This window comes from Clarias gariepinus, chromosome 6 (assembly GCF_024256425.1).
Source record: "Clarias gariepinus isolate MV-2021 ecotype Netherlands chromosome 6, CGAR_prim_01v2, whole genome shotgun sequence".
Lineage (NCBI taxonomy): Eukaryota > Metazoa > Chordata > Actinopteri > Siluriformes > Clariidae > Clarias > Clarias gariepinus.
The window spans coordinates 9907566-10051744 of NC_071105.1; the positions used below are offsets into that span (position 1 = coordinate 9907566).

Here is a 144179-nt window from a genome sequence, read left to right on the forward strand (position 1 = left end):
GGCCCTTAACCCTAACTGCTCCAGGGGCGCCGTATCATGGCTGACCCTGCGCTCTGACCCCAGTTACACTGGGATATGCAATGAAGGAATTTTACTGTGCTGTAATGTATATGTGACAAACAAAGGCTTAACTTAACTAAATGGCCTCCAAGAAGTCCAGATCTCACTCTGTGATTTTTTTCTTGTAGGGCTATGCAAAGGAAGAGGTGTACAGGATAAAGGCTTGTACTCTGGAAGACTTGAAGGCAGTACATGTGTACAATTTTATATATTTATATATATAGATTATATATCCCATCAGGGAGGCGTGCATGGGATGAGAGGGGTTTTTAGCATTCTCCTCTCAGTTACCTCTGCCAGGTTCTCCAGACTGACACCCAGGACAGCACCAGCCTTTTTAATCAGCTTGTTCAGCCTGTTTGCATCAGCTGTCTTCACCCCACTGCCCCAGCACACCGCAGCAAAGAACACGACACTCTACCACGGAGTGATAGAACATGGTCAGCATTTTCCTATATACGTTGAAAGACCTGAGCCGCCTCAGTAGGAAAAGCCGACTCTTGAAAACAGCGTTGGTGTTGTTAGATCAGTCCAGTTTACAGTCAATGTATACCCCCAGGTATCTGTAGTCCTCAACTACCTTCACATCAGCCCCTCTAATGATGACAGGGGTGGGAGGAGGAGCCTACCTCCTAAAGTGCACAACCAATTCCTTTGTCTTTGTGATGTTAAGCTGTAAATGGTTTAGCTCACATCACTCAACAAAGCTGTCCATCACACTCCTGTATTCCTCCTCCTGTCCATCCCTGATACAGCCCACAATTACAGAATCATCAGAGAATTTCTGCAGGTGACATGACTGAGACTTCTACCTGAAATCAGACGTGTAGAGGGTGAAGAGGAAGGGTGATAGGACGGTCCCCTGTGGCGCACCCGTACTGCTCAGGATGTTATCAAAGCAGCAGCTCTTCAGCCGGACATGCTGTGGTCGATTTTTTAAATAGTCCATTATCCAAGCTACCAGTGAGTCGTCCACCTGCATTTCCATGAGCTTATTCTTCAGCAGTGATGGTCTGATCGTGTTAAAAGCACTAGAGAAGTCGAAAAACATGACCCTCACCATGTTCCCAACAATGTCTAAATGAGAATAAGCTTGGTCCAGCAGGTAGATGATGGCGTCCTCCACACCTATATGGGGTCGATATGTAAACTGTAGGCGATCCAGCCAAGGCTTAACCAACAGACGCAGGTGTTTTAGGATAAATCTCTCCAGCGTCTTCACGGTGTGTGAAGTCAGAGCCACTGGCCTGTAGTCACTGGGGGGCGACGGGTTGATTTTTTTCGGGACAGAAACCAGGCAGGATGTCTTCCACAGTGACGGGACCCTCTGCAGTTTCAGACTCATGTTAAAGATCTGATGTAGAACTCCAGACAGCTGGGCAGCACAGCACTTGAGGGCCCTGGGAATGACACCATCAGGGCCAGCAGCTTTACTGGAATTGAGTCTGCACAGTTCCCATCTAAGGTTTCTTTCTTCTGTCTCAGGCCAGTAATGGCCCGCATTCCATTCCACACCTCCCTGGTATTGTTCTTCTGAAGTTTGTGTTCCAGCTTTCTTTTGTAGGACTCTTTTCTCTCTGCAATCTTGTCTTTGTCTTTGAGCTCCTTCTTCACCAGTCTCAGCTGTTCTTTGTCACCGCTTCTGAAAGCTCTATTTTTCTTGTTTAGTGTAGCTTTGATGTCTTTGGTTACCCAAGGTTTATTATTGGGGAAGCAGTGAATGTTTTTTTTGGGAACCACTGTGTCCACACAGAAGTTTATATAATCCGTAACACAGCCTGTCAGATTGTCAATATTGTCTCCATGAGAATTACAGAGAACATCCCAGTTAGTTGCCTCAAAGCATCCCTGCAAAGTCTCCTCTGTCTTGTTTGTCCATCTTGTAACAGTCTTTGTGACTGCAGGTGGTCTCTGGACAACAGGTTTGTAAAGGGGCTGGAGGTGGACAAGGTTGTGATCAGCCCTGCCCAGGGGAGGAAGAGGGATGGAGGTGTATGGGTTTGGGCCCATTTTGCCTCAATGGGGCATGGCATGGAAGCTATCAGCCTGTGGCACTGCTGAGGTGTTATGGAAGACCAGGATGCTTCAATAGCGAAGTTTGGCTCTTCTGCATTGTTCGGTCTCATGATTCTTTATGGGGTTCAGGTCAAATGAGTTTGCTGACCAATCAAGAACAGTAATCCCACGGTCATTGAACCAGGTTTTGGTGCTTTTGGCAGTATGCCTCTTCATTCTTCCTCCAGACTCTGGGTCCTTGTTTCCAAATGAGATGCAAAAGTTGCTCTCATCAGAAAAGAGGACTTTGGACCACTGAGCAACAGACCAGTTCTTTTTTTCTTTAGCCCAGGTAAGACGCATCTGACGTAGTTTGTTGTTTAGGAGCGGCTTGACATGGGCTTCAACATTTGAAGCCCATGTCCACTCCTTGTGAAAGTTCCCAACATTTTGAATGGCCTTTTTCTGACAATCCCGTCCAGGCTGCGGTCATCCCTGCTGCTTGTGCACCTTTTTCTTCCACACTTTTCCATTCCACATAACTTTCTATTAATGTGCTTTGATACAGCACTTTGGGAACATCCAACTTCTTTTGCGATTACCTTTTGATGCTTTCCCTCCTTATGGAGGATGTCAGTGATGGTTTTCTGCACATCTGTCAGGTCAGCAGTCTTTCCCATGATTGTGCTTCCTACTGAATCAGACTGAGAGACTATTTAAAGGCTAAGGAACGCTTTGTAGGTGTTATGGCTTACTTAGCTGGTTAGAGTGGAACACTTTGAGCCTAGAATATTAAACCTTTTCACAATAGTCCAATTTTCGGAGATTGTGGATTTGGAATTTTCATTAACTGTAAGCCATAATTATCTCAATTATGACAAATCACGGCTTGATAACTAATATATTTCATATATTAGTTTCACCCTTTAAATTGCATTACTGAAATAAATTAACTTTTGCACGATATTCAAATTTTTCGAGTTTCACCTGTATATACAGTATACTTGGATATTTGCTAAAAAAAATCTCATTAACTGACAGTTATATTTAATCATTGGGCAAATTAATGGAAAATTGCATAGGACCTTATAAGATTTATGTTAGCAGTTAAATTGAATCTAATTCCATAGTTATCAACATTGTAACGTTAATAAAAACATTCGATAGTATTTGTTTTATTCCTGGTCCAATTTGCAGCGGATTTGGAGCCTATTTTGGGAACAATGCGTGAGCAAGGCAAGAATACACCACAGATGATAAGTCAATCCATCAAAATGCCCAATGCGCTTACTTTCTCACTCTTAGGGACAATTTAGAGTAGACAAGATCGACCCACTGAACCTGGAGCTGTGAAGCAGCAACTGCCACATATCAGTATTCCAGCGAGCATTCGTGTACTATACAGTATTGATGAAGGGATCTAGAAAAAGACTTTCAAGAGTACGCTCACTAATGTGCTTCATGTTGTCATTACTCGTCCCTAGATTTACCACAGAGTGTTCAATGTCAGATTTGTCTCATATATTGTTTAATCACTTTGCAGACTCTATCCTGCTCTTATTACTTAATATACCACATGTATCTGTAAAAACTTAAATAAAAGGATGAAAATGTATTATGACATTTGTTAATGGCCTAAAAGAGTTTTAGCTGCTTTCTGTAGGAAAACAAACCTCTCTGCATTCCTTTTTAAGATAACTTAGTGGTAAAACTGTATACAGTGTAATAATAACCTGCGCTTGGGTTACTGTATATGTCGGGTTTCTCACTGTAAACACACAGGGTAAAACAAGATCACTGGTTTCCTCCCACTTCCAAAATACATGTTGAAGGGTGAACTGGATACATTGAAACTAGGTGTAAAAATTTATGTACTGTAGTGGAATGGCAACCCACCCATGGTGTATTTCCCAACACATGTCCAGTGTTAGGATCGGCAGCTGAGAAGAACTCATATTCTCCAGCATGCCCAGTAAAACCTAACTGTTGTTTTATTTATAGTACTGTGCAAAAGTCGGCACTTACTAAAAAAAAAAGTGGCATATGCAAAAATGCCTTTGAAATCATTCTACATATAAATGAAAATTCTATAAAGAGCACTAAAGAGGAAAAAATAAACACTGTCAATGTTTGGTGTAAAAAGTCTTTCACTTGAAATTAATCAATAGCGTTAGATTGAGATTTGTAGATTGAGATTTGTAGTTTTATAAGTAAAACAGCTTGGAGGTTTTACTGAGTGTGCTGGAGAATATGCCAGAGTTCTTATGTTTTTTTATCTGAAAACCGTTATGTCATGTTATATGTTGCTTTCGTTATAGGCTTGCAAATAGTTTTGCTCTGACCCAGTCTTCTAGCCATCACAATTTGGTCCTTGTCAAGGTCACTCATGTACACATCAATTTACATTTACATTTAGGCATTTGGCAAACAATCTTATCCAGAGCGACTTACATTTTTATCTCATTACACATCTGAGCACTTGAGGGTTAAGGGCCTCGCTCAAGGGCCCAACAGTGGCAACTTGGCGGTTGTGGGGTTTGAACCTGGGATCTTCCGAACCGTAGTCCAATGCCTTAACCACTGAGCTACCCCTGGCCCCCTTCAGGAAAACAAAAGGTGCACTTGCTGCCTAATATGTCCACCCACCTCCAGCTGCCATTGTAATAATGTACCAAATGTGGCTACTGTGAAAAGGGTCAAAATGTGATGACTGGACAACTGGGTCAGAGCCTAACTGCAGCTCTTCTGGGTTGCAGTGGTCGCGACATACCTAAAGTGGTCTAAGGAAGGAAGACCGGTAGAACCAGCGAGCTGGCCCGTGTAGTCCGATTCAATATAAGAAATGTTGTAGCTCAAATTGAGGAAAAGGTTAATGCTGTTTTTTTGGTGGCAAAAAGATGCAAAACATATTGTCTTTTGGTCCTCTTCTGTTGCACATTATAAAGTCATGTTTTGCTGATAATGGAGTTCTCCAGGTCAACTTTTCATTAGTCTGTGACGAAGAACAGGATGTTCTGTGGTCAGTTATGATCAGAAGATGCGACGGCTGTATTATCTTTATTCTGGTTTTAAGTGAGAGATTGATCAGTCTTTTGGAACTACATATTAAACAATTCACTGACATCAAGACACTTTGTTTTAAAGTCTCATCTCTGGAAGTACTCCATGACATTTTGTGAAATTCCTTCTTTTCATTTAATCCTACTTAAAGTAATATACAGTCAGATCTAACACATGTTTCTAAGAGCTTATTTAAGATTGCCTGCTAAAAGAACATTGTCCTTGACATTCGGTTTATATTAAAATGGACATGCCTATCAGGGAAGGTTAAACCAGCAGGAGTCCGGAAGGAATATATCTCTAAAGCTCTGTTATAAATGCACATAAACATAGCAGCATAGTTTTTAAAATAGACTGCTGTATTTACTATGTATTAGATAAAGTTTGGCGGTCGAATTACTACTTTTAGGCTGTTCCAACTCTTCAGGATTTTTATTGCACCGCCTATCTGTCATGATAATTGTTTGGAAATGGTGCATAACTGAAAAGGGAAAAGAAGATATGTACTTAAAGAAAGAGATTAAGAGAGAATACAAACAAAAGACAACCAGGCTTACCTTCGTTTAAGAAAAGAAACGGTTGAAAAGGCTGAGTGCTCTCATTGTCTTTCTGTATTATCATGGTTTGTATTGGTGCTAAAAGGTGTCTCAACAGGTGAAAAAAAGAATTTTCTGATAGGATTAACACCATTAGCTCTAACACTTAATGCCTTTCCCAATCCATGCTTAATTTTTTGTAAATAGGCATACACATTTATATTTTTATCGGATAAAAGAAAACATATTTGCTAAACACAGGGTTATGTCCTTTTATGTTCTTTTGTGTCTGTTCCTTTTTTTTTAAATTCTCTTTTAATTTTTAATATCAATGATCTTAACCGTCATTTAAATGAAACTTAGTCAATTTAGATTTCAAATGAAAAGACATAAACCTGAAAGATAAATGAAAGTGTATTGATTTCAATAAATGAAAGTGTATTATTCTAAACTCCAAAACTGTTAAGATATAGCAACATAAATTTGACACGGTTACAGACACTACAGATTCTTTGCTTTTTAAACTTTTACCAAAAAAAAAAACAAATTAAGCAACAGTTTTACAGGTCATATGCTACTAGAAGCTTACACCAATTTTAGTATACAATACTCAAAGAAATATGAATAATTTGCATTTTAAATTATTATTATCATTTGAAGCGAGAGAGTATAATGCAGAAAATTGCCACTTTGGGCCACATACCGTAAAAGATCCAACTCTTAAAAATGGCTCTCAAGTTAGCAACTTGAAGTCTTTAGGGAAGCAAGATTGGTCACTTTCATAGATTTTAGAAGTAGCTTCTTTGGCACACATTTTCTGTATTTTGCATATAACATAAATAAATAATAAAATCAGCAACAACATCATATACACATTCACATACACATTCACACCTAGGGGCAATTTAGAGTAGCCAACAAGCATGTTTTGAAAAATGGGAGAAAATGGAACATAATTAAAAAACATATATATTTCTTTAAAGCAATATTTCAGTACAAAAGTATGGTGTAAAAGTAGATTTATTTAATAAATGGTCCCCAAAAGTGCAATTTCCCTGAGAAACCTCTACATATATTAGATATACAAAGTAAGAAAGACATTTAAGTGCATCTTCATCAGTCTACTTTTTTCTGATGATTCACAGGCCCTTCCAAAAATAAAAACAGACACAATACTAATAAACACATAAAAAGGAAAGCCTCCTACAAATGATCAAATAGCATTAATAGCAAAGCTTATTAGGAAAAAAAATGTTTCTAGTATTTTTCTTAGAATTTTTTTTGTCATTTTTGACTTTCTTTCATCTATATGGCAATGATACTGTTATATCATACTGTACAGCAGGTTATTTTATGTTTTTATAATACAGTATTAGCATGATATTTCATTATATACAGGTCTGGCAGTAAATTCCGGATTTGGTACAATAGGATGCGGTATGATTGATATTACATTACATTACTCTAGTGTATTTATAAGGCAATAAAAACTCTGGAATTATTGAACATGGTAAAGAAAATTACTCCATTATTCCCCCGTTCAGAGTAGATTTCTTGAGGCTCACCAGATCACAGATTATTGTTTCCTAGAAACTTAATAAAACATTGTCACAAAAAATTCTCACGTCAGTATTCTTTGAAATCAAAATAAATGTTTGCTGTGTAGACAGGAGTGTAGCCATTTGTTTGATTGATGGTGTCAGCGATACAAAGCCATGCTGGGGCTCTGGTACAGGTACATGTAGCCGTCACAGAAGAGTCTTTTTGCCACACCATCCATTTCACGGGGTACCTGCTTAGCCAGCTCAGCTAGTGGCATATTGAGGTAGCGTGCCACCTCCGGACATGCTTTAACCTCAGGAATGTTGAAGCCATCAGTCTCACCTAAGCACAGGTTATGTAAATGACTAAAATTGGGTGTATAAGCAAATATACATACAAAAACAAATAGCCCAAATAAATGTTTTATTATGCATTTTAATGTATTAGGTTTGCCCTCACCTTTTCGGTCAGCCATGCTATCAAAAAAGATCCAGTCGGTTATTTTCGGTCCGTATTTGACAAAAGAAACATAGTGGCTAGTCTCTATGCATAGAACAGCAAACAGCTCTAGTTTCTCTCGTGGAAGAGTGTGTTCCAGACTCTGCGAGTAACTGAATCCTTCAGGGAGATGCAGGGATGATGGTTTATGAAACTGTCGGCGGGGGTGAAGGTGGACCTGAGCAGGATGTACAAGAAGATAGAAAATTTCTAACATCATTTATGATGTTTTTTTTTTTTTGTAAAATAAACAACCTCCAATGAAAGCATTTCACATTTGAATAGTAAGATCTTTGCCATTGATTACTGGACAATTTGTAAAAATACAATATTTTCCATATTCATACAAGTAAAACGAAAGGGTATAAACACACCCACCTTGGATGAACAATTATTACAGAAAACTTTTAATCCTGTATGGCTGAAAACTGAATCTGTGAAGCACTGGCTACACTCCACATGGGCTAGCTGTCCACACACCACACACTGCTGAAGACCTAAAACACAATCACAAGCAGGTAAGGTACTGATGTAATTCAATATAAACATGATGTTTAGAATTACCACGATACACCATATGGCCCAAAGTATGTGGACACTTGACTGTCACACCCATATGTTTGTAGACACCTGACTATCATACCCATAAGTATGTGGACGCCTGACTATTATACCAATAAGTATGTGGACACTTTATACAGTGAACCCTTGGATTACGAGCATAATTCGTTCCGGAAGCGGGCTTGTATTCTCATTCGTAAACCAAATTTAATTTTCCCATAAGAAATAATGGAAACTCAAATTATTCGTTCCACAGCCCAAAAAACAAACAAACATAAAAATAATTAATACAAAATATAAAGTAAAAATAAATCAAATGGACCTGCACTTCACCTCTAAAAAAAAAAGGAAAAATAAATTCCGACAGATAATTGTTTCCGTTTATGCGTGCAGCCGCTGTGTGTGTGTGTATATGTGTGTAAAGCTAAAGTAAGAGGAGACTCTTACTTACTTCTCATCTTACACAGTAAACCTCCTCACACTCACATACACAGACATTAACGGAAAGACTGTTTTGTCAGAAAAATTAGCAAGGAACATTGCTTATGACACTCGTGTGAGCACATACTAACGGAATCACTGTTGTAAAGTAAAACAAACAAACCAATAAACCTGCACTTTACTTTTGAAAATAATCGCGACAGACCAGTGTTTCTGTGTAGAGAACCGAGAGAGAGAGAGAATGAGAGAACTGGCACGATGTCAAATTATGCGCACGCAGACACATAACGACAGGCTGAGAAAAAAAATGGATCTTTACATTCTAATGAGACTTTCTTTTGCTTTACATGTGCGCACACACGTGTGTTATAAGAAACAGTACACGTGGGTTGTACACACGCGCTTACAAACAAAAAATAAAATATGTTTTACGCACACACGTGGTCACAGTGTTATAGTAAACAGTACACATGTGCACGGATGTTGATTATACAAGTAAGAGGCGCACTAAGACCCAGCAGAGGAGACGATTACCCACAATTCTGCAGCGCAAGAGAGAAAAAAATGTTTGCTTAGTTGTGATCACTTGACGCTCGACGTCAAAACAAGAAGCGCATGCCTGATACATGATACTCGTAAACCAAGACTTGCTCGTTTTTCAATTTAAAATCTTTGCTCGTCTTGCGGAACACTCGCAAACCTGCATTACTCTCAATCCAAGCTTTCACTGTATGTGAGTATGTGGACACCTGACTATTATAACCATATGTATGTGGACACCTGGCCATCATAACCATATGTATGTGTGGACACCTAAACATCATACCCATATATACTGTATATGTTGAGAACTGACCATCATACACATATATAGGTGTGGACACTGGACCATCATACTGTACCTATATGTATGTATGCCAAATGTTGCCACAATTGGAAACACCCAATTGTATAGAACTTCTTTGTATGCGGCGCAAAACCTCTTCCAGCCTGACAGTATTCCTGTGCACAAAGCAAACACTATGAAGACAAGGTTTGAAACGTAAGAACTTCGGCGTCCTGGTCAGAGCCCTGACCACAACTCCACTGAAATTCAATAAGTAAACTGGAACTGGGTCTTCTTGCATAACATCTGCTAAACAAGCATAGATCCTCTCAGCCATGCACCAAGATTTATTGGAAAGCCTTTTCAGAGCAGTGAGTGGAGGTTGTTAAAATAACAATTAAAGAACTAAACGTACAGTACAGGGGATTTTTTTCCATATGGGTGTGATGATGAGGTGTCCACATGGCCATATAGTCTATGCTCTAAAGAGATACAAATACAGACATGACTATATTGTTTTTAGAAAGATTGCCAGAAAGGTTCACAGGGCATCTGATGAAAACATCTGACATGCAACAACAAAGGCGGGCACACAAGGGAGCTTTCCAAGTGTTTATGAGCATGTAATCTGAATACAGATACAGATATAAACCTTTAGAGTGTTAAACAGTTAGAGATACAAATGATGATTGTATTTCACTCTTTATAAATAAAGACTACTATAGTGAAGATCACACAAAGCAACTACATGACTTTTAATTAACCCACCGTTGGACAGAAGAGCAGTGATATCTAGCTGCAGTGAGGGAATGATTTTGGGAAACATTTTAAACTGCTTCCCAGAGCGAGGCATTGTCAGGATCAGGCAAGAAGGCACCTGGAGTCACAGAAAAATATAAATACAAGCTTAGAACTGAGAAATACCTGCAAAAAAAGTGTGTTATTTGTATGCATGTATGTATAATTTCCTCTAGTTTTACCTTGGGATCAATTAAGTGTGTAGTTATCAGCCCCAGTATAAGCAACTCAGCCACCAGACTACACAAATGTCTTCTAACGTCTAACAGCGACAGATTATGACATTTAAAGACTGGTTTCTTAATATTTAGAGCCACTATATGACTATACTGCAGTTCACACATTTACGTCACATGACACTGATCATCTGCACTTGTCTCCAAAATCAAAATGTCCACTTTTAAGAACAGATCAAATACTACATTCATTCTCAAGCACAGGTCGATGTCTCATGACAAGCCAGTTTATAGGCTTCGCAGAACAAAGGCTGCCATTTGTAACTTAAATGCATTCAGTGGATTTATGGAGAATGTTGAAGCCAAGTTGTGAGTCAAAGAAAACAAACACAAAATATTCTGTATCAGATTTAAGCACTTCTTGTTTCATTAAAAGAAAACCGTCTTATTTCCCTAAAACTGTCCAATTGTTCATACAGTATAGGAACTTACAGATCATGTTATTAGGAACAACTGTGTTCCATCATGCATTTATCCAATCAGACAATCATGTGACTGTAGCGAAACATAAAAATCATGCAGGCCGTAGTTCAAAAGCTTCAGTAAATGTTTATATCAAATATAAGAATAAGGAAAAATGTCATTCTCAGTGAAATTAACCATGGGGTGGTAGTTGGTGCCAAATGCGCCTGACGAAAATCCCAGGCGATCAGCAGTATTTCAGCATTTGTTGATTTTAGAACAGCAGGATTTTAGCAAGTGCTAATCTCCTGGGATTTTCACACCCATCCATCTCTAGAGTCTACACAAAATGTTGCAGAAAAATAATAAACATTGAGGAAAAGTTCTGAAGATGAAAATCCCATGTTGATAATCGAGGTCAAGAAACCGTGCAGTTAAAGAGTGGAAAAAGAAAAGGTTTTTAATTTTCTGCTGCATGGTTTTGATGAGCCTTTACTCAGTGTAGCATTAAATTCTTGTTCCCGGCTGCCAGGAGTGGAAGGATTTTTGTCCCTTTTGAATTAAAAAAAAAATATATTGACTGAAGCTCTTGACATGTGCAGTATCTGCATGACTTTACGCGTTACACTGCTGTCACATGATTGGCTGATTGAATAACTGAGTGAATAATAAGATGCACTGGTTTTCCTCTAAAGTGCTCTAGGAGGATATATTTCTCCACAATTGATGGAATTTCCAGGAATTCCATCCGCCACCCGGTGAAGTAATTATCCCTATTCTTTCCTTTCTTATTCTCACTCTCTCATCCTTTATTTCTCTCATTGATTCTCTTTTTCTTCACACCTACTGTCATTTACTCTACAGTGTTTCTATTCCACTTATTTTCCTTTTTCTTTGCTTCTCATTCATTTATTTCTTTCTCTCCTCTCTCCCTGCCTTTCTTACTTCCTCTCTTTTCCTTTCTTTTTTATTTCTCAATCTATCCCCTTCTTCCTTCCCTTTCTAAGTTCATTTTTCCTTTTTCTCTGCTTCCTTTCTTTTTGTCGTTCCATCTCCCTTGTATCTCCTTCTCTCCCGTCTTTCTCCCAGTTCCTTATTATCATGACTGGTCATTGCTGTTGTTACTAGTCTAGGGGTGTGTACATGACAGTGCATTACCTGAGTGCACTTTGCAGTGGGTCTTTCATCACAAAAATCATAATTCTACAGAGGCACAGGGTCTTGTGATCAGTTTTACAATGGAAATGGAATAGGAGTGCTAAAACAACCCAAACTCAGGATTCAGTTGGCTAAAAGCTATGAGAACACCCGTACTACACATGTATTATTATTACTATTATTATTATTATTATTATTATTGTTATGTGTCACTTATGCTAGCTCTTTGGCAGCCTGGTGATGCCTGACTAATATCAGGAGTTAGCCAACAGCACCACCTACAGGGCAACAACACATTATTATTTAAATATCGAACTTAACAAATGAAACATTATGAGACATAACGCACAGACCTCTGCTAGTTTGATGCCGTTGTTGTAGAAAGAATGCTCGAGCAGCTGCTGCACTGTTGGTAAAACCAGACTGTGGTTGTAATCCATGAAGATTTGGTACAAGTAACTTGTCTGCTCCAGCTCTGTTACACCTTTAGGCTGATCACATGATTTCCTAAATGAAGACAAAGTTGAACACAATTAAATGTATAAATAGAACTTTAAATGCAAAAAAAATAAATTAATTTAAAAAATTTATAGCAGACATACAGTATGTTAATGTTAATTTATTGAGCGATAAAATGCCTAAAATTACTCTTAGAAATAAAATGCACATATACAGTACATTCCATATTTAAATAGACAGTCGTTGTACAGGGAGCTTATCTGTGTAAGTATTAAATTCTATTAAAATTTATATAAAAAAAAAACATTCCATACGGCATGTGAACTTGCTGCCCCCACTTGAAGTCATCCCTAGCACATCAGCTCATTTGATCTGGCACAGATTGATTTCTACAATAGATAGCCTTCCTGATGCAACTCTCCAGTGTTTTTTTTTGTCCAGACTGAAAGTGCATTAACTTGTACTTCATCAAGGAATTGAACTCAGTTTTCCATAAGACAAGATAAGATTTTATTACATATTACATATTATGCACAGCAATGAGTGGTATAAGTTAATTTTAACGTGCTGGAGTCAAAACTTAATCTTTATCTGATCGATTTCTCATCTGTGATTCACTCTCTGTGTATTTGGCTGATTTCGAAAGTGAGGACAATTTAGCATAAAGAAGGCGTAAGTTAATCGATCTGACAACATTTGATTCCTTCTACGGACTCTTAAACCGCCAACAACGGGTACTTCAGCTTGTCGCACATATAACATTGAAATGTTTACACATTTAACACACAGCTTTGTGTATATTACAGCTCTGCACCAGGAGGGACAGGTTGTCCTACTTACAGTTTCAGTAGTGGCTCCAGTGACAGAATGTCCTGCATGAGGAGAGTAAGAAACTCTTCTGGATCTGAGTGTAGAAAGACAAAAAAACAAAAAAGAAAACACACTTATCACACTACCTGTTCATGCAGCTATAGGTGCTTTGTATGATAAAACTGTAACTAGAATTATAGATTTGTCATCTAAAATTTGCACTCGTTATAATAAAATATTTAAAAATTCTTGTGGCTTTAGTTGCATGTTTTTACTTTTTTTCCCCTCATTCCTAAGATTTAAATAGCCCATTCTATTTGGAATTCCATCCATCCATCCATTTTATATCCTATTCTACAGAAAGTAGATGTAAAGTGCAAACCTTTCTCATCCGTGGTGTAGCTAGGACAGTGGCCTCGCTCCTTTACCTGCTTTCGAAGCTTCATTACACTCTGTGCCTGGACAAAACCCTTTCTACACACACACACACACACACACACACACACACACAAACAAACTTGAGATATGTCCAGAGAAAAATGACTTTACGCACATCAATTAGCCTAATCTGCATGTCTTTGTATTGTGGGAGTAAACCAGAGCACCCCGAGAGAAACCCACCAAGCATGAAGCAAACTCCGACCCCGAGGTGGGAACTGAACCCGGACCCTGGAGGCGTAAGGCGACAGTGCTAACCACTAAGCCACAGTGATGGATTTAAAATGTGAGGTGAATTACACTTACCTGCGTAGAGGACACACGATGTCCCTTAAAAGAGTTTTCTGAATGGGTTCATCGATACGTTTAGTCTTTTTAAACAGAAGAGAGTCCAGTACTGATGAGCAGGAAAACAAACTAGAACAGAAAGGGTTAGACAAATATTTAGCCTAGTAAAGACATGTGTAGTGCAGTTACAAGAAAATCATATCAATCAAATGAAAAACTTCACCCTGTGTAAAAAACAACGTTATAAATGCCTAATGTGCATGCTTACATTCTGGTGTACACATGTGAATGTACTGTACAATAGCATTTAGGTTGCAGAACGTTTCCAGGTGGAAACATTTAACCCTGAAAAGTTATGACTTGAAAAGATTTGAGCAAGTCCAAACCTAAAGAGAGCAGCATCCATGTAACAGGAGTTACAGTGACCCTGGACCCCCTTCATCCGGCCATTCAGAACCGCCATCACGTCCTCGGACCTCAGGGGTGGGACGGCTATATCCTCTTTATCGCGGTCTGTAAACACATCCCAAACAGAAAATTATGTAAATACGATATTATTATATGAGTTCAAGTCAAGAATTGTCAATCAAAAAAAAAGTCAATCAAATTGCAGAATAACAGATTCTCTTAGATAACAGAGAGAATAACAGATAATCCCCGGCTACACTAATGCACTTTCACTAGTGCTTGGACACTATCAAGATAGAAGGATTTCAGACTGATCAGACTGCCTGCATCTCGTCAAAACGCGGGCCTCCCAGGAACTCCTTTAATGGTCCATACATGTGGAAATAGCTAGGAGCGAGGTCAGGACTGTAAGGGGATGTGACAATAAGTTACTTATTGATTTTCAGCATTAGGTGTTCAGCACTTGCTGAACGTTCACGGGAATGACTGCCGGGATCATTATTCATTTACATATAATTTTACATTTACTGCATTTGGAAGATTCCCTTGTTTAAAGGAACTTTTTACCATTAATCTGAGCAGTCGAGAGTTTAAAGCCTTGCTCAAGGGCCCAGCAGTGGTACTGGGCTTTGAACCTTGGACTTTCTTATTAGTATAAGTCTTCTATAAATTAGTCACTTGTTCGACTTGATTAGGTCCCGGTTTGACTTGAACGCCCTTTATAAATAGTCATAAAAAGCACTGCTGTTAATGAGGAATAAATATTACGCACCAAAATGTCCGTTTACTGCAGTGTCACCCAGGAAACGATCACCAGGCTGACAAGATGAGACCTTCACGAAGAGGCCGTGCTTCGGTGGACATGTGAAATACCGAACGTCTTTGAACGTCCCGTCACTCACCCCACATGGATATTCCTGTAGACGTAGAAGTCATTATGTTTCTATTTATATAGTATTTCTATTTTTAGTACTGGCCATGGTATTTTTCCTGACTTCTATGTCATGGTAATAAATGCAAATGATTACACAGAGCACACAGACTGAAATGAGTCAAGGGGATTTCCCAAAAGGAAATCTATTTCACAAAGCTACCAGAAGAGGGCAGTATTAATGAGTACCAGTTCCAGGCCAGCCATGCTGCTAGACATGTTTGGAAGAGAACCAGTCCAACGCACTGTTCCATAGGCGGGTCCTGTAGCCAGATTAACCATCACTGTGGAACCCACTTTTATAGCCCCGTCAGCTCCTGAATCCTGAGCTGTATCTCGATTTTCAGAAATGTCCATCCTTTCTGATTTACCTGGGGGGAAAAAAGACACATACATAAAGTGTATTAGTTACATTTAGAGTTCATTCCTTTCTATACTTCAGTCTCTCTTACGTACGCGATATCAAACTCGAGGTTCCAGTTCCAGTTCCAGTAATACCAGTAATTATCAACAGATTTCGGTATATTTATGCATATAACTTGTTATTTTGCTCTGATTCGGAACGACTTTGTAGCAACTAGAGCAATTACTTAGTAGCAGAGGGTCGCTTAAGCTAACACAAGATTCAAGATTCTTCATTGTCACTATATGAAAATAGCGAATTAAGGAATTTGTGCAATTTTTTAACTAAAATTATAACTTAAACTAAAAATTTTTATACAGGCTAAATTATACAAATTATATAACTAATATTCTCCGCATTTCAGATGTGTTTTCTTGTAAACCTGCACTTGTGATTGGTTTTTGAATGTTGTTTTGGCAGGCGGCTGCTCTCTCCTCAATACTGTAGACTGTACCGACCTACTTTCACCCACGCTACGACTAACAGTTAATTAACTATTATTATCTAAATAAGAATATTGATGTGGAGTGATATTTAGAGTTAAAGGTCTCAGCGTGTTACCATCTATTATCATCACCCCTGAAATACCTCTCATCCAATCAGATTGCTCGATCAGAACTAACGGTTGTATGATACTATTGCTGCACCCATCAACAAACTTAACGCAAACTGTTTTAATTAGCAACAAATGGGTTGAATGAAATAAATAAAACCATTTTCTTTACAGAAACTCTGTAAAGAGTTCAAACTAATCACATACATTTCTGCCACTCATCTGTATTGACATCATCCTCTTTAATAACGCAATGCCAGGGAATTTTCCTCTCTCCTCCAGCATTTCCATGTTCATCTACGTCCTGCAGAGAGACAACCGTCTGTTCTGATACTTAATTAAACAGAGAGTTATTAAAAAAAATTATCCACACATTATGACAAATCATCACTGTATAAAAAATACCAGAAACATACCGTTGAGATCAAAATCATGCCGTCTTTCATAGGACTCAGGACCATCCCATGCTGACAGACACTTTTATCATCAAGGATGTAGGTTATGCGATCTCCGACAGAAAGTTTCATGGCGGGATTGTCTTGGATGCTAGGCCATGGAACTGACGGTTTGGGATGCAGTAGTCTGATTCTGGTGAAAGGGACGAAAATGCCACAGTCTTTCTGACATTTAAAGAGGGGTTTGTACCTGTAGCTTCCATCATTCTGCCCTTTGCCCTCATCTTCTCCCTGGAACGTAAATCAAATACTTCAGTGAATCTTGTTTCACTAAAGAAAAACCTAAACCAAAAGACTACAACAATTACTCACTTGCAGTTCCACTCCAAAAAATACTGCTGCAATAGGATCCAAAAGACTCGGCTCGGAGAGCGGGCCGATGTATCTAACCACGCCTTTAAGCCACTGGGTGTTTTGCTCTACTAGGACGTCTGAGCCTTCATTTATTTCCACAGCTTGATCTAAAGCCTCAGGGTGTGCCACTTCCCTTAGTCTGTCTGTACAACTTTCAATTGCCAAAAGAAATTCTGACCTTTTCCTTGTCAGGGGCTGCAGAATATCATAGGGCAAGTTATAATCTATTGTGCCCCCTATACGCATCACAGGTACAGTGTCCTTCTTTTGAGGTTTTCGAGTTGAATAATGTTTCTCTTTTATGTAGCATATATTTCCTGGTGTGACCCAGCCATATGTGGGTTTTGCAGTGATGATGAAGTAGTCATTAGTATCACGGGATGCCATTGCTACCAGAAGATGCCTGTGAACCTGAAAGAGAAAATGAAAGCGCACATTAAGTCAGGAGTTAAGGCAGGAAACTTCACACTAATATGGATCAATTAATATATAGATTTTTTAAATAAAATATGCATTTATAACATGACTTTTTATGGAATCCCCCTAATGACATTGTAGGAAAAATATTTTGCGGCCATGATTTACTCATGTGAGTATGTGATACTACAGTGCATCGGGAAAGTATTCACAGCGCATCACCTTTTCTACATTTTGTTATGTTACAGCTTTATTCCAAAATAGGTTAAATTTAGAATTCTACACAAAATACCCCATAATGACAACATGAAAAAAGTTTACTTAAGGACTTTGCTAATTAAAAAAAAAAGAAAAAAAAAGAGAAAAACATGTGTACATAAGTATTCACAGCCTTTGCTCAATACTTTGTTAATGCACCTTCTGCAGCAATTACAGCCTCAAGTCTTTTTAAATATGATGCCACAAGCTTAGCACACCTATCCTTGGCCAGTTTCGCCCATTCCTCTTTGCAGCACCTCTCAAGCTCCATCAAGTTGGATGGGAAGCGTCGGCACAGCTATTTTAAGATCTCTCCAGAGATGTTCAATCGGATTCAAATCTGGGCTCTGGCTGGGCCACTCAAGGACATTCACAAGATATACTTTGATATGTTGGCTGTGTGCTTAGGGTCGTTGTCCTGCTGAAAGGTGAACAGTTGCCTCAATCTGAGGTCAAGAGTGCTCTGGAGCATGTTTTCATCCAGGATGTCTCTGTACATTGCTGCAGTCATCTTTCCCTTTATCCTGACTAGTCTCCCAGTTCCTGCCGCTGAAAAACATCCCCACAGCATGATGCTGCCACCACCATGCTTCACTGCTGGGCTGGTGATGAGCGGTGCCTGGTTTCCTTCAAAAATGATGCCTGGCATTCACACCAAAGAGTTCAATCTCTGTCTCATCAGACCAGAGAATTTAGTTTCTCATTGTCTGAGAGTCCTTTAGGTGCCTTCTGGCAAACTCCAGGTGGGCTGCCATGTGCCTTTTACTAAGGAGTGGCTTCCGTCTGGTCACTCTACCATATAGGCCTGATTAGTGGATTGCTGCAGAGATGGTTGTCCTTCTGGAAGATTCTTCCCTCTGGAGCTCTGACAGAGTGACCATCGGGTTTTTGGTCACCTCCCTGACTAAGGGCCTTCTTCTCCGACACTCAGTTTAGATGGCCGGCCAGCTCAAGGAAGAGTCCTGGTGGTTTCAAACTTCTTCCACTTACGGATGATGGAGGCCACTGTGCTCATTGGGACCCTCAAAGCAGCAGAAATTTTTCTGTAACCTTTCCCAGATTTGTGCGTCGGAACAATCCTGTCTCTGAGGTCTACAGACAATTCAATTGAGTTTATGCTTGGTTTGTGCTGTGACATGAACTGTCAACTGTGGGACCTTATATAGACAGGTGTGTGCCTTAATTTACCACAGGTGGACTCCAATTAAGCTGCAGAAACATCTCAAGAAGGATCAGGGGAAACAGGATGCACCTGGGCTCAATTTTGAGCTTCATGGCAAAGGCTGTGAATACTTATGTACATGAGCTTTCTCAATTTTTTTATTTATTTTTAATAAATTTGCAAAAATCTAAAGTAAACTTTTTTCATGTTGTTTTTATGGGATGTTGTGTGTAGAATACTAAGGGGAAAAAATGAATTTAATCCATTTTAGAATAAGGCTGTGACATAACAAAATGTGGAAAAAGTGATGCGCTGTGAATACTTTCGGGATGCACAGTAGTATCTTGTTCCTACACTTTAGTCATGGTCACAGACTATTTTTTACTTCTTAATGTCAGTACGGTGTGGCATTCATTCATTAATTGTCTATACCACTTAATCTGTACATGGCCTGGAGCATGAGGCAGGGTACACCATGGACAGGGTGCCAAACCATCGCAGGGCACAAACCCTCTGTGTGTACATGTGGGAGTACATGCAAACTCCATGCCCATCAACCTGAGGCGGGAATCAAACCCCGACCCTGGAGGACCCTGAACTGTGATCTAAGCTCAACCCACTTCACATTCACATCATACAGTGTATAACTGAAAAAGCCCCCACAGGCTAAAGAAATGCAGATTAGGCTAACTGGCATTCCCAAATTGCCTCTAGTGTGTGTGTGTGTCCTGTGATGGATTGGCACCCTGTCCAGGATGGACCCTGCCTCATGTCCTAAGGCTCCTGAGACAGACTCCAGGCCTCCGCGACTCTGTACAGGATAAAGCGGTATAGATGATGAGCGAGTATTACATAAACACATTTTTTGCACTTAACATGAAATTGTCAAATGTCATTACAGTAAAATGTATATTTGAGTATTAAAAGTTTTTGCTTTGATTAATTTGCACAACCCATAAGCAATCCACTGGGAGATTAAATGTTAGATGTTTTTAAACTATTAAGACTTATTGTTTACTTGGTTTCACTGCATTGATCGTAAACACTTTCTCTTTGTTGAAACTCTTTTCCTATTTCCTCTTTCTGATCAGAGTGTGAAAAAGTGAAAGCAGAGCACTAAGAAATCAATCACCTGTAACGAATACATCATAAAACACACATTAAATCACTGAAAACAGGTTTATCAACAATGACCAGGTAAAAGAACAAGAAAATGAGAGAAAAACTGACCTGTTTTATTTGTTACCTAATTTACTTTCGGTTTATTCAATCCTGAGATGTCTTCAAACCTGTGTCTTTAACTCAGTCTCATGGTGTCTTCTTAACAAAAAACAGTGGCAGAAATCCAAACTCCATAAACATTTAGTTTTTTCTTTGGTTTTGTTTGTTTCCTGAGTTTCCTGTTCACTCTTGTCTCTCCAACAACAACTTTCACGAGTATGTGTCTGTCATCTGTCATTACACTTTCATTTGGCCATATAAATCCTAGATACATATATCATTTCCCCGCTCATTACATTGAGTATACATACTGTAGATCGTATAGGCGACGAAACCTGTGGGTGACGCAGTTATTTTTGAGCTTCTCATTGGCCGCGTTGTAGGCACACGTAACAGTCGCTGCTTTATGACGCAGGCGGTCTTGAGTCAAATATGGCCGAACGAGAAGCGTTGAAGAAAGAGATAGAGAAATTACAAAGTAAGACGATAATATATTTTTTTTGAAAATGTTTACAACTGTATGTCTTTTACCAAACTAAAAGGTGTTCATTTAACTAAGCGTCGCTTAAATTTGTTACGTTAGGTAGCAGTTTTCCGGCGGCAGCCGAATACATACGTGTACACTGTATATGTGCACTACGTAGGGCAGAAAGCAAATGTGTTTGCACCCTAGGTAGTGCACTAATAACTCAGAACATCGCGATTTGGGATTCACCTACAGTTGTGTTTGGTTGTTTTGAATCCTGAACGATTTTGGTTTATTGAAAATCTTTGTTTTTTCTTTGCCCAGGGTTTGTTTGTTAAGTGTATTTCTCAACTGGTTCAATTTTATATAGTGATTATATTAAATAGGGTTAATGAACTAGTTAATTTCAGTGGTTTTGGAAAGACTGTTAGATGATATTAACAGATGACTGACTCATAGTATGTCTGTGTGCACACACTATATGGGGAAAAAAGTATTTGGCCAAATCTGTTAATTATAGGATTCATCAGACTACTTATCCCCAATGGAGGGCAATCTTAAAGCTCCAAGATTATCTTAGACAATGCTATGGTTCCAACTTTGTGGCAACAGTTTGGGGAAGGCCCTTTTCTGTCCCTGACTGTCCTCAGTGTACAAAGCAAGGACTATAAAGACATGGTTTGATGATTTCGGTGTGGAAGAACATGACTGGCTTGACATCAAACCCATCGAGCACCTTTAGGAAGCTGGCACGGGCCAGGCGTTCTCATTCAAGATATCAAGATCAGTGCCTAACCTCATAAATGTTTTACACAATTTATGGGCACGAATTCCCACAGAAACACTCCAAATCCTTCTTCCAAGCAAATCTCCTATAGCTGCAAAAAGGGAGACCAACTCTGTATTAAAATGCATTTACTTGGATACGATGTCATTGCAGGTTTGGCCAAATATTTTTGTCCACATATACAAACACACACATACACACAAGAGACAAAAAGTTATCCACATTCTGGTTATATTATGAGGAGACTGTTGGCCACACTGTCTCATAAATTTTTTTGTGGTCTGAGGGTGTGCCTGGTGCAGAAAAGCATAAATAGAAGCATTTGGATATCTGCAAACAAAATTTGTACCGATACTCTAAGGAAGGTGAAAGTTTCATAAAAAGAATCACTACTGGTGATAAGACATTAATTCACCACTATAAGCCTGAGAGTAAACAGCACAGTATGGATCGGAAAGAAAAAGTTCAAAAGTGAAGCATCAGCTGGAAAATTGATGCTTACACTTTTCTTTCATTCTAAAGGGCCTGTATTGGAACATTATCAGCAAAAATGTTCAATTAACAGTACCCGTTCAGTTTATTGAACCACTGAAGCCTGATTTTCAGATTAAATGCAGAGGACTGCTGTCCAATGGCGTTGTGATCATGCATGTTGATGCACATCTGCACACTTCTGTCATGAACTATGCCAAACCCCCTTAAACCCTGTCAAAACAGTTTTTAAAATTACACAATTGTCTACGATTTATCTGTAAAGTACCTACAGCACCTTATAATTTAAATGATCAGGAGCTGGTATGATTTCCACCCATTTACAGCACCCTGCATACACCCATTTTGTAACGCTGGTTACTACAGAAACTCAACAATAAACATCTTAGCAAAAGGTTTTTTTTTGTGTGCATGGGTGGAATATTTTGTTTGATGGCTGTGATTTCTCCAGGAACTGCTACACTCTGAAAAACTTGCAATTCACAATCCACTCCACAATCCTGAAATCAGGCAGTTTAGGATTGAATTCAGGAAAGTTGGAAATGAACTTAACACTGCCCCCATTGATTGTGGTTTAAAAGCCAATTTAGGAAGGAAAGCCTTATTATTCACTCTACTGCTCTTTTGTATGGGATACAAAATACAGACCGTAAAAAAAAAAAAAATCCTGAATATTCTCAGTAAGCAAAGCGTTCAGGTTTTGTAAAAACAAACACCGTAGTTAAATCTCTAATTGCTAATTACCATATCATTAGTGCACTAGGGTGTAAAATCTTTTGTATACATACAGCAGTGTACTTATACGGGCTGGAAGTGAACATTTGGGATACAGCCTACATTAGAGATATAAATGCATCTAAATTGTCATATAATTCAAATATTTTGTCGTTACAGATCTTATTAAGGACCACAAGAGAGTTCACGGTGATGTGCCATTAATTTCATACGGGAACAGGAAAGTGGTTAAACCTGTAAGGTGTTCAGCTCCTTCATTTGCTCCTTCATTTAGTGCCTTTTCCAAAAAGCAGACTGCACTGCCTCAAGCACCATCAAACCTCACATATAATAGGACTGCAGTAACGGCTACTAAGGCGTCATCATCATCATCATCACCACCACTGACTACATCAAAAGTTAGCCTTAAAGCAGGGTCTAATTCAAAGATTCAGACAGCTTTGTCTGCTCATAAAAAATCTCAGTTTACCTGGGTGAAGAGTCAGGGGAGTAAGACCAACCAAACAAAACCCGAGATCCACCAGCTTTCATCAAGCTCTGTTTCAGCATCTATTGCTTCTCCAGTTGCGGCCACGTCCACTCAGACTTCTAGCAAGAAACTTGATGGTAAACTCAGTCGTTCCCCCAGCACCTCTGCGACTTCAAAGTACTCTTGGGTGTCATCCTCCTGTTCCTCTACAGCAGCTGCTAAATTAGTTGACCTCCCGCAGAAGCACCTCTCACCCAAAGTTCTTAAGGTGCCAGGAAAAACAGCAAAGGAGGCACTAGAAGGTAAGAAACTCACGACCTCCACTGTCTCATCAAAAAGGGCCAAAGTTAGTGGAGGTGCTACTACATCTCATGGCAGTCGCTACCGCTGGAAGGCAGCTGCAACAACCTCGGCTGCGTCCGGATCCACGTCGAGGACTTCTCGAAAGAGCTCAGTGTATCGATGGACTGCGCAAAAGGACAAGAAGGATTCAGCATCGCCAGCATCTCGAGTCCAGCACAGTACGTCCACTCCTCTGTCTACCAGTGGATTCAAGCTTAGGAGCAGAACCAAGATCATCCGCCGATCCAGCAGCAGGTGAGGGTTCAATGTGATCAATAATTTCTCTTTAGATAGTTTTTGTAACGGATTGTGTTAAGAGTAAATTTTGCAGCACATTAATTATTTGGGCTTGATTTTTTAATTTATTTATTTATTTATTTTTGTGTCATACATTTCCGGATTAAACCATTACATAGATAATTAATTAAACCTATGCTTTTTAATGCAATCCTTGGAAATATGACTGATTCACATTATTCCAGTCAAATATCTATCTCTTATTTATAATAATAAAAAAAAAACATAAACATCTCGATTTTTGCATGTATTTCCCTGCATTTTAATCATGCTGCATTCACATGTATTTTACTTCACAACAATCTCAGATCACACTCATTGGTCACACACACACACACACACACACACACACAGTGTTACACAAAGCACCATAAAACAACCAGAGATTAATACATTATTGTTCTACAACCTGATTACTTCTCTCACCTCACTTCCTATTTACGGTGTTCTGCTGTTACTCACGTGACATCATGACGTATACAAACCTAAACAAACCAGTCAGTTGAGTTGGAGCAGTATGAGTTAATTTTATGCCAAAAAAAACCCCTAAGCATAAAACACTGTGTTTTGCACTCGCACATGCTCTACTAATTTTTCCACTTAATTAAACTGTATTTGCACATTCGCTCCTGCACATGCTCAATATCACAACACTCGCTTGCTCAATACCAGCCAATCACAAGCTGGGGGGTCATTCTGACGACCTGATTCTGATTGGCTGTGTTCTCACCATTTGCACGTGCCAAAGCATTACATTTGGCCCTCCCACACTACTGTCTGAATCTGTTATGCAGAGACTCTGAGCCCGGATCGAACACAACAGAGAATTATACTAGAAGTATTTTAACATTGAGCAACAACATCTTTGACAGCATTAAATTCTGTACTATACACCGTCTACTTAATTTTAAACTACCTAACAAACTCTGAGATTTACCGTATGCTGAAGTATTGTTGTTGGATGTTTGTCCAAAAAGCATAGCTGCTATTTATTAGTTATTTTTATTTGGTAATATTCTGTTTATCCTTTCACATCACATTAATGCTTGAATAATATATATATATATATATATATATATATATATATATATATATGTATATATATATATATGTGTGTGTGTGTGTGTGTGTGTGTATATATATATATTTCACAGTATATGTTTCTGCATTGGTTATTTTTAATTCTTGAAATTTTTCCTTGTTTTTTTCCCTTTTTTTCCTTAATATATTATGACTCTTTCCTCATTATTTAAACTTAAAATTAGGATCTTATTCTCAACATAGAATTATAAAAAATATTATATAAATAAACAGAGCTGGAAGGTCATGTAGGCCAACGTGATTTTAAAAATTCTTTATTTAGCATATATATAACAATGACGAGCATTAGTGTCAAAATTGTAGTGTGTATTGTCATGATGTGAGCTTCCACTCAAAACTTGGGACACGCCTTCTACCTTTTATGATTTTTATTATTTCTTTCTAAACTGTAAAACAGTGCTGAACGCATCCAAAATAAGCAATAATCTAATTTGAATAGTTAATATTAAGATGTCTCCAATTGTTTGGGTGTGTCTTCAAAATTCTGTCACATATACTTTGTATAGTATGCAGTGAAATACAGTACAATTAAATTAAAAATAGAATTTTCTACTAAGTTATTATGAATAAGTAAAAAATATACATAAAGGTATATATATATATATATATATATATATATATATATATATATATATAGCCTAACTTTTTATTTATAATTATGCAATATTAATATAATTTATTAAAATAAAATTATTTTATCTTACTCAAAATGAAAAATTATGATCTTATTCTCGAAACTTTTACAACGTAATTTTGAAAAGCTCAGATTTTATTTTTTTTAAATGTTGGCTCTTACACTCCTAAGTAGAATGAACTTCTAAGCAAAATAGAATTATAAAAAATATTAATTTTATTATATTTATTATTATATTTATTATAAAAAAATTACAGAGCTGGAAGGTCATGTTTCCAGTATTGTTCAAGAATATAAAAGATATTTCTCAAAACAACAACAAAAAAAGGTGTTTGATTAAAACTGTATTTCATGCTGAACTCTTGGTGCAGTAGACCTCCTGACAATCTGAATAGGAGTTTCAACTTTAAGGTTACATTTAAATATAAATATACTTGGATATTTATTGAGTTACCGCTGCGGAGTGCCTGAGTATCACCTGTGTGTGGGGAAATCAGTGACCGTATTGGATACTAGATGATTGAAGACGGTCCACTTTTGTTTTTTAGAAATGTGAAATATGTTGTAAGTACTATAAATGCCATCCTTGAAACCTTGTTGTGTCTTTGTTTACAGTCCTGCTGCGGAGAAGAGCCCTAGTGTCGGCGGGGTGATGGTCAGGAGTCGGTATTCACTGTGCAGAAGGACACACAATTCGGTTAAGTCCCTCAGCGGTGTCAGACAAGGTCACTCCAGAGTGGTTCTCTCTTTGGACCGGCGTAAACTTCAGCGTCTCTCTCCATCCAGCTCCATCACTGCGCCATGGAGCGCAAAAACAGGTACGTTCACGTTAAGACGCATTTACAGTAAGCAGCAGGGGCTTACAGTGTGTGTAAATCTGGATTATGAGGATGAATGTATATTCTGGTGCATGATTACTGCCATACAATCTAGTGGTCTGCTTTACAGCTTATACTGTCAGTTTGAAAGGAAATGGTTCAGGGAAGTGAAGAGAAATGCATACAGGTTTATCTCTCAATCCCTAAATATAGATTCATTCTCATAGGAGCACTTTTACTTGATGGTTATCTGAAGTAACAGTCGTTTTTAACGTCGCAGTTTTTCAGCACGCTGCCTCTTCACACCGACACGAGGGTGTAAACGCTCCTGCTGAGAAGGCAGACAGATGTTTATTGTGCTCAACACATTAGAAAGGTTTGTGCTGGTAAACAGTACACACTTCTCTCAAACAAATAGACTGTTCCTGACACCCTCTGTGACTAATTGGCATAATGAGCAATTAGCACGAAACAGTCACTGGAAAATTAATTAACCCTGTTTGTATCCCGTATAGCTACCATAGAGACGCAAAGGCAGCGTCTGAATGTGGGATGTAAATTAGGTCATGGGATAGGGCACTGATTTAAAACGGAGAGAAGGTTCTGGAGGATAGATGGCCTTCTTGCTTCTTGTACCAGGGCATGTCCAGTAGAGGTCAGCATTTCCTTAGTAGCTGGAGTATAAACTAGAGAATCAGTGTAGTGGCTGTCAGTTTGTGTGTGTGTGTGTGTGGGATCAAGGGAGAGGGGGCGGAGGGGGTTAATGAATTGTCCACTCCGGCCATGATGGTGTACATGTGCCGATAGCGGGTAATTTGCAGCAATGGCACGCCGAATATAGCCACGCTATCAAACCCCGCCAGTGCTCTCACTCAGTAGATAAAGAGGAGCTAATGCATAATTATCCTTTTGCAAATTGGATTGTTTTAACGAACTGGAGAATATAGGCCCCACGTGATGGAAAGCAATCACTGTTTTTACAGCCCGTTCCCCCCTCTTCCTCCTCCTCCTCCTTTTTCACAGATAGCACGCGAGACGAGGCGAGTCTCGCCTCGCCGTAATCGCCTGCAGTCTGTTCGAGTGCGTTTTACACGCACAAACTCTGTTCACATCGCCATTAATGCACTTTCATCTTCCATTTACAGATATATCTCGCTCTTTCCTTTCGCTCCCTCCCTTATTTATTTTTTTTCCTCCAAATCGCAGAACTTGGTGTGAGGTGGCCGAGAGGGTGAGAGAGTATGTGAATGACTAAAGAGGCCTCAAGGAGGAGGGAGGAGTGAGGGTGGAGGGGGGGGGTAGTCATATGGGCTAGCCAGAGGGACTCTGCACAGCAGATAAGCGTGGCTAATAAAGACCAAATTGAATTACTAATGACTAGAAAGAGGGCAGTCGTGTTAAAAATGGCGACTAACCGCTTCTCGTCACTGCCACGATCACCGCTGCGTGACATCTCTTAATTTTCTCTCTGATGACTCTCTAACACACAACCCCACAACCCCCCAACCCCTTAAACCCCCCAACCCCTCGCACCTTCGTCGTCCCTGTTTATCGTGGCTGGTTGGCTATCTGGAGGGGGATTTAAAGGGGCATAAACCTAAGTGAGCAGTTAGGAGTGTAATGAATCGCAGGCGGGAGAGAAGTGCCTCGATAATCCCATAAACTGAATAAACGACAGAAGAATGTAATAGAGAGGAGATGAGCATAGGGGAGGAATGAGGGAAGAAATGAAGGGGCCTCGAGCCCAGCGACAGACGTTTGCCCTCAGTCTATTTATCAGGATAGACTCTACACACAAAAAGGAAACCATCTGGGTAAAGAGACCAGACTTTTCTAACGCTTTAACCTCCCCCCCCCAAACACACACACACACACACACACACACACACAGACAGACAGAATATGTTCCCTTATTTCTTCATGCAGTCCTTTTCTTCTGTAACACTTCTCTCTCAAGCTTCCTGTGGTATCGGATCATTTTAGCACTTTGTCATATTGTCCAAATTCCTTCTGACAGCTTTTCTACACGTATTGATTCTTTGTCAAGGCTGTGATGTTGCAGTAACTTGTGCCAACTTGGAGATGAGTATGATGAAGACAGAAGCACTGTTGATGATGGAATTAAAAATTAAGACTAACCCTTTCCATCCTTCCCCCTATTTATGTGTATTGTGCATTGGCATGTTAAATATCGATTTACGTTTTTAAAAGAAAAAATGATTTAAATTGGAGGTGTAATGATAACCTCCAAGTTCAGTTCATTTCGCAATGCCGTTTTTACGTCTCAATTTTTTATCAATTCTCAGACTTTTTTTTTTTTAAATGTTGTATTAAAAACATAAATAAATATTTAAAAAATTAAAGTAAATGTGAATTTTTCTTTCTGTAAATTGAATTAACTGGTTCCAAATATTTTAAATATATATACAAATTGTCCCTCAATTTTCTTTGAATAAGTCTCTGCGGCTTAAAAAAAAAAACGATTAACTGAAACATAACTCCATAGAAGATCTAGAGCTCCAAAGTCGGCTAAAGTGCCAGATTTCTGCGGTCTTTGTTGTTTAAAAGGGGTAGTAAAAAAGTGTTGGACCTTTTAACATATAAATTGCTGAAGTAATAAGCAGTAGCAACCATAATAATAATTATATTTTTCTTTTTTTTTTCTTTTTTTTTAAAGAGTAGCACTGCTGTCAGCCTGTTTACCTAAGATATTTTAATGATGTAATAATTATTTTAGATTTATATAATGTTAAAGTTTGGACACAAGTTTGGGTTTATTTTTGACTGTCTAGAACGATACTAGATTTTTTTTTTTCAAAACTATGACTTAACACACATGGCATTAGATAATTAAGCAACAACAACAAGTCATGTTGTTATTTTAAGATACAAAGGTCAGCTGTTTTATAATACGGTTCTTGCAGAAGCAATTCTAGAAGTACATTTGCAAAACCCATCAAGCACCATGGTGAAACTGACTTTCATGAAGACCATCCGAGGAAAACAAGACCAAAACTTACCCCTGCTGCCTCAGAAATCACCAATTAACAAACATCACCTTAGATTAGATATTCTAAGCCTTATGAAGGCTTTACGTAGCATAAGTAGCAGAGACACGTCTCAATATATATATAAATATATATATATAATATATTATATATATATATATATATATATGTATATATATATATAAAATATAAAAACCCATCCCATGCTGCTTAAGAGGTAAATTATTGTGTCAAAGAAAATGTCAGTTACTTACTATTTGAATGCAAAACCTATAAACCCACACACACACACCGAGTCAGGTCAGATTTTTATTACTTTTTTCTACTGCCGGTCGTGTTCTCTCTGTGTAAATCACGACAGTGGGCATCTGTGGCCTCACAAACACTCATCCACACACCCAGCACAGAAACAGCTCGGGCACCGCGCCTCTCGAACACACTCAGTATCTCGCAGAATCGTGTTACCCCCAGCTCGCTCCTGTTGCAGCGCAGCCGTTGATGTGCTCATTTATTCAGCAATAAATCAGCGCTGTGCTGTCTAAAAGCCTCTTTCTCACCGTCTTTTACTGCTCTCCTCCGGCTGTTAGATCACATATGCAGAGTGCACATTCACACTCATGTCCATGCATAAGCAAAAGCTTGCATACGTAGTGTGATAAGCCGCACAAAATTCTGTGTTTACCGTTAAGTTAGAATGCAGGTTAGTAGGTTTGATGCTTGCTTAAATTATTACCACTCCTGTTTATGGTATATGGGTGCTGACGAGGATTGTGTGTAATATATTTAATGTATGCAGGTTGGAAGATGTGCAGGACAGAGGTGTTTTTTTTTTTTTTTTTTTTGGGCTGAGGTTTGCTGTATCTGTATTGGATCTTCTTTTTGGACTGATATGATTATGTTTCAAGCTGCATATTTCCTTAAATCTTCTTTTTACGTAACCTTAGGGATGTTGTTGATTTATTACTTCTATATGATGAGTCAAAGATAACCATATTTTCACTAGAACACAAACATCAAAATCACAGCATGGACCTGGGCATTTATTTACAAAAAGCAGCAAGTTGTTACAGGTAACATACGCATACTCTGGGGAATTTTAGAGTTTATCAATAATTGGTAAATAAATATCGTAAAAATAAATAAGGATCCTTATAATGGGATCATTTGTGCCGTTTTTGCTCCCAGATTGGATAAATACTGTTGAATTGACATTTAAATTTCATTTACTAGTTGCATAACGCAATTAAAAATGCATTTGCAATATGTTAGAATAATCTCAGTGTGAATTTTTTTTTTTATTAAACCTGCAACTCCACAACATGGTTATACGTAGTTATACCACAGTCTTCACATAGCATCTTATTTAGTTTTTTTTATGGTAAACAATATGGATGGGAATCCCCAGTTCCCCTCCCGATACAATAATATTACAATACCTAGGTGACGATTTAATATGTATTGCGATTTAGCAAGTATCACACTTGTATAAATATCCTGTTTCAAACTTAGCAAATAATTTGCTTCTATTACGCTGGACATAGTACATTTTTATTTGTATTTTTTTAAACTCATTCTGTACATTGTGGACATTTATGGACACTTGTGGACATCGTACACCTGCACATTCATGCACATTTACGCATTTTTTTTTTTATTTCATTTTGCTCGTTGCACATAAACACATCTATCCATATTTGCACACTCCCCGGACATTTCTATTCAAATCCCACTTCATCTCCACACTAAAGTTCTCTGTATTTTTCTATATTTGTACAGAAAAAAAAAAATCTAGATTTGTACAGCTAGGTTTTTCTTATATTTTCTATTTAGTTTTATCTTTTATAGACATAGTTTTCCTTAGCTAAAGTTATTTTCTATATTATATTTCTTATTTTAATAAACATATTTAAATCTTATTTTAATAAACATATTTATTTCCTCTTAATATATATTCTTTTTTTTAAGGTCACAGGCGGTCGTTTAAACATTTCACCGCATATTGTACTGTGTACAACTGTATGTGACAAATAACATTTGAGTTTGAGTCTGTACCCTGTGAACAGTTTAGAGTGCACCACCTGTAGGGTTATTATGGAACAGCAACAATTTGGCGCCTTAAACTCAAACATTTATATTAGAAAATTATTTTTAAAAATCTATTTTAGTGTCAGTGTGGCGATACATGGATTGCCACACACAAGAATCGTGCTTTCCCCCATATCTAGTAAACAGTCAAGTGCCACAAATACTTTTTAATATTCTAATTAACTTTAATATCTTACATACATAATGTACTTATTTGTAAATCAGGCTTGACCATTTTTTTCATCCTGTTTGATGCACTCAGTGTCGAAATCATAAATTAACTGTGTAGCTCGGTGGACACGTTGCCTGAGTTCTGTCAGAAACTGGTTAAAGATGTTAAAACTTTCTGCCTCTCTCTCTCTGTCTTTAACCCTGATGTGGGTAACAAGTAGTAAGGCATGCCAGTAATATTTGTAAATTTGCTCAACCTTATAAGTTTTGAACATCTCTGGCCATGATTGATGGATTTATACAACCACTAATCATTTACACATAACGGTTTCTGCTCTTTTATACAGCTTGATTTTTCCCCCTCTTGTTCTGTGTGTTTAATATAGTATTTTAAGTGCTTTAATATAAGTAATGTGTTCAGACTAAAAATGACCTGGAGAACACACTGCGATCGTGGGACTGGCCAATGCACTGTTTTATCTCCTTATGTGGTTTGTCGGTTTGTTTATGGGAATTTTTTATTTTTTGTAAACGTATCACTGGGAAGTTTGCACCTCCTTCAATTTCTGCCACATTGTTCATGTGACTGTAGGATTCTTGCTACCGTGCCATCACTCTAATTTGGTCGTCCATGCCAACCTGGTCTAGCCTAGTGCGTCACTGAATGATCAAGCCCGCTCGAGCCATGTAATTTATATCCCGTTTACAGCAAACGCATGTTCCCGGGCCCAGATTGGCTCGATCAGAGTGAGAGAATTTGTTTGTAAGAGGAGAGTGGACTTACCCTGTCAGTGTACAGTTTCTCTCAGCTGCCACCCAAGATATCTCCATTGGAAATGCCATAACGGTACATAACCTGCTCTCTCTCTCTCTCTCTCTCTCTCTCACACACACACACAGACTCGCACACTCGCAAACTCACACACACACACACACACACACACCAGCTTGCCTTCATCCACTCTGATTTGTGCTCATTCTCTTTCACTTTCTTCTCCAGTTAGTGTCAGACAGGTGGGACGCTTCTGTCTGCCGGTCAGCCATCTAATAATATATGAGCGTCTCTGTACAGCAGATATACAGCACATGCATACAGCGAGTGTACAGATGTCGTGTGAATTATAGGAAAGCTTTTATTATTATTTTTATTATTATTTTTATTTTAAAAAATAATAAAGAAAGAAAAATTAATATTTATAATTAAAGTATAACATTGTGCTTTTGGTAATGTTGTGATTTTATACATCATGTAGCGTTACCCCTATGTTTTTATTGCCAGTCACAGAATAAAGCGATATAATAATTAATACCAGGCATTTGAATACAATTCCTAGGCAAGCAAGGAAAGGATAAAAGAAGAAAAGAGGAAAGACCAAAAGAAAAGGAAAGGAAAAGCACTCACTCACCCATGGTCTATACCGCTTTATCTTGTATTTAGGGTCATGGGGGGCCTGGAGCCAATCCCCACCCATATGAGGTGGGGTACACCTAGGTCAGGGTGCCAATCCATCACAGGGCACACACATACACACACACTACGGGTAATTTGGAAACGACAATTGGCCTAATCTGCAAGTCCTTGAACTGTGGGAGGAAACCCATCAAGCACGGGGGAAAAGTTGGAAACTCCATGCACACGGAGACGGGAATTGAACCTCGGACCTCTACACCACCATGTCACTGAAAAGGAAAGGAAAGAAACATAAATGAATAAAAAAACTGAATAAGAAAAGAAAATGTAAGAAGAATAATAAGAAAATAATAATAAGAAAAAAACAAATAAGAATAGGAAAGTAATTAAGGATTTTAAAGTAAACAGAACTGTTCATTATTTATTTATTTATTTAATTATTTATTTTTGCGCTTTCTTCTACTGTTCCCGTCCTTACATCTTTTTGTTCCTCAGGCAGTGGAGCTCTGATGACTCGGCTAATGCTTAGACCGATACCAGAGTGAGAGAAAGTGTGCTGCACGTTCAGTGCTTTATAACCTTTCCTCTGTGTACATAACACCTCTGTCTGTACTCCACTGTCTCCGAGAGCTGCACTTCTCTCATCAAGCTGTCAGCTGGCCACAATTAAAACCTCTCTTCACCACTCCTCGCGTTACACACACCCACCATTAACCACCTGCCCATCCCAGCCACTTTTACACACACTCGCGCTCACGTGCACTAATCTAGGATGGGTTTTATGTTCCGACGTTTATGTACTAAGCACCATTAAGTAGACGTCATCGACTAGAATCTTGTAAAGGCAATATGAAGGGGTTTCGGACGGTTCCTTTGTCCCATGTCGTGCTGTGAGCGTCTCGTGTGCTGCTTGTTTTTTCGTTAATTTTTGCTGAGACTGTTTAATCTCAGCAGCAGTCAGAAGAATATCATTTGCATGTTACTTGAATGGTAAGGAGTGTGTAAGCAGACGAGGTATGTGCGTGCATACATGTGGCGCACATGCATGTGCATTTGTCGGTGTCAGGTGTCCCAGCAGTTCAAGGCCAAGTGTTGAAACATGTAACCCACACTTTCCTACGCTGAAATATTACACTGCAGTAACGGTCTTTCCTTCCCTCTTTTGGAGGGTAAATATTTTCTCAGTATCTCAAGGAGTTCTGTAGTGACACAGAGCAGGGAATAAATCAGAAACTTTAAACATTAATGTGCTTGCTAATTGCTTAAAAAGTGCACACGCAGTTTGTCACCACCTAAAAGTAGAGCTATGACTGTTAAAAGTGGGAACTATTATATTTCCCTATCATGTATAAAAATGTCCACGTACTCCAGGCACATACTCTTCTTAAGGATTCTTAAAGAAATTATAGCATATTATATAATGTATAACTAATATACAACTCTAATACTATTGCAATTATTTGTTAAAGAAAAAAAGAATGATCAAGCCATACAATTAGGTAAGTCTTTATGATTTGATAGATTTGTCACACAATCTGCTTTTATGATATATTCTGGACATCATAACATTTTTTGATTACTTTTTTCCCCTTACAATTCCGAACTGACTGGAGGCTGTTGATGCATTTTTTTAAAAAGATTTTTTTCTACTAATATTTTAGTCTAAATTGTAAAGCTAAATTGTGATATTATTCTCCACACTTTAATGCTAAATATTGAAAGTTTTTTTTGTGAATGAGAAGTGCAATGTATACAAATGTAAAAAAAATTATAAAAAATTCTATACACTATATTGCCAGTATTCGCTCGCTTGCCTTCTCAGAAAATGTGAAGCTGTTATAGCTGCAAAAGGTGGGTTTAACATTGTATTAAACCATATGGATTAAGAATTAGGTGTTACTCGTTCATATGTTCATATACATGTAAAGCTATTGTTTTGAGCACTCCATCAGCAGGATTATAGAGGAACGGCAACCTTTTACCGCCTTAAATGCAAACAGATATATAATTTTTAATTAATATATGTTTGCATTTAAGGTGGTAGAAGCTTATAATCCTACTGATGGAGTGCTCAAAGCTGTTCACAATTTGGCCGGCAGCACAGCATCCTATATAATAGGATGTTAGATTTTGTGAACAAAATAAAAAAAAAACGATTGGGTATTTACAAAATTAAAATACTTGTATGATCGCAATATGAATATAATCAGCACATGGCTATCATGATGTTGTATCGGCTGCTCCCTGGTGATTTCCATCCCTAGCAAATACATTTAAGCCTTGTTAAGTTTTGTAATGTTATGCTATGTTCGGTTTTGTAATGTTAAAATTATATATCATGTTAGATCTTTTTCCATATTTAAGGTGATATAGAAATCATTAGAATTTTACAGAATGCTTTATGGTTTTAAAGTCAAACCTTTTGACCATTATTTTAAGAGAAGCAAAAATAAGACGGCTAATCATCTAAGGACCAGCACAGTGAAGTGTGGTGGTGGCAGCATGCAATGTGGATGTTTCTCTTTAGATAGAGGGAATCATAGATTTTACCAAATACCAATCTATTTGGCACAAAACCTTCAGGCTTAAACCTTCTAGCACGATAATGACCCAAAGCACCAGTGGCGGCTGCTAGCTTTTGAAACAGGGGAAGCTCATATAAGGACTTCATCATAAAATTCATTATGTTATTTGTACGTAAATTCTGGCTAGTTTCCCCTTCCACGAGCTACTTTAATTATATGAACGAACTAACTTTACTATGCTGAAACACTGAGCAAAGTCAAGAAGGCTATAATATGTTTTTTAAAATTATTTAAAGAATGATTTGTACAAACAAAAATGGTTTATATCACCAGCAAACAATACAGAGTGCAGCAGTTCATCGTAGCACTTCACCTGCAAATCCGCATGGGCAGTGGCAGACTGGCCATCTGGAGTTCCGGGAGTTTTCCCGGTGGGCCGCTGGCCAGTGTGGGCCGGCCCAGTCAGTACGCAAATATATAAAAAATGCTGAAACCATAATATTGCATCTTTTTCCTACTCATATAAATGAGTGCGTCGATTGCACAGGCGCCGCAGACAAAGAGCGTGTTGTTGCGGGAGAGAGAGGTTGATTTATGTTCAGCTTTACGGGAGTGTAGTCCAGTGCGGGAGATGCATTGTGGGTGATGCAGTCCGGTGTGTGTGTGAAGTTGAATGCAAGATGTAAGCTGGGATATAAAGCCTGAGTTTTGTTTTCTTTTCAGTACTTTTTAGTTGGATTTAAGTGCGGGAGCCACCCGAAAGTTTGTACTATAACCTGAAAATGGGATTGAACTTGAATCTCTGTAGCGCTGATGTATACTTAAGACATGCTATCAATCAAAAAAGGGGTTTCGCCCTTAAAACAGCTCCTTCAATCATCATGCAGCAGCCCAGCGTCCTGGCCATAATCGCAGCGTTTATCCAATCACCGTCTAGTTCCAAAGCACTGAAAAAAAAACGTTCAAAGCAGCTGCATTTAAGTCAATGGACGCTGGGCTTCAACATGGAAATGCACTGTGACGCTACGGGAATGTATGAGAAGAAAATCAAGTCAGCCGACCTGCTATATCTAACTGATTCTGAACGAACTCGTCTTTGAGATGAACGTTTTCTAACGCATTTTTAGTCAATAAAATGTTAATACAATAGTACATAATTTGACCATTAATTTTGTGACATTATAGGGGAAGCTGAGCTTCCCTTGCAGTCTTAAAGAAATTGCCACTGCAAAGCACAAATCCAAGTCAACAAAAGAATGGCTTTAGAAGATGACCACCATGTTGAAATGGCCCTGTCAGTTAGCTCAGGTCTAAATACCATCATAAACCTATGGAGTGACTTGAAAAGACTGTAAACATTAAATCCCCTCAAAATGTAATAGACTTGGAGCATTTGTGTACTCCCACATTCGTACATGCAGGTTAGGCTAATTGGCCTTCCCAAATTGCCCCGTAGTGTGTAAACGAGTGTGTATGTGAGTGTGTCCTGCGATGGTTTGGCTCTTCATCCAGGGTGTACCCCGCCTTGTGCTGTTAAGTCTCCTGGTATAGGCTCCAGGCCTCCCATGACAACGTACACAGGATGAAGCAGAATAGATTGAGTAAGTGAGGGTTTTCAGTGTTTATTGAAAAGATTATCTTTTACATCTGAGAATTTTTATATCTAGTTTATTTTAAAAGTAATATTTATCAATAATAACATCTGACTAAATATCACAAGTATAAACCACTGTGAGAAATAATTCACTGTTTTTATGTAGAACATTTAAAAAGATATCACTGCGCCATCAACGTAAAATGGCTATTTTAGTAACTGACTGTTTTACTGGCTAGTTGACCAGCCATGCCATGTTTTGCATATACCTGTGAGTATGTTTTGTGACTGTAATGAGACTCGGGCAAATGAAACCGAGACATCCATTCCCCCATTCCTTCCTGAATCCCCACTCATCTCCCCTTTCCCCATCTCTTGTAACCCAAGCCAGTTCTGCAGGGAGAAGTGTTGCCATAATAATGACAGCGCTCGGGCATTTTGTGGGGGAAGAGAGCTACACCAGGCATGTAAATTATGTTTAGTGTCTATATGATACACCCACAAAGACCAGTTCATGTTAAATATAGCCTGATCCTAGCTTAAACTTCGAACTTTAACCTGTCATGCCCAACATGACTGAACGCTAACTGTTTATTATACCATACATGCAATGAATGTTGACCTTACTGGCTTTAACAATTGAATTATTCACTGCATTCTGGTGGCTGCTTGGCTTGTTATGCGAGCGCAGCGGGATAGAAAAGCTGCAGAGATCTACTGATTTTATAACCATTTACTTTTTTGGATTATTATTTCTTCTTTTCAGGAAATTTGCCTTGTGCAAATCTACACTGATCGCCATGAAATTAACACCACCTGCTGATTGGATGTTATTAGCAAATCTTTTAAATCCTGTAAGTTGTGAGGAGGCGCTTTCATGAATCAGAACATCTTACAGATGCTTGATTGGATTGAAATCTGGAGAATTCAGGGGCAAAGTCAACACCATGAACTCTTTGTGGTGTTCCGCAAACCATTCCTGAACAATTTCTGCAGTATATCGGGTCTCATTATCTTGCTGCAAATGGCCACCTCCAATAGGGAATAGCTTTGCCAATAAGCAGTGTACTTGGTCAGCGACAATGTCTGTATATCTGTATAGGTCGTACATGACCAAGTCATTCCAGGACGCAAGGTTTTCCAGAATATTGCCCGAAGCATCACACTGTCTCTGCTGGCTTTCTTTCTTCCCATAGGTCGTCCTGTTTCTATCTCTTCCCCTGATTAGCTACGCATATGCACCATCCACATGATGAAAAAAAAAATCATCAGAGCAGCCCACCTTCTATTGCTTGACGTTCTAGTACTGACGCTCTCATTTCCATTTTAGATGCTTTCAGAGGTGGACAGGGGGCACCATGGGTACACTGAGTGCTCTGCTTCTACACAGCCCCATAGACAGTAAGCTGTGATGCACTGTGTGTTTGATCATAGACAGCATAACCTTTTCAGCAATTTGTCGCCGGTTCACCGGGTGTCCTTCCATGTACCACTTTTTTTGGGTACTAGCCACTGTACGCCAGGAACACCACGCAAGACCTCCTGTTTTGGAGATGCTCTGACCAGCTGTCTAGCCATGACAATTTGGCACATTTTCTTTTGCTTTCAACACATCAGCTCTGAGAACTGACTGTTCACTTGCTGCGTAATATGTCCCACCCGTTGACAGGCTCCACTGTAATGCGATAATCAGTGTTACTCACTTCATCCGTCAGTGAGTTTTAATCTTAGGGCAAATAGGAGTATGCTTATTATTATTATTTTATATATATATATAATATAATATTATATATCACTAGCAATGCCAATTTATATTGGTAAAAAATCTAATTAGTTAAAATTAACTTTATCTATATATGTGCATCAAAAAGTGCAAAAACAGTATCATATCAGTATACATACAGTGGGGTAAAAAAGTATTTAGTCAACTACCAATTGTGCAAGTTCTCCCATTTAAAAAGATGAAAGAGGCCTGTAATTATCATCATAGGTATACGTCAACTATAAGAGACAAAATAAATAAATAAAAAATCCATAAAATCACATTGTAGGATTTTTAAAGAATTTATTTGGAAATTATGGGAAAATAAGTATTTGGTCAGTAACAAAATTTCATCTCAATACTTTGTTATATACCCTTTGTTGGTGTGATTGGGATCATTGTCATGCTGAAAGACCCAGCCACGTTTTATCTTTAGTGGCCTTGCTGATGGAAGGAGATTTTCACTCAAAATCTCACGATACATGGCTCCATTCATTTTTTCCTTTACATGGATCAGTCGTCGTGGTCCCTTTGCAGAAAAACAGCCCCAAAGCATGATGTCTCCACCCTCATGCTTCACAGTAGGTTTGGTGTTCTTTGGATGCAACTCAGCATTCTTTCTCCTCCAAACACGAAGTTCTATTTTGGTTTCATCTGACCATATGACATTCTCCCAATCCTCTTCTGGATCATCCAAATGCTTTCTAGCAAACTTCAGACGGGCCTGGACATGTCCTCGCTTAAGGAGGGGGACACGTCTGGCACCGCAGGATTTGAGTCCTGGCGGCGCAGTGTGTTACTGATGATAGCCTGTGTTACTTTGGTCCCAGCTCTTTGCAGGTCATTCACTAGGTCCCCCCGTGTGGTTCTGGGATTTTTGCTCACAGTTCCCGTGATCTTTTTGACTCCACAGGGTGAGATCTTGCGTGGAGCCCCAGATCGAGGGAGATTATCAGTGGTCTTGTATGTCTTTCATTTTCTAATAATTGCTCCCGCAGTTGATTTTTTTTTTTTTTACACCAAGCTGCTTACCTACAGTATTGCAGATTCAGTCTTCCCAGCCTGGTGCAGGTCTACAATTTTTTTCCTGGTGTTCTTTGGTCTTGGCTATAGTGGAGTTTGGAGTGTGACTGCTTGATGTTGTGGACAGGTGTCTTTTATACTAAAAACAGTATTAATTAATACAGGTAACGAGTGGAGGACAGAGGTGCCTCTTAAAGAAGACGTTTCTGTGAAAGCCAGAAATCTCGCTTGTTTGTGGGTGACCAAATACTTATTTTCCACCATAATTTGCAAATAAATTCTTTAAAAATCCTACAATGTAATTTTTTGGATTTTTTTCCTTATTTTGTCTCTCATAGTTGAGGTATACCTATGATTAAAATTACAGGCCTCTCTCATCTTTTTAAATGAGAGAACTTGCGCAATTGGTGGCTGACTAAATACTTTTTTTCCCCACTATATGATCTGTATTGCATCATGAAAAAATATCTCTGTTCATCTCTGACCATCTGCAGGTTGCTAGTATTCACTCAATCTCTTATACACTTTTTTTTTTCCAATGGAATATTCATTGTCTTCCAAAATGACATTTTGTACCTCAGTTAATGACACAGTCAATGTTTTGATGCGTTATTGACAATCCTACAGACTCCTCATTCATCACGGGAAGATGATATGAAAACTTGAGCAGATGAAACGGCAGAAATAGGAACCGGGATTAGTATAATGCAGTGTAATGGCTAGCACATGTGTAGTTGTTTATTTCAACATCTTGCTTGCCATCTTGAAACCGCCAGTTACAACACCTCAGTTTCCGCAATTACGCACTTTATTGTGCCTCCTGGGGATTATGATCTTCATCTCTCTGAGGCGAATTAAGTTGTCAAGTCCACAAATATGATGCGTGACATGACTGAGTGAGGTGCTGGGACTCATTGAAATACTTGGGAATTCTAAATAACGATTGTTTTAACCATTTTTTTTTTCACTATTTTGTCATTTTTATGTTGCAAGTCAAGGTTAGTGAAATTATCACATACAGTATGGTTTTGCTTCTGTCTAGGGGAATTTTTTTTCCCAAAAAGTTTATATATATCCATCCATTGACTGTACTGATTATTTGATTCTCCATTGTAAAACAGGTTTCCAAAAAATGCGTTAATCACCTTTGAAAAGTCGATATTAAGATGTGTCCGCTACATATGCTCCGTTGAGTCTTCATAACACCTCTAATCTGTTGTTTCTCAGACTGGTAACTCTAAATGAACTTTTGCTCTTGCTTTTCTTGAAAGGTCTTCATGAGAGCCAGTTTCATCATGGTCTTTGATGGGTTTTGCAAATACACTTGACACAATACTGTTCTTACAAGAACTGTTCCAGAACAGCTGACCTTCATGTCCTAAAATAACAACTGACGATTGCTGTTGTTGTCGTTACTTAATATGGCATACCTAATGCCATATGTGTTATTTCATAGTTTTGAGGGGAAAAAAAAATCAGTCATGTACCAGAATGTAGAAATTAAAATTTAAGCTTGTGTCCAAACTTTAGACCGTTTTTTCCCCCCTTCTTCAGGTACTGATACTGGCACTTGTAACAAATATCACACAGTCCAGTCCAGTTCCTGAACGCTGAACTCCTGTTACTGTTACACCAACATTTCTTTTGTTGTTGAACATAAATATCATATAAAACGCAGGATTCTGTTAACCATACGGAGCTTTTTTCGTATCTATATCCCCTTTTTCTGTGCAGGAATGTTTTTCTAATTAACGGACTAAATGTCACACCAGAGTGCGGCTATTTTACCTCTCCACCCGTATATATATAGCCCAGTGGTCAGTGTACCTGGCCCTGAGCCCATAACGTGTGAAAGTTGACCCTCGTCTTTTCCATTTTAGTCCAAGTCGGACCAGACACTCGATCCGAGGCTATTCTGTGACCGGGAAGATCGCCAGGCGTTACCCGATTTCCTTTACACCATCCTACAGCTACATCCAGCTGCTTATGGTCACCTGCAGCATGCATCTAACTGTAGATGTGTGTGTGGTTTTTTTCCTTGGTGCAGTTTCACCCTCCTTCCCCTTCTGTCCCAAATCATGCTCAGGGGACCAGTTAAGGTTGCTCAGGCCTCTTGCGGGCTGCAGGAGATCTGGCTCTGAGCCTTTTTGCCATGATCGGCATGTGAGTCCCACTGTTTAAAGCCCCAGTGTCTGAACATATCCCATAGAAAACGTGCTCTCTCTCGCACACACACACGCACACACACACACACACACATACACACACACACACACACACACAAACACAGTCTGAGTATCTCATCCATCACCACCGTCCAACTTTAAAACCACAAGATCTGTGTGTGTGTGTGTGTGTGTGTGTGTGTGTGTGTGTGTGTGTGTGGGCCAGATTATTTAACACGTTGGCTGTAAGACTGATGGACACATGATATCTGGATGCCATGAGTGTCACAGGCGTGCGAGGAGTTTGACTTTGTCTTTCCCACAGCGATATCTGCTCAGATATGTGATCAATTTAACGCTCTCTAGGACAATCTGTCTTTATTTTATGAATCATTTGTCAATTACATTATCCTGCCACTTCAGCTATTTAATATATGCAAAGCGAAGGGTGTGAGTGCGATTCTGCGTATCGGTGTTCTTCTGTGTTTTGGTGCATCTTTCTATGTCTCGCATCCCCATCTTTCTTTCTCTCATTCTCTTTATTTGTCTTTGTCTCTGTCTTGCTTTTTCTGTGTGAAAGAGAGAGAGAGAGAGAGCTTGCATGTCTTTGCGCGTGTCTCTGTATGTGCGTATCTGTCTGTGCGTGCACGCCCATGTGTGTGTGTAGTTTTAATTACGGATGGCTGTTTATGTCCTGCTCTGTTTGGAGAGGACTTTAAGATAAGTGTTAATTCCACTCTTGGCATATTGATTAGCTGTGCTGGGTGAGTATGGTTTTATAGGCTCCCACTCAGCCTGAATAATTAATGCTTAACATATTTAATTAGTGAGATTTCCTTTAAACGGCGGAAAGAGTAATTGAGTTCTAACCACAGGGAGGGTCAAATCATCTTCCAGTGCCAGTCACATGCTCGGGCGTGCACGCGTGTTGATTCAGAGAGCTTCCTATGGTCCCAGGACGAGGTACCTCAGTAGGTGGAGTAGCCCAGCTCTCGCTGTTTTATACGCACTAACCGGGTGTCTGTTCTGAACCTGCCTCTGTCTTTATCAGGCCACACCGGCAGGCATCGAGCCCCGTTCTATTTTCGTGCCTGTATCCGTATACGTAGGTGTCCATAAAGAGACTTTCTTTCTGTCAGCTTGGTTTATTCCCCCCTTACTCTCTGGCACACGGACTGGGTCAGGAAATCCAACCAAAACAACAGCTGATCTCCTGTCTCGCATTGTATCTCGGGACATTCCAGTCATTGTTCAGTAGTCAGAGCTGTTTAACCGCCACAAGAACACAACCATGACACACGGAATTAAAACACCCTTTTTACCCCTAAACTTTTGTCATATAGATTTTTCAGTTTAATGCTCAGTAAAAAAATAATCCACTTGCTTCCCATAACGAGTACACATTAGCACTGACTGTAATGATTCCAGTTCTCTTTATAGTTACAGGTGTGCTTACTCAGTTCCCAGATCTGACAATTAGTTGTCACTGAGGCCCTGCAGAGGGAGCTCTTTACATGGATCTGACACACACACACACACACACACACACACACACACACACACGCACATACACACAGCCCTAAAGTACCCATGTAAAAGAGTCTTACAAAAGTGTGTTTTGCTGTGAAGGAGGATTGGTGTTAGTTCATATGCTCCTTCACACTCAGGTGATCTTAATCTTGTGTAACACCTAGGAGAGATTTTGGAGTGTTTTTTTTAAGTGTTTGTGGGGATCACCACCACAAATGTCTTCATCTTTTCACAGTTTTAAAGATTTGTAGTATACTTCGGTGCTTACAACCTTCGTTTACCTGTAACATTTGTGATTTTTCTTTTACTCCCTGTGACAGCTTGGTGGGGGGGAAAGCATGTTTTTTTTTCAGACCTAAGGAGACAGGATGCGATTTGATTCTGATGATGGTTGTTTCACATTGCAACAAATTATTATGGTAAATTTTATAAAATAGTGAGGAATTGATTCAGTTTTGTATTGCGAATCTTGTGTGTGGTGATTCTTGTATTGCCACACTGACTCCAAAATCTTTTTATTTTTACATTTATAATACAGATGCAGTGATCAATCATACAGTGGCTGTTTTTCAGCTTGATCAGTCATGACTGTTGATATAACCGATTCACACCAGCTTCCGAGTGGCGCAACAGAAATGCATTTTAATCTCATTACATTCTTAAAAATTGTCTGCGTAAAAACTTTCCAATTGGCCTGTTTTTCCAAACTCTAGGAGTGAATAAGTCTTAAAATCCATTCATTACATACGCTTGTATAGTCTCAAAACACAGTGACCGCATATTAGATAAAAATCCAATGCATTAGACGTCCTGTGTGTCTCAACATGGTCATGTTGAGTTTTGAAACTTTGGAGGCATTTGAGATGATAAAAACGATACCACTTCTTTATAATCCTACAGTAGACCTTCAAACTATTCACACATTTTTAGCCCGTGTGGTACGAGTCAATTATGTGCTACGTTTGTTTAGAAATAATAATTATGGTGGATGACATAATTGATGCATGCTGCTCAGTAAAAAGTGTAGCTTTAACATTTTACTAAAATTTTTATAAAAATGTTTTTTTTTAAGTCTTATATTTTTAAGTTAGTTTGTATTGTTTGATTGATGCCCTTGGTTTTTAAGTGAGAAACCAATTTAATATAGAATGGCCTACATTTAATTACTCATGTTTAATGTTGAACGAAGCTAAGGTGTGAGACTTTTGAGTTATGACTTAATATTTTTTTTAAAGATTCATGGTATTTAAATTGTAACAAAATCTGGGGGAAAAATATATCAAATCATGATACAGTGCTTATAAAACAGTAGTACTTACCGAATCGCTGTACAAATCTAATCGGCACCTTGGTTTATTGATATAATCGTATCAGCGGTCACTAGTGATTTCCAACCTTAGTGAACTTTGACATTTAGTTTAATAAAACTAAGGAGCTGTTGTTAAACTGTTGTCTTATAACACTTTTGCCGTTCTGATTTTTCTCATTTCTTTGTGCACATCTGGACAGAAAATGGCCTTCATGTCCGCCAACGTGCGCTAGAGAACGCAAACCAAGGATAAATGTCATCTTTCCCTGGCACTCATCCTCTCCTCATGCCTTACCTGTCTCTGTGGGAGAGATTAGGCCATCCTCTCAGTTACTCTGCCCCATGCTTCAGGGCTGTCAGCCACCAGTTGTCCTCTTCCCTCTGCCAGTTTGACATTAGTGTGCCAAGCTGGGTTCCCATGTCCCCTCTGTAAAAACCAATTTGGGGAAGCCCATGCTATAAAACTGGCACAACATAAGATGGATTAAATCTATTCTTTGTTAATAAGAGAATTACAACTACAAGTACAACTTGTTATTCTTTAATAAATTGATCCTGCTAAGTGATGTAAACATATAAGTGGAATACAAAATTTCCTGCTTTTTTAGTAAAATAAACAATTTTAGCATTGAAAGAATGATGCTTTTCTATAACATAACTCATTATGTTTTATTATAATTAATCATATCTTTTTTTTATTGATAAGTGTTAGAAGCAAATTAACAGATAATTTTAAGATATATTTTTATAAAATCATCATTTGCAGATGTCCTGCCTGTGCATACACAAGAAAATGATCTTGATTTGTAAGAAACTTCCAGTTTTTCACCGTGCCCCCAAACAAATGCAGTAGATGAGGACAAGGGATAGTGAGGAGAGAGAGAGAGAGCAGTATTGATCAGAGCCAGTTCATTTTCTGCCGTCCCTGGAGAGTTGGTCTGTAGGAAATAGCTAGTTTGTCTCCTGTCACAGTGACTTCTGAACGCTAGTGGAAAAGCCTCAGGAAGCTGTGAACAGGCTCTGCTTAGGGAACTACTTCAGCATCTGACCAACACACAGGGTTGTATCGGGGAGTGGTGTATTCCATCTGGCCTTATTTTACTTTACAAGCAACTATACAGTTAAAAAGCAAGATACAAGTCAAACAGAATGTATTCGATTGTTTGTCGTAAACATAAAGTACATAATTTTGGGAAGACACTGAAACCTGTTAAAATGCTGGGGAAGTTTACAATCACTCCAATTCACTCACCGACGAGAAGAATAAATTTAGCTATTCTATAATATGTATACAGTAGAATTCAAAAGTCCATGAGCCAGATTTTATTAATTTATTTATTTAATCAGTCAGTGCAGGAAATTGGATCTTAGGCCACATTTAGTGAGCTATAGCTGTTCCTTGTCTCAATTTCACTGTAAGTTTATATATAAATATAGGGGGTGGTGTTCAAGTTAAACCAGGATTTTTGATTGTGCAGTAAAAACAGAGGACAGTTAGGAGGGTAACAACTGCCTTAATTTCTCTAAATAATCCCCTGCTACATTATTGCACTTAACTCCTGCATTTCACTTGTGCTTGACACCATTAAGGTCGAAAGTTTTTTCAGTACACTGGAGCCATGGGCAGACTGCCTGCTTCACGTCTAATACTTCTTTAAAATGTTTCCACCATTTAAATGTTTTACTGTAGCTAACGCTCTTATCACCATACTGTGTTTAAGGTCTTCTATAAATGCCAATTGTTTTTACACGTTCATTTACCAATGGAGTTCTTCAAAATCCTGGTTTGACCTGAACACCGCTCAGCTATATAAATAAAGGAGAGGTTTTGTCTGTAGTTTGGTCAGAAGTCACTGTTTTAATGATATCTTTGTTTCATATATTGGAGAAACGTAAACCAGTCTCAGAAAAAATTGTGTGTATGTCTCTCTGTGTGTCTGTATATCTGTATGTCTGTCCAGCCAATTCTGTTTCAGCATCACGCAAAACTGGCTGACAGAAGTGAGTAAAACTTTGCCAGTCCTTTTGACATTTGCCTGAAGTTAAATGTGCGCCATAAATTAAATCAAACTGTAGAATAAAAGGGACATTATGAGCAGTTTTGTGCCAGGTTACCTCACAGCAGTCTTTATTTTTTCGAACGAATACATCACTTTTGTCCTCGAAGTGGGAACCGCTATAAGTGTCACTCAACGAGCCAATCAGTGCAATATTTTACCATAAATACACAAAATATGCAGAAGAAATGATCGTAATCCCTTACAAAGTGCCCAAATTCTGACCAAGCACGTTTATTATTCCTTGCGGAAGTTTAAAATCAGTTTGTCTCATATGTTCAGAAACTGTGGTTCTAATTAATGCAGAGAACGGCACTATGAGATAAAACACAGGTCGCTAGAGCAAACGTATCCACTGCAGTCCGAAGTGAGCACGTGTAAAATATTCAAACTGAGAGTGTAAGCCACTCAAATCAAAATGTTGAGTTAAAGTGATCTTATGAACAGTCATGTGCGGGGTTTAATAATCTACTTTAAACAGGAAACAACTTTAAAAGAAGTGCAACTTGGTGTAAACAAGGTGCTTCAACCTGAAATAATAATATCGCTGATTTCATTAAAGCTGAACAGCTTATTTTTCACTTTAATGTTTTAAGTATTTCTAAAACATTTTACCTGCCAATGACCTTTGGACCCATAAAAATTGTGTCACTGTCAAAATATTTATCATTCTGAAATGAATCAAACAAGATGTGATTGCGAATTAAAGCTAAAAGTGTACATTTCAATGTTTTTAAAGATATTTCATGTTTTAGGTATATTGGATGGCAATGTGTGGCCTGTTTTCCTAGGTATTTTATGATCAATTAAGGAAATAAAAAGCTCTGGCATTGGTTCCAGATTGCATTTGGTAGCTTTTCATGGGCACTTTGAATTTGCGGTGCAAATTCAAGAGAAGTCGATGCGAGTATCTGCAGTAGGGCATACACTCAGAGTACTTTATTCAGAGCTCAGTTGCTTTTGGGAGGCGGTAATAAATGCCCCTCAGACTATTTTTGGGGTTGGACATTCTCCCCATCCTTAAGGGTACTCGTCTTATCCGTATCCTCTTTCATGGCATTCTCCACTTAACGAGTTTGTTGATATTAATGACCAACCTGAGGTGACAACTATCAGGTTACGCTATCGAGCTGCTGTCACTAATGTGACACAGTCTGTACCACTTTCTCCCTAATCCACTCCTTGTATTCTTTGTAGCTGTACGTCTTTTTTAAGAAGGAAAGCATTTATGATTAGACCTGTTATATTTGTTTTCTAATCAAGAGGTTGACAGATATTTTGCTGGATATTGGACTTGACTCTTGTCTTGTCCTGTTATTTTTAAAAATAGTTTTTTTTTGAGCAGCCATTTTATACTGTAGCAAATATAGATTAATTGCTATATTTTTGTCGTCAGTAGGCATGCATGGATAAAAATGTATTTTTAATGTGTTAACTGCCATGCAGTATATAATTACATGCACAAATTAGTTTTTTTTTTTTTTTTAAGTTTTAGTCTTTGCTTTCTTGATTAGCAAATTTTATTTCTTATCCTTCTCAAGTTTGGATTTAAGCAAATAAAAGTCTCAGGGAATAAAATATCCTAATGCCCTTAAATTTAACCTAGTGACATTGAGGGCAGCTGTTCCAGTGTTGAGGTGCCCGGTCCCGTGCCCAACATAAGCAGATGCCCGTTCATACTCATTGCTCAAAGGGACCAATTAGACGTTACACTGTTAAACTGTTGGCATTAAGAGCTGTCTGAATAAAGGAGTCATGAGGTAATGCATGTAAGTAGAGAGGGCCAGCAAAGTTTTCTCTGTCTTAAGAACACTTGTGTCACTTCTTCAAAAGCTCAGGTTAAGCAAATGATCATAACATTACACCTGGCACTTGGCAAACCCAGGCTTTCCCCTTTGAGATGAGCGCTCTATACCATTCACCTCCAAGCCCAGCCCTATAATTCATATGCAGTCAGTCAAGGACTTTGGTTTGCTTGGGTTGACTTTTAGGATAGACATAATGTAAACTTTCTATATAACAGGCTGCAGGAATGCAAGGACATGCAAAGCTGTTAAAGATTTGTATCTACTAAAAATGCAGCAGCAAATTCCAGTGACCTTGCATGTCTCTGATCTAGATTTTGTAATGGCTTTAAATCCATAAATGGGCTTTTCACGATTTATGTTTATATTCCAACTTTCAGAAGTGTTAAGTACATGACTAGCTAAATTTAAAAACTGTTATGTTTTCCGAACTGGAAAAAAGGTTTATTTGATATACAGTATGCTCAGGATTTACTTTGGCAACGATTCCCAAAATACTTCAGACAAAAATCGTTGTTAAAAAGTAGAACATAGAACACCATGTTTCACCCAGTCAAGATGACTTTTCACAACATTTGGGAATCTTTGTGCTCTTTAAGTACAGGGTTAACTCAAACACACTGAGCAGTGTATTGGGAACACCTGTACACCTATTCAATCATCCACTTATCTAATCAGCCGATTATGTGGCAGCAGTGCAAAGCATACAGTTAAAGCATGCAGATACACGCCAGTAGTAATGTAATATGGTAGTAATATGGTAATAATAGTGGTTCTGTTCACATCAGCCATCAGAATGCTGAATAATTAATGTATTCTCACATTGTGTCTTTGACCATGACATGATGATTGTTGTCAGGTGGGCTGGTTTAAGTATTTCTATAAGTGCTGATCTCCTGGGATTTTCACACACAGCAGTTTTTACAGTCAGTTTTACTAGAATGCTGCAATTTATTAAAAGGAAAAAAAGTGAGTGGCTGATTTGTGGTTGGAGACACCTGAGAGATGAGAGAGGTCAATGGAGAACAGCCAGACTGGTTTAAATGTACAGAAAAGTAAGTCAGAAAAGTAAGTCATAACCACTTTGTACAATTGTGGTGTTCAACTCTATGTCCAACGTAAAGGTAAATTGGTATCATGAACATAAGTAGTTCAGTGATCGACAGTGACTTCAAGGTGAGTCACCAGGCCTAATCCAGAAGAGTACCACTGCAATGTGGTGTAATGAAGGATTTACAGCATGAAAGTTCAGAAACTGCATGATGCAATTATTTCAACATGGGCCAGAACCTCAAAGAAGTGATTGCAACACCTTGTGGAGTCCATGCCATAAAGGATTGAGGATGTTTTGTACAAAAAGGAAGGCCCTACCCAGTATTAGTATAACATGTATAGTATCGTAGGTACAGTGCTTGCCAACAGTGTTGAGAAAAAAGTGAATAATTTTTTTTATGATATTCTCAAATGGTTAAAATAATGACTACGCACACACGCACTTCAACAGTTGTTATATACTGTATGCCCTTGTGCCAATGCATAGTATTATGTTTCCTCAAAAGATGCCAATAATCATACCGTCGTTGATGCTATTATGTGATCGTCAGAAAAGAGGTGTATATTTTTTAATTTTAAGGCAATTCCAAATGTATATACTGTATGTAGATCTTTGTACAGAAATTTGCCAAAGAAGCATGAGAGTTCCTTAATTTTAGCTTTTTTCGTGCAGAGGTGGAGACACACCGGCTTAGGAAAGTAAAGGTCCTACAACATATTTATTTGTTCTATTCGTTAACTAAACCAGCCGATTCTAATTAGCACAACTCTTCAGAACTAATGAGTGACATCCCCTGCTTTGGAGAACTCTAGGAGAACTAAAATACATTAAATATGTTGTCTAAATACTTTTGGCCACTATTGTATATCGATAGTATATAGATATGATGTTAGTGCTGTGTGAGTGGATATTGAAATCTCAATTATTTAGCATTTTTAAATATCTTTTAATATTAAATTAGCTTATATTTAATTAATCCAAAGTAAAGTTCTGAATTAACATTATTTAAAAATGTACATTTACTAATGGGAAGGCCATAGTAATCATGGTAGTGGTAGCATTTAGGTGTTGAGATGCATTTTATCAACAGGAATTAGGAAACTGAATAAAAGATATCAGGATCGAGCTGCACGAGTCAGATGTTTCCCAAAGGCTCGCAGATATAGTTCTACCACGTATTGACCCAGGTGCTTAAATTCCTTCTTTTCTGTTTAATTTTGTCACAATAATACTTAATGTACACCTAAAGTATAAATTTTAGACGTTACCCATTAGGCCAATTTTTTTTTCATTTCCAGATTAATTTCTGAAAAATATAGTAAGGGTTGTGTAAAGCACAGGTACAGTAATGTAAAAGTTTTGAGCCACCCCTCATTTTTCCATAATTTACCCCCAAAGAGCCAGACTTTCTTGTATTTTTAATGTAGTCTTGAAAAATAGTTCTCCAGGCTTCTTGAAGGGCTTATTGTCCCTTATTTTCACTCCAGTCCCTGTACACAGAATCAATAAAATGTTTTTTGTTTGTTAAGCCATACAGTGACGTATAAATCATTCCAGCATAAAAAAACCCCCATCTGAATTAGGGCATAAATGAACCAGTGAGAAACAGAATGCTAATGCTATGCAGTATGCTAAGTGGTTGGAACAGACAAGAGGGGAAATGAGATTGCTGTTGTGGTTGTTACATAAACGGACGGTTTTGGGGGCACTTTACTCTACAATAAGATACTGAACCCAGTTGGTTGTTGATTTAATAAAAGAAATAATAAAAAAAAAACTGTACAGTTCCCACAGACTGTACTATTTTTCCCTATAATAGCTGAACCACTGTAGCAAAAAATATTCTTTTACCAGCTGTCATGCACTGCCAGCTTAGGCCTAGCTCATAAACACATGAAGTGACGACACACACAGATGATATATAGTTGTGTGCAACCAGAAACGTGTTGGTAGTAGACTCCTAGGTGCCCTTTATGTCAGACAGGTGGTTGACAGATGAAGAGTGTTGGATATGCGAGATGGATAAGTGGATTAGCATGAACAACTCCGTGTTCCAGGTACCTTAGTGTACTTTGCCATTTCTTACAGTGGCGTAACAAGTGAGCAGAATCAGGGTGTTAATGGACACGGCGTACACCCAGCATGTCTTGATTACTCCAAATGATCTGAAATCTGTAGACGAATAAGTGGGTCATGGGTAAGATTGCTCTTAGTGGTTCTAACCACAGCTAGGTCAGTTTATGTCGATTCAGTGACGGTTGGATGATGATAATGGTGATTGACACGGTCTAGAGGGAGCTGTTTTACATTGCATAACTTACTCCATATCCACCAGTGTACAAGTGACTCACTTCTGGGACTCTTGCTGCACTCCTCCATCTCTCATCCCTCCTTGGATCTCAGTCCTTCAGCAGTCCTGCAATCTATCTATCATCATCTATAATCCACTGGAGTCTCTTGCTCCTTCTGTGGCAGCTTCGTTTTTTTTAAGCATCTCTCAAGGTTACTCTAGGAACAAATTTGGACCTTTATCTTTTGAATTGCTTTTACCGACCACAAAAATACACACTGCACCTCATTATATTTGGCTACCCTCTCTGAATTTCCACACTATCCTATATGGATGAATGTGTTTTAAAATGGGGTGTTATTTCTCAAAGAACAATATACAGCATGCACTAACAATATTCTGGAAGGGATGTTAAACATTTTTGGAAGGAGCCTCCAATATCAGTGATATTATCAGCGTGCTTTTCTCTACAGGAAAGTGTCCAGAAGATTGGACTTTTTACTTTCAAGTTTTTTTATAATATTACGAACAGCTTTGTTTCTTCAATATAAATGTTATGGAAGCAAAAGGAGGCTGGTGAATAAGTGACTGTTTACAGTTGCTATGATATAATTGATACCAAGATCAGCAACATGCATTCAAGTCAAACCGGGGCTTTTGTGCAGAATAACAGAATACAATTATGAGAATTGAAAACTCCTTTTATTTCTCTATAATCCCCTGCTACACTAATGCACTTACCCAGCATCTTACTTGTGCTTGGATACCATCAAGGTAGAAAGTTTTCTCAGTATACCAGAGGCAGTCCGATCATGGCTCTGGTGTACTGATAAATTTGTCTACCCTGATAATATCCACGCACTAGTAACATTTTACATTATGGCATTTGGCAAATGCCCGTATCCAGAGCAACTTATACATCTGAGCAGTTGAGGGTTCAGGGCCTTGCTCAAGGATGGTTGTGGGGTTTGAACCTGGGACCTTCCGAACCAATGTCTTGACCACTGAGCTACCCCCTAGTAAAACACTGTTTTACTCTTGTAACAGTGTACAGTTATTCGGCATAATCAAAAGTCCCGGTTTGGCTCGAACCCCACCCTTATGAATTTTCACATAGATATTCCACAGCATTTAATGCATCACTGCAGGAAGTAGCCTCATAGAATAATCAAATAAACATGACCCAACTTCTTATGATGATTTTTACCTAACAGCTCATTCCTTGTGTAATAACAAGCCAATGGAATAGATAAAGAAGTCCGCATTTAAAAAGCATTTTTAAAGTCCAAGGTATTAGTTAATTGTGTTACTTTTAATACGATTCATCTGATTTCTAGCATACTGTACTTTTCCCGAGTATGTAGCCCTGCTTATTTTGGCTGAAACTGCCTGGCACAGTCATCGTACACCTTGGTATGCAGATGTTCTTTCTGTGCTACAGCATTTGGTGTTGAGAATGCTGCTCAGACAGCTGCCCCATAACCCAAGCCCTGGCATCATTTTTAGAATATGAATCGAATGTTGCCGTATAGTGTGAAGGGTTAAAAAATACTTGGGTAACTGACACTTACAGAGCCAACACAAACTTCACAAGGTGTCTCACGGCTTGCTGTGAGCAAGTCGTGTCGTTGTTTTGCTTGGACGTTTCCGACCCTGCGTTCGTAATGTTATTTCGACCCATGCCAGGCGTTGCTGGTTTTAGCAGAGCGAATGCTTAATCGCAGTGCTGTTACCCCAGTGGGAATCAGAAGATGAGCCCCAGGGGGATTGTAGCGGTAGTAGGGGGTCTCTTGCTGTCAATAATAAGATTAATGATGTGACAGATATGCCAGAGTAAAGAATGGGCATGCAGTTAGCTGGAATTAGTTGTCAAATTTGCAGAGGGGATCCGAAAATGGCCGATGTGACAAATTTAATAATCCCTAAGTGGATGCTTTTTCTATAGGGTGGCACTACCACTGTATGTCAGAGCAGAGATGGAAGTGAGGGAGGGTTTCGACAGGACTGCAGTGTTGTTAAACTCTGAAATATGATTGGTTCTGACTAAATGATGATTAAATATATAATATACAGTCATTTTTATTTCATATACATACAGTATATTTCATTTTTTATTTTACTTTTTTTTTTTTTTACGCAATAAAGGTATTAGGCAAATATACACAGCCAAACAACAACATATAACTTTCACTGTGCCATGATTTATTTTACAAAAACAAAAGAAAAAGGGGAAAGAACATGTGGGCAATACTAAGAGGGTTCCAGGGTTAAGTAAGGGATTCATTTTTTTTTTTTTTTTTTGCAGCCAGGTGCTGCTACTCATCTGACCTTAATAAATTAATCATCAGCAGGTGTGCCTAACTCTATAAAAAGTCTGGAGCATTCAGGTGTGTGTTAAAACAATGCCAAGAGGAAATGGTCTTAGAGACTAAATTGTTGCTTGCACGTCATCCTGGAAAGAGTTATAAAAACATTTCCAGCCAATTTTAAATTCATCGCTCTACAGTGAGGGAGATTATTCACTTTTTCAAGTGGAAAGCATGTTCATGTTCCAGCACATTTTCCCTAAGGTCAGCCTGTGCACAGCTCAAAGCGCACGTTAAACGTTATTTACTGTATCTTTTTTTTTTTTTTTTTACTGTAAAATAAAAGAATCAAGGTTTTGGAATTGCCTAGTTGAAGTCCAGACCTCAACCCAATTGCAATGCTGTGGCGGGAGCTGTGCCTTAATGAAGCAATGCTGGAAAGAAGAATGGGCCAAAACAATGTAAGAGACTGATAGTCATACAGGAATGATTACTTCCTGTTAAACGTCCTGTTCCTGTACGTTATTGCTGCTAAAGGTGGATCTACAAGCTATTGAATCATGGGGGACACTACTTATTGCACATCTTTATTTAATTATTTACTTATTTTCCTTTTTGGCATCTTTTATTTTTATTTTTTCCTTTTTCATGGGTAGCTCAGTGGTTAAGGCTACGGAAGACTGCGAAGACTATGGTTCGCAATGTCCCAGGTTGAACTCCCACGACCACCAAGTTGTCCTTGTTTGGCCCTTAAGCAAAGGGCCCTTAACCCTCAACTGCTCAGATGTATAATAAGATAAAATTGTAAGTCCCTCTGGATAAGGGTGTCTGCCTAATGCCTAAATGTAAAGAGAGTTATATGTTGTTGTTTATGTTGTATTTGCCTATTACGAAGACCAGCTGCAATCAGATGATTTCTTTGTTGTTACACAAAACCACATCAATCAAAAGACGGGGTACTAACTTTTGAAAATAACTGTGTGTGAGCGTGAGATTTATGTTTGATTTGTATTGCAATTCTGTTAGCGTCACAATTTTATAAATATCTCGATTCGATATCTTTTTTCTTTTTTCTTTTTTAGTTCTCTTACAATTCTGAAAAAACAAAACAAATATGTCCAGATTTATGACTTTTTCTCTGTTTTACTTAAAGTCTAATTATGAGTACTTAAAAGGTAATTGATTGTCTGGGTAATTAATTAGTTACTTTATCATTTTCAACAGTTTTAAAATGCAGGTTAAAATATGTGAATCAGCAAACAAGTAAACCTATAACAATGAACAAAAACTCATTTAGTTGTTCAATATTCAGTGTAGTCTGGCGACGATAAACATTTTTACTGTTCTTAGTATATGTTTATGTAAATCTACATTTATTTGTTCATTTGCAATAATTTACAGTGAAGTTGATTTTGAGGTGGAGGGAGAGGTTTTCCTTATATTTTGCTAAAATGTTGATTGCCTATGAGTGTTGGACGCCTTTTTTTTTTTAGTACATGCACTGTCCTAACATTTTTATTGCCATTTTACTAGTATTTTTTTTCTATAAGATTTATGCAATGCTTATGAACAAATCCTAAAAATCCAGTGTAGCCTCCTTTTCAAATAGAGTTGCTGCTTTTATGTGTCATACTTTCTTACAGCAAGAGATTACCCAGAAAAATAACATGAGAACCTGTCAGAAAAGTGTGTCTGAGAGAGAGAGACAGAGAGGGATAGATAAAGGTGGGAGTGCACAGCGCTGGTTGGAGCCGATGTAAGCTAAGTAAATAATCGGCAGTGCGTTTCAGCTCAGACTCGGCGCTGGCTTGTCAGCGGGCGATGAATGAGTCCCCTGGCCTGATTGTAAAGCCCAGCAGGTTGTGTTGGTTGAGTGAGTCTGTACCGAGTGGGGTCTCAATCTTCCCCTTAATAGGCCACTGACAGATCCCTGCCACACACAGGCACACACACACACACACAAGCGGACACACACATAAATAAAAAGGTCTTGACAGGAAGCAGTGCCTTAGTTTTGGCACGTCCTGCTCAACGTGGTAGCGATGTTCTGCAGCACTGTCATTAAACAGTAGGTAAGGTAGAACAGTGTTGTGAATAACTCCATAAGGGGTTCGGTGTGTAAGGAACGAGCTCAATGACAAGTAAAATTCGTCATCCCCAGGGACGCCCAAATAGCTCTGACTGCAATACAGATGGGTGCTGGGTGAAAAAGTGACTTCAAGCCAACTAAGTAATCCTACAAGCTCACATGTTCACACATACAGTACATTCCAGCTTCTGGTTGCATCTATCCCCATGCCTACACACACTCTCTCTTTCTCTCTCACACACACCACACACACACCACATACACATATTTGCCTTACGGTCCAGTTGTGCACTGCCCAGCTGAAACTATAAATCATACACTGTGCAGCACATATAAAGCAGATTGTCCTTGTATGACTCATGGACACACACACAAACACACACACACACAGATAAATGTTTGTAAATAACATCTTTTGCTAGTTCCAGAATCCTGTGTGGCTTCTGGTATTTTTGAATATTTGTACAGTCATTTGTCATTGATAATGCAACAAATGACTGTACAAATATTCAAAAATACCAGAAGTGTATATATATATGTGTGTGTGTGTGTGTGTGTGTGTGTGTATGTGTATGTATATATATATATATATATATATATATATATATATATATATATATATATATAGAGAGAGAGAGAGAGAGAGAGAGAGAGTATATTATCAGTTAAGCTTCTAGTATACAAGAAAAGATAAAGTTAAACTATTCATAAACATTTATTATCGGCCATGTATTGAACACACAGCTGGCTGGGATGCTTGCATAGGGTCTAAAATGTGCGCATCATGTACATCAGTCACGTCGAAAATGGGTGCAGGCAGTGGCATAAACAGAAATAAATTGAGTAGGATGAAGGTATGCAAAATAAACTTATTGTTTAATTTTATGGTTTGGCTAAATTGGTAATTGTGTTATGCTTGTGCATTTGAGATGGATGGAGGATAGTAATAGTGGTAATCAAACAAAATGTATATATGTAAACCTGCCACGATACGTTAGTAAAAATTACAGTTTTGGAAATCCTGATCCATTTTTCTTAAAGTAAACTCTAATAATTTTTCAGTGGTTTGAAGTGTCATTACAAAATACATTTATTTAAAAGTATATATTTTTCAATTGTTTCAGTGTTGTTTTGCAAAGATTTTACCAGCATAGATTTCGTAACATGGTGTTAGTCTATTAAATTATTGTTATGGTGAGGTGTTCGTGAGGTTTGCAGGTGCGTGTGCAGAGTTTGCGGGTACGTGTGCAGGGTTTAGGAAGTTGCAATTTCGCCAAGCATCCGTCAAAGAAATATTAAAATGACTGACTTGGGTTAAGAACTGTCCAAGGCAGTACTAAATCCTGGAAAGATAGTGCTAAACTGTCACCTAGGCAGAAACAAATTGCCCCACACCCCAAAAAAAAAAAAAAAAAAAATCCTGATTTTTTTTACTTATTTTTTTTTTAAATATCCAGATTTTACACAGAATGGTGCAAGTGAAAAACATCCAGTTAGTGTCAGTTGTGCAGGAAGAAACACGTTATTTATTAGATTACTCTGTACTGGTGTAAGAGATGTTTCCCTGCACATATTGGGTTTCATAAATATCAATTGTTTGAAGGCCACAGCCTTTTTTACTGGTGTTGCATGTTTGTTCCCCTTTAATGGCCACAATTTACCCATCTTATAACGGCAATCATGTTGACATGGACCAAGTTTTTAAAGGAATGTTTGTCGAATCCCTGCTACAAAGATTTAAGACTGTTCTCGGCGCAAAAAGGCATCCTACCCAGTTTTAGTATGGCTGGTGAGTATATATTATATAACAAGTTCTCTACAGTAACTATATAACTTGGTGACATTTGAAAGCGTTGGGGCATAGGGATGGCTGTGTAGTATCGTGTTGGTCTGGTGTGCAATGTATGCCGCTCCAACGCTGCTCAGGTTTTCTGTTTGGGGCTCGAGTCACCCATACTTAGAAATCCTATAAGCTAATGAAATTATACTCTAGTAAATTCAATCCCTAAATCTTTGTAGGCAGATACTATCTCTGAGAAGTCCCACTGCTGAAAGGAATATGAAAGTAAATCTGTCTTCTTAGAAATAATAATTTCTGGCAGGACAGGGTCAGAGGTTTGAGGAGTGACTGAACACTGCCAGGGCATCGCTGCCAGGGCAAAGGATAAACGTTTCTTCAGGAGCCATTGGATCATATGCGAATAAAACAGATGTGAAAGATAAATTTGGCATTATGGTGTAATCCGATCATGCTGTGGCCTAGGTCTGTTACAAATGATCGCTGTTAACACAGGAAGGACATGGCCTCTCATGTGGTGTTGAACACAATTTGTAAACACCTCAATAAGGCAAGGCATGACGGGCAACTAGCAGTAGCTGAGGTGTAAAGGGATTCCTGTTAACGTGCTGGAGTAGTAAAGCTAGGAACTAAAAAACTGAATATTAGCCTATAAAACATGATTGAATTCCAGGGCTGCTGCGAACCACAGGGTAGTGTTTGGTTTATGCCAAGGAACTGAAGTGGCTGCAGACAAGCCCTTAAAAGCTAGCAATGCTGGGTAATCATCAGTAGTAAGAATACTCAAGCCAGTTAGTCACTGATGTCAGATCAGGACAGGATCCTGAAGCTCTGAGACTGGACATGCACGCACAGATTGCACGTCTACATGATTCTTCTTACTTGACTGCCAAAAGGTCTTACTGTAAGCACAAGGTCAGACTAATTTATCTTTAGTAAGTCATAAAGCATGCCTTGCCTATAATATCATTATATCATGATGTGTGTCATGCAGTTATCTCTTCCATAAAATTAATTAATGATTATAAATATAAATGGTATTCATCACCTTCACCACATCACTGTTAAATTGTTGAATACGATTAGTAAGACATTGTTGATAAATATTCTATTACAGTAGCACTGACGGTACCTCCGGTTGTGGTTTCTAAAGTTTACATTTCTACAGGAAATGCACTTCATGCAGGGCATGCATGATAAAAAAAATGTTTTATAAAACTAATCATTGACATGAGGAAGTTGATTTATTTTTGTCACTAAGTTTTCTTACACAGTTTCTTGAAAACATGAAATGCCGAATGTTTTGTCTTTTGAGCTTCTGAGACAGAGCTCAAAGGCTGTGAGAGATAAAAAAAAAAAAAAGTTGTTACATTTAGATTTAGGCATTAAGCAGATGCTCTTATCCAGAGCGACTTACAAAAGTGCTTAAGTTTCCGTCATTGGGTAGATCCTTACACAGGGTTCCTAGGTCACTAACTAAGTACCATCAGTCAAGCACTGTTGGGAAGGGTTTTTTGTGGGAAAAGGGAAAGGAGAGATTAACCTAAGTACTGAAAAAACAGATATGTTTTAAGTCGTTGTTTAAAGATTGCCTAAGACTGAGCTTTTAGGACATCTAGAAGAAGTTCATTCTACCATCTAGGTGCCAGAACAGAAAAGAGTCTAGGTGCAAGTCTTCCTCGAACTTTGAAAGATGGTGGGACCAGCTGAGCAGTGCTGGAGGATTGGAGGGAACGTGGTGTGGTACGTGCTGTGATGAGAGCTGAGAGGTATCTGGGCGCTGGGCCGTTTTTAGCTTTGTAGGCAAACATCAGGGTTTTGAATTTGATGCGGGCAGCTACAGGAAGCCAGTGCAGTGAGCGGAGAAGTGTAGCAGAACTTGGGGCGGTTGAAAACAAGACATGCATTCTGGATCTGCCGCAGAGAACAAATGGAGGACAGAGGCAGACTTGCCAGGAATGAGTTGTCTTGTAATAACAAGGGGCTGGACAAGCAACTGAGTAGCCTGTAAAAAAAGAAATGGGCGAATTCTTCTGATGATGTTATGAAGACATTGACAAGAGCGAGTAAGGTTGGCAATGTGTGGTGAAAATGAGTTGATTGTCCAGAGGTACCCCAAGATTGGCTAAAGTGGCTGAAGTAGTGATCTAATTGTAGATCACAAGGAGATTGGAGGATAAATCACCAGGGATAAACAGCAGTTCGGTTTTAATTAGATTGAGCTTCAACTGATGACCCATCATTTAGAATGAAATGTCCGCCAGACATCCGGGTGAAAGTATCTTCAGTATGCTATAGCCATGATCGGACCTGTCTGCTTCATATCTGAAACTCTGGCCTCCCAAAAACTCCTTTGTCCGAAACATGTGGAACTGGTTTAGGGTGAGGTCAGGACTGTACAGAGTCTGTGGCAATATCTTGCGGCCGAATTCCTGTAATGTGCAAGTGGTGATTGTGTGTACAGTTCCCTCAGACAAATGCGTCTCTTCCACAAGTTGTGACAAATCGCTACCTCAAGTGGAATCATAATTTATGGACATACAGCCTTCTTTAAAATCTTTGCACCATTCAGATGTTGTACTGCGACTAATAGTCTCATCACTGTACTGTGCTTGGAAATGTCTTCTGTAAATGTCAATCGCCTTTTTTCCGCCTTCATTCACAATACATTTCATCAAGTTCCGGTTTGACTGGAATGCCCCTTTTTTATATTAGAAATTCCCCGCAATTAACCAGATTAGCTTTTCATAAATGTACAGCTTGAGTAAGAGTTTGAGAATGTGTAATTAAAAATGATGGTCGTGAGAATGCCTGCCAGGATTGGGAAGTTGACCTATCACAAAGAAAAGTTCTTCCCTTGCTTTACTATAGTTTTATATAGAGAGATTTTACAGACAGACATATTTGGCTGTAGTCAGTAACTGAGAGGTCTTTTAAGAGCTTTACTGGTTATTTTATTCATGTATCTATCAGTTGACATGGGTGGAGATTGCACGTGTTGATTTATATTTGTGTGCATATTGGTAAATCAATCAGGTTTCTTGTCCTCCTCACGTGTTCCTCTGTTTCACCTCAACTTTTTCTCAATTCCTCAATTTCTCTGCTCACTCATTAGAGAGACAAAGTGTTGTCTGAGGCACTAAGAAAAATGGTAAGCAAAAGTGTTTGTGTGTATGTGAGTGTGAGTACATGTGCAAAAGCGCAAGAGGAAAAAAGTGTTTTTGTTACTTTGAAACATTTTAGTCCGTGCTGTAATAGGGCATGGTGTGTTTATTACATGGCAGTTTCTTAGCCAAGCTGCTTAACCCGATGATGACGGGCCTTGCTTATAAACCAGGCATCACCTCATTATGGCGTAGTAAAAGCTTTCGGGGCAGGTGAAATACTATTAAAAGTGTTGAATAGCTTTTACAGAATTTTTTAAGTTCCGTAAGTAATTCCATTCTCCCGCTGACTTGTCTAACATGCTAAATGGTACCTGGTAGGAATTAATCTTTGGGGTTTTTAGCATTGGTGTGAAAAGGCAGTGTGCAGGAGCCGCCATGCAGAGTCCATCTTTTACTCAGCCCGCATGCATGCATGTCACCTCTGCCCAGCCACCCATAAAGCAGCATGATGGATAAATGAAGGGATAAAGAAATAAATAAAAGCCACACTTATTCTCTCCCTCCGCTTTCTTCTTCCGTCTCCTCTCTGATGGATAGGTGAAAAGATATAATGAATGAGACTTAAAGAGAACGCAGAGGAGAGAATGGGGGCGGGGGTTGCGAGGGAGACGGAGGAAATGATTTATTAGGCTGATAAAAATTCAGCCTTTGTTATTCCTTCATTTTTACATGTGCAGCTTATTAAGGAGCGCACCTGCCAGTGAAGGGAGTTTGTCAGTGGGAATGTTTGAGTCTGCAGTGTATGACTAGGCTGGCGTACTTAATTTTATGGACTTGGAGGCACTGACTGTCTTGATCTCTGCTTGTTACTATTAAAACGGTTGGCCATATTTGATCTCGGGTACTCTTCCAGTAAAGTAAATGTTTGCGGTTGCCTGGGAAATCCCTTTAGATTTTGCACTATGTATAGCTCTGAAAACAACAGACTTTGCTAACCTGAAATATTTCTCATGCATGTGTACCAGAAGTGATGTTTAAGTTCAAGGAAGTCCAAGTTTCCCCTTTTCTTTTTTTTCTTTTTTTTAACACCCAAAAGTGAAAGGAAGAAAATCAGACTCTAAGATTTATTTTTTTTGTTCCACTGAAGGACACTCCACTCAGCACTACAGCTATTTTACCATTTGCAGGAAAATAAATCTAACTGTTGACAAATGTTGAAGAATTAAAAAGGTCTAGAATGGGAAATTTGTTTGTACTTTGACTAACAGCATCATCTGCCTTATTTTATATTTCCTCACCAGAGGTAAACTTAACTTGGCCTATAAACACAAGTCTCGCCGTCATTCCTCTTCATCATCTTTCCTCCTCAAATTTCTGTTTGGTAGGCAAATAATTCATTAATCTGAATAAATTAAAACTTTTTTTATGAAGTCATTTAAACATTTTTAGCTAGTAAGGTTTTAAACATCTTCAGGCAGTGACTGTTTTTTCCCACTGCAAGAAAAGCATAAAATGTAGCCTAAATAAAAAACTTTGGTAAAATATATTGATCAGCCAAAACCACTAACATTATGTAGGTCCCCAAAACAGTGGTGTCCCATCAAGGTATTGGCTCTCTAGGTGTTCTGTGGTATTTGGCACCAGGATGTTACGTCCTGTAACGTGCAAAGTGGGGTGCCCATGGATCAACCTTTTGTCCAGCACATCCTCTATGAGCTGATGCTCAGTCAGATTGAGATCTTGGGAGTTTAAATTCGGCCTTTTTTCATTAAATATACACTACTGCACAGTGAAATTCCATATTCTTTACATATCCCAGCTTCTTGTTAGTAATCCAGCTTTCAGGGTTGCACAGGGCCACTATGTACACTTTGACCAGTCTGCAGCTACACTGTGTGTTATGAGACTTTTTTTAAAAAAAATTTATCAGAGCTTGCATTAAGTTCAGCATCACTTGCTACAGTAGTTCTTCTGTGGAACTAAAAAAAAAACAGGCTAGCCTTCGCTTCCCAAAAGCATCAATTAGCCTTATTTGGCCATGACGCCAGTTGTCCTTCCATGGACCATTTATTTATTTATTTATTTATTTATTTATTTGTCCTTCCATGGACCATTTTTTTTTTTTTTTTTTTTTTGGTAGGTACAAGCCCTTGCATTGCAGGAACACCCTACAAGACATGCTGTTTTGGAGATGATTTGACCACGTTGTCTATCCAACACAATCTGACCATTATATAATGTATTAATACATGGAGTTTGCTTTATATCCCCGTAATTGGTGGGTTTCTTTCGGGTACCTCCGTTTTCCTCCCACAGTCCGAAGACATGCAGGTTAGGTTGATTGGTGTTCCCAAAGTGTCTGAATGAGCATGTCCTACCATAGTTGTTAAATTTCCTAGATGGATGATGGATGGTCACGCTTTTTGTATCAATTTTCCTTTATAATCTTTATATCGTATGATTTTTAATGCTTATGTGGTGGTGATGGTGTGTTCATAATATTTATTATTTAAAAAAATTATTATAAGCTGACTAGAAACAACTGTTACTGAAATTATGTACTAACAATGCTTATATAATGTAAACAGTGTTATATGCTTAAATTTTTCTGTCCTTAAATATTTATTAAAATGAAAAAAAAGTTTTTTTTATTATGACAGATATTTTCATCAGTATAATTAAGCATTTAAATAGAGCGTTATTTATAGTAGAACATTACTGTAGAACACTACATACTCCACATTCTGTGATGATGATGTCATACTGCTCAGTTTGGTGTTAAACAGGAGTTGTGAGTAAATATCTTACCTGTGGTCTTTTCTTTCCTTTCCAGGCCCATTCTCTGTGTCATTACGGTATCAGGCATCTCCAAGGGTAATTAAAACCCGCTACAAGATTGACACCCGTCGCGCACACCTCCAGCCCCACAGCGCCGCCCTCTCCTACAGAGTCAAGAAAGTCCAGTCAGCTAGGTAAGGTGTACGATAAAAATAAAAAAAAATAACACCACACATTTCAGTTTCTTTGTTTTGAACTTGAATCAGATTTGGGGTGCTGTATACAGACATGCTTATTGTTCTCCTTCCTCTTTCTGTTCAATCACACCAGCACTACTAACCCATTACTGTTTTCTACAGAATTATATATAATGACTTTTTTATTCTGCCATAAAAAATAAATGGTGTGTGTGTGTGTGTGTGTGCTTCAGCCCACATGTAATCTTAGTCCACCATAACCAATTATAGGCCTGATTAAAGCCCCCCCTGTTGACACACTGCATTTTTAACATATTGTATGAAAGGGTATAATAAAACATTAACTAACTGGCTGGCCATAATAACACTACGAGATATAAGCAGCTCATCACCACTAATATTATGACAGGATAAAGGTGCTGCTCGCCATGATAATCTATTACTCAGACCATTAACGTGTTGCTATGATACAATTCATGTCTGTGTGTAAATATATGACTCTATTTATTTATTTATTTATTTATTTATTTAAAATAAAAGCTTTTAATGGTTGCCGTCTGCTCAGGATGAGTTTGTGACATTATTTATTTTATTCATGATTCATATTGAGCTAGTGTCAGTGAATTCCCTGTTTTTCACTTTAGGTGTAGAGTGAAACATCTGTATTTTTTTTTTTTTTTTTAAAGAATGAACACCAGTTAGATGATGTATGGTTTGACATGCAATTTGAAACAAATAATTTAAAATTCTTAACTTTTAAAATTATTCACATGCTGAAGTTTTTGTTATTTAAGAAGTTTGTTTAGCATTATTTGAAAGGAGTCTCCAGTATTATTCTCCAGTATAAGTGCTCTAAAACAGTCAAGACGTAAAGCTGTAAATGAATTTTTTTTTGAAGAAGAAGCATTTTTAGGACGGAGAACTTTGAGGTTTTTAGTATCATGACAAGTTATACTGTTTGTTTATTATTAGCTTAAATTTATTAAAGGAAATTTGCCAATCTTACTGTAGAGGAATAATAGATTAAACCCCTACCCTTTAATATTTTAATAAAAGTGTAAATATTCATTAGTGTTATGGATTTATAGGTGGATTTAATTTTTATTTTTTTATTTTATTTTTTTATAAAGGTTCTGTTCTCACTCATGTTAAAGCCGGGGTAAAGCAGGCATTTCCTCAGCTGTCTCGCTGTCTCTCTCTGTTTTTCTCTGTTTGTCTCTCTTTCTTTCTCTCTCACACACACACACACACACACACACACACACACACACACACACTCTAAATACACACACAAATATTCAGTACAACTATCGAAGCAAAAAACATCTATACGTTTTACATTTTTGAACAAAACAAACATTTTTTTAAACATCTGTATAGAATAATGTTTTATGTGAAGCACCTGCCTCCAATTCAGTGAGTGAGCCGTTACTATAAAAACAATAACACGTTATGCATTAATATTAACCTAGCGTCCTTATTACAGCTGGAACTACTCGTACTTTCCGAGCCACGCTTCTTGCCAATCAGATTCATACATTTAATCCCACTGTGATTTATTTCTTCCTTTAACAGTGTGTGTATTGTGTTGTATTTCTTACTTAATTCGAGTTGAGTACTTTAAAGTGTGTTGGACCTAAATGTTGAGATTTGAAAATGGGAAATAATGAGATTTGAGGGATTCTGAGGGTAATGAAATGGAGGAATTGATCACATTCGAGTGCATTTTGATTGTAATGGGTTTAATAGTGCTGAGTACATGAAGCTGATGCGTATACTCTGGCTCCAAAGTGCTGGAATGAGCTTCCTACTCCACTCTGAACTACTGCCTTCCTCTTCCAACAATATCTACAATAAACCGGCCATGAATTTGCTTTTTTTTTTTTTTTTTTTGGATGCAGACTGGATAAATCTAGCATTTACAACAAACCACTATTACATTTTAGTCTTTTAGGTTTATGGACCTTTAAATTGTTTCTGCTTATTGCCTTTGATAGGAATATCTGCGTAATGGTAAATAGTGATCTTTACCAGAATGTTCTAGCTGGCACACCACCACCACCGAGGACTGAAATACACCAATTGGAACATAACCCGAGTCTGACACTGGTGACTATGGGAAATCACATTTGCTTAATGGCATGAATGAATCACTCTTCCACATGGGTGTAAATATTTTACACCCAGTGTTATCTACAGAGAAAAGATGATCTCCACAGTAAATTATTCACCCCCCTCTCGGACGCACCCATGTAGAAAAGAGAAGCTGTATGTCATGTCTTACAGCTTAAGAGCACTGCTCACATTTAAATGTAACGCCTATGATTTCCTTTCTTTTTTTTTTTTTTTTGCTTTTTCTTTTTTCATGACTACCAAGTCCCTTTTTTTGTTCATGTACAGCTATTTTTCTTTAGACAGTTTGGCGAGTCTATGCTTAACCGGATATCAGATATTGCATGCTAGAATGTAATATTGTTAGAAATGTGTTAGAGTATACATGTAAAAAAACAGCTGGTTTTTAAGAAAATGTTGACAGGTTAGACAGAAGCACTTCATGAGTTATTACCACAGACGAGCTTTGCAGAAAGAAATTAAACACTTGGACAAGTGTAACTTAACGTATCATAAAAATGTATCAGCAGTTGTTAGCTATAATCTGAGGTTGCCTTTTGTGCTTCATGGCCAAGCAGAGCACAAGACTGATACTACAGTATTCCAGGATGACAGCTGTAGGGTGCACAGGGCCAGATCCGTGTAGGATTTGTTTAATGAACGTGATGGTACACTGAGACACTTTGACTTGACCCTGAAAAACTCACTAAACCTCAATCCACAACAAACTTGTAGAGTTAGTTGGACCAGCAGAAAAGCCTTTACAAACCCAGTCTCAAGAGACTGGTGCTATTACCCGAAAAGATCAGTGTGATCATTAAAGTGAATGGAGGCTTTACAAAATAATAATATAGGAAAGGGACATCTTTTGTAATGTAATATTTTGTTTACAATACTGTGCAAAAGTCTTACATTTCCTCATTTCATCATAATTCAACATAAATTTAATGTAATCCTGAGGAATAGACTTTTTTGGCTCTTATATTCTGTCCAGTTTCTGTACCTGACCAGTTTCAGAGGAATGTTTTTTGACTTATTAATTATGCAGCTTAAAGCCTTATCTGGTGAGAAACAGGTGCAGATGTTGACAGATGATTAGGTAATTAGTAAACCGGTGATGCTGAATGCTGAGTGGTTGGAATGGACGAGGAGGGAAAGGAGGTTGCTGCAACGGTAGTTACAGAAGCAACCAATTTTTTAATTGTAACCCTAGGCACTTTTTAGCCTGTCTCAATAGAACTTTTTATCCCTATATCTTCAATTATTTAATTACAGTTAATATGAGAAATGAGGGGTGGTCAAGACTTTTGCACAGTACTGGTTATCTGCACTAAAAAAGAGATAAGGTGTTTATTTAAACACTCATAAACAAAGCCAAAATGCCTGTTGTTGGGCCCGTCAGTAAACAAATTTTTTATGGATGTTTTGCAAATTTCTTCAGTCAGCTTTTTCATTCTCTGGGCATAAGTTTTAAGAGCTAAGTAAGGCAAGTTCAGCGGTGAGCGGATAACTGCTAACAGCGTACCTAGCCTTCTTTTGTGTGAATTCATTCTTCTTTTGTTAATACATTAGTAAAGCGGAACCTCAGCTTGTGAATTTTATTCGTTCTGAAGGCAAGTACATAATGCAAATTTGCATTGCGATATGAACTTTCACCATAATAAAAAATGAAAATGCAGGTAATCCTTTCCAGCCACACAAAAATATATTACACTGATTTTACAAAAACATCACGTAGCTTGTGAACTGACTGGCAAAAAAAAAAAAAAAGATTAAAAGTTTTAAACTTGTTTTGCTTGGGCTTTCCACTGAGGCAAACAAATGCTTCATATGACAGACAACTTTTTCTAAAGGAGGGCATTCGTATGCCAAGGTTCTGATGTATATCTTTAATTTTAACCTATTAAGCAATAATGTTTAAAAGTTTAAACATTACTGATACGGAGCTAACTTTGCTTATTTTTGACCCACTTCAGCTCTCAGTTGTGTTTTTTAATATAATTTTATTTTTATATCGTTAAACACTAAGTATGTCTTTGTAAATTAACTCAGTTAAATCTACATACAATTGATAGTTTGCTACAGAGAAACCTTATTTTTTTCCCTAGTATGATCAAATGTGATTGGGAAAAGTTTAAAAATAGGTGGGAAATCCCTAAAAAGTAAATTAACAAAATGGATAAAAAAGGGCTTGGTTTTGTTTTCCCATGGACTCCAGCTTTCAGAAAATGCACTTCTGGGTGTTTTGGGGCAGTTCATTTCAAGGATTATGGGTTGTGTAACAATCTGTACTGAATATATTTCCTGTAGTTGAAGTGGTAAAGGCAGAATCAGGAAATTATTATTTTTTTGGCCATTGTACTAGTGCAAGTAATTGCTGATGAATGGCAGCAAAGTATGATTCAAACTGCACTTCCATTTAACAGCCATACGTAGATTATAAATTATATTTCCAGCTTTTTTTCTATGGTTGACCTGTTTAAAATAGAATAAATCTGTGTAATGAGTGTTAAAATAATAAATATATTCATTATATGACAATTTAAAGCCATAACAGTTCTTAAAATACAGTGGATGATGTGGATGCAGACTGATTACACACTCTAAGGCTCCCGTCACACTGCGATGAAGACCATGAAGTTCCCACGGCGTCCTAAAAATATCAAAGATTGCAGCGAAAACAGAGTCAAAATGGAAAAATTTGCATTTATTAAGTTCATAATACTTCCAAAGCACGTCTGTGTCATTTCACAATGTGTCTATTATGTTGTCACTAATTTCATATCATGCACATAACCATGTGTCCAATGAAATCAAACAGAGTGATTACAACATCCGATGAGATCGCACCACGCTCTTGCTCATTTATCTTTGATTATGGTGCACTTTTGCCATGACATTGTTTAACAAACATCACAATCTTAATCTTTTATCTATAGTTGCCTATGATCCTAAGGCATTAATAATAATCTTGATTATCATTGATCATCTTTTCTACAAACATGGGATATGTTTCTTAAAGAAATGAGAAGTACATCAGTTAGAGTACATCAAAGATGACTCTTTTTTTTTTTTTTTTTTTTTTTTTTGAGCCAGACGGTACACATACAGGTTTTGGGTAAAGTTGTGGTTTTCGAAACCGAGAACCCAAAACATGTGTCCAGCAATAGATCAGTTCTTATTGTGTAATTCTGGTTTTCCTCAGTTTAAGGATGCTGTGTCTTAGTTTTAGGTTTTTTAGGTAGATTTTGACCGGGGTGCTGAAACACCATTTTTAGTTTCTACCCATATACTGTACTGTATAAGTGGACAATCCCTCCATGACATCACTCAAGTTTTCTGAAGAGCGGTTTTGAACCACAAATGTGGGAGCGCTGGTTGTCGCAGTTTTGTCAAGAACCCCGGGCAAATGGGTGAAACAAATGGAGGCTTACTTTCAGTTGAAATATCCCTACTTCACCTCAGTTACCACAAGCCTGCTAGATTATCTTAAGCTTAACTAAAATACTAAGGTGGCTAACATTAATTCATATGCTCACAATACTTTACATTTAATTGAACTTCATCGTTCATGTCGTCCTGTGTCAACTCGTAGATATTTTTGTAGTAAGGTAATCTAGAATGATTCCAGTTAGCTGGTTTGCTAACGTGATGCATAACACAGTTATCTGTTTAACTAGCTGTCACTTGAATTGGCCAGCCCAGTAATTATGCATAATTGTTCAGCTTCATATGATCCAAACTGATGAGTTACATAAAAATGTACCCTCAGACAATTGTCAGAAATGGGAAACCTAGCTAGCTATGGAGCCCAAAACTGTTTGTTTATTTGCTAATTTATTGTACCAGGTTGCAAGCATGGTTATTTTGGTTGTAAAATTTGGCATTTTAACAGCATTTCATTGGCTCTATGTGTATATAGTGTACAATAATAAAATTGAATCTAATCTAATCTAATGAGGGTCTGTGAGGATCGTCTCACTTTTGGACTTCCTAGTGGACAGTTGAGGAACTGCATGTTTTTGCAGTTTTGATTTGAGCTGGATTTAAGTTCAAATCAAATGCATTTGGCTTTTGAATAAAAGTTCATTGTTTTTTTTTTTTTTCTTTTTTCCCCCTTTCCCGATTCTTGGCGCATACTTTGCTTCATTTGTTTAATTCAGATTTTGTGAGACAGTGTGCTTGTTTCTGAGTTGAGCATTGAGCTCTGGTGACTTATCACTCTTCATTTAGCTGCCTGCAATAAATATTGATTCATCAAGGGATTTTCAATTTGAACCGCTGTGACGCTGCGTGAAATATTACAAGAGAGGGAAATGAGCAGGAGAGGGAGAAGAGAAATGTATGGAGATGCTCCGTGCTTAAAGGAAGCGTGTTCTTTCTTTGAGCACCGACACACATCATCAGTACAGCTATAGTCCCCATGATGCAGTGCGATAGAACTTGTTTTTTTCCATGTCTTGCGTGTTTCTATATTTAGCTAATTAGCTCAGAGGGGTATTTTACCGCTCTCTCCTGTTGAGACACACACAAACAGGGACAGTGTTGTCCCCGGCCCTAAACGCAGTGACCCGGTGTGTGTTAGGGAGAGTGGGAGTGTGCAGTCAGCAGTGAACGCTGCACAAGTGATTGAGTGTTTAGGGTGGCTGCGTGGGGGAGGAATGGCCCTCGTAAATCCTGACCACCACCAGAAAATAGATATAATCTCAACATTAACTACATTAATAGTAGCAGGAGTTGAATTAAGAAAGCCGTAAAGTATGGACGCAGAGGCATAAATTACACAAGCGTACCCACACACACTCGCACAGAGCCCTTTTCCCCTCGCACTCTCTTCTCACTTCTTTTCTCCTCCTCTGGTGCTCACATCTTGTTTTTTTTGCAATTTAATCTCTGTCTCTTTGTGTTAATTCGCAACTCATTCTCTCTTTCTGACTATTTTGTAGATCAATTTTCGGGCAAGTAGCAAGTGTTTTCCAATCTGTTGGAAATTATATCCAATAACATCCAGATTTTTTTTTTTTAAGAATCACATTTACACTCTGAGCATGTTGTGTTGTGATGTCCATGTGTTAACCATGCATACTTTACACAGTCATGACAGAGTTTAACACCTAAAGATGCACTAGCTTTTTAAGAGCGATCTTTAAACTTGCATACACACACAAACACACACACACACACGTATAGAGTGTGGGTGGATTGGTTGGTGTGGCCTTTATCACGTTTAGTGCTCTAGTATTGATCAGTACAGGATGTGGGAGAGAGTCGGTAATAAACCCACCACTGCACTTTTCTATCTTCCAGTTCTCTTCATCACCTCTGCATCTCTCTCATCTGGCTATCTGAGGAGAACAATGATGAACACTTATGTATACAATGAATAGTAGGATGGGACAAATGTGCTGTAAAATACATTGGGCTCTGTAAAATGTCCAATTTTAAGCGATTTAACCACTTTAAAATATAGAAATTTCATAGATTAAATCTATTTTCAAAATATAAAATACTAGAAATGTATTAAAATCCTGTGAGTACATGCTCAATGTAGAAATGAATAAACGCCTGCTACTTCAGGAAGAAAAAAAAAGTTATACTGTTCAAGACAGTTTTATTCATGTTAAATTAAATTAAATTATGTAAGTTAAATTAAACAAATCTGAGCAAAAGTTGTACTGTGACAGTTTGCAAAGTTCTCAAAGACACAATTTAAAAATTGGTTGTTTATGTAACAACCTCAGCAGCCTCCTCATTTCCCCTCTCGTCTGTTCCAACTACTCAGCATTTAATCACCTGATCATTTGTCGTCATCTGCACCCTTTCTCACTGGTTCATGCCTTTAGATGACTTTTATGCTTGAGCGATTCATACGTCAGACAAAACAAAGACAAATGTTTACCAAAAGCGAAAGCCAAAACAATGCCTGCAGAACTATTCCTTAAGACTACAATTAAAAAGACAAGAAAGTTTGGCTCTTTGCACGCAAAATATGACGAAACAAAGTCTTTTGCACAATAATGTATATCTGATATCCTTTGTATTGTGGAGTGCAAAGTTTTGTGTATCCTTTGGGCTAAAACGATGGTGCCAGGGACATAAGGTTTATAGCGGGAAGGTATCTTGGTGTACTGTATTAGCATTCACAGATGTTCTTCTGTTATCACAATAAATAAAAACTGTGTATAATCTAAGGGATAAGTTTGAAACGGAGATCTCCATCATCTGATGGGTTTTAGATCCTCAGCACATGCGACAAGCACAAAAACATGTGTATTAGACAGTTAATTTCTCTGAATGAGAGAAACAAAAGAGCGAGTATCGTGGGTCCATTTCAACCCTATTATCTCTGTTAATTTCATTCTGTGCCAGTTCTCTAACCGTACTGCCCTCCTGTTCCTGTCTTTATTACGACTAATTTCCAATGTGTTCACCTGGCTCTTCTCAGGGAATATTGCTCCTTTAAATTGCTCTTTTGCACACTGATTCCGCTTGATTCCTCCATTGACTAGTTTGCTTAAAGCAAAGAAGCATGGAAACAATAGAAATGAGCTAAATGAAGCTACCTATTTCAAGGGTAACTGTTTTTTTTTTTCCCTGCCTTTCCTCAGGATGAGCTTACTAATGCTTTCTCTGCAAACAAATAGGTCAGACAAGCATTATTGTGAATGCCCCGTGCGGCTTTCGAATTCTTCGCCGTCACCAAAACAAAAGTCACATCGTTAATCACCCTGCCGGAGTGCTGATTCGCCCTCTCCTTCATCTGTGCTCGTCCTACGGTCGAAAAGCTCCACAGCACACACCCTCGCATGGACGCTCGTGTTAACCAACAACAACCAAAAAAAAAAAGCACCATGCTCCCAAACACAATTACACGAGTGTATTCTATTTTGCCATGCATGTTGATTTTGTCTCTTGTACACCTTTTTTTTTAGCCCAAAAAGTGCAGGGCTTGTCAATACTGTATAAATACACTGTTTTTGTTTTTTTTACATACACTACAGTACATTGAGCCTTAATATGGAGCTGGGGAGCTTAAATATAATAATAATGAAAGAAAAAAAAAAAGCAAATGACATGATGGATTGTCTTTTTGGCAGACACAGGTGTAAACCATTCAGTCTTGCTGATTGTTTGCTTATTGTGCCCCTTAAATGTGCCAGGTAGCAGCAGAAAGGAAGATTTGTGTCTACTGGGAGTGATAGTGTGCTATAATAGGTCTTATTTTGACAGTGTGATTTAAAAGAACAAATGCACTTATGTATTTTAGTTAGTTCAGTAAAAATGAAATAATGCACTTGCGTAGCAATATATTAGCAAATCATATCTGTGCAAAGTATGCACCACTTCTACTTTGCATGTTTTTTTTTGTTTTGTTTTTTTTTGTTCCCCTTCCCAAAAAAGGGCAGCTTTCAAAGTCAGTAGTACACACCTGCATCGTATCCGTCCCTCTTTCTGTGTCCTGAGTGTTTGATGGCCAGCGGTAAAACCTCTCCGGAGGTCATCAGGAAAGGTCACCCAAAGGTCATCAGGAACAAGGTCATTTTGGCTCTGAATCAGCTCCAAATCTAGAGTTATGTTAACATGTTTTTCCATTACAATGGTTTTCAGATCCCAATCGGAACATTGCGTAATAGTGTCATGTGCCTCGTGTTGTTGGGGGACGTTCGCGAGTCCCCTGTGAACTTTTACTTTCCTGATGATCATATGACTGCTTCAGGGTGGGCAGCTGAAGCTGAATCAGAGCTCCCACACATTGGATCTGTTGTGATCTGTTTTAGGCGGATGAGTTATTATGCGTTATGAGTCAAGGCCATGTGATAACGGTAAAAGCTGGTCTAGTGAGTTTGCACTAGAAAGGACACCTACTTGACTGAATTCTGTAGTGTCATTTACCTGGGAGCCGAGTCACGTCAACTGGTCTTATTTCTTGTCCAAGTAGCTTCTTCAGTCTGATAACCTCAGGTGGGAAGACTGAGAATCTTCACACACGCATAGTTTCAATTAATTAGAAAATAAGTAAAAGATCCCTAATCCTTATTTTCCTAAAACATCTATTCTGAATAGTGATTGATTCAATTAAATTCCAACAGTGGACCTTTTTTTTTCTTTCTCACAAAACAGCTTTGCAGAAATAAAAATTCTGAATATAAATTGAAAAATTTATATGTTTATAGCTTATCAGTTATTAACTATATCAGTTTGTTTCTCATCAGCAAGGCAGAGCTTATGGTGATAAAGGAAAAACTTGACAGGGAGAAACCAAACTCAAATGCGACTCCATTGTTATCTGGGTTCTGCTTCCTGCATTGCATTGGTACCCCGAATAGTGCCCCGAGTACCCTGGGATAGGCTCCAGGCATACTGCAATCCTGTACAGGATATGTGGTGTAAAGAATAAGTGACAGATGAGATTTTTTTTTTTTTGTATAATCGAAAATGTGTTTCAGTTAACATCAAGTCCATTTTGTTGAGGTTGCTGTTACTGTACCCGTTCACTGACAGATTCATGTAGACAATATGATCATTTTATATACATTACCTAAAACTTTTTAAACTTTTTCTATAATTGTTTTTATTCTGCAAAGCTGCTTTGTGACGGTGACCATTGTCCTATATGAATATATGAATAAAAATTACTTTAATTAAGTTTACTTAACTTGAGTTTTAGTCCAGAGACTTTTCAAGCAATTCCAGTCACCAGCCGTCACAAAATAGGTTCAGTTTCAGTTCAGAAAAAAAAAAGAATCCGATTAATTCTAGAGCTCTTACTCTCTAGCATTTGCCCTCTATTGGGGCTGCATCACGGCGCCAGGGTTTCCAGTTCACTATCAAGCTTTTTTTCTTTTTTTCTTTTGGCTAAAATCATTAAATCAAATATAAAATAAGAGAGCTGGGGGATATTTCGTTGGACAGAATTTTTTTTAATACGCACATTAATTATTTACAATTAATATTTATTACAGTTTGCTGTCAAGATTGTGATCGATATGCTTTTATTAAAACACTTACACATATGCTTCATGTGAGGAGTACTGTTCACTAAAGGAAGGTGAAAAGGCGTGCATGCCAATGGTATAACTGAAAAGAAATATTAAGAACATTTAATGTAGGCATTTTGTAAAAATGTCCCCCAACTTCTGTTCCTATTTGTGAATCACCCACCAGTCTTCAGCAATGTTGGTACCACAAGGCGCATATATAATAATTTATCAACATTTCATTGCACCATGGCCTTTTTAAAAAAAATTTATTTACTTTTTTTTCTTTTTTTTTCTCTATGGGTCAAGGTTTGTTCGCATGCGAACTGTCAAGTCAGAGTCTCTCTGCTGCAGCTATTATGGTGATACCTACAGTAGAGCAGCTAGAATAGTGGTCACTTTCTACTTTTTCACTTATGTCCCAATGGCTTAGTATTTCTCCCCTGTTCTGTCACTCCTCTTTGTTTCTTCGGTCTCTCCCTCCCTTTTTTTCTTTCTTTCCCGTGTTCATGCTCCCCCTTCGGCTCCTTCTCGCTCACACACACACACACACAGGGAGTTTGTTCCTGTAAAAGGTTAACTGCTGTCCATGTTCCATGTCCATGTCATGGCTGCATTAGTCTGCGTTACGGCTCTTTGCCTTGAGGTTGTCCTGTTAAAGCCTCTGTGAGGCCAGCGACACTTCTCCTATTATCCATCATTATGGATCCCACGGCTACAGTCACTTAGCTAGAAAGAACCTGTCTAAGTTATGAGCCGTGTCGGATGTGTTATCTTCCAGACGAAGGCAAGCAGAAACAGTGCACTACACGCAGCTCACTGTGTCTGTGGCTGTATGTTTTTACTCGGTCTATGAGTGTATTTATTTTCTATTCCATTTTCTTTGCTATATCAGGGACGTGTGTGTGGGAATGTGTGTGTGTGTGTGTGAGAGAGCACAGTTTGTGGGTAGATTGGGTTTGACCATGGCAATAGATTGTGGAGGAAAGGCTCCTGTATTGGGTGCAGATTGATGTTAGATGTAATTTACTGTTGGGTGTTTAAATGGGTTCAGAACATGTGGGGCAAAGTTCATGTCTCCTAATACGGAGTAGATTAGCTTTCATACCTGCTCCTCTCTTACTTTTTTTCTTTTTTATTCCCTCCCTGCTCTTGCACATGCTCTAACACTTCGCCCCCGTCCCTATGCATACAAGCAGTAAACGGGCTATTGATCCTGTAAGCAAGTTAAGTGAAATTATTTCTGCTTTTTTGTTGTTTAAGGAATATTATGTATACTTTTTTTTGGACAACACTTCCAGTTGGAAGACTTTGCTCTTTATGAACACACCTTTGCACACACCAGTGTGTGTAGTGCAGCAGGAGGTGTGGTTTGAAAAAAAAGCATCGATTTTAAAAGACAAATAGACTGGTGTGTTTTTTTTTTGTTGTTTTTTTTGTTTCCTGCATAACAGAAGGGGTGGAAAAGGTATAAAATTTAATCCAAACACCTCGTGATAGCTCCACCCCTTCCGATATCTATTACAACTTTTGACTGATATGTCAAAAAAAAATTTTAGTTATGATTTAAATAGATTGTTAGATTTAGTAGCACAGATTTCCTTTTTTCCAAACTATATTTGAGTCATATCTACTAAACTCCCATGTGTGTAAACTCCACTTAGACGGAATCTCTGTAGATATGTGACGGATGTTGGAGGATGACATGACATGTCATGAGAGGTCATGTTTAGATAAATGTATAGCTATGCAGTTAGACCGTAATGTAATCACAGTGTGTAGGAGTGTGTGAGAGAACAGCGAGGAAGCAGGAAAGGTAGAATGAAAGTGTGCACGTGCGCGAGCGTTTGCAGGGCAATCTCCCCGCTCTGGCCTCCTGCCCTGGCAATTATCTCAATGATTTCCTTCTCTTTTCAATTCTCTCCATTTCCACCCTGCCGTCCCTTCCATTAGAGGAGCAATTTACCAGAGTGGTGTGACACGGGAACCGGGGAGGTGGGTGTGAGAGCGAGAGGCAGAGCATAAGGAAGGGGTGGGAGACGGGAGGAAGGAGGCGAAGAGGGAGTTACTAGTGAGGCGATGCAAAAGACAAGCTTTTCTGATTGTTGCTGTTTTTAAATGTATGCCAAGTGTTAATCACTGACCCTAGCCACACTTACCTCTTTTATTACTTCTCTTATTCACGTTTCTTTCAGAGTTCTGCTGAAGTCTCGCCTCCGTGCACCCTCAGACAGGCAGTGGAGAGGGCGGGGCATGCGGTGGATTGGCGGGGCGCTCTACAGCGTTTCGGCCAATAAGCTTTCCCGCACACATACTCTTAGCACACTATCCAACAGACCAGGTAAAAGCATCCTACAGATGGTATGTGTACGTGTGTGTGTGTGTTCAGAGAAAGCGACAGCAATCCTAGTGTGTGTGATTCTCAAATAGTAAATCTGTCATCAGTCAATAGTCCAAGTCTGTGTGTACAGGAAGGGGGGAGGAAAATATACAGAGCACTCGAGATTAAAGCATTTAACCCGGTTCAGAAAAAAAAAAAACATCATCTGCGTCATTCCCAAACCTAGCACATGCTTCTTATATTCTACTTAGCTCCTTCTCAATATCTCTGTTTCTTTATCACTACTTTATGTTGAAATAAACTATCTTGCATCATAAACGTTGCACTCGCAGTAAAACTACTGCCTTTCAGCAGGTAAAGGAGTCAGAGACAGGTGGTTTTTGATGTTTTTTTTTTTTAAGTAGTCTATTTTTGAAATCTAACAAATTATTTTATTTTTTGTAATATTACAATTCAATTCAATTTTATTTATATAGCGCTTTTAACAATGGTCATTGTCTCAAAGCAGCTTCACAAAAAAAATTAAAGAAATTTTTCTTTTTTTTTAGAAAAGAAAAGAAAATATTTGGAAGTGTGTATGTGTGAGAGAAATGTGTCTAGATAACACTATGTATTATATGTATTATAGTTTTAAATTACAATACTTTATAAATTTAATTATGAAACTAAATGCTTTGTGTTTGACTTAATGACTTATATTGAGGCACTTCACCTAGATTGATCAAAAAGAGAAGAAAAGAAATCTCATTCCATAGAGATTTTGAGATTTCAAATGAGGGGATGTATGTTGTTGTTTTTTAGTAAAATGCAGTAAAATTCTCATACACGGCGAGGGTTTGTTGGAAGTGCCTGGATTTATTTATTACTGAAAAGCAGAAAGCACGAGACTTTTTGGGCGCCATCACTTCAATCGCTGGCATATATTTTGGGGATTAAAAAACATAAAAAATTTAAGGGGTCCAGACAAACATAAATCTTCGGGACCAGTTTTAGCTAAAATTCAACCATTTTTATAGCATAACCAGGTGAACTCGTGTAGCCATGCTGATTTAAACTGGAGCTGTTGGTAACTGAAACTAAGCTCCACTTTTCCAGCATTATCTGATGATTATGACTGGAAACTGGACTGAAGTCCAGCTGGAATGACTGAAAACTTTTACTGGTCTACTTCGTCTCTGTGTGGTGACATTTGATGTAAAGGAGGCAGGGTTTGGGTGTGCAGTGAGTGAGGAAAAAATCAGAGATTTTTTTTTATTTGATCATTTAGATTTCTAGTCATATGTCAGTGAGTCTTGATTGACATTAGCTAACTTTGACTAGCTACTCAGCTTAGCCACATCACTGCATTATGTAGTTAGCACAGCACTGGGTGAGTTTCACAAGCCGGCGACATTGCTAAAAGGACAAAAGTAAATACTTAACATTAATAAATTTACTACTTATTGAAAAATACCCCCAAAATTACAGTAAATGTTAAAATAATCTCTTATCTTGTTGTGTAATTCAATTTCCCAACTGCTTGTTTGCTGGTCATCCAACTACATTCCCTGTGGACCAAGCTTGAGCGTACAGGAGCATACATGATGGTATTAATAGTAGTCGTTTGTTTGCATTTGCTCTAGTTATTGAACACAGCCCTTATGTACTTTGACGTGTGCTTCTGTACCCCCGTGCTTGGCAGGAAAATTACATTGGATCACAGGATTAAGAATCATTGCCTTGACAAGATGTGTCCCTTGCTTGTGTCACAATTGAGTTAATAAATTAATAGGGGATTCATGTAATTGTTTTACTATTACTGTTATTAATTACTATAATTAAATGCTATTATTAATTATGTTACTATATATTCCCTGTTCTTAAATGTAAAAAGTTGCTGACGATCGTATAAGATGCTTACTCTATTTTAAAGAGGATAATGAGGATGTGAGGTTTCCAAGCTATGCTGTTTTGTAACCAGTAAATGTTTTTAATTATCAACTAAATAAAGAATTAAAAAATAAGTAAGTAAACCCCATGCATAACAATTGATGGTCTTCTTTTTTTCCTCATTGTTTTCCCCAAAATACAGGAAAATTGTTCAATCCTCAAGAAGTCGCCTTAAGCAGTAATGCATGTAGGACCTTCAACACGCGTCATGTGGCCAGGTTAGTTCGGAAAGTGAAAGTGCCTTAATTTGCTAGAAGTCTATCTGGTCTCCACCTGCCTAAAGATGTAAACTAATATGTCATAAAATTATTGTTGATTCAGAGCAATGCAATCATTTTTGGTCAGTCTTGTGTGTATCTGCTTTGTTCGTTCGTCCCACACTGACGTGTTCAAGAGCTTCGATGGGTGAGCTCAGATTAAATGCGTTTGTGTTTGTTCTCTCAGTCGGGCGGTGCAGAAGAGTCTGGCCATTATTCGCCAGGCACAACAGAAGAAACAGCAAGCAAAAAATTACTGCATGTACTACAACCGCTTCGGCAAGTGTAACCGCGGCACGGCGTGTCCCTACATACACGACCCAGACAAAATTGCTGTTTGCACCAGGTACTTTGACCCAACTGCTGACTCGCATTCAATTTTTATACTGCACATGCATTTGTACTCAGATTTTAACATTACTCGCTATGTATCATGTATTGTTTGTTGAAAATCCATGGGTTATTATGTATTATTTTATATTTTAAAATACATAAATATATATGGTGGTGTAGTGGTCAGCATTGTTGCCTTGCACCTCCAAGGTCCGGGTTCGATACCCAGCCAGGCTCGATTCCCGTCTCAGGTAGGTTTTCTCCAGGTACTCCGGTTTCCTCCTACAGTGCAAAGACATGTAGGTTATGCAGATTGGCGTTCTCAAATTGCCCGTAATGTGTCAACTGAGCGTGTAAGTGTGTGTATGTATGTGTGTGAGCCCTACGATGGATTGCCACCCTGTGCAGGGTGTACCCCCACCTCGTGCCCTAAGCCTCCTGGGATAGGCTCCAGGTCCCCGCGACCCTGAATACAGGATAAAGCGGTATAGAAGACGAGTGAGTGAGTGATAAATATATATTTTATGTTAACCAAAATTTACGCAAATGTACATGGACATTTATTTCTTTCTCCAATGTTCTTGTTGCCATAATTTCATGATGCCATGAAATCAGTTACAGGTTTCCTCCTTGGATGTTTAACAATAAAAAGCAGCCCTAGCCCCCCATTTCAAAATGTAAAAACTATAAATACATCAATGATTCTTCATAACCATGATTACTATTGCATAGATTACTATAGTTACTGTAAAAACATTATCACACAAAAGCATTAGTATAAACATGTTATTTGCCTTTCAGCTGTGACTACTGTCAGAACTGCTGCTATAGACGCTTAATCAACACCTTTTGAGCGATCAGATTTGGGAAGGCAACAGCACTGTGGTATAAATGCCACAAATCAGATTTAAACTTTAGTATCGATCTGCAGTGTAACATATACATCATATTAATACCCATTATAGACTTTACAGTATTGTAAATGCTATTTTTAGGCCCTGTGTAATAGCTGGACTATAAGTGATTACTGCTGTATTGGTCTACAGGTTTCTTAGGGGCACGTGTAAACAGACAGATGGGACATGTCCATTTTCTCACAAAGTCTCCAAAGAAAAGGTGGGTCATTATTGGCTATGTTACCGATACTTTAACCAGTACCTGCAATTTTTTCTTCTGTGCTTCAGTAAAAAAAAAAAAATTATCTTTATTTGGGGCCGATTGTATAGTGTGTGCAAAACTATACATACTGTACAACGAACACTAGGGATTGAGCTTCTAAAACCAGGATCTATGTGTCACAGAATTGATTAAAAGACTTTAAGTATGCACTTACGTATGCAAGTATTTGCTGCAGTGAGCAGCGCAAGTTTACAGGGAAAGGTTGTGAGTGAACTGAGCGGCTGGAGTCAAGTTAAGGTCAGTACATGTTCGCCTGTCAGAGGTGTTAATTTAAGGTTCTTATGGCAGATTACAAATTCGGATCGTGGATTATTATGGTGTATTATGATATTTTTGAACGATTGGCCCCTCAGATTCCTATGTCACATATTTGGCAACTGATGGCTTTGGATACAAGAGAGGAGGGATCAGTATTGAGTGAAGTATGTGACTTCAGAGCATCATGTTAATCAAAATGTCCCAGAGATGACCTACGAGTTCTTATTTTTTTGTGCACAAACAAGCACACATGTGGGTACAAATTCCAACTCCACCATGATCTTGTGCGTCTTATTCTTATTTTTCTGTTTTTATAGTTATCACTATGAAAATGTGAAAATATTACATTGTTAAAACATGCCAGTACTCTGTATTATGACAGCATACAGAAATATAAAAGTTTTGATGAAGTGGATCCACTTTTCTGGTTTTGAGCAAAGAAACAACCAACATAAACAATGAGGGTGAATTCTGGGAGCATAATCACGTCAGCTTGTGTCAGCAAGTAAAAGTAATGTTATGATGATGTGTACTAGCTTGCAACGCATCTCTGCTTGCTAACTGAGATTAGCAGCGCATCATCTCTCATCTTTCAACATCTCATTTGTTTGCCAGTCACTTCTAGACCTGTGTTGTGTGACAATAGTGACATAAGTAAGAGTGAGAAACTATTTATTTCATTTGATAAACTCATTCGGACAACTTGTGCAGTGTTACTCTAGATTTAACAACTTTTAAGATCCCTTTAGAAACTTGATAAACTAGCAACAGTTTGTTTCTATGACCGCCTGTGAAGGTCCAGTTTTACTCACCGGATGTAGGAAAGCCCCTCTCAGCTTCTACACCATCAGTAAGTGAGGGAGAGGAGCAGCGTGTTTAGCTGGCAGCACTGCCACTGGCAGAGACATGAATGACCCGCGCACACCAGACATCCCTATAACCAATTATAAATCCCTGTTTGGTTGGGAACTTTTTTTGTTTAATTGGAATGTTTTTTGCGTTTTATTTATTTATTTATTTTACCCCCACATCAATTAAACATAATAAAATAAAAATACAAATTTATAAATCAATAAATCATAACTCAAATTAATTACCTATGCATTATATCAGTAATTTAAATAAAAAAGGTAAAGTAAAAATCTTCCAGCTTTTCTATTTAGTACATGTACATTTTATGTCACAGATAACTCTATATGCTTTCAGCCCCATATAGGAAGAAATGATTGGTGTTGGTTCCTGTTATTACACCTTCATGCCACAACACCTTTTCTGTCTGTAGCTAGTTGCTATGCATATATAGTGTGGGAGATGTATATAGAGTAACTACTCAGGGTTCGATTCCCAGCCAGTGCCTAAACCCCAGCCACTGGATGCAGTGCTGGTCCCGAGCCCCGGTAAAATGGGACGGTTGTGTCATGAAGAGCATTTGGCGTAAAATCTGTGCCAAGCTTGTATGTGCGGACCAAGTGTCCGCTGTGTGGACCCCTTGCCGGAAGCAGCTTAAAGAACAACAACGCCAACTCAACATAGTCTCCATATCAAGCTATTGCAGTATGCTCCATTGTTGAACCCAACTCTTGAATCCTGTTTTAAAAATCCCTTTGTCACATTTGATGGTCTCCAACTGTGTGGTTTGTCTTCAGTGCGGGTTTCCTCTATTTTAAACTTCTCTCATCCATCTGTTGCACTTTGCTTTTGTCAGTGATGTCCATCTCCAGGGGATTTTCAAAGAGGATTCAAGTGTTGGGTACAACGGTGGTGCATATGCATCTCTAGTGGAGACTATGTTGAGTAGTACCTTTGTATAGAGGAAGAGCTACCCTGCCAACATAGCACTTTCAACCACCTACATCATTTAATAAAAATATTATGCCTACTTTTGCTTTCAGTACAGCACAAGTGTGTGGAAGAGAAATACTTTATAATCCCACTATCCAGTAGCACCCAAAAAATTTTTATTTTTTAAAGTCAAAACATTTTTGAGTTGAATTTTGAGTCAAATCTTCCTCCTAAATCAGTGGTTTTTAACCCTGGCCCTGGATATTGTAGTGTTTGTAGTGTTCCAGGGCGCCGTAAAGGGATTTAACCCTGAGGTCGAAATTGAACCGAACTTGCTATGTGTTTGGGATTTCAGAGAGAGATGAATGACTGCATAAATACAGTACGATGTTCTCTTGAGATTTGGACGATGATTGAACAAGACAGTATTTAGTGGATGCTATTACTGAATTGTTTAAACTAGTAATGTATATGATTGTGTTATTATTTAATAGTTTATATTTTGGCAGTTCGATTATTTATTATTAATATTTTTTAACCTTAATGATCATAGTAATAGTTTGTTAATCTTTTTCTCTTTCACCTGATTTGTGAAGAATAAATTAAAGGGATTTAAGATTACATTTTCCAGCCTTCCCATGCAGCTCCCTTTAAATAAAAATATTGTAATGACATGCATCGTAAATCCAAACCAAACTAAATAGAAAAAAAGCATGAGTTGTGCCCTGATTTTGACTATGTTGGAGGTGAAAGCGTCTTTAAGTTTAGTCCATTGGGGTGATTTGTTTGGAAGATCTACTTCATCTTTCTGTAGAGTTTTAATTTTTAGAGTTTTTAGTTTTCTGATTGCATGTCACCCTTAAATTTCATTTCAAATGGGGATAAATTATTACATTTTAATATGGACATCAGCGGACATACTATACCGCTGTCTTTGTTCATCAAGAATATTGTTTTAAAAAAAAACACATGTAGTCGTTATTAGTTGTTTACTTGTTAGTCTTGTGTTCTATTCCAAGCTAAATAGATTCACATTACTTGACCATGTGTGCGCATAGCTAAAGACCAAGCACATGACGTGTTTATCTCTGAGAAGAAGTGTTCCTAAGGGAGAAGAGAGCCGGTTTACATATATGAGAGCAATGTTTGCATTCTGGCTTATGGCATAATCTAAAGATTTCCCCTAAGACTTCCTTCGCTTGGTGACGGGTGGACACCTGTCTCACTTGTTGTTTGTCTGGCAGAAAATAGCTGTCCCTTCGAGAGTCTTCACTTTCCTTAGGAATCCACAAACACACTCCCTCACAAACACTTGTTGAGACTCTCGCTCATGTTGCATCCAGTGGCCTCGCTCACTCTCATTCACTCTCACACCCACTGCACCTGTGACGGTCGTCATCCTCCCTTTCGCTAAGCGTCATGAGGCCAGCTGCCAGCTTGACTTAAAGGAGCAATGTCACCTCCCCCATCTGCCGGTCGTAACCCCTCTCACTACCCCTCGTCTCCCCCTTCCTCTGTTCTCTAGCTGAATTTATCCCTGCTCCTTATTTCACATGTATATCCAAAGGAGCGCGGCTTTGATTTCGGGCCTGAAACCGAAACCAGTTGAGTACATTTCTCACCCCTCCCACCAATCAGCACTTGATCGCATCCGAAACCGGACCCCTCGTTCTCCCCACCCCTCTTGACCGCCGACGAAGATGTGGAGTGACCATTCCTGTGCTCTGCACATAAACACGTCATGCAAGCACTACAAGCCCCTGCTTGGGTAAATATTTCTGTAGCAGTTAATTAGACAGAAATGATATGACCCTCATTGAGATGAGATTCCACATAAAGGGGTTCAGATTACCCTCGCTGTCCTCTCGCCACCCCGCTAGTCCTGCATCTATTTCAAGCTTGGAAAAAGCTCGATTACACGTTTTTACATTCTGATTATTCATACATGCAGATAATATTCACAAACTCAACGTCTGCAAACGAAATTCATTAATGTGCCAATGACACGTGCATATTTACTGCGTCTGCATTAGGAGCGTGAATATGAAACACGTTTTAACAAGTAATTTATACATAGTTATTGCAGCTAATAGAAATATATAGACAAATGGTTATTATATTTATTTTTTAAAAGGTATGAATGAGACACGTTTGCTGCTTTGCTTACTTTCCTGTGAGCCTCTTGCCTGGCATTCTTTCCTTCAGACACACTCGACAGCTTATTAAATAAGCTATTCAATCTTTTTAAGCTTAGTAATAAGCTATTAAATATATTTCTCAGTCCTGTTAATCATTTGCTATCTCCGTCTGTCTGTCTCTTTCTCTCTCTCTCTCTCTAGATGCCTGTGTGTTCGTACTACTTAAAAGGAATTTGCAACAACAGTAACTGCCCATACAGCCACGTTTACGTGTCTCGCAAAGCTGCCGTGTGTCAAGATTTCATCAGAGGCTACTGTCCTCAGGGAGAGAAGGTAACACACTCACTCAGCACTGCAGCATGTCCAACTCTCAACACACACCCCTAATAAAGCACTTCTCCTGGCATGCATGCATCTTATAGGTTACTGGCTTAAATGGTGCCCATGATGACAGCACTGAAAGATCATCAGGCTGTAGTATGTTGTACACTCAGACAGTGTGATTCCTACCAACAATTACTTAGATATTCGATTACTCTATTAATTTTTTGGTACCAAAATTATTTACTTAAACTTCCAGTTTCAATCAAATGAAACAAATGTTTTTAAAAAACTTTCAGCAGTGACATTTTTAATGATAACCTTAGTAGTACTGTGTACTATAAAGCTAACAATAAATAAATTCTCAGAAAAATATCTAACATGACAGGATTTTTTTCTCTATTCTTACTCACTCACTCACTCACTAACCGTCAATACCACTTAATCCTGTATATAGGGTCGCGGGGGGCCTGAAGCCTTTCCCAGGAAACTTAGGGCCCAAGTTAGGTTTTTTGTTTCCATCTGAAAACTGATCTGTCTTGTACTATACATTTTCTTTACAGCAATGCATATATTCTTCATATATATATGGACCCCACCTTGTCCAGTCTGTAATCTGGAAGCATTGTGGAGAACTCTTTCATTAAAAAGAAAATATTGCAGCTTTAAAAGTGGAGTATATTTACAGTACAAACCTTGTCGGTGAACTGTGAGCGAAAAAAAAAAAAAATCATTCTTTAATCCTAATCAAGGTAAAATGTTCAATTAATTGTGATATTGATTTGAGGTCACATCATCTAGCACTAGTGTACAACTCTCCAGCCTTTATTTAAACAGGGTTTATTTTTTTATAACAGTACAACCCAAAGTTGCTAGTGTTATTCTTTACATAATATTTTATTGTTTTTTTTTATGTAAAATTTATGTATCTGCATAGGTTAAGAGTTTTTATTGCAGATTTGTCTTTATTAGTTTTATATAGTCTTATATAGTCTTGAGTCTTCAAATTAATTAATAAATTACATTCATTTTAAACATGAATTTGTTTCTGTTCGCTCAACATTGTATCATTTTATTTCGAAACTGTACCATGCAATGGCTTTGCGGTGTGTTTGGTGTTTCATGTTGTGTCTGAGCAATTCCAAGCTGTTTTGTCCTAACATCGTTTTCTCATTTTGTTTTGCTCCTATACTCACCTTTTTTTTTTCTTGTGTCTTTGTTCATTTCATTTTCTTTCTTTTCTCCCTCTTTTATAGAATTTGTTCATCTCTTCTTTTTCTCCGTCATAACAAATGCATTGTCCCACTGTCAGGGCTCATTTAAATATTTGGGGTGAAATGCGAATATATAAAGAGAGAGATATTAATATTTATTCTATTAGCCGAAGTGCTTAGGTCTGTAATTTTGCGCCGTCCCAAAAGCACTGTCTCAGATATGATGGATAGCACGCTGTAATTATGGACGTGAAAAAGTGCTGATGACGGCAGTACAGGCGAGAGGCCAGCGATGGATATGCCAGCGGAGCAAGGGTTAAAGCACGCTCTCATCCTCTCCAATTCTCTCCCCCTCTTTTTTCTTCATCTCTCTCTTCTACTGCCTCGCCTTCACTGTCTGTCTCTCGTTTTTCTGATACTCTCCCCCTTTGGCTGTACATCTCCGTCACTTTTACTTTCTGTTTCTTTTGCCTCATCTCACAATTACTGCATCTGTTTCTTTTTCTCTTTTTTTTCTCTTTTGAGGTGTTTTCATAGCTTATATTGCACAGTCTCTCTCTTTCTCTCTTTGTCTCTCGCTCTGTAATGTAAAATTGTAAAATGTGCTGACTCGTTCTGCTTTGTGGCCAGTAGAAAGCTCTTCTAATAGGCCCCAGAGACTTTCCAGCCTACCTTAAATCAAGTGGAAAATTGTTAACTTGGGCTGGTATAAAGATGTTCCATCCACTTCTCCTTTTTTTTTCATGCATCTCTTTTCCTCCTTTTCACTGCTTTTATGTAAATTAAAATGTATGGGAGAGCTGGGATGGCCCAGGCACAGGCTTTCATGTGTTTGCTTTGCTGAAAGAGGCAGCAATCGCATCACAGTTAATGAACCTTCTCTTAGTGTCCACCTAACAACAACCTTATTCTTTCTTATTACTTTAGTAGATCTAAGCATCTCTGAACGCCTGCTGTCACATATTGTACACACACCGGTGACACTGTATAGAGCAAAGAGTTCGAAGTAGGGGCAGCCTGTGGTAGATGATATTATTATTATTATTATTATTATATTATTATTGTTGTTGTTGTTATGTTTGAACCAGTCAGAGGTTTTACTGTGGCTTAAAAGTCTCAGTACAATAATGTGTACGTCCATCAGTTTTAATAATTAATAATTAATATTTAATTTCATTATTGACCAGCCACCGTAGCAAAAAACCTGATGGTAGTTTTTGTCACGAGGTAAATTACAGGTTTATTATACTCTTGCTATAAACTTTTCCCATTAAACAGTGAATTCCCCTAATTGTAAAATGTTGTCGTATCTATAGTCACTTGACTTGGATGGTGATTACAAAAATGTGTAGTAGTTGACACGGTGCAGCTTTGCGAGGCATTAAAGAAATATTCAGTTAATGTTATTCAGTTAATGTCTCCTTGCAACCCCTACAAAGGTAAGGCTGTCCCTTTAAGTTTCTTCGTAAAAGTCTTCTGTAAAAGTCTTCAGGGAAGGTCTTTGTGGTTTCTCGGTAGCAACACAAGCTGCACTCCTGTCAACCTCCAGAGATACCAATAAAGACATGCTCGAGATGGAACGACTCTTTATACCTGCTATAACGCAAGTGATAACAGGAACTAACTTGTTTCACAGATGTCCCATAATGTTAAAACTGGCTATAAATAGATAAAAGTATGACGTGTTATTTTTTAGTGGTGTACGGGTTAACACTTTAGGATGTGCAGTCATTGGAAAATAGTCAACTTCAGGGTGTTGGAAGTAACTCCTTTTCCTGCTGGGCCGCATTACAACACCTTAGAGTTTGTTGCTCTCCTAAAACAGTATACCTTGTTGTATTTGAATACTCCCTGTAAACAAAATAATATTTAAATTGTAATAATTCCTAACTATAATCATTATGTATTTATAGAACGAACTATAAGAGCAACTATAGTCATGTAGTTATAAAAGTTATATACTAGTTATTCAAAGCCTAATTCTAAGCCTGATTATATGTTATAACTTATATAACATATATCCTAAGCCTAGATATAACTGAAATTTCTATAAAATTGAAAAAAAAAATGCTGTTTAAATAACAATATTTTACGTCATACCTAATTGACCTAATTAGTTCTAATTTTAAATGTTTTCTCTTGTTTCCTTCTATACGCGTGTCGAACTCTCAAGAGTCTCACCCTTTTGTAAAGCTATAGCTGAGTTTTTCATTTGTTTAGTAAAGTAGTTATAGACAGAGAATACAGTTTTGGTAAAATGAGTTCAACATCAGTCAAACTAAAAGCGAATGGGCAGTCAAATAAAGAGGAGGGGAAAAAAACAGAGTACCTGAATGTTCCACTGAGATGGGGTGAAATTGCAATCGACTGAGCACAAGTGGAGAGGGATTTAGCAAATTGGAGCAATTAGCCACGAGCATGGTGAGTGATGATGTTGTCTATAGGATGATGTAGAGGGTATTAGGGCCAAGACTCACAGGCTGCGATAATCTCGTCCCGCGAGACACTGTGTGTGTGTGTGTGTGTGTGTGTGTGTGTGTGTGTGTGTGTGTGTGTGATGGGCATGCTTTTCTTAAGAAAGTAGAACTTTATACTCTGCATCAAGGTTTGATGTTGGTCTGCTATGATATAGTTTCTGCATGTCCAGAATGCATCATTTGCGGCATGAAAACAGACTTTTTTTTTTTTTTTTTTCTGATATGCAGTTATTGATCATATAGATCTCCAATCTATGTGAGAAGAAGAAAAAAAGATCAACTGCTGCTGATATAGTTCCCAGACAATTTCTTAATTATCGTTTACACGCAATGCTTTAAAGACGTGCATAATCGTGTTTCAATTAAAACGAATATCCCAGGGTGAAATAAATGCATTTTGCTTACTGTGTGTTGTAGAAAAGAAAAAAAAAACAATATTGAAATCCTATCAAAACATTTCCTTTCATTGTTTTTTTTAGAATTCCTACAGTGACAGGTGATGGGATGGCTTTGTACCTCAGTTTAATTTCAAAGCCTTGTGTACGTGGATTCTACCGTGACATGAGCACTCATAATGCTTTGCTTTCATTATTCTGCTTGTGAAATAGCCTGCTTGTGGCCTAGTAAATCTCAGCACTGTTGTCTGACTGGACACATGCTGTCTGAGGTGTGTGTGCATGTGTGTGTGTGCGGCTGTGGAGATCTCAGTATGCACTCAGAGCAACTACGGGGTGATGGAGAGTCCACCCTGTTCCCGGAAACACGATCCTGTAGCCTCTTCTCCCCCTTCTCACACACGCACACACACACACACACAGACTCTATTTCAAGAGCAACCTGCTCCTCATACATTCTCCATCTTCTCACATACACACGTCTTGCGCCCCTCGCCCCATATTGGGTATAATTAGCTTTTCTGACAGGTGGAAGAGATCAGATCTCCTGAAGAATGAAGCTACCAATTTACACCCATATTACACAGGCACACAGACGCTCTCACCTACTCTCACTCACTGGATCTTTCACACACTTTTTCTCAAGTGCACGCATCCACCACACACACACAAAAATCCTTCTGCTTTAACATGGAGAGCACAAACACCAACCATGCAGAACCCTTTCCTCTTGGGAAAAAAACAAACTATTATGACAACGTTAGCACAATTATAGGATGTCATTTTCTCCACAGTGTAAGAAGAAACACACACTCGTGTGTCCAGACTTCTCTCGAACTGGTGTGTGTCCCCAAGGGACTAAGTGTAAACTGCAGCACAGGCAGAGGACGAAGCGTGCCGGGTCCAGCCTGAGCTCTGGCTCGTGTAAAAAGGCCCGCAGCCATGAATTGACAAAAAGGTTTGTGTAAGAGACAGAATAAAATGTAAAAAAACTAAAATGTTTTGTCCTTTGGAAAGCCCACAGTCTTAGAAATTATAATATTCAGTCTGTTTATTAGGGTCACTTTTACGCATACAATATCGTAGTTCACATAGACTCAGAGGTGCGTCTAATTGTCTGATATTGCTTTTTCCTCCCTTTAAGTCCCACGCCAGAACCAGTGCGCACTCTGTCAGACGAGGACATGCCTAAGACCGGCCTTGCGAAACTGCCCTCCTTTATCTCTCTTTCTAGTTCCCCAGAGACCCCAGAGATGGGTGTGAGCCCCTCATGCCCCCCTGGAGCTGGGACAGAAGGCACAGGTGAGCCCTGACCCCGTACACAGCGGGGGGCCTGGAACACACGCACACAAACACACACACGCACACACAAAGACAAACAGTTTAGCAGCTTTCCCACTTGTCTTTTAAAGCAAATGCAGAATCTTGTACTATGATGTAGAAGGTAGTATTATAAAATAAAGCTGGTTTTCGTTTTAGAGAATGTTTCGGGCACATCACAGCTCCAGGGTGTGGGGTTTTCTCTGTGTGGAGATCCTGTGTGGGGTTTCGTCTGTGTGGAGATTCACATGTTCTCCCTGTCTCCATATGCATTTCCTCTGGGTTCTCCGGTTTCATCCTAATGTTAGTAGGATTGTCTATGCAAAATTGTACTTCGGTGACTGAGAGTGTGTAAGTGTGTGTGCATGATGCCCTGAAAGAACCTGAAATCTCAGCCGAAGTGTACTCATCCCTCGTCTCCAGTGTTTCTGGGATAGGTTTCAAATCTACACCATCCCTGACCAGGATGAAGTGCATATTGAAGATTGTCTATCTATCTATCTATCTATCTATCTATCTATCTATCTATCTATCTATCTATCTGTCTGTCTTTCTGTCTGTCTGTCTGTCTGTCTGTCTGCCTGTCTGTCTGCCTGTCTGTCTATCTGCCTATCCGTCTATCAGTCTGCCTGTCTATGTATGTATGTCTGTCTGCCTACCTCTCTGTCTATTTACCCATCTGTTTATTTACCTGTCTGTCTGTCTGTGTATCTACCCATCTGTGTGTCTGTTTATCAATCTGTTTGTCACCCTGTCTGTCTGGCTGCCTGTCTATCTATTTATCCATCTGTATATCTGTCTATCTGCCTGCCTGTCTGACTGCATGTATGCATGTTTCTGTCTGTGTCTATCTATATGTCTGTCCAACTTTGTATCTGTCTTTCTATTTATCTATTTATCTATCTGTCTGTCTGTCTATGTATCTATCTATTTGTCTGTCTGTCTGTCTGTCTATCTGTCTGCCTATCTATCAATCGATCTATCTGCATGTCTGTCTCTTTATGTATCCACGTATGTCTGTCTTTCTATCTATATATCTGTCCATCCATCCATCCATCCATCCATGGAATAATAATCGGCTAGACTCAAAAGCTGCTCTTTGATGATCTACTTATATTTCTGCTAGAATATAGATCCTGATATGCCGGCTTGGTTAAAGACACTCGTAATCATTCGATATACTTATTCAGTGTCTATAGATTTTACCATCCAGTTAGCTGTTCAGTGTGTCTTAATGTACAAGCAAGACACTCAATGTCTTAGAAAAGTGTCTTGTGATGTTGAAATTGTAATCAATTACTTAATATTGTCAGAACAACCAGACCATAATAGGCATACTCCAGGAAGCGGGTAATAAATCACTGGTTATTAGAGTAGATTAAAAGGAAGGTTTAATACTTAAAAGGGATTAGTAACATCTTTAGAAAGCGTGTGGAGATGGAGTGTAATGCTTATACCAGGGATAATTTTTAAAGCTGGACTATAGATGGGTAGAGTGAGCTACAGTCCTCAGAAGGGGGCAGTAATATTTTAGGGTGGTGAGGGGTGACTAGTGCTTATTAAAGGGGGTAATAATATTTAAAGATAGGGTGGAGAGGGTGTGTAATACATAGGGAAGAGGGTAATAATATTTAGGTTTGAGCACAGGCACAGCTGAACACGGTGATGACAGTCTGACTGATTGAGGTTGGGTGCAGGGGGGCATGTGCTCACACACACACATACACACACACACACATACACATACACACACACACATACACATACACACACACACACATGAATGCTACTTTAACAAACTATCAAATTATCCTAAATTCAAATTTACGCTTTTGAATTTTAGGCTACATAGATATTATACATACATATAATTCTTGGCCACTTTAATAGGAACACCTGTATTCCTATTAAAGTGTATGTTTCTTTTATGTATTTCTATTAAAGTGTAATTTTTTTTTATTTATTTATTTTTTACCAGTTATCCAATCAGCCAGTCATATGGCAACAATCTTGCAGTTACAGGTCGAGCAAAGGAAATGTTCATGCCGGGTAGATTGATTTAAGTATTTCAGAAATTGCTGATCTCCTGGGATTTTCAAACCCAACAGTCTCTAGAGTTTACACTAGTGGTGTAAGAAAAAACATCCTGTGAGCAGCAGTTCTGCTGGCAGAAACTCTCTCGTTCTCTCCCCCTCCTCCTCTCTCTCTCTCTCTCTCTCACGCACACAAACACACTGTGACACACGTGAACATATACTCAGCATGTTCTGCTTTATGTAGCTTCATGTTTTAGTGAAAGCTGCTGCCTTTCCTGCTACAAACATACTAAGAAGAGACGAGAGGCACCGGGGTTATTTCAATCCATGTATGTAAGGTTATATGTAGACCGACAGACAGATAGACAGGCACACACACACACACACACACACACAAGCATGCATTCATGTTCTCTTACCCCAGGCAATACTGATTTATGTGTTCATGTTGTACTGGAAAAAGTAACATAACGATATTTGATGTCAGGTCAGACTCGAGTGGCCTTGATTGGCACCAGTAGCCTCTCTGCCCTCACGGATGCCTTAACAATCAACAGCCACTTTAACATTCTGCAATCCGTATAGTCATGGAGAAACGGCTAAGTGACTGATGAAATAGCCTGTGACAACTCGTGCACCTGCACACAGCATGAGAGCGAGCATTTAAGTGATACTAATGAGGACACACCTCACCTCTGGTGCTCCATTAAAGATGGTATAAAGTCAGAGCAGTGTCGTATTTCACAAATAAATGTCACACCATTCATAAATGTATTTGTACATACTGTATAAATGACTCTTCACAAATATCTTTTTTAGTACACGCAGAATTATTTCTTATTATTTATTATTTATTATTTATTTTTGGAAGGGTGAACTTGTGCAGCCTAAGTTTCTTTTCATGTAATATCTGAATCTAACCACATCAGGGAAGTCTCAAAAAAATTCACACACAAATGCAGGGATGTTTACAAAAGTCAAGCAGGTCGTAAATGCAGGTTCATCCTTCCGTAAATAAATGTTACTATAACCAATATTTCTGTGTGCAGGGAAATATCCATTTGTGGAGAGTCATTTATATGTGAATCACATTACATTTACTTGTGAAACTAATCTGACTCCATAGACACAAACTCACCTGCATCTTGGATCAATTAGCTCAGACCAGAGACCAGAAGTATAACAGCTTCTCTCTCTCTCTCTCTCTCTCCCTTGCCCTCCCTTCCTCTACATTGTCATTTTTTGTCTTATAGGATGAAACAAAAGAGACCTTTATTAGTGAGCACTGTAATGTAATTTTTATTGGAACTTTTTTTTTTTTTTTACTGTATTCTTTATTTTATACCTTTATTAATCCCTTATTTATAACACAATACTACAAAAATAATTTTGGCTTTTTTTTTTTTTACTTTATATAAAAATGAATAGATTTCCAAAACGTAGCACAAAAATAGAGTATTTCTTTCTGTTTGTTTTTTCCCCTTCCCTCATTCATGTTCATATCAGCAGTGCCGCATTTAACCCAGGTCTAATCTAAGGTTCCACATCATAGTCAAAATGAACGCAGAGGAAAATATCAGCTACACAGTTACACCCTTGGGAGGAATACAGCATAGATTTAATATCCTCTTACTGTATTTGTACTTTTTCCATTTTCTGTTTTTCTCTGCTGTAGGAAAGAAGCTGCAGATCAAGCCTTGCTTCAAAAACTAAACGTGAAGCTGAAACCCCTCTGCGGTCCCGTCAACACCCAGCTCACAGTTTAAGCACACAAAATGCTCTCGCTTGATTGCAGCAAGTTTATGTCTGACAGATGATATCAGAAAATGCTTCCAAATTATGACTTGCTGTAGATTTTACAAAGGTTTAATTATCTGTGTAATTTAAAGTAGAACAGAGCAGAGATAAGCTTGGTGTTGGTAAGTGATGAATGCTGAGCGGTTTGACTCCTAGCATGTTTGAATCCTGAGAGTGTCATCATCACCAGGTTAGTTTTTGTGTTTTATCATTTTTTTATTATTATTATTATTATATATTTAGCATACAAGGTGCCTTTTTCTGAGGTAGTGCATCTCAGGGACTTTTTTGTGCATGTGTCACTTTTAAAAACATTACAATTCCAGCCATTTGTATTAGAGAAAATGTATTTTATTGCATACTATTTAAGTTTGCGGTTTTATTTGTACTTTAGAACAAAAACTTTAAAAATTTTCAATTATTAAAGATGTTGATTGTGGCTCATGTGTTTTGACTTATTTTTGAATTTAAAATAGTTAAAATCTGAGCGATAAGATGGAAATATTAAATTATAGAGCAAAGACGAGTGGAAATTTTTCTTGTCATGTGATTTGCAAGTTGAGTGATAAAGAGGTAGGGACGATGACTGGATGATGTCTAGTGCAATCCTTTGCTCTCTGTCAAAGCTCGTGATATCCAGACTATTAATACTGTGTTTAACCACAACCTCACGCTCGATGATCTACGAGCACCGGTCGCTGCGAGAAAGCTGGTTAACCGCACAGGCAGCGACAGGGGGCATTAATACACACGGCAAGGGCCTCGCTTCAGAGCATGACACACTCGCGTGCCCTGACAGGCCCGCCGGCGTGTTAACGAGATAAAGGCTGTCTGCCTGATGTACTGTACACACACACACATACACACACACACACACACACACACACACACATACAAGCTGACAGAGAAATGGAGCAAAAGAGCGTGCTGAAGTTCTCCCTATTTCTCTGCACTTATAAGCTGTCACACTTCAAATGGTGTACAGATCGTCATTGTACAACATGCATGTCCAAACGTTTTTTTTTTTGTATAAATCTTAAACATCTTAATTTCTCCCTTTTTTATTCATTGTAAGTTCACTTTGCAATGCCCTTTATTTTTAAGTATTTTTCTTTGCTCAGAGACTTCATCATATGTTAAACTGATGTTCAAATCCAACAATTAAATTTAACTCACACTTCATGTCTAAAATGAATTCTACATTGTGTTCTGAATTCCCTCGTTGCACAAATTTGATCTATTTAAATAAATTTCTATATTTAATTTAATTCAAAGACAAAAGTTGTTGATCAGTCCTAATTAGTGTATTTTTAAAAAAAGACCTAAAGATTTGAATGCAGGGGGGGAAAAACACTGAGCAGTCACCACTCATTATTAACAGAGAAGGAAAGCATATCCTCCAAACAGGACAGAGATATGGAGCAATCCATCTTTCTCTCCCTCCCTTCCTCTCTCGTTCCCTGGCTCTGACGGTGAGGATGTAAGTGCCTGAGACAGATGTCTGCTGCCGCTTGTCTCAAAGCTCAACATGAGCTGCTGAGCTCGGCATACTCTAATTAAGATCAATATTTCAATTTTTAGTAAAAGAGCATGGGAAAGAGGAGGAGAACAAAGTGGGGGAGGAGGGGAAAGAAACACATTTCCCTTTTTCCCTTGAAAAATCTGACTCAAATTGGAGGGGAAAAAAGGGAAGGAATAAAAGGTCAAATGTAATTTTTCTTTACCTCGATAGATTTCAGAGACATAAAAAAGACAAACTTATTACAACTCAGCAAAGAATCTACCCCATCAATAAAGATCATGCTTCCACTGCAAGTAGTTATTCATTAGTCTTGCACCACTCCATTATTTCTCCTTCCTTGCTCTTACCTTTCATTCTTCATCTGGTTCAGGTTCTTGTTTTGATATTAAACTGTTTGTTTGACGGATTCATTCTGATCGCTACTTTCTGGTGTGTTTTTTCCCCTTCTTTATCTACCCATTTTCCTAAAAACTTTGCACAACTTTCACTCCTTTCATCCGTCTTGCAACAAGCACAGCTGGTGTTCTAGACTCACTTTTATTGACTTCAAATTAAGTGGATGTGTAAACCACATGACATTGAATCTTTTTGACCGTCACAAATGCCTGCTTTCCAAACCTGCCTTTGTTAGTCATAACCCCACATCTCTGGCTTAAACAGGCGAAAATCTATTTCACAATAGCCTCATCATCTTTCTCTCTTTGCATCACATTTCTCCTACACTTTGGACGTGCTGATGTCCATTTTGCTTAAATCTGGAGAACTGCACCAGCAGCTAACTCCCAATATGTAAAGGCACAATGAAAGCCCTGACTTCAAAATTTATGTCTCAAGCTCTCGGACACATCTACGCCCACCCCGACTCCACTCGCTGAATAGACGACGCTGGATCTTCTTAAAGGTAGCCTCTTTAAAGCAGACTGCTTAGCTTGGACTTTAAGGTCCACTCATGCTTATTTGATAAAACCCTCTGTAAGGACTTAGTGCACCTCAAATACTTCGATATGATTTGTCTCTTCATCTCACATATTTCCCCCACTTTTTCTTCCTCCGTAGGCAAATATGAGTCTTGAGAGCATCTGTATTTCACTATTGAGCTTAGGCAGGAAATCTTACTCTACCACATCACATTAAAAACACCATAGCCTCGAGCAGGCAGCTGTCAGGAATACTAGTCCATCGTAGTTTACGTGTGGCTCACATCAGGTACCCTGTACCCTGTTTTGTGCCCTGAGTTTTCTGAAGCAGGCTCCAACCCCAACCCCCCCTGCCCCTACATGGGATAAGTGGGTATATAGTTAACAAGAGGATATATATATACATATGTATGTATATATATTTATATATATATATATATATATATATATATATATATATATATATAAATTTCCCTTGACTGCTGCTTGACTAGATTCATATAGCGCAGTATATGGGTCTCCAAACTTTAATATTATCAAATCTACACATATTTACTTGTGTAAATCAGAAGAGCATGAACATAGAAAGTTCTACTTTCTACAATTCTGCTCACTAGGGACTGAATAATTAGGTCATGGATCTGATCTGTTGTATTTGAAGCAAAGAATTTCTGAAGTTGTGCAGCCTAATGGATTCCCAGTTAGATGAAACAATGGACTAGTTTATTTAACTTAGGAAGTGTAGGGAAACACTTATATTCTAGGGTTATATAATCCACTAGCTAAAGTACCCGTTGTTGAGTTTGTAGAAATAGTTAAAAGGTTAAAGCTAAACATAAGCTGATCAACTTTAATGTTTAATGTAATTAGTGAAATTATTATTTCAGGTTAATTTTAACACATAACACTGAGGTCATAGTTATGCCTCACATTACTGCCTTTTATTAGTGCCATGGTTTTGGAACATATAAGACAAACTGGTTTTAAACTTCCTGCAGGAAGAATAGACATACATCGAGCTGTGCACTCATCTTTAATGTTTTAGTTCTCATTGTCTCATCACCTTTTTTTGGTTTTAGCCATGCTGTGTCTCACTGGAGTTTCAGTTTTAAGAGGGTGCTTTACAGTCATTTCTGACTTTAGCATACTCTGTTAATACACAGTAAACTATCATGTTGATTGTCTCGGTTAAGTGACACATATAGTCACACCCACACTATATGTGTCACAAGAAAAAAAGTGCTAAATTATTTTAAAAACAGAAAAATGCGCTAGATTCTATGATATAATCTGGCACATAACTTCACTTCTACTCAACATTTAGATTTCATTCATGGTGCAGGTTTAACTTTAGCCAAATTCTTAACTACTGCCAAAAAGTTTTAAAGTCTAAACATAAAAATTTGGACAGAAATACAGACTTAAAGAAAAAGTTTTTATTTTGGATCCTGCAATAAATTAAACATAAAGACATTATTGAAAGAGTGAGTTTTGACCAATGTACAAACAAAAACTTTATTTATATAGATTAAAAGTGATTTCCTTATGCATACTAGTGCCATCTCTTCTTTATTGCACTGAACTTTGCAATTGTTTTTTTTAACTTTCTCCACTGTGATCAAAACATTTATCTCTTCCAGATTAAGACATATGAGTCATTGGAGATGGGATGTCTTGAGCTGGACTTAATTATTTGTCCAACCGTGCAGATGAGTCCATGTGCAATTAGAGGTTAATTGCATAAAAGCTTGAGTGCTTTAGTGGGAACTCAATCATAATTAACTCATAGTTGCTTTTGCCTTTCCTTCGAGTGGAAATTAGGGTTTATTTTATTGTCATTTATAAGCAACATTAGTTCATCAAGGTGAAATGCTCAAAAGTGAAAAGATCCCTAGTGGAGAATAGGAGAAAATTCATAATGGACTTCTGAAATAGTGTACTTTTAAAGCTCAAGCCAGGATTGTTGTGGTGGCAGGTCCAGAATATAAAGAAAGTCCGATTTAATTCTTGATGCAAAATGATCACAAAGTGACATGAGTGTATTAGTGTCATAGTTGCCTTAATTCCTAAAACAAATCATATTTGATCAAAAACCCAATATTAACAGTTTAAATAAAGAATAAGCAGGCATAATCCAGTAATTTGTCACTGATTAAATATAGCATGGGATAACAATCGGGGTAGGAAACACTAGCCTTTTCCAATAGTTGTGCCACTCTGTCCCACCCCTGGGCAACTCCACAATTTCTGTTAAGAGCAGTTTTCCCTTAGATAATTTTTTTCATGTTTATTTATATCCCAGGCTTTGTAAAGAACTGCAATTAGCCACCTCTCAGACAGTTATAGTTTGCAATCATGACATCCTCAACTTTTAACACTGCAGACTAAATAAACTTCCCAGGTTCAAGGTCTGCCTCCTTATATTACTGTTTTTCTTATGGTCATTTTTTTTCTCTCATCCTGTTTAATGTTGCTGTATTAAGTAAGATTTGTAATTAAATAGTTGACTCCATTTATATTGTACTAGTCAGCAAGTGTAAAATAAATTCAATAAAATAATCAATTGTTATTTCAGGTATGACCCATGCTGATAAAACTCATGCAGGATTCTATGTGCTTTATTAAGTTGTAGGCTATAACTTAATAATTAGTGCCTTGATGTTTTTAGTGGATAAAGTAGACTGTAATAATGTAACCTTATAGCTCTTTTAACTTTCAGTAGCTATACATTCCTTACTGACATAACTGCAGTACATGAGTTCCTGTTAGTTTCCAATTAGGTTATTATTTTATTGTTCAAAGTACATATTCTGATTATTAATTTAGAAATTTGTTTCAACTATGCAGGCCTTGTATACAGTCGTAACTTCAGGCATTTTTATATTACTTTTCTTATTTTTCATGTCAGATACCAGTTCATGTTACGGTGGTATGGTGGCTTAGTGGTCAGCCCTGTCGCCTTTCACTTTCAGGGTCTGGGTTTAATTCTCCTCTCGAGTTTTTGGGCAGATAATTCCCAAATTGCCCATAGTGTGTGAATGAGCGTGCGAGTGTGTGAATAAGCATGCAAGTGGGTGGGTGTGTGTGTGTGTCTGCACTGCAATGTATTGGCACCTCATCCAGGGTGTACCCTGCCTCATGCCCTAAGTCCCCTGGAATGGGCTACCGGGCCCCCTCCACGACCCTGAATACAGAACAAAGCAGTATAGACAGTGAGTAAGTGGGATAACAGTTCATGGTCAATGTGTTAGTTTCAGCATTTTAACTCAGATTTTTTTATTTATTTTTAAAAAGTATTTTTTTTATTACAGTATCAAATATTTTAAAAATGTTTAGAAACAATGTAACAATCTATATTTGCACTGATTTATATTTTAGAGAATGTTCTATCTTGCACTTTGAAAAAACATGAATAATATATGTATTATTATTATAATAATCATTATAGGTAATTAAATGCATTACAGTTCATAATTTTGTGCATCAATCATAAATTTCACTGTTTGAGAGTAATACCTACTTAGACTTTATGATAGGACATTTATTATTATTATTATTATTATTATTATTATTATTTTAATGGCTTGCCTTAGACACACTGTCAGCACATGGCCGCTTTTCATGTTTCTCCAACTATGCCTCTTTCCTTGAGCTCTGCTTTACACTAATTCTCACGTGTCGCTAGGGGGCGTGCTGTAGGCAGAGGCTCATACGGGACTATGCAAAGGAAGCTGGCGCTGCGTCTTTACATTGGTTCCCGTGTGTTACGCGGACGGGAGGGGTCTCACCATCTGTCCGTATAAATAAACTCATGCGCTGCTTTCTCTCTGTACACTTCAGTGACACGGTGTGAAATCGGTGAGACATACAGAACGAAAGCGCTAGAGCAAAACAGTAAGCTGATTACAGGGATCTACAATTTCATATATATATATAAATATATATATATATCATCAACAACAACAACAACAAGAACAGATTATATCACAGCTATCCCGACGGAGGAGAAGGCACTCGGGAAGCTCGGGATATCCGCAGACATACTTGTGTCCTCTTTCTTTCGGCTGTCCCGTCGCTGGAACTTACTGTGATTTATTTCTTTTTATGTGAGTGTTTTTCTTGCTTTGTTGAATTCCCTAATCTAATCATTCCACTTAACTGGACTGATTAAACTGGCTGATGGTCCCCTCAACTTTGAGTCAGGAAACTTTCAGCTCCTTGTCCCAGTGCAGAACGTCTGGAGAGAACCGCTGGAGATAAGAGAACGCGCGTAAAGACTTAAACTTGAGCAAACCTACGTCTTTGCATTTTCTCCAATTTACACTCCATCTGAAGTAGAGGACCAGGACAAGACAGACTGAAGTGGCTGAAGTGTCGAGTTCCTGTTCGTGCATTTGACCCGAGTGAAGTTGTCAGCAAGAGGAGCGCAGAGGCGACCTGGCAGGTGTACGAGTGAGTTTACACGTGTAGTGCGCATCTAGGCCTGCTGCTGCTATAAATAGAAGTCGTTCTACTCACTAAAAATCAGAGAAACAGCAGCTGTAGATCTGTGCGTAAATTGTGCGCAAAACGCTCCACCCTACCTGCGCCGTATTCACAGGACAGGACAGGACAGGACAGGGCCTCTCACTCGCACTTGCTTTGGCTCTCAGGCTGCACGCGTCCTCGCATGGACTGACATGGCCACGGACCTCGCCATGAGCGCTGACCTACCCAACAGTCCCCTGGCCATCGAGTACGTCAATGACTTCGACCTCATGAAGTTTGAGGTGAAAAAGGAGCCTCCTGAGGTCGATCGTTACTGTCACCGCCTACCCCCGGGCTCTCTCTCCTCCACGCCGATCAGCACGCCGTGCTCCTCTGTGCCTTCCTCGCCAAGTTTTTGCGCACCGAGTCCCGGCGCACAGCCCGTCCAGAACCTTGGGGTGAACAACAACAACAACAACAACACCAGCAGCAACAGCAGCAGCAATGGTGGAAATAACAGCAGCAACGGCACTCAAGGCCCCTCGGGGAAGCCACAGCTGGAGGACTTCTACTGGATCCCTAACTATCAGCATCACATCAGCCCCGAGGCGTTGAACCTGACCCCTGAGGATGCGGTCGAGGCGCTTATCGGAAACGCGCACCACCATCATCACCACCATCACCACCAGCCCTACGACACGTTCCGCGGGCAGCAGTACGTCGGCGAGGACCTGACGACCTCCTCGAACGGCTACCACCACGCGGCACACGCCCACCACCCACACCACCACCATCACGGCCATCACACGCACGCGCGCCTGGAAGACCGCTTCTCGGACGAGCAGCTGGTCAGCATGACGGTGCGCGAGTTGAACCGGCAGCTGCGCGGTTTCAGCAAGGAAGAGGTGATCCGTCTGAAGCAGAAACGGCGCACCTTGAAGAACCGCGGCTACGCGCAGTCGTGCCGCTACAAGCGCGTGCAGCAGCGGCACATGCTCGAGACGGAGAAGTGCACGCTGCAGACCCAGGTGGAGCAGCTCAAGCAGGACGTCGCGCGCCTCGCCAAGGAGAGGGACATGTACAAAGAGAAGTACGAGAAGCTCGCAGGCCGGACCTTCAACGGCGGGAGCAGCAACACCACGCGGGACCCGTCAGGCGGCAATCACGGCAAAGCCTCTTCGGCGGATTTCTTCATGTGAGAACTGTTTCAGGTTTTGTTTTGTTTTGTTTTATCCCACACAAACAGATATATTTTTTTTTACTTTCATTTGTATCTGAGTGTGAACTTTTTTTTTTTTTTAGACTGCAGTTCCTGCACAGCAAAATCCCCGATGCTGAATTAACACCTGAAACATGTTTTAGTAAAAGTTCTGTGCAAAATAAAAGGGCACTAACGTGTCCTTTTCCGTAATTGTTACTCTCAATGGTGCGCATTTTCTAACTTCAGTGTGCGTCTTTAACCTAGAAAAGTTCATTTTAAACACTATTTACGGTCCAATGATGTACCTTAAATCATCAAGGTACAAACTCAACATGTCTAGGTAGAAGATAAGCTACACATTGGGTACGTGGAGTGCATTTGTTCACACTTTACACTGAGGATTTTGCTGTGTGCTTTTCAGAAGGAAAAAAAAAAAGCCAAGGACTCGCATTATTAAACATAAGCACCATATTTCCAGTAACGCACACGCTATACTCTGCGTGCAATGTGCGCGCACTGACTGCTCGCCTGCAACTCTATAAGTCTTAATGGTAATGTGTCTCTAAAGAAGACATGACCTCACCTCTGACCTAAATGTGGCCAGACATAAAACAACGTGCTTTCTGACTCGGTGTATTAGCATAAAGCGTTTTAATAACTACTTTAAAAAAGTCTTACATGGTCATGCAACCAGCGGTGTATTGGGTTTCTTAGACTTTTGGAACAGTCTTAAAGGATCCGACAAAACGTGCGAGACTAACGTGTGAGACTAAAATGTTATTTATTTGTTTGTTTGTATTGATCGGACTAAAAGGGAATTTTCAACCCAACGAATGAATGAAAAAAAACGGAAAAAAGCAATACATTCTCGGACCTCTTTGACATGTAGTTGTAACTCATGAACATGAGAAGGAAGCATTGCAGCCTGCATCCACCCTCCAACCCTGCATGCGGGACATGTATGGTCATTAAATCTCCAAGCCCTTTGTATCTTTCCCACACACCTGGATGAAAAAAAAGAAGAAAAAAAAGCATGGCCCTTAATCAGCCCTGTATCTTCCTCTTTCTCCATCTTATCTTTCTTCTAATTCTGTCCTGAACGGTGTAGTGTAACGTCGTTAGACTTTTAGTAAGGAATTGGAACACAATCCGCCAAACTACAAGAGTCCAGGAAGGGTTTACATCACTGAAATGCGTCTCATCCTAATTTTCTTCCTTCATTTCTTTCTTCTTCTTTTTAATTTTAATGTTCAACGTAACAAAATAGTGCCACATTATGCCTAAATGAACTGAGCCAGATTTTGCTTATTTATTCTCACAAAATGTAAATATGTAGAAATCAGTTAGTGTATTCATTTTATTTTTTCCCTTTTTTTTGCTTGTTTATTTACAAAAAAAGAAAAGAAAACGTCTTAACTGCGATGTTTGTATGTAAAAGCATGCAAATGATCAACGATATTCTTTCTATCGAACATGTACAATATATAAAAAGAGATACAGTGCCTACTGCACTGGAACAGAAGGAATTGGGAAAACATTTCTCTTATTTAAGGTGACATAAAATACATGGAGTTCAGTCGCTGCTACATCCTATATATATTCAAATAAATTTGAATTCGCATTTATTTATTTGTGCTTCAAATTAAATCCAATCAAATAGGCAAAAAATTTGGATTAATTATAGATGGGTCAATTTATAACCCGAATTTAGCCATGCTTGAACAGTTTTTTTTTTTTAAAGCAAGTTATGGAGAAAAATAAATTTCAACCCATGACAAAACTATGATGCTTTCTTTTGATAGTTTGACAGAATATATCCCTGACAAGTTATCTGCTCATAGGCAGAATTATAGCATAGTTCACAAAATTATATAATCTAAACAAGATGTGATCATTATTTAAGATGAGTTCAGAATTTTTCAGAAAAATGTGCAATATTAATAAATCACCCCACTATACCTAAAACTCCAAATTGTGTCTTAGTAGCCTACATGCAAAATCCAGTACTACAATTAAGCACTTAAGAGTTATACAAAGAGCCATTAGGATTTTTTTTATTTTTTACTTTTCTCCAGTGGTGTCTGAGTCTAAGATCCTCCTCCTGGATACGAGGTTTTTCTGTGGGAATGTCACCAGGAACTGCTTTAGTCCGTATACAGTGTGAGCGCAGTCTCTCTGTACATTTTACCTTCATATGGAGCTCATGGAGGCTTGAGATGACCTTAGCTCAGAGATGGGCTGTATGTGTATAAAACTGTATATACATGATTTCTATATATTTATTCTAGAAACATCTAATGTCCTCTATACGTGTCAATACGTCCAATCTGAAATGTTTCTGAATAGAATGTTGTTCAGAATCTTGTTTTCATAAAGTTTAATAAAAAGTTGTGTCAAACGCGTTTTTTTCTTTTTTCTTTTTCCTGCCACCTAATGAACTGATTATATTCATTCTAAATTATTTTCCGGGTCTTAGAGACAAATACGCTGTCATTTACACAAATATATAAAAAAAAAGAAATTACCATTTAACAGTAATGTTGTTATTAATAAAAATAACAATTGCATTACAAGTTAACATTAAACAAAAACGTATATTTTCTCGTCGTAATGTTTATCAACAAGAGAACAATGTAACATTGTAACATTATAGCAGATTATAACGTGGCTAGGCTTTTTGTTTTATGTTTGTTTTTTTGTAAAATCGGATAATTTCTCTTTTCATGTTTTATTGCGTGTGCGCACAAGAAAACAAGTAATTATTTTGTTACAATATATTACCTTTAAAAAGTTATAGTAGATGTCGGGTATAATTATGAACCAAGACGATGATAGGTTAATAAACGAATAATAATGTTAAAGTAATAATGTTGTTAATAATTATGAAAATAATAATAATAATAATAATAATAATAATAATAATAATAATAGTAGTAGTAGTGGTAGTAGAAGTGCTGCTGTTGCAAATTCAAACCATAACAAACCTCTCTCTCTCTCTCTCTCTCTCTCTCTCGTTTTTTACAATCGCAACAAAAAAAAAAAAATCCCGTATAAATCCAAACGCGCACCAAAGGTCTGATCGTTTTACACATATTGATGAAGATAAACCTATATATTTTAGCTGATCAATTGACAGGGACTTGTCCCAAACCCCACACCAGCGCCCTTGAGAGCAGGTCAGAGCACCACAGGTGGGAAGTGCACTCACTATACGCGCGCTTGGCTCCAGACGCTGTGATTTATCGCTCTGTTCGGAAATTGATCTATCTGATCATATCTACACTCTCATTTATCTCTCGAGAGCGAGTTTTTCACCACCTGGTAATCTGTGCCATCTCTCATTTATCGAAATAATGGAAATAACCTGGTTCGGAGGATCCAAACAGAGAAATAAACCCGGAGTAAAACTAAATATGACGCATGACGAATGTATTAATATCGTCTTCTGTTAAATTAAATAAAACGTTTAAATAAAATCACATCTCATTCCTCCACAATACATATACTGTATTTCTAAAACATAAAGCTATTTTATTTTGTTTCAATTTCCCTTTTACAAATTTGTCTTTACAGAATTAAATGCTTTATCAGAAAGACTCTGTGTTTGGCACAAACCTGGCTAATGAGCAATTTAAACACTTTCCAAATTCAGTCTAATTATCCCACTGAAATCCTCCCCATTTACTGCAGAGCCTACTTAGTGCTCTAGTGTAAACAAAAAAAAAGCCATATAATATGCCATTTGTTTCTTAATTTTTTTAATGTTTATTCTTTAAATTCTTTTTTTTTTGCAATTATTTTTAACATGTTCAATCTGAAACTGAATACCAAACTCAATGCTGTGTATTTATTCTCATCTAGTTCTATCAGCTACATCCTATACTTAGCTTGAACTCTTATCCATCACTGCTTCTGCAGAAACATATACGCACTTGCAGAAATAGTGAGAGATGGTCTGGGTTACAGTGCAAACTGATATTGGTTAATATTTAAATAAATGTAAACCCAGAACCCCTGTTTACAGTACTGTTTCATTTTAAGAGTTTTATAGACTATGAGGAATAAGGTGAAAGAAAAGGGTGACTGCGAATGAGCCGGAGTAAAGGAATGTTTGAGAGGCTGCACAACCTCCTTTGACCTCCTATGCACTTTAATAAGAGTTCATACTTCGTCTCAGGCTGCAGAGACTCATGGCTTTTTTGCAGTTTATTAACCCGCCCATGAGTGACATTTAGCTTTCAGTGATTATCTAAATACAAATGTAATCGGAATGTATTCTGTATAGCCAAAAGTATACGGACACCTGATGGTCAGGTTCATGTGTGTTTGTTAAACAACTCATCCTGTTTGCTGTTTTAATAACTTCCGCTCTTCCCGGAAGGTTTTCCACTAGATCTTAGAGTAAGGCTGTGGGGATTTTAGTTCTTTTATCTACAAAGAGCATTACTGAGTTCAGGCAGTGGTGATGTGTGAGACTTCCTGGGGTGCGGCCGGCATTCCAGTCAATCTTAAAAGTGTTCAGTGAGGTTGAGGTCAAGGCTCTTTGCAGGACATTCGATTTATTCCTCTCCATCCTTAATCATGTCTACATGGAGCTCACTTTAGGCACAGGGCCATTGTCTTTCTTGAAGAAGTTTGGGTTTTTTAGTTTTTAGAAAATTTTTATGCTACAGCATACAAAGACATCCTGTACAATGTGGTGACAGTTTGAAAAAGGAGCTCTCATGGGTGTATTGGTCAGTTCTCCACAAACTGTTGGTCAGATAATATATTTTTGGAAATCAAAAACTTAATTATAATTTCGGTAAAATAATTGTTTACACCTTCAGAAAAACAGGGAGTAATAACTTTAGATGAGTTTAGGAAATATTTAAAAATATATATTTTCACAGCTGCATTGAAAAAAATATGCAACTATGTGGGTCTAAAAGGCTGAAAGGCTGCTTCAGGTTATCAATATATATATATATATATATATATATATATATATATATATAATTTTTCATTGTTGCTCATGCAGGCCAGGCTGTATTTCTGAGCCTGCTGGGCCTGAATAGATACTTACGTCTCTTAGTATACAATCAGAGCTGATGCTCAGCCTCAGCATGGCTTTTCTCCATCTTACTGCTTGTGCTGAGTCAGAGGGCCTGAGTGTGTGTGTGTGTGTCACATGATCACTTCAACCTCATACAGAATCAGGCTGAGGAGCACACACACAATTCAAGTGTGTCTGTTTATGTATTTATACAGTATATACCTAAATGTAATTTCTATATAATGCTGTTATTTTGTGCATAATTATTATATACAGTATTGTGCACAAACATAAAAACTGCACATAGACCATGATGCACATTAGTAGTTCTTTACATATATTAATGTCACATTTTCTCAGTGTACTGTATATGCAATGTGATCTTCAATGGTAGTGAGCACTTGGAAAGAAGAACAAGACAAAAGGAAGACAGACGAGTGGAAATTGAGAGAGGCAGAGGAAGAGCTTTTGTGTTCTCTGGCGTCTCGGCTGCACTGCCGATGAGATTCCCCTGTAGTCAGCGTCTCTACGGGTTCGGTTTACGGGAGAGGCAGACAACACACCCACACGACCACAACGGACAACGCGTTCACACATTCACTGGCTGCACAGCGAGTGTGTGCGGCTTATGTACACTTACTTAGGCTGTGTACAGAGCCAGATATGAACAGGGTAGGCTTGAACTTAAAATCACTAGCAGATAACATTGAATACTTCTTATTTTATTTTATTTTTAACCTTTGTTTAGGAGTTCAAGCTGACAGAGGCCTGTTGTTTCCTAGCACGGGGCAAGAGTTGGCCTCTAATTAGATCAAATTATCAAAATTAATTGATCTGTTTGTGAAAAATCATGACAAGCACCATTATAACAGTAGTAGTTCAGCCAAAAACTGATCCTTGATTAGGGAAATAGTATATAAGCCTACATTGATTTGATAATAGATGTATGTGTTTGAATCTACCTAAGGTCATGAGCAATGTGAGGGATTCTGTGATTGGGATGCTTCTTGTGTCTACTTAATAATTAAAAATAGGTGTGTAAACTAAAGTTAAATGTTGTAGGTTAAATGTTCATGACAACTCTCTGTGCATGTTGCAGCTGTTTAACCTAAGAAATTAACAACTTTAAAACATGTTGTTGTTTTTTTTGTTTTTTTTTAAGGAGTTATCCATTAAAGGTTATGAAAAATGGACAGGCCTTTTCTTTTTAGTCTTACATCGTTCATATGTTAAACAGAAAATTGCATCATTTAAAAGTTCAAGAACATCATGAGAAGAAGAAAAGTGTATTTTCCTGTTGTTTTTTAAATTAATTATTTTTAATTTCAATGACATTGTGATTGTGACAAAGTCACAAAGTATAACCCTTCTTATCCAAGCTCTAGACTGAATGTAATTTAATATATAAAGCAAAATAAATGTTTAAAATATTTGAATAGTTTAGTGATTCGTTAGGTGACTGCAAAGTTGGGGGAAAATATATATAAAGACGTTCAACTTATATTAAGATTTATTGTTGCTAACTGGACTCCCTATCACAGAACTCCCCTGGCTGGTATGACGTATTTGGAAGCTGTAAAAAAAAAAAAAAAAAAAAAACCTCACTAACCCAGTGCTTAACCCTAACATTAATCTCTGTAACATTTCACATAAACGGAGTTGTATAAATTACGATACATTTGCAAGTCCGAGGTCATGGTAATTCAATTCTCATTTTGTCAGCCCTGACCACTAGATCAATTATGAACACTTAAAAAAAAATGACATTAAGCATAATAATTATTCCCCTTAATTAAGCATCAATTAGTGAGTGGACTCTAAGCGATGCGTGTCATTATTTTACACCAAAAGATCTTTTTTTTTTTGCACTCGTATACAGTAGCTCTCCCATGTTGGGAAATAACAGAGTGCTGTGGCAGCTGAACCCCTAAACAAATCGACAGCTTGATAAATCGCCTATGAAGCTCTATTAACGCTCAGGAGGTATTAATAATTATTTAGTCCGCTTTCAGGATTGAGTGAGTGACCTACAGGGCAAACACAGCGTGCACTCTCCGTACGGCGGCGAAGTCATTACCGTGTAACGTCTCCTACCCCCAACACACACACACACACACACGTATGCTTTCTCTCAACCAGAGGAGACTCCGCACAGCCCCGATGCGTTGAAGGGAAGAAGGAGGGGAAAAAAAAGCAATTTCCCGGTTTTGCGCGGCAGAACCCGAGCTCTCGCGCTGCGCAGCCGGCTGTCACAAACACACGCGCGCGCTGACACGCTCCATGCTGAATAGACAAAGCGAAAACATGCTATCACAGGGGAAAAATGTGCAACCCTAGCAAATTTTGGGGGGAGGTGCGTGTGTGTGGGGACGTTTTAGTTTATTGTTTGAGCGCAACCTAAAATCAACAAATAAATAAACAAACAGACGAACTAAACGGTGGCCTAAATGTTGGAATCTGAGCTGATTAGAAGCACCGAGAGGCAGAGCGGGAAAGAGACCCGAATCCTCACACGGGCCACCAATTAGTGTGTGAAAAGGCCTTCTGTCAGTCATCTACCTCCTCAACAGCAGAACGTCGCAGTTGCTTTGTGGGTAAACTGCTGCATGAAAGAAAAAAAAAAAGCTAAAGCAGTAAATCAAGTTCTATTGTTTTTTTTCACATTCAGTGATGGTTCTTAAACTCTGAGAATAAGGTGAGGATAGAACAACATTAATTACAAAAAAAAAACATAACAGGGGTTGAGGGATTTTAACACTCGGTCCTGTTTCTTCCTCTTATACCGCATGCATCATTTCTCCACTCACTCATTTATTCTCCAGGCCACGCAGAGAGATACATCCTGGACCAATGCATGCGATTTTGTTCGCACACAAGCACACACATGATTTGGAAATGCCAATTAAGATTTGATTATATATCCCAGGTATGAAGCTGGCGTCAGGGCACAGAATACAGTACCCCTCCGGAGTAGGGCCTTGATCAAGAGCTTAACAGCGACAACTTGGTGGTGCTAGGTACTTAAACCCACAACCTTCTGATCAGTAAGCCAGAGCCGTAACTGATTGGGTCACCAATACCCATGCATGTTTTTGAACCTTGGGAGGAAACCGGAGTACCCAGAGGAACCCCACTAAGCATGGAGAGAACATGCACATCTTAAATTATGCAGGCCCAAAGCCAGGACCCGAACCCTCAATCCTGGAGATAGAAGGCCACGATAAAATCAATACGCAGCCACTGATTTTCAAACAGTAATTACCCTACTTTCTCTTTAATGGGCATTGGTGACTTAGTGGTAGCTTTCTCGCCTGCCATGTGGAAGGCTGGGTTTAATTCCCAGCCACTGGATGCAGTGCCGTTCCCAAAAAGGGAGGGTTGCTTCGCAAAGGGTGTCTGACGTAAAACCTGTGCCAAGCTTGTGTTTGGATGGGATGGTCCACTGTAGCAACCCCTCGCTGGGAGCAGCCGAAACACCAACAACAACATTCCCCTACTTTCCTCATCTTTAAGGAGACAAATTGACATGAATTATGCCAGCAATAAGAGGTGTCAAATCATATCCAGCAACAACTGGTGTGAGTGCAGGCTTTTATTCCAGCCAACCAAAACCACATCTGATCTGGTCTAAGAACCAGGTGGAATAAGATGTGGCTTCTGCCTGGTGGGAATGGATGCCCACAGCCATACCGGTTGTTTCTGGATAAGATTTCACACCCTTGCTCTAAGTTTGATGGAACCCCACAAATGTAAAATGTGTGAATTGTTATAAATTTACAAGCGTGAGAACATGTTTGTCCTTGGTCACCTGGTCACTTTCCTCTTTCTCCAGACTGAAAAATGTGTGGGTGATTATTTGCTGACTTAAGTGGAGACTTGAAGTAGCCGACATGCATGTGACAGTGAGAATTCTACAGTCCTTCTGGGTTTCAGACATTGTGACCTTCTATGACCTTGACTAATGTCATGATTTTGCTGACTTGTCGAGATCTGTACGTTCCTCTCTTTCACTTCCCTTATCTATAGATTCACAAGAGACAGGAGATCACAGGACACTCAGTTGAGATGCATGGACTTGTGTAACACTTTATGTATGCATGTGTATTTGTGAAATCTATTCCTTTCACAATTAAGTCTTTATTGAAAATAAAAGTAATGCAGTGGTGGTTTTAATGGCATTAAGGTCAATCAGAAATCGATTACGCCATTACTCCACCGGGCCTGGGCAACATCTGCACAAAGCTTTACATACTCACATTTACATTCTTTTAGCTACAGGATTTCTAGTCTCCAATAAATTCCCTGATCAGCACAGCCAGCTGTTGGTACTGTTGATGCCTCACAGCTTTAGGGTCTCAGGTTCGATCTCCCAGTGTTATTGTCTTAGTGGAATTTCACGTTCTCTGGGTGCCTGCGTGGGTTTCTTCTGTATTCCAGCCTCCAAAATCCACACCATTAGGTAAGTCGGGTACAGTTTCCTTTAGGTGTTGCATTCAGGGTGTATTCCGGACTCACTTTCAGTGCGCCCAGCATAGGCTTTGGATTTACTGTGACCTTTACAGAATGAAATAGTGACTAAAAGTAAATGAGCAAATAAATCAGAAGTTACCAATAATAGACTGCAGACTCAAATACAAACTGCTCATCTCTCTTTCTCCACAGAACTGATGTTTTCCAATTTTATTTACCTTTATTCCAGATTTAACACAAGAATAAAACTTCAGCACGGGAAGCCCCGGGAACAGCTCGGGAACAGCTGGGGGGCTGGAAAACAGACTAAAATTTCATTATTAACAAGTTAGGATATTTGCAATACTTTAATTTAACTCGCTGGATATTTAGGGATTTAAACTTAACTTTTTGTGACACAAAATCTTAACCCTATAAAATCGTGATTGATTGAAACCTGTTTTTTTTTGCCTTATAAATATCGCTTGTTTGCTTGAAATCCCTGAATAAATATTTTCTCTTGCCTTCTCTTTAACATTATAAAAAAAAAATTTTTAATGAACTTTTTTAAATCTCAATGAAATGCAGAAAAAAGTGACGTCTTCATGTTGACTGATGTAATGCTTGTGAAACCTGAACAATTTACCATAATGCTGTTTGTCATTAGAAAGCGCTTTATTGTGGTCAGGTCATGGTGGATTCACAACCCATGCTAGGAACACTGGACATACAGTGGAAACACATTCTGAATGGGAAACCAGTCACCATGCACATATACAGTGTTGGCCAAAAGTATTGAGACAAAAGTGAAATTCAATGTATTCATGACATTCTTAAAACTGTAAAATAATGGCAACAATAATAGGATTATTTAATTTGTTATTTCATGCAATGAAATTGCTCTACAATAATCAATATCTAGTATGAATTCCTTTATTTACGACAAAAAGACGTCTGCAGTTTTCTGGCATTACTCAATCATTCCATGCCTGCTTGATTGCTTCGTGAAGATCATTTACGAAAATTTGTCACAGAAGTTTGCAATTCACTTTAGAGTTCCCTAGTTTCAGCCATTTTTTGTGAAGAGGTGGAAACACCACCTTCAGAAAGTAAAAGTCCTGCCTTACATTTGTTCCATCCATTAACTACTAAACCAGATGATTCTACTGTAACTAATATAAGACCTACATGGTATTTGTTGTCCTAATAATTTTGACCACCACTGTACAGAACATGCACACACGTATTTATACCTGGACCAGTTTACATCCCAAATAAAAAAACGATTCTCTTTTGTATGACATTGGATGTGACAATAAATAATCTTTCCTTTATAACTGTGGAATTTAGAGACAAGCGGTGTGTTAAAGTGTGTTAGAGCATGGGAATCATTGGAGTTTAAAGTTTAAAGTTTTTAAGCCCGGCTTAAAATCATACTGAAGCAATTAACTGTTCAATGATTGTTCAATGAGTTTAAAATGTTCTTAGCTATCACAGGCTTTCCAAGGAGGATCATTCCCAGCCACCTTTATACTGTACAGCACCTTGTTTCCCCAAACGTTAAATTAGGGGATTGTGGTGTGAATACAAATACTATAAAAATTTTTAGTTTTTGTTTCTTTCTCTTTCTTTCAGGTTGTTTAGATCTTTTTTTGTTAACTGTTTTATACTTTTTTTCCATGTAGAGAAACTGTGAGCTCAGTGAATCCTAATGTGTTCAAAGTCACAGAACTGTTATGTACAGTATAAACTAAATAATACCTTTTTTTTTTTTTACAGCAAGATATGACATTTTGAATCTCGGACAGAACTTGGTCCCAGTGTTGGTTTGAGGATTAAGCATTTTGAGCATTGCCCCTCCAGACAACAAGATGAAAGAGACCATGACTCTTAACTGCTTTTTATCTGCTATGACAGATTCATGGTGCTTCAGGGAAAATGCAGACTTACACACTATACAGTATGATTTACTAAAGTCAGAATATAGACTGGACCTTTCTCCCCTCTCTCTCTCCCTCTCTCTCTCCCTCTCTCTCTCTGTCAACACGTATTTTTCTCACAATCTGTGTGTCTCTGCTCTCACTCACCCTGTCTGTTTTCTCACACACTCTTACCTCTCTGCGCTTCTTTTTTGGCACATCTGGCACGCTCCAGACTTGGCAAAAAGAATAACACTACACCAAATATCACACTTATAACTCAACGTTACACAGTCTATGTGAAGGCTGAGGAGCAGAATAGATGGCAACTGTTACAAGGTTTTTGTAAAATTTGATTTGGCTCTGTAAAAGTTAGTTCTGTCTGGCGAGGACAATATGTCTTGGTGGAGCAAAAATAACTGGTTAAATGAATAAATAAATAAATAAATCATAATAAGTTTATTAGTCGAATTAGCTGAATAAATTTTTTATGTTGCTGGAGAAATAAAACACTTTAGGACATTCTGTTTTTAGAAAAGAATCAATTTCACGGTGCTAAAACACATCCCATCCTGTTTTATTCCTTTGCATATCCTCCGTCAAGGACACGACCAATAGTAAACTCATCTATTGATTTATTGAATATGCAGCGAGAATAAGCATTTCTAAACGACCCATGCTGGAAAATCACGTTAAGTTGAACTTTTTTGTTGCGAGCAAACCCTCCTGGTTCACGTCCTAGTTTTCTTTGTTCGTGTTATGCGTTGTGCAGACGGCCTAATGAACGTTGAAGTGAACGAAAGCACAAAGGAAAAGTTTTGTGTTTAGAGTGCGCACTCAGCTTAGTGCCTGAGGAAAGGGTGGAGAGAAGAAACCCAAAAAGTACAGCTAATGAAAATGAATGACAGAAACCTGGTAGAGGGACGAGGAGAGGGATGTTAGCGCTGGCAGCTGGTTAGCACAAAGGTAGGAGGGAGAGAGAGAGACTGACAAATCATCTGCCTTGTCTCAAACTGTGGTGGGTATGTCTTGTGGTGAGAGGCATTGGCAGTATGAGGTCATGCATATTGGAGAAAGGAAAGAAGAGACTCGATTTTCCTGCATCTCTTATTCCCATACTGCATCCCTGAGTGGTGTTGTGATAAATTATGACACCCTAGCTGTCTGTGATTTCCTGTTGTGGTGGCCATAAACTTTTTGGAGCACCCACCCGCTCATGCCCTTGGTTGATTTAAACCCATTGCTCATTTTGCCCCTTCCTCCTCCTCCCACACTCTCTTGGCTCCTTTTTGCTCAAGTAAAGACTTTTAGGCACTTGTTGTATAAGTTTATTCTGTTTTTCTCATTTTGCTGTTTAGTTCCTTTTCCAGGAATCAACTGGAAACATTTCTCAGACTTATCGTCATGCATTTAACATGCAGTGTTTCTGTGTATGTGATACAAGAATTCTTGGCATTCTTAGAGAAGTGCTCTAAATAAGCCATGTCCACATGTTTATGTAAAAGAATTGTTTTTCAATCATGCTTTTCTATTGTTCTCATTTTTGTAGAACTTCTCAAGTGCTTGCTCTTGCGAAACCTGATAGCACAAACTATATGAGGATAAACTGCGAAGCTAAATAAAAGTGTATTCTCCACAAACAATAAAAATGTTTTTACACTAATTCACATACATCGCCAGCATTGACTTTTATTTGGTGTCATTTTTGCGGCATTGGCTTGCATTGTCCTGCATTGCCATGAGATTGGACTAGAAGGGCTGGCCTTTGGTCCTCATTGGCATTGGCACCAGTTTACCCATCTATTGTCAACAACCAGTGCTAATATGTTAATATTATGGTATATATGTGCAATAATAATATAAACACCACTACTTTTACGAAATTGTTAGAATGACATTTTATACATAAAAAAAACAAGAGTCTTTCTCTTTCCTGGTATTTACAGTGAGGAAATTCTTGAGCTTGTGTATGTAGAAGTGGATGGATAGCGCTTTCCTCCGAGTGAGTTACACTTCCATTTTGAAAGAGAAATTCCTTGGTCCAGTAGTATAAGAAGCATATACAGTATACATTTGTGGTCTTTTCTCAGATTTAGCTGATTGTACATTTGAGTATTTGAAGGTTGAGGGCTCTGCTTAAGAGCCTAACAATTTGAACCCAAGACCCTCTCGTCAAGTTACCCCAGTCCCTGCATATATACAGATGGTATATGGAAAAGCTTTGAATAGTGCAATGATCAGAGCAAAAGCCACCACCCACCTTACTCACATCCTCTCACACCATTTCAGCCCTGAAGAGACACAATGTGGGAATAACTGGCAGAGGAAAACTGGAAAAGCAGGAATTTATCAGGCCTGTCATAGGGAATTCCCCAGGAAGCCTGGGATCCTGGCCCGGGGATTGAGAGCTGTGAGGCCTTGATGAGCCAAATAAATCTCCGCTGTCCCAGTGGAAGTTCTGTGTATAGAAATAACGGTGGTGAAGGGTGGTTTCGTCTTCTTTTGTCAGGGGTTATTATATATTTGTCAAAAGTGGAAAAAAAAAGAGGCGCGGATACAAATGTATCGCCATTCATTCTCACTAAATCAGAGCTCGGACACTTACAGGAGGGTCCGTGTGCTTTGTGGAGCACACCATAGTGTCTTACTGACACGGATAATCATAATACAATGAAGCAAAGAAATATTAGAATTGTTTTAATTTCTTTAAAAGATGATTAATGGTTGGTGAGCATGAAATAATAAATGGATAGATCTGTGATGGATGAGTGTAAAGAGAGGTGAAGCGCTACACACAGGATATCAGGACCCCAGTCCGTTGTCCTCTGACACCTGTGCTGGACAATGGATGAGCTGCTAAAGCAAGGCCGCGGAGGTGATGGTGCTCCACGCATTCCTTCACCCATGGGACTGAGCACTCTTATTTGCTTTTAGTTTGTGTATGTGCGGGCATTTTGGCGAGGACGGAGGGAATGCTTGACCTTTGTGTCGCTATTTTTAGGAAACAATTGCAGTGTCCCTTAATATTTCATTAAATTGTGTATTATAATAATGAGTTTAATGCTGCACTTTACAACTCCTAATAAAAAAAAAGAGATAGGGAAGTGAATATGCATATTGGATTGAACTAAAAGTGAGAAAACACACCCTGGAAAGGATTTATATTATTTATGTTCTTAGCATGGAGTGATGAAAATTTTCTAAAGTAGGTATGAGACAGGTCAGGCGAATGATTAATTATTTATTAGATATGCGTATGTGTGTGTGTGTGTGTGTGAGAGAGAGAGGGAGAGAGAGGGAAATGGGTGTAAGTACAGTATACTGATGCACCCTGTTAAAACACCCAGTCAGGGGTCTAAAGCATGAAATTCTAATATGATGTGTAGTTTATCTTTAGCACTCCACCAGACCTGAGCAAAAGCCTTCTGGCATGGTGTCACACACACACACCCACACATACACGCACACACATTTGGGATTCTTTCTCACGGTGTCAATCAAATATGGGGTGTAAATATGGGAGAAATTTATGTGAATGAATTTATTTTGGAAAGTATAGCATGAGAGCATGAAAGTGAGAGAGAGAGGGATGAAAAAGGAGATAGGAAAATAGTTTACGAGATTTTATATGTGTTGCCACGTATGTAATTTATGTGCAGATGAGATAAGATGGGGAAAACTGATGTGTTGAAAATAATAATAATAATAAAAAAAAAAAAACAACAATAGTGAGAGAATGATAGAAGAAAAGAGGAGATAAAAGATGAGAGCGGATGTAATTGTCCAAGTCCATACTTTTACCTAAACAATCAGACACTGGAATTTATGGACATTACAAATCTCATAATGTCTCCGACTTTATCCTCACCTCACAAGACTTGATCAGACTAATGAATTCTTTATGCTTTTATTTTCTGTGTTCATGTCATCCTTTCCGTCCAGTGTTTCCAGTCTGCTCTCAAGTCATGTTATTGCAAATCAAACCTGACTCATGCAAATGTGACTTTTGTCTCTACCACAATGACACAATCATCTCCCCAATGATCATAACATGGAAAGATGTTAAATAATGCGATATCAAAAACGACAGATGTACCTTTGTAGTATGTACCTTTAATAAACTGCTCTAGAATTAAACTGGTAACTTTATCTATTTAAATAAAAGAAAGGTTTTGTCTGGACATTGATCAGAGTTCTTGACCAATTATAAATTTTCATTTATCACTCTTTCAGTGATATCTGTATGTTTTATACATTGGAGGACCCCAAACCAGTCTCTTGAAAATCTGTCTCTCTGTCGTTATGTCTGCATGTCTGTTTACCCAGAATGTGTCCCAGCATCGCACAAAACTGGCTGGACAATATTAAATAAGTTTTTTTGCAGTACTTCAAGTTCATGTAGTTCAAGTAGGCTTTTTATTGTCATTTTAACCGTCTACCGTTTAGGACACGAAACAACGTTCCTCCAGGACCAAGGTGCTACATACAACATAAATTAACAACATAAATTAACTAAAACTAACTAGCTAACTCAGACACATAATTAGCTGACTAGCTGAGACAAGACAGATTGAAATTTTAAGTTAACAGAAAACACAAACACCTGCACCAATAGATATTAATTAAAAAAGCGAAACTCTACAAACTCTTTAACCATCAATGACGTGCACTTACGCTAGTTCACTATAAAGTTCAATTTATTTTAGTCTTGGAAAAATTTCTCAAACTTCTTTCCATTATTGCAGCTTCATTCTTTTCTCTTATAAGCTCAATAAATACCAAGACAATTTATTCTGAATATTTTTTTTCATGGGTCCATTTTGCCATGCTTTATGTCATGACAAATTAAACTCATGCAATAGATTTTCTCCCCCTTTTTGCTTTCTCATGCACAAAAACATTTAATACAATTAATTAAAAAAATGACAAGATGCAAATTAATTTTGTTAACGCAACCAGGGATCTGTGGCTCGATAACTGACCCTTCGTCCACAGAATCCTCTATATTCAGTCAGATCCAATCCCCGAGGTGAACATATGTAAACATCTTTAACCGATCATACAATAAAATGATCTACATAAGTCCCTGTCAGCACATCTGACCAGTTATTAGTATTAATTACAGACTCTGAGAAATCTGTAAGCACTTGTTAGCTATCATATGCCATAATTAAGTGTGACATTAAGAGCATGGTGTCTTTAACTGTACATGACAGGGAGTAAATATTCTTCATCAAATGATCATGAGAGCTTTTATGACCCATTATTCGATTAATCATCTACTGATATCCGTATCTAATTACATTAATCTGTAGTAGTACTACAGCTTAGTTAATAAATTTAAACAGCCAAGATCACTGTGTATATGAAATGACAGAAGCCAAAACTGGGGATGAATGTTGTGTTGAAAAAGAGATGCATGTATCGTGTCTTAAAGTACATGGCAGGTTAAACAATTTCAAAAAGTTGTGTCGATTTGTAGCGAATAAAAAAAAAAATAAATCTACTACTTATCACTAACTCAGTATTAGCACATAGTCTTATTATAGACATAATTCATTATGCATACAAGCAGGAACGAAAGAAAAGGTGTTTGTTTTTCTGTTTACTTTAAGCCAAGCCCATACTTGCTTATGCACATACTTATGTTTGCCTACTTCTAGTTTTCTCTCCAAGGGCATTTTAAAAAAGACAATACAATGATTGGAAAAGTAATCCACTTCATTCCTGTATATTAATCTTATTTCATGCTAAGCGGTATATAGATTGAATCAATAATTGAGCGAGTCATTGATTATGAATTTACAGTTTGGGATAGAAAGAAATTAGCCTGTGTAACTATACTTATGACCACTAGTTCTTGTTTAAATAAAAATGAGCTATTTGTTTAGAGGATGTGGTTGCCAGAAATTCTCCTGTGATATTATGTATTCCATACCTGAAAAAGGACAGAAAAACCCATCCCTTGACACAATGCACAATAATTGTACCCTGCTCCTAACTATAATCCTAATCTTTGTACCCACCGTTGTCTTTTTGAATATTGTAGTGTTTTGCGTCTTTGTGTTTTGTTGCTTTGTGTGGTTGCTCTATACTGTATGTTGTGTTTTCACAATCCTTCCTCTGAGCCTTATATTAAACGGTGGTGATAAGATCGGAGAGTCGTTAGCCGCAGTGGTCATGGGAAGATGAACTATCTTTGACATGTTAACAGTGATACAGTACATCAATAAGTCATGCCAATAGAGAAATAATTATATGGTATGAGCATAGTGTAATTGTAAAGCTGTCAGGAAAAGATAATCTGATAGAAATAGTGGTGAAAAGACATTAAAATGACATTCTCTAAATATTAGTCAATTATGTCATGCCATTTAAACTTGCATGACTCATCTGTCTCTCTGTCTTCTGATTCATTTCTCCATCACTTATCTCATTATATATATATATATATATATATATATATATATATATATATATATATATATATATATATATATATATATATATATATATATATATAATGAGAAAAGTGATGGAGAAATGAGTATATAATAAATATATATATATTTATATATATTAAACACAGTACAATATGGAGTGATATGGAGTGAAATGCCCAAGATAAATTATGACCCACAAATATGTATTTTTTATATTATAGCCTGAAATATACAAGTATATACACAATTGTAATTGTTCCCCTTTTTAGAAAGAATAGTGATGGTATATTTAAATATTTAGAGTAATTATTAGAAATAAATTGATGTTTTTTTGAAGTAAATTTTACCCAAATTAAACTATTAAAATTAAATCAAATTAAACTTTAAAATAAAAAAATATATATTTTTAACAGACTTAAAATATGGCAAATAATTTTGATCTAATGATAAATTTTGATCTTATAAATCAACTGTTAAAAAAAGATTATATTTGTATATGAAATGTGTTTTTTTTTTAAAGTACAGCCTTCAAACATCTCATTCATAAAAAGCTGAAAGCTTTCCCTCTGTGCATGTCTCTGACCCAGAAACTGAAGAGTGTACAAAGTACAAAGTTGAACCTCAGCATTGAGCCACGGTGCCTCTGGTTTTCCCTGGATGTACTCTGTGTCAGTGATGGTTATTTAGCTGAACACACACCTGTTTGCTGCTACAAACGAGAAACCTCACCTCAGTGAATCTATGCAAAGTGCTAAAGTCAGTAATCTCTTTGATAGCAACACAAATGAGTGAAGGAAAGACAGGGAAATCCGAGCCTGGAGCTCTGGCACGTGTCAGACGTTTGTCTGCACTCTGCGTGTATGTGTTGACAGCTTCACATCCTTTCATCACAGAGATAGATGAGCCTAAGGCTGTGACAGTGCCGCACGGCGTATCATGAAATCATAAAAATATTAGAGAAGAGAAGAGAAAGATAGCTCTGTTGGTGAGCTGAGGTTAAGCTCTCGGCTGGAGCGGACTGAAAGCTGCTGATGGAGAAGGCCAGCATGGTTCACTTTGTGCTGAAGCACAGGGCTGAAAAAGCTGCGTCGGGTCTTTACCCTGAGCCCACCGAGACAGAGTGCTCGCTCACCTGAGCCCCGAGCTGCCTCCCTCAGCGATTCACACACACACATACACACACCTTCTCACTCAGTGAAATGGTCATCAGCGTGGTCATTAATTGTAGAGTTCCCCCGAGGCTGATAGACAGAACAAGACGGAGAGATGGGAGAAGGTTAAAAAGAGAAGCAGTCTCACTGATGTGGGTTGAAGGTATGTCTGCCAGGCCCTTAGCTGGGTTTTGCTTAGTAAGCATTCTTAACTTTGTGTGTGTGTGTGTGTGTCTTCTTGCACATATGTTTGTATATACACTATGTGCATGAACGTTTTCATTAGCACAAAGTTTTGCTTTTGTTGTAAAAAGTATTGTTCTGTATTTCGTGTTTATGCATAACAGCTAAAGTGCATTTGCGCGTAATCAATCTTGGTGCGAATGTACGGAGTGTTTGTTTTCACGTTTCCCATGGTGTGAGCGTTTTCTTGTGGTGTGAGCATCCAGCGAGTCATAAATCCCAGCTGTTTGTCTCATTTCCGTCTCATTAGAGAGAAGAGACCAAGTGCATGGCTGTGGACCATGAGATTGGTAATTAAGGTGAAGCCTAATGAAGGCAAAATTAAAAACATCAGCTGCACAAACCCAACCCATCAACTCGGAGATGCTGACTAGAGAGACAAAACGCTGAGAAGTCCAATGATGCCCAAGACTAACTAACTCTGAGATCTGACTCTTCACACTGGAGCCTGTACATCAAACACTTGATTCACTACAAGACACCCAGTAGGCAGTCTTTTTGTGGGTAATTGTCTGAAGTAACAATGTTTGCTCTCTACCAGGTCAGCTTTTCATTAAGTCTCTGGATTGTCAATACATGCTTTCGTCCACATTTCCTTATACAGGCTTCAAACGCAAGTGATAACTAAGAAATAAACTTTACTAATGGAAAATATACTAATGTATGAATGAAAGGAAAGATATATAATTTTCCTAACCTTTGTCTTGTATACAATGACAGATGCATTTTCCGGTGGCCTTGTTTGAGGGTGGCACTGTGTGTGAGCTCTGGTCAGGGTTTAGGTGACTTCAGTGTAACTGTCTTTGACACGGGACAGACTGTGAATGCCATAACTGTCCATCTGCATTAGTCCTGTCACAGCCACTCACCACTTGCGCAAACCTTTAAAGGATGAGCATCTAAAACCCCCACTCACACACAATTACATCCATGAAAAACTGCATATATGTGTCATTCAAATAAATAAATAAATAAATAAATAAAATAAAGTAAAAAAAGGAAGCTGAAATGTATTTATTATGTTGAATTGCCAAAGTCAAAAAAGGCTTAAATCTTAAAAGACATATTTGACATATTAAAAACAACTACAAATTATTACAAATTATCATTGAATGTAAGCAAACCTGTCCAAAACTAAAGAAACAGTGTACCAAATAGCTCATGCATTTGAATATTGTGTCTAAAGAATAGACATACTGTAGAGCTTATTGTACAGTAGAGCTTAGCACTGTTGTCTTGCACCTCTAGGGTCAGGGTTCGATTCCCACCTCGGGGTGTGTGTGCAAAACATGCAGATTGGACGTTCTCAAATTGCTTGTAGTGTGTGGATGAATTGCCACCCTGTCTAGGGTGTATCCCACCTCATGCCCAAAGTCTCCTGGGATAGGCTTCAGGCCCCTCATGATCCTGTATACAGGATAAAAGGGTATAGAAGATAAATAAAAAAATTAAAGATAATATTTCAGACTAAGGACAGAATAGTTAAAAAAAAAAATTTTTTACAGCACAATATTTAAAATAAGGAAAAATAAATTCATAATGAGAACAATTTCAAAATAAAAGGTAAACTATCAAGATTAACTCACAAAAAATATATATATATTTCCCATCAGAGCAAAGAGTTGAGACTGTTGAGGATTTTTCAGTTTGTCCCTCTGGAGTAGAGTATTATGTAGAACCCTATAAAAGGGAGTTTTACATATTTATCAGTTGATGGCACCGCTAACACCTTGAGAACCCTCCACCCCCACCCCCCTTCACCCTCTACAGTTCTAAAAGTGTGTATCTTGATGTATATTGTTCCGTTTAGTTTCTCCGTGAAAAACCTTGCAATCTTGTAACCTACATAGTAAAAAAAGTGCTTAAAATGTTCTAGATGTAATTGACGTTGACAGGAATTGACAGTAAGAGCATCTCAGCGATTGAACATTTGCCTAGTGAAGATTAGGAAGGTGATGAAAGGAGAGCTGGTAGATTCCCAAAGGGAAAGGATGTAAAAAAAATGCATATGTTGCATAAATACTTCGATAAATATAAAAAATCAGCTACAGTAGCCACTTGAATTTACTTTAAATACCAAATGTAGGCTATGTACAGATACGGTATTGTTTTGTACAGCCTTTATACATGTTATACATGTTTATTTTATGACCTCATCATTAAGTCAGCACTAAAAAACATTTCTGATTTAAAAAAAATTATATTCCAGCAAAAAAAAAAAAAAAAATATATATATATCATATTATAAATATCAAAACATATTATTATTATTATTATTATTATTACTAATAATAATAATAATCACACAGAAAAATATCTGTATGCAAAACAAATTTTTTAGATGGACAAAACCCCCAAAAAGCTACTGGATATTGAACACATGCAAAAAGAATCAGAAGGATCGTGGCTGGTTCTGCAGGATGTCCAAAAAAAAAAAAAAGAAAATAAGAAGCTCATCTCCATATAAAACTGCACAAGTTGTACCTGAAACTATATTTAAAACAAAGTTTAAATAACAGTTTAAATTTTTTATTTTTATTTTTTTAGAATTTAGAATTTAATATATATGTGTATATATAAAATTCTTTATTTATAGCCACACATACTGTGTATATGTGTTCCACATTCACTTACACAGGATGTTAAACAGCTAAATGATATTCTTTTATAATAATTTCTATGTGAATAAAAAATGGAAATCGTGTGCTTAAAGGAAATTAATCATTAATAAATCATGAGGATCAGACAGAATTTTTTTTTTAGAAAATAACAGAGAAATGAAAGCAGTGTAGACATTTCTGTCAAAACCAATAATAATCTGTTGTTCATTTTCAATTATCAGTCACTGGAGTATTAACTCACACAACCATACAAATAATTGATCTCCGCTCTGGATCCTCTAATGAGTACAACAGTGTGTCCCAATGCACTTATGTGTACATGTTATTTCATCTTTTTTCCCTTGTAGTGTTTCCAGTCATTACTGATATTAATGATTCCTTGTGTTTGTTAAACCCTAGCTTGTACAGTATGTGTGTGTGTGGGTGTGAATTATTTTTGTATACAATATTTCCAATTTTTTTTTATTTGCATTTGTTTTATTTATTTTATTTATTATTTACTTTTAATTTATTGATTGATTATTTAATTAATTTATTTTGTAACTGAAAAAGTAAGAAAAAGTTATTAGATTTATCAAAGATAAAGGAAATGAAAGATGTTAGACTTTTAGTTTCCATTCGACATCACAAAAATAGGAAATGCAGAATGCAGTATGTAACTGGTGCACCAACATAGCTTTACCCATATCCCAGACATGCCTTAAATCCTTTTAGCCAGTCCAAACCCCATGCAGCTCTTACTTGGCTATAATCTGCTGCCTCTCCAGCCGCGGCTATGTGCGGATCGGGGGAACCTCAAACCTAATCCTGTGATGTACATATTTAGTCTTGGAGGATCTGAAGCCCACAGGCAAACATGCAAAGAAATCATGTGAAATTTTAATTTCAGGAAAACCAAAAAGACTTTTTTGATGTGAATCTTGGCACAAATAAAATCCTGTTTGAAAGCCGTGTATATATTCAGATATTTATGTCAAAAGTCGCTGTTGCGTCTAATACTGTATACATCATGATGTTTGTGATCCTGTGACTGCATGCATGTACATGCGCCTGTGTGTGTGTGTGTATGAGAGAGAGAGAAAAAAAGAGAAAGACGGACTGCATCAGTGAAATATAAATATCATGTGATGTAAAAAAAAATCAGTTTTTTTTCCTCTGTAGTAAATGGAAGTTAAATAGAACAAACACTATTTCCTAATCATGTGAAAGTTCATAGTTCGTTTCTGATAAGTCTGATTAATAATGAATCAAGCTTGACCTCCAGGTATTGCTAGAAACTTGGGTGCTTTCCATTATTAAACAGGTCATAAAAAAAACACCTCCTTTTACAGGAAGAGGACATCTGAGTGACACTGTAAATGCCCAACCACAGGCCAGTGGTTTTGTTAGCATGTACGGGAAGACAAGTGAGGAACTGATGCTATGCTAAAAAAATAAATAAATAAAAAATAGATTTGTGTGCTGGAAACTGTGTTTAAGTACAGCACCAAAGTCAGTGTCAATGCCAGATTCATATAACATACAGTACTGAGAAAAACTCTCGAGCCAACCCTCAATTTTTCACATTTACCTTCCAAAAAGAGTCAGATTTCTTTTAATTCCATGTAAATGTAGTCTTTAGGAATAGTTCTCCAGAGTTCCTGAAGGACTTTGTTTGCTCTCAGTTTCAGTCCAGTGCTTGCACCTGAGCAGTTTCAGAGCGTTTTTTATTTATTTATTTTTTTTATACCACTAAAAAAATATTACTTAAAATATGAAGCAGTGAGAAACAGGTGCAGATGGTGATCAGGCTGGTGATTAGTATACTGGTGATGCTGAATGCTGAGTGGTTGGAACAGACGAGAGGGGAAATGAGGCTGCTGCTGAGCGTGTTACACAATGTTTTAATTGTATCTTTGGGCACTCTACAGCCTGTCACAGGAAAACAATTGCTCTCATTTCCTTAATTTAATATACTTCATTTAATTTAATATAAAAGATGAGTGGGCCCAAGCACTCTGCTCCATTGCCACCCGGGCACACCAGAAATTCCATGGGCACAGTGGGCACATGCCGGTAAAGGGGACATACAATACAATTATGATATAATTTTGGAAAAGCAGAAATTTTATGTTCAGATCTTCAAAAAGCCCCAGATACTAGAGAAAAAAAAAATCACACTATGATGTCACTCAGTGTGATGTCACTTATAATGTCACACATTAACTACTTTTAGGGCATACAGTTAAGGCATTGTCACAGCTGACCCATTTGAGATATCAAAAATCCCTGTCAAAATTTTGCATCCCCAATGTAATCATTCAGGATCACATACTGTAAGCCCGGTTTTAGGAGAACAAGAGGGCCCTCACACACGATGATGACATAGGGATGATGTCATAGTGCTTGGGCCCCTAATGATAATAAAACGCTAAGATCCTAAGGTACTACCAACTTAGCCCAAATAGGGACCAGCTTCCAGTTTAACCAGATCAATCTGTGCTTTTGTAGTTGGTTCCTATTTGGGCTAAACTGGATGTCTCACAGTAAAGAAACTTAACAGTTACATTAATGTTTTGTTAATATTAGTTCACTAAACAGTATTTGGTGTGGAGGAATGACCATCAACCTTGAGTCCACTCTTGTTACTGGAGAAAGAGTGAGAGAGAGGTAGAAGCTGAATAATTAATAGTAAGTATTTCAATAGGCTGCACCCGTCTTTTCTGATGAGGAAAGTATCCGTCATGCAGGACCACACTGCAATTGAAGGGCGGTTTTTAAAAGTGAGGTGGGGGCGTAAGTGTGTGTATGTGGAAATGGGGTGTTTATGTGTATGTGCGTTGGCAGTTTGGACAATCAACTGAACACTTTATCTCCATTTGAATTGGAGCCTTGATTCACCCCTGTGTTGTCCCTGAAAATTTCCAACTCCACTTCTGATGTGTCCTACTGTAAAAGTGACATCAGGTAAAACATGGAGAAGAGGCTTCAGAACAACACTGCTGACCCGAGCATAGCATTTGATTCTGAAACATTCCTGCTCAAGTACATTCGCTCCCTCGGTGGGTGTGATAAAAATCTAATGCCACGAAATGTCCATGGTGGAGATGGTCTGTCAGAGCTTGAGACTAGGTCCTGACAACCCATTCCATCTCACTGCATGTGAATTAATAAGCTCCTATACTGATGCTACCTCACCATATATTAAATATGTTAATGTTTTATTTAAAAATTCAATGTATATTTATTAATTAAACACACTCATGCTTATTGCCATTTTTGCCATTTTTCGAAAGAGCACAGATACAAATCTCATTAACAACACAGAGAAAGAATCCAGTTAAATTGTGAAATTAATGAACTTATTTACAAATCAATTATATTAATACAATAATAATACTGAAAACAAAGACTGCTTCATTTATATAGCACCTCCCTCAAAGTACAGAGTAATATGCAGATAAGAAATAATAATAGAAATAATCATGTCATATAAACATGTTATAGAGCAAGAAGACATACAGTAATGAGTAATGAGTTTTTTTGGTATTTTGGTCTATTTACATGCTATCCAGCTCACTGAGCGATGGATACGCCACTCCCTGGAGATCTATCCATCATCTCTGTGGCAGTAACTTTTGAGGTTCTAAGCTCGATGCCCAATTGTCATTCGCACACTCTGGCCAATTTTTAAGACACCAATTAGTTTAACATGCATGTATTTGGACTGTGGGAGGAAACCAGAGTAACCTGGGGAAACCCACTAAGCAGTTGTAAAACACTGTATGTTCATATATGATTGAACTACTGTACACTGTATGAGTTCTAGTATTTATACTATTTGGGCTGTTTATTTCATAGGATTTTGTCAGTGTGATCTGGCAACCCTAACAAATCCTGATCGAGAGTGGAATGAAAAGTTTGATTAAGCCAGAATTAAATGTGTGCGAGAGAAATATTGGGGAAGAGAAAATATCTGTGTGTGTGTGTGTGTGTGTGTGTGTGTGTGTGTGTGTGTGTGTGTGTGTGTGTGAAAATAATGTGAATTTGAAGGGGCAGTAAACCTGCATTTCACATTATGTTGGTTAAACTTTGCAATAAAATAGGTTGAGGAGTTCTTTGGATTGTACTTCTGAGCTTTGCATTGTTTTGCAACTTCTGTTAAACCTAAACAAAGAATGGTAATGCATCCCGTTCAGGGTCGCAAAGCATCTGGAGCCTATCGGCGGGGTACACACTGAACGGGATGCCTGTCTATCGCACACACACACACGCACACGATAATTGATTTGAAAAGACCAATTCACCTACTTTGCATGTCTTTGGACTGTGGGAGGAAACATGTATACCTGATGCAAACCACCCATTCATCTTCTATACCGCTTTATACTGTATTCAGGGTCGCGGGGACCTGGAGCCTATCCCAGGAGGCTTAGGGCACGAGGCAGGGTACACCCTGGACAGGGTGCCAATACATCGCAGGGGACACACACATACTGTACAAACATTAACACACTACGGTCAATTTGGGATCGCCAATTACCCTAATCTGCATGTATTTGGACTGTGGGAGGAAACTGCAGTACCCAGAGGAAATCCACCACGCATGGGAAAACATGCAAACTCCATACACACAGAGATGTGAATCGAGCCAGGCCGGGAATCGAACTCGGACCCTGGAGGTGCAAGGCGACAGTGATAACCACTACACCACCGAAGTACTACTGAACTCACGTGGTGTTAGTTCTGTTTCTATTCAACCTTTCTTCTGGGACAGTTGAAGGCATTATTGTCTGAAATAAATATAAAAATTAAATATAAAATTTCACTCAAGAAAAAATGCCTGTGGATCCAGAATTGCTTTTAGGCGCTCATGTAGATTATAAAGAACCTGAAATAAGGAACTGTACAAATTGAAACAAATGAGATGCAGGGGGCCAATTTCTGTTGCAGCTGATAATTAAGTTTAGTAGATTAGGAAATGCCCTATTTAAACTCTAATCTCATCCCAAACCATAAACCTTTTACAATCTCAAACCTAAACAAAAAGCAAGGGTGCTCCCCTGTTACAGCAGAAACTGAGAAGTGTTTTGGATTCCCCTTAGCATTTGCATAATGAAACCCTGGAATAAGGTTTTATCTTGTGGCAACACTACGATTCATAGCTTCTTCCTCCCTGATTATGTCATGGTTCTTTTGCAATGTGTTAATTTAGGTACTGTTTTTCTCTGTCTTGTCATTGATTGTTTCCCTGATTGTTTCCACCCTTTTCTTGTTTTACCCTGATTAGCTTTTCTATTCAATTATGCTGTTTCTTCATCACTTGCTATAGTTTGATTTCGGTTTTGTATGTGTTTTGTTTGCGACTACATCCTTGATTACATGATAGTTATCCATTTTTTCCACGTTAAACCTTTTTACTCACATGTTCACCCTTGACATGGAAATGATTTGAAATAAAGCTCACACTGAAGATAAACACAAATATTACAAGTCCCGCCCAGAACTTCACAAAATAATGAGTCAAAATAATTCTTAGAAGTGAAAATACAACCCTTTTTTGTTGTCAAATCTAGACAATTTGACAACAAAAATGAGATAACTCTATTTTTGCATTTTTGCGAAATCCTCTTCTACCAGTTTTAGTTTCATTTCAGTAAATCGCAACTGATCCCTATTCTAGTACATGTGTGCACTATGCTTTACACACTTAGCACAAGCATCTCATGTCTCTTGTACACAAACTACTCGTACGTTGTGCAATATATATATAAAACATGGTGTTCGAACAACATAAAAATTCTTATTTTCCAGAACACATCACAAACATTAAGCGCTGCATACCTGTAATGTATTATTGCTAGATTGGCTGCAACTGCAGTGTAAACGTCCCTTTCTTAGATTTAACATTCTCCAAAAACTCTTTGAACACATTTAAACCACTTGGAAGTATCTTCGCTTCACTGATCGAACTGATCACATGACAGAAAGGAACGATTCGATTGGTTTATCACTATGCATCAACATTTGCTCGGAAATCTGGCAGGTCCTGCATTGCTCAAAACATGAAACTTAGAAACTTAAAATATAAAGGTCATAAAGCGGATTTTAATTAAAAATGTGGTGTTGTTTTTTGGCAACCTTAAGAATATTTTTTTTTTGCCAAAACGAGGAAAAGTCAGAAATGGTGTTTATCTCGATTTGCTGTGAAACCGTTCATGTAAGCTTTTATCTTATTTAGGTTCAAAGTCCTAAAGCTCAGTTTTTATCAATTGGTCTATCTAATAGAACCTTATACAATGCAATTATGTCTTAGACTTCTATTAGCTTCAGTTTAAGTATTGGCACCGTAGCTCCTTAACAAAGCAATAGTCCGATCGGTACATCAAATGAACGAACAACCTGTTTTATAAACCAGTCTTTTTAGTTTTGTTTACTGACACAATATCTCTAGTGTTAAATACAACTGTGGTGCAATTTACAGCGTACAATGGCACATACAAAACATACAGTAGTGGTGCTAATAGATTTGACTTTTTAAAGGAAAAGCCCCTGAACATTTTGTGGATACAAAATCCACTAGAGAAACAAACAGCACAAAGGGAATGGAGGGAAACGGATAATGAAAAGTTCCCTGCTTTCCCACTCAGCCCTTGAAAACTGCTTTTGTCGATTAGCGCATGGTGTCCTTGAAGAAGTTCCTGTTCATGTTTCTCCCTTTCCAACATACAACACACACTCACACACAAGCAATACACACACACACACGTGGCTCACACACATTTCTTCTCATTCCTACACTCTAGAGGAAATTTTTTGGTTCAGTAACCCCCACCTGAAGGTTAAAGTTCAGTTGCTCGTGATATTACCGGGCTCAGCTGTGCAGCTGGAAGCACGACCGCACACACACACACACACACACACACACACACACACACACACACACACACACACACACACACACACACACACACAATTTGTGTTTAACAACAAATTACACTGCTCTCTTGTCATACAAGTACTATACCACTTTTATACCCCTCCTTTCTCTCTCTCTCTCTTTCTCTCTCTCGCTCTCTCTGTATCTGTCTCCCCTTACACACACTTACTTGAATGCTCTCTATGGCCATTTATGCACGCTGTGATTTTATGTTCATCTTTTATTCATCCTCCTTTCTTCTTGACACACACACACACACACACACACACACACACACACACACACACACACACACACACACACACACACTTCAACCCATCGTCTATATATGCTTGTTGGTTGTTCCACACACCGAATTCATGTTGCTGAGCTACAGAACATTCAATGTAATCTTTGTGCTTAACCTAATCATGCCAGTTAGTAGTTGGCTACTCTGAAGTTTATGTATGGGTGTTCATGAACGATTCATTCTTTTTGAACGAGTCTTTAACGTAACACAGAAGAATGAGTAGTCTCAGAACGTGATCAGTTAATTACCTACTGGGTGCATCTCATGAGTCTTCCAGTCCGAGTCGTTCGTTCTTTAGTGCAATAGATTCAAAAGAGCGAACGACTCGGACTAGAAGACTCATGAGAATAACCGTTCGATTCTGTTTTCTGTATAATGCACTGCATAGCGTCTATGAAAGTCAAAAGACGAAAGAACAAACAATTCAGACCAGGAGATATGAGAGGTGAGCTCCTCTCATTCTATTCATCATATGTTCTTAGCTGCGTTGTAATATTTTCATTAGTAGAACTATGCAACGTTTGTGTATGTAGACGTGTAGGGTCTGTTTATTAAAAATGTAACATTTTATTTTATTTCTGATCACAAGAAAGAAATGAACTAAATGACTTAACAATAAAGATTAATTCATTTTAATTAACAAGATTTAAAGCCGAGTCACTCCAATGATCCAAACTTACAGTGCATCACTAATATGCATGATGTGTGCGTGTGTGTGTGTAGTATCTTATCAAGTGCATTGTGACCCAGTTAGGGTATAAAGTTTTATTAAACTTTATCTCTCCTATATTTGAGATTTACATTTGTATGTTTTAACATGTGAGTACTAAATGGTGCAGAATGCAGTGATTTGGTTAAATATTCAGAAAAGTAAAAATAAACACCTGTGGACAGACAGAGATACAGACAGAGTTCTTGCATGTTCTGCACGTGATTGGTGTGTTTTTTCCAGGTGGGGGTGATTGGCATTTCTAAATTAGCCATAATGTATGATTGTTTTGTGTGCTCGTGCATATTAATGAGTTGGCATCCCATCCTGTGTGTACCCCACCTCATGCTATAAGTTATGGACTTTAGCTTCCCATAACATTACATACTGTAGGATAAGCTGATGTATGATAAACGATGGTAGAACAAATCTTTATCTTTACAATTCACCCACTGATATTAAGTTTTAGAAGTATTTCCTAAATTGTCCTCTAATACAGTATAAGCTTTAAATTGTATAAAGTTTGAAGGTAGGAAGTTAACTCAGTATGTTTATTTTATTACTGCGCTTAAGTACATACTTTATATTTCTGTACTTTACTTGAGTGCATGGATACTTTTTACTTTTAGTAAAAAAAAAAGGACATGTTTAGAGTGGTGTGTAGTATTTGCAGCAGTAATTTGTGGACAGCATACCCACAGTTAGGACTTGAGTGCGTACATACACACACACGCACGGAGAGAGAGAGAGAGAGAGAGAGAGAGAGAGAGAGAGACTATTTTACTATGCCTTAAAGGCTACAACAATGAGCTAATACAAGCTCAGTACATTTGATATATAAGAACTGTAAATTTGAATGTAAGTGCTTTTGTACTTTAGCTCAAGTAGAACTGTAAATGAGGGGCCTTGACTTTTAGCGGCTTGTGGTGTGGTGGTTAACACTGACGCCATGCATCTCTAGTTTTATTCCTGCTTCACGTCTGTGTGCTTGGTGGGTTTCCTCTGTGTACTCCGGTTTTCTCCCACATTCCAAAAACATGCAGGATAGGCTAATTGGCATTCACAAATTGCCCATAGTATTTGAATGAGCATGTGAGTGTGTGTATCTTTAAGCATCAAACACACACAAACACAAGGCCAATTTGGGTGGCAATTTGAGTTGTATATGTATGCCATTATGATCATTATCCTATACTGATTAGTATTGCCAGATTGTTATACATTATTTTACATAATGCACATTTTAATTAGTGTAAACATTACACACATATATTTAACAGGGTTGGGCCAGGGGTAGCTAAGTGGTTAAGGCATTGAACTATGGTTAGGAAGATCCCAGGTTCAAACCTCACATCCACCAAGTTTCCACTGTTGGGCCCTTGAGCAAGGCCCTTAACCCTCAACTGCTCAGATGTATAATGAGATATAAATGTAAGTCGCTCTGGATAAGAGCGTCTGCCAAATGCCTAAATGTATAGACTAACCTATCATATCGGTATGCCAGCATTACTATCAAGAAACCATTCTGATTGAGCCTAATAGCACAGGATTTTTATACGTATAGGCTGCTGGTAGCCCTTTAAACTTAGCATTATTTGTTTTGCTGTTTATTTCATAAAAATATCTAGGGCTCAGGATTGTGCAATATAGAGTAACATATCTTTTCCTCAGCACTAAATAGGCAATAGGATTAACTGAATTTTAGTTCATTTTATTTAAATACCCAAACATGACTGAAAAAAAAAAATGGGTCACATTAGCACAAATACACACGATCACATGTTTTTCTGGTTGTTTTCGGTTGTTTGTATGACCAAAAGGTAATAATAGTATACTTATTTTGAGAGTTCTACATTTCATTTCCATATTCCTGTAGTGGTAAAATGTACCCTTTATAAAAGTAATGATAACTTTATGTTCGACCAGAGATATCCAAAAAATTCATATATATATATATAATTATTATTTTTAAATTGTCATTATCCTATGGTGTGTTGCCGGCACATATCTGTGCTGCTTGAGTTTTATTAAACAGTCATGCATATAACGTACAGTACATACAGTATGTACACACAAAAGCCCTGAAAAAAAGACAGTTAACACTGATCTTGTTGGGTATTTTATTTAAGTTATATTCATAATCATGCTGTGGTTCTTGCAAATAGCAAGCATAGTATATAGAAAAGCAGTAGTAAAAAAAATAATGTATGTTAGTCTTTTGATCAGACAAAAATTTCACAGGCTATTTTTTTCCCCAAGCATTCTTTAAAAACCAGTGATCCCAGCTGTTCATGATTATCACATCCATTATTTTATTCACATGCACCTTCTCAGTCACCGCTAATGATGTGTTATGGATGTGGTGTCAGTGATGTGGGATTAAATAATTTAACCTCATTGCACACAAAATCTGGAAGACATTTCATTAAGTGTAATCACTTGACATGACTGTCAATGACTTGAACCTACATCCTGGGCTAGAAAGATATCATGCACGGTGGTGCTGTTTGTTTTGTTTCTATAAAGGAAGAAAATAAGGCATGTTAGGCATTTTGCTAACAGCACATAAGACGTTGTGGGTACCAAGAACTCACAACACACAACACACAAGAAGAGACGTATTTTATATCCACATGCAATCCAGCACATCGGGTGAAAGATACTTCCCATCCCAGGGAGATATATCAATAGTTTCTGTGGCAGTTGTTTCCAGCTCAATGCCTGATTGTCATTCACACACTATGGGCAATTTGGGAACACCGATTAGGCTAATCTGCATGTCTTTGGACTGTGGGAAAAAACCGGAGTACCCAGAGGAAACCCACCATGCATGGGGAGAACATGCAAGCTCCATGCACACAGACCTGAGGTAGGAACCAAACCCAGACCCAGGAGGTGCAAGGCGACAGGGCTAACTAATAATGCTTGGTTATCTTTACTATAAATATTTTGGTGCTGTTGTATTTTTATTTTTGCATGAATACTTTACCAATATCTATTACTACATTTCATGTTTTTATTTTATCACTTATTGTGGGCAGCACAGTGGAAGTGGCAGTGGGAACTGTTGCTGCCTCATAGTTTTAGTGTCTCGGGTTTGAGATCAGTGCTGAATTTAACATTTTTTTGTCCATGTCTATGTTGGGTTTCTTAAAGTTTTGTGCGCAATTTCATCCAAGACATCATCCAGGACATATTCCTGCTTTGCTCGCAAAGTGTTCCCATGACACCAGAATCTGTCACAAGCTTATCTCATTTAACTCATTAACGTGTAAATTAATAGCATTACAGATCTTTTATGGAACATACACCCATTCAGAAAGACCAATTAAACTTTCTTTGGATTAGCCTATGCAAATCTCCTTTCTCCAACTCAATGGCCTACAGCCACAAAGGAAGCAGACAGTATAGATTAGGGTTTGTGAGGCTTGCATGTGTGCATACACGTGTGCGTGTGTGTGTGTGTGTGTGTGTAGGTATTGATTAGAGATTGGCAGAAAGGCTCCTGTCCAGCCAGTGATTGATCAGGATAAGAATCAATAAGGAAATGATTGAGCGAATGAAAAAAAAAATGATGGTCTGGTCCAGAAATAGAAGACCAGAGGAAAAAGTCTAGACTGGATTAGTGGGCATGGCTCACCATCTTCTCCCTCTTTAAGGTCATGTGTCAAGCCTTTGTGTTGTGTCTATAAACAGATGAGATGTTTAAGAATGAAGAAACCGTCTCCATTAAAACCTTACAGATCTCCCAAGGCAGGGTGCAAAACTCCTGTATAACTGTATTTGCCTGTATAAGGGATCTCCTGACCCTTTGTTGACCTTTGTAGCCAACTATAGTGTTATACCAAAATGTGCCATTGACAAATCCATTGATATATGGGTCACATGCTTTAAATGATACACTACAGAATATCCTGAAGCAAGTGAATAAACGGATGGCTGGAGAGATGGACGGATGGATGGATGGATGGTGGTGGAAGAAGAGGCCTCAGGAGTTCTTGCTTCGATACAAAGCCTAAGTCCACATTACCAGGTTAAATGCTTATCCAATAGCATGGCATAACCTTCGATTAACCTTCAACACATTTATCTGGTGTTCTGTTCTGTAGAAGGTTGTTTGCTTATTCACTTTATTCTCTGAAAGATTTCCCAAAGGCCAGAAGTTCCATCAGGTACAGTAACTTGCCTGTAGATTAGCAATTTATTTAAAATTAACTATTTAACGGAGAACTGTAGATAGTTTAGCAAGAGCTGAAAAAAGTAAAACAAGACCATATACTGTATCCTACAATACTATACTACCAACAATACATATGTTTTTTTTTTTTTTTTACTTTTTTTCTACACATGCTTATCATATTAGTATCCATAGCACTAATTAAAAAAAAATATTTTAAAAAATGTAAAAATTTAATAAACTCTGAAACACCAATTTTGCTTTCAGGGCACTTAAATCCTAAACAAAGATTAGTTTGTCCTTTAAAACTCAAGGAGAACAATTCAATATATATATATATATATATATATATATATATATATATATATATATATACCCTACAATTGGGGGGTTCTCTTTAGAAATGAGTGTTATTCCAACACTTCAAACCAAGGACCCTAAAGCTGTGAGATGACAATGCTACGAACTGCCTCACATGCTCTTCTTGACGTGTGGTTTGTGGTGTGATTTTGTAGTAAACCAATGATTAAGGTCATACGTGTTTCATGTGATTATGACTTAAGGAGTGAGAGGAGGATATCAGGTCATGTGACAGATCAGAACCTTGTTGCCTGTTATGTCCAGGGTCCATCCATCCATGCATATGTTTGTCCACATGCCATCAGGTATATCGGCCGATGAATACGCACCTGCTCCTGTTGTTTCAACTGATGGCGGCTCAGCAGCTCTGGGGCTAAAATCAGGAAGCAGTTCACAGAGCACTTTAACCACAAAGTTACACTGTGGTGTGTTGTTTACAGACAGGCCTGACACACATTTTGTGCGAGGGTAAAAAGAGAAGCTAATTATATATAGAGTACGTATAGATATTATAGCATGAACAATTTTAAACTGTTCATATAAAGTGCTCACCCTATTATCCAGAGATTGCTTCCTGGGTGATGCTGTAGCCTCCCGCAGCCGAGGGCCTCTCTGCGGGGGATGGGAGACAATTAGCACTCTCATATCAATTACAGCTCTACAACCAATCATGAGCGCCTGTGAGCTAAAGCAAGAATAGGATGGGATAGTGCTCTGGGTGCGAGCAGTTAAAAAAAATGCGCCCGGATGCGTCATGTGGTTCCGAGGAAACACAAAAGTCTTCGTCTCTCCCTAACTGGTAGTAGTAGCCTTAATGTGGGAGCCCCCTAGTAACATGGGGAATGGGATAGGACTAAATTAGGGAGAAAGTTAGACCTAAAAAAAAAATTAGGGAGAAAGTAAGACCTAATCTGATTGTCTTTGGACTGTGGAAGGAAACTGGAGTACCCGGAGGAAACCCACCAAGCACAGGGAGAACATGCAAACTCTATGCACATGGACCCTGAGGAGGGAATTAAACCCAGAACCTGGAGGTGCAAGACCACAGTACTGCCTCAGAATTAATTTATAGTCTAGAATACAGTATAGGCTTCTGGCTCCCTGACTGCTTATATATATATCAGATATAGAGGTTTTTCTTTTAGGTCAAACAATAAAGGGAAAAAGGCTCTTGTTTCAAACTTAAAACAGAGAAAGTGGTTTTGTTATAAACACCCGCAGACGAAACCTCAGTCTGAATTGCTTTTACTAGTTTGTGTGTGTGTGTGTGTGTGTGACTGTGCATTGACTATGTGCTAGTATTTAACCCTTAACCCTTTAATTGACCAGAGCCAAGCTGCTTTTAGAAAACAGGCCAGGAGACACTTCAGCCAGATGAAGTCCATCTTCTGCACAAAGATGATAAGTGCCCCTCTAGCTTTCCCAGGCCATCCTCAAGCATCCCCACAGCACTCTCACACACTCTCTCTCTCTCTCCCTCTCTCTCTTTCTCTCCACCCGGATAATCCAGCAGATAGGGTTAACATAACCTGCTCATCTTGTGTGAATAAGGAGACTGGAGTGTATCACTCTCCTTCTCACACAACCCATCCTAATAATCCAGTCGAATGGGTTTACGTATTCCTCACAGCCTGGCTCCGTGTCCATCCCCGAGACACACACATAGGCACGCACACACACATTTACATAGATAGCGCTCTGCATCAATGCAGCTAGGCTGTGGAGAATGGGCCTGACTAAGCTGAGAATTTACATGGCTAAGCAAAGTGGTTAACCCCTGGAAGTAAGGCCAGAGAAACAGCCTAATGTGATTTCTCTCTTAATGAAATTTCTGAAAAGAGAGAATGAGGAGGGGCATTTCACTTTGCAGCCTGCTCGAGATACCCCAAAACCTCCATCATGCAAAGCAACTCAAAAGCAGTAAGAGCTTACACCTTTTGGCATGCCGAGGAAGTGAAATACATTTGTTAGTTTATTCCTAGATAGAAAAGTCTACCTTGTGTGATTGGTCATTTGTACCGAAAAACATGTTGACACAAAATGAAGCAGTTCTTATAGTCATTGTAAAACTTGTGCATTGTGTGAATAGATGCTTTGAAAAGCTGCAGCAGCTGCAGATTTGTTGGCACAGTGTTTAAAAGTTTTGCCAGTTAGTTATTCAAGTTTATTATGAAACTTTTTAATGTTCATCAAAAGTGACTGATTGGAAATCTGTGGCCTCAGATTCCTGTAGTTTGAACACTCTGTTGTAAACCATCAGTCTCACTATTTAATGTGTTGTATCTGAGATGCTTTTCATGATTATAAAAAGTGGTGGTTTGGCTTACAATAGCCTTCCTCTTAGCTTAAAGCAACATTAACCCACACAATGACCGCTATATAGACACTGTTTTGTAGAAAAATACCTAAAAGATTAGAATTTTCGAAAAAAATAAAAAAATAAAAATGCTTACCTGGCACCAACAACCATGCCATAAACATTTTTCCCCATTCTGATGCAGCTCTTGTTCTATATCTGCATGATTCGCCTATTCGTAAATTGCTTAAATGTGTGTTGATTATTATAAATAGATGATTAGTTACAGCTAAAACTGGCAAATCACAAAGAATTTTGTGTACTGTTTAGAAACTGGCCAACTCACAGTCACTAGCGACTTGAAGACATTTTTGATTACTTAAGGATTATCATTACTAATTTCCTTTTAATCTATAATTCAATTAACAATCTACTTTCTAAGTAAATTTGGTTTAAGTAATGTTGCTAGTCAGTATCACAATCACACTAAAAACAAAGAACATAAAGAACAATGTTTTTTCGTCTTCTTCTTGTCATTTTCAAGAAATGCAAATGATGCATCTTTCTGTTTTTATGTGACTTCATAAGGTAAATAGGTTGATGTAACAGGATGGAGTAACACCCCAGATACAAAATCAATAAAATTCTGTACTTGAGTAAAAGTAGCGACACTCTAGGTTAAATATTACTCAAGTAAAATCCTCCAATTACAACTGAACTCGAGTAAATCTTCAAATGTTGTTAAGCACTAAACTTGTATTAGTTCACAGTAGGCTTTAAGTCATAGTAAAAAAAGTCTCTTTCTCTCTCTCTCTTTTCACTTCCTGACTGTGAACCTGCTGTTTTCTCGCTGTCTGAAACCAAAACCCGCCTCTGATTTCAAACACCTGCTACATGTTCGAACGTCTTACGAAGGGAAGGCAAATCATGCAATTACACACGACTATCAGCAGATGGCGACATTCCTGCTTTAGATGCTACAAACCACCGTGGTGAGGTAACACAACACAATGTAGTGACTTAGAAAGTACAGATATTTGTTGTAGGATGTAGTGAAGGAAGAGTAAAATGAATCCACAAATTAAACTACTCGAAGTAGAGATACATGAAACATTTACTTAGTTACCTTCCACCTTTGGGAATCAATCATAGAAAGTGACATCCCAATTGTAAAATCAGTCCCGGGATCATGCAGACACTTCTTTCATAATCGGTTCAGGGTGTTTAACCACATCATGCCTGGTAACATTATTAGGATAAAAATTATTGTATTGTATGCTATATACTTTTCTTTTAAATAGCATCTGTTAGATAACATTTCTGGAAAGATGAGTTAGAGTGATGATAATAATAAAACTGAGACAGTTGCTAAAGATTAAATGAGTGATTTTTACACTGTGTGAAACACCAGCTGTTTTTTTGGTGAATATGTTAATATAAAAACTGTGTGCATGAGGAAGATGAGCGAGACAGAGCACTCTATTGTTTGTTTTTTGTAAATGTGTGTGTGTGTGTGTGTGTGTGTGTGTGTGTGTGCGCGTGGGTGTGAATGCTGATCTGGGGGGAAATAGGCCCAGAGTCTGCACATTCGCTCAGGTCCGACTCAATGTTTTTTTGGGGCAGGTGCTGAGGTAGACTTCTTCATAACAGAACAACGCCCCCCCCCGCAACACTCATACACACACATGCGCTCGCCCCTGGACCCCACAGCACTCATCATTGCTGCGGCGACGCCAATCGATGTGCTGCGCCCCACTGAGCGTGTCCACGGCAGGCCGAGCGAGGGCTCCTCCACAGGGATTGTGGGAAATCTGATTTATGATGCCCGTGGTGCTGCTGACCACAAACTTTAACTCTCACCCTTCTGTTCTCCTTAATTTTCCTTTTTCCTTTCTCTATCTTCAATATATATCAACTCACCAGGCTTGTTTTTTTTCCCTCCCATCTCGACTTCTCTGCCTCATGTATTTAGTGCGTTTAAAAAGTTCACGACAACTCACGACTCGTGTTTGATCACACCCGCTCTGACTTTGCGCATGAGACATGATAAAGGTTTTTTTCTGGGACAGATAGAGAGTGAGCTACTGAGGAAGGGGGGAAGAAGCTTATTTCATTTCATAAGGATCTGAGGAAAGGAGGAAGAGGGGACAAGTGCGAAGGATTGGTGAAGATTTTTACAACGAATTTTGTGCTCAATTTACTCACTCATCTGCTGTAGGGCCCTGAAGTTCTGGTAGATTCTCTCTTACACACACATTTTATATACAGTGGGGAAAAAAAGTATTTAGTCAGCCACCAATTGTGTAAGTTCTCCCACTTAAAAAGATGAGAGAGGCCTGTAATTATCATCTGTCCACAACCTCAAACAGTCACACTCCAAACTCCACTATGGCCTATATATATATGTATATATGTTGAACTCACACACTGTACTAAGTGAAAAGATAAATCCATGCTGTACATACATATAATCTTTTACATATATGGGTTATTCCAAAAATATTGGAATCGACCCAAAAATTACCGCCACATAACATTGATCCGTAGTTTGCCATGGCAGTGGCACAATGGCATAGTGGTTACCACAGTGGCCTTAAACCTTTAACATCAAGGGTTTGTTTCCTTGTGTGGGGTTTGCATGTTCTCCCCATGCTTGGTGGGTGTAAAGACATGCTTAGGTTAATAGGCAAGTTGGCAAGCCAAGATTCCCCATAATGTGTGTTTTGGAGTATGTGTTTGCTTGTGTGATGTATTGGCACCCTGTCCAGAGTGGACCTTGTTCAGAGTCGGGAAGCTCAGAGTCTCCTGGGATAGGCTTCAGGCCCCCCGCAACCCTACACATGGCATGCAGTATAAAGAATGAGTGAGAGTTTGCTATGGCAAAATTCAACACAAAATATTATTTTAATAGCAGTTTCCATGATTTACAATAAAAACCTTCCTAATACCCTGTTATGGAGGTATGACTTGGAAGACATTACCTCTAAAGAAGGATGAAAGGATGCAAAGAAGGAAAGGTTGGTGATTACATGGTCGATTTATCAACTTTCTTGCAGGGAAAGAGCTGTAGTTTGCAGAAATGGTCCTTTTTAACTGAAGCTATGGTTATTGCCCCCACTCCAGGGGTGTTTGTCCCTGACTTTGCCTTAGGCTGACGTGCCTCTAGTTGGTTTTAGTTTCGGCTTCTGGCCAGGGTGTTCATGATGTTTATTTGACAGAGTCTACAGTATGGCATCTACATTTACATTAAAACAATATGATACTTTTAGTTTTGCAGCAGGTTCAGTGTTGTTGATTTGCAAGATATCTACAAAATCAAAAAAGTAGCATTAAAGTTAATGCCAGCACACAGGGATTCCCACCAGAACATCATCACAATGCTTTCACTGGCTTAAATTCGTCCCATACTGGATCCTAGTGCCATCTCTTTCCCAGGCCAACAGCCATACGCATGGGTGTCCACATAATGTAAAAGAAAATGTGATTCATCAGACCAGGCAAGCTTTTTCATGGTTCAGTTCTGACGCTTAATTTCTCACAATCAGGTGTCTTCTCTGGCGGATAGGGGTCAGCATGGGTACCCTGACTGGTACCTGATGCATAGTGTGTTCTGACACCTTTTTATGTAAGCACTTAATGTTGCAGTGGGTTTTCGCGCCGCATGTGTAGAAATGGAGCTTGGATGAGGATGAACCTGTCAATAGTTGACTGGTTGTCTTTCCTTGTATCACTTTTGGTATGTTCTAAGCTTTCCAGACTAGGAAAACCCCATAAGACCTGCCAGTTTAGAGATGTCTGACCCGGTTGTCTAGCCATCACAATGTGGGGCTTGTTAAAGTCTCTTAGATTTTTAAGCTTGCCCATTTTTTTTTTGCTTCCAACACATCAATTTTAAGAACTCACTTGTTGGCTAATACTGTATATCCTAAACCTTGACAGGTCCTATTGTAACAGGATAACCTATGGCGGTAATTTTAATGTTCGCACTGATCAGTGTGTATATGCGGTACAGGATTAGTAGCTTTGTTTTTAAACATTTGGTTCCCTCGCTCTGTCTTGATTAATACCCGAGAGAGTCTCCTTGGTGTTTTCCCTGTGGTACCTGTGGCAAGTGAAAAC

General features: G+C 38.2%; 3 protein-coding genes across 4 annotated transcripts; 2 read left to right on the top strand and 1 right to left on the bottom strand.

Moving 5' to 3' along the window:
• Positions 1-6655: 6655 nt before the first annotated feature.
• cyldl (cylindromatosis (turban tumor syndrome), like) lies at positions 6656-20491 on the bottom strand. Of its 2 annotated transcripts, none has more exons than XM_053499414.1 (15): positions 20296-20491; positions 17171-17623; positions 16820-17089; positions 16611-16707; positions 15637-15818; positions 15289-15433; positions 14495-14621; positions 14127-14237; positions 13765-13856; positions 13413-13476; positions 12467-12620; positions 10288-10396; positions 8070-8188; positions 7653-7869; positions 6656-7535 (listed from the first exon to the last, which is right to left on the bottom strand). In XM_053499414.1, exons 2-15 carry the CDS (start codon positions 17597-17599, stop codon positions 7351-7353), a joined length of 2301 nt encoding a protein of 766 aa, XP_053355389.1. In that variant the 5' UTR covers positions 17600-17623; positions 20296-20491; the 3' UTR covers positions 6656-7350. The 2 variants fall into 2 exon arrangements, with proteins under 2 accessions (XP_053355389.1, XP_053355388.1); XM_053499413.1 differs by having other exon boundaries at positions 20280-20491.
• Positions 20492-20652: 161 nt separating this feature from the next.
• Positions 20653-95781, top strand: zc3h3 (zinc finger CCCH-type containing 3). The gene is made up of 12 exons (XM_053498617.1): positions 20653-20748; positions 22910-23816; positions 26209-26411; positions 64334-64472; positions 77761-77906; positions 79978-80053; positions 80280-80438; positions 81472-81541; positions 85984-86115; positions 90984-91147; positions 91334-91491; positions 95221-95781. The coding sequence occupies exons 1-12, from the start codon at positions 20703-20705 to the stop codon at positions 95256-95258; spliced, it is 2238 nt and encodes a 745-aa protein (XP_053354592.1). The 5' UTR covers positions 20653-20702; the 3' UTR covers positions 95259-95781.
• A 5855-nt stretch (positions 95782-101636) lies between these two features.
• Positions 101637-105845, top strand: mafaa (v-maf avian musculoaponeurotic fibrosarcoma oncogene homolog Aa). Its single transcript, XM_053497606.1, has 2 exons — positions 101637-103443; positions 103551-105845. Exons 1-2 carry the CDS (start codon positions 102461-102463, stop codon positions 103657-103659), a joined length of 1092 nt encoding a protein of 363 aa, XP_053353581.1. The 5' UTR covers positions 101637-102460; the 3' UTR covers positions 103660-105845.
• Positions 105846-144179: the final 38334 nt, after the last annotated feature.

Excerpts from the sequence above, each read along its gene's own strand:
- mafaa (XM_053497606.1), top strand. The coding sequence starts at position 102,461 with ATGGCCACGGACCTCGCCATGAGCGCTGACCTACCCAACAGTCCCCTG. Across the intron at positions 103,444-103,550 it reads TCTTCGGCGGATTTCTTCAT|ACTGCAGTTCCTGCACAGCA; the intron begins GTGAGAACTGTT and ends TTTTTTTTTTAG.
- cyldl (XM_053499414.1), bottom strand. The coding sequence starts at position 17,599 with ATGGCATCCCGTGATACTAATGACTACTTCATCATCACTGCAAAACCC. Across the intron at positions 12,621-13,412 it reads CTGGAGCCACTACTGAAACT|GAAATCATGTGATCAGCCTA; the intron begins GTAAGTAGGACA and ends GTCTTCATTTAG. Across the intron at positions 7,536-7,652 it reads TAGCATGGCTGACCGAAAAG|GTGAGACTGATGGCTTCAAC; the intron begins GTGAGGGCAAAC and ends ACCTGTGCTTAG.
- zc3h3 (XM_053498617.1), top strand. The coding sequence starts at position 20,703 with ATGGCCGAACGAGAAGCGTTGAAGAAAGAGATAGAGAAATTACAAA. Across the intron at positions 80,054-80,279 it reads AACACGCGTCATGTGGCCAG|TCGGGCGGTGCAGAAGAGTC; the intron begins GTTAGTTCGGAA and ends TTGTTCTCTCAG. Across the intron at positions 86,116-90,983 it reads ACTGTCCTCAGGGAGAGAAG|TGTAAGAAGAAACACACACT; the intron begins GTAACACACTCA and ends TTTTCTCCACAG.